Source organism: Melopsittacus undulatus, chromosome 10 (genome assembly GCF_012275295.1).
Source record: "Melopsittacus undulatus isolate bMelUnd1 chromosome 10, bMelUnd1.mat.Z, whole genome shotgun sequence".
Taxonomy (NCBI): domain Eukaryota; kingdom Metazoa; phylum Chordata; class Aves; order Psittaciformes; family Psittaculidae; genus Melopsittacus; species Melopsittacus undulatus.
Genome location: NC_047536.1, coordinates 16,080,695 through 16,213,813, shown reverse-complemented (window position 1 = coordinate 16,213,813; position 133,119 = coordinate 16,080,695). Strand labels below are relative to the sequence as shown.

Sequence of the window (133,119 nt, the reverse complement as noted above, 5' to 3'; positions counted from 1 at the left end):
GACCATTTACACTATCTCCTTATCAATGTACCTGGCCTGGCCTGGAGAGATTGGATGGTGTCTGGATACAAGAGGTACAATTTAGTGCTTCCAACTGCTTGAAAGGGATGGGGCAGTGATTTGTGACCTCTCTGGTGATCAGTGAGATAAAGCTCTGCAGTGGTGATGTCTTCAGCCCTGCCACTGATGCTGCTCAGAGCTAGCCCAGGCTCCCCAAGCACACCTTGGAGCTGCATGGAGGTTGTGACTTGATCACTCCCAAATCCTGGAATGTCTCAAATCCAGATTCAAGTCTTGCAGCCTGCAGTAATTGGGGGAAGGAGGGAAAATGAATTTGCTGCTGTCAAAAGCATATGGATGTTTCATGGGGAATTCAAGTAGCAGTAAAACAGATGCTGAGACTGGTATCTGAGATGATGGCAGCACGCAGTGGGAAAGGCCATGGCACAAGAAAGAACCAGGAGAATAAAGCAGTCCAAACTGGCAGCTACAGCTGTGTTTGCCCAGGGATAACTCTTATTAACTTCAATACATCAAAGCACAAATGAGGCTGGTTTATTCCTGGACCCCGATTGGCTTGAGCAAAGCCATCCTGAGTCTCTTCCCAGCGCTCCCTTCCAGGATGTGCTGCTGGTACTGCTGCTCCCTTGCCAGCAGAGATGTTCCCTGGAGCCATGATTGCAGCCTGCCCTGTACCAGAATTACCTGCTCTCAAGCACCTGCAGTGCTGCTGCGGTGCTGGGATGCTCAGCACCTCGGGAGGGGTTCAGGGCTCGGTTAATGTCTTTATTTCCCTGCTTATTGCCTTCAAAATCCAGTCAGTGATAGGGAGGAGGTGCCTGCTCCCTGTCATAGGTGATGGCAGTGAAGCAGAAGTCCTGCCTGGTAGGAGTGGGAATGGGGAGCTGGGTCAGAGTGGGTTTAGCTTCCTGGCACTGGGTAAAAGGGAGAGAAACAGGAATTCTTGTGTTTAAAGCTGCCAGCTGTAGTCTTGATGGGTTATCCCCTGGCAGTGTCAGGCCAGGAGCCATGGTCTTGTGAGATAGAAAAGTCTGGAATTGGGAAGAAACACGGGAACCATGTGTCGCCTTTGCCTGTGTCCAATTGAACTTGTTCTGAATCCACACTGAGAGTCCTACTTCCCAGGCCATTTCAGCCCTCATCCCAGCAGACCTGAGCCCTGCAGCCAGGCTGTGTGGTGGGATGTGCAGTGCAGCCCCACAAACAGCTCACAACCAGCACACTCAGTCCACGCATGGCCCGAGTTTGAGCCCAAGAGATGAGGCTTGCACCTCTCCCCACTGTTTTACAGTCATCCCACTGACCCCATCATTATCATCTTTTATGGCATCCTGTGAGCTATTGAAAGCGTCAGAGGAGGAAATGAAGGGCCGTATACTGTCCAGGCTCTGTGGTGCTATGTCCCCTGAAGAGCTATTCTCTCCTGGCCATGCCCATAAGTGCCTTGGATTAACGTTGTGCGGGATGCTGAAGGAAGAATAGAGAGACAAAGAGAAGGAAAGTTAAATACTGCTCAAGGTCTCCCTATTGCCCATCGCATCCTTCTCCTTGTAAACCTCCACCCTGCCTTTCTACAACCCATTTAGACTCACTCTCTTTCATTTTCTGGCCCTGTACCACATGATTGCTACTCTTCTCTGCATCCTAACTGCATTTGGTGAATGTTTCCCATCTGTGGTCATCAATCTCTGCTCCTTACCACCGACTCCCTCTCATTTCCTTCAGGGATGAGTCTGGGCCCAAGACCTGATTCAGGCTTTAACCAGGGGCTTTTCTACACTCCAGAAACATCTGGACAGGATTCCCTATAGCTGGGAGTGCTCTCGTGGTGTTGTTCCAGCAGTCACCTCTGTGCCGAAGTAACGGTTTAGTTAAGGAACATATCATCTTCCTTGTGTTCCTTGTGTGTTTGGAGGAAGGGGGAGTAGGGATGGGAGAGGACAAGAGGAGGAAGGAATTAATTTGGGAAGTACATTGCGAGTTACGTTGATCTGATTTTCTCTGGTCCATCAATCTGGTGGTGTATTGCTCATCTCCATGGGGCTTGTCTGAAAAGGGAGGATTTAATGCACTGTAGGCCAGGGCAGTGATGTGTAAAAGTGGGGGGGGGAGCATGGAAGGTATCCTAGGAGAGAGCAGGGAACCAGAAAAAGAAGTGGGGGAGCTTCTGAATGCCCCCACAGAGGTTTAAATCTGCCATACATTGCCCATTACCCCCCAGCCACCCATGGGGTATCTTTGGAGGGGAGCAACCTTTCTTATCGTGGAATGCTTTGGGTTGAAGGGACCTTAAAGCTCATCCAGCTCCAACCCCTGCCACAGGCAGGGACACCTTCCACTGGAGCAGCTGCTCCAAGCCCCTGTGTCCTACCTGGCCTTGAGCACTGCCAGGGATGGAGCAGCCACAGCTTCTCTGGGCACCCTGTGCCTCAGCACCCTCACAGGGAAGCATTATTCTCTGATATTTAATATTTTTAGTGAAACTTTTCCCTGCTCCCCACATTTCCCATGCACCCTCACACGTGGCTGCACCAGAAGTAAGGACCTGTGGATGGGCAATGCGTTGGCTCCCTGTACACCTCTTTCTCCTTGGAGTAAGCCATGGATAAGACACTTTCCCAGTAGAGCTGTGCTTGTGGATCGGGGTTAGAAGCACTGTGTGAATTCCTACGGCTTATGCATATTCAGTGTTCCGTGGTGGGTATGGACGTGTCCTGTCCAGCCAGGGGGAGCAGATGCAGCACATCCCCATAGACAGTTATTGTAGGTGTTCTCCCCGGCTGAGTGATGTTTGGGAATCGCCTGGAACTCTCTTTCTCAGGTGTTGCAAAGAGGATTTGGTTTGTAAATAGCATTAATTGCCTTGACTTCATTAAGAGGGAGCTGAAAAGGTGTTCACAAGTTTCTGTTGTTCAGTGCTGGCCTTGAGCCACCCAGGAGCTCCATAGGGGGAAGGTGGCAAAGCTACTGTGGAAGTCCCTTGGCTCTCTAGGGAAGGGGAAAGGAATTAGGCACCAATTCAGCCAAAGCCTTGGGGATAACTTGTGTCTTCTGCAGGAGGGGTTTAACCTGACCCACCCCACAGTTCGATCCCATGGGATTCACAATGTCCCCAAGGATGCAGCTGTGAAGGTCTGAGCTTTGGAGGGTTGTTTTGTCCCTTTGCTCCTCTCAAGGCAGGGGTAAAGGGGAGCTCCTGTTTGCACAGTGCCTGTAGGAGCTTTGGCAACAGGCTGGTGGGGTTTAGGGTCTATCTTTAAGCACATCACTTAAACAGTGTTTAGGATTTAAGGTTTCAAAGTCACTGCCTGGTCACAGAAACGTTTCCTATAAACCCCAGCAAACCAGAAACACCAATTCCCACCTGTTCCTGGAAATCCCCATCAATAAATCCCACACGGATGTTTTCCCATCCTCCTCTATGGCACTGGCACTAGCAGGGGCTAAGCAGGGGCTGATTAAAGCCCTTTAACTTTGTCATGCTAAGGGTCGGTTTCGCAAGTGGAAAAGGACCTGTGAGTTGTTTTTTAAGGCTTTAGGGAATTGCTGGCACTCACTGGTTTCACTGCACCAGATGCAGCGTGACCGGGAATCTACGCTGCATATGAAAAGGTCACTTACCCCGTTCAAGAGAGGAGATGCTAACACTTGTCAGCTTGAGTGATGGAGACTCTGCATTGAGAGCCATAATATTCATGTCAGAGAATTGCCAAGCCCATGCGGAAGTGTTGAAGATGGATGGCCCTGGGATGTACTCCTGACACTTTAATATGGGGGGAGGATACAGCACGAGCATCTCCTGCAGGATTATCATCCATGAAAGGGCACTCACCAGACAAGGAGTTAACTGCTGGGGTGAAGGAGGGCTGGTGGTGGGGTGCAGCAGGGTGGGAGGGAGAGGGGCTCAGCCAAAACCCAGCCATCCCCAAACTGCTTTGCAGAACCTGCCCTGTGTGAGCTAAATCAACCCTGTTCTCAGCTGCTGATGGTGACCCTGCAGTGATGTGACCTGAGAGGGGAGCGGGGCTGGGGCAGGTATTGCTCACTGTGGCACCCAGCCTCCAGCACAGACATCCCTCTCCCCTGGGAGAGGATGGTGTGAATTCTCCATTGGAGCCACCTTGGCACTCTGTTTTAGGAGAAGGGCTCCAGCATGGATCCATCCCTGACATCCTCATCCCATACCAGTGCACTGTGGGTCTGCACTGCTGAGGCACAGACTGAGGCCAGCACCAGCCCAGCTTCCAAGGACCCACAATCCATCCCTATCAGCAGCATGGGACACAGCTGAACCTGTCCTCATGCAGCGATGAACCTCATCCTCCATGCAGCGATGGAGGTGCCCTTGGTCAACACCATGTGTGGACTCACACCATGTTCCTGCCTGATGGGAAATTAGGCTGTGTGGGCATTCCCATCTATGGGGCAGAAGGAACAAGAAGGGAAGCTGGTGGCTATTGCTCCTGGTGAGGGTGCTGGGATGGTGCCTGACCATGGCAGAGCCAAGAGGCACCAGGTGAAGTGGTAACAGTGACGATCCTGGGTTAGATGGGAAGCACTGGGAAAGCTTCTTGGGCTATTACCATGGTACAAATATCCCGGCACTGATTTTCTGAAGCCCTATTAGCTGAGCATGGATGCCTGACATAAACCTGCCCCAGTCTGTGGCAATGCTCTAGCTGGATGATGCTATTTCTTCATTCACAACGTTTCCCTTTCTCATTCAAAATGCAATATAAATCAATCCTTTCCCACAATAAAGCATAAATATGCTATATAATCTATATAATCTGTTTTATATATTATATATTATGTATAATATATAATGTGAAAATGCTGCTGGAACAGTGATTTCAGACCAGTTCAACTGCTGTTCTGCAGGTTTCTTATCACACAGGTTACTCTGGCCATGGCAATAGCTCTGCCCCCAAACAGCAGCTCTGCAAAGCCTGTTCTGGCATGAAGGTGCTGCTCCAGGACTGTCCAAGAAGCTCCATGGGTGCCCTTTCTGGGTGCCTGGTGGGGTGTCCCTGCTCCAGGGCATCCCCAGTGCCCCTTCTGTTGCCCCAGTGCTGTGAACAGCCTCCATCCCCGAAGGAAGAACAGGAGCTGAGAGCTCTTTGGGGGTGGGCAGCAGGATTTTGGGTTGGATTCATACAACATTTGGCTCAGATTTTGACTATTTCATTGTAATTAGGGTCAGGCTCCTCCTCGAGGCTTTCTGGGGCCAATCCGTCCCTTCCTCCAAGTGAGCTACAGGTGGCTGGGATCAGTGGCCCAAAGTGGAGTTGACTTTGGGTAATCAGGAGTGAATATGTTCAGGTTTGAAGACTTCATCAGTCCCTGCAGCTGCTCCTTGGCTGTGGTTAGAGGATGGGCCTTTATAAGCCAGCAGGTGAGAGGGTTTTGCTCTGTTATGTGTGAGGGTGTTTAGTTTGACCAGTGCTCTACAGGAGTTTGCTGCCCAGGTAACATCCCTGCTGAAAGGAGGAGATCAGCCTGATGGAGTGTCCTGCATCAGCCTTGGCTTCATCACCCTGGGCAAGTGGCATCTCTGTGTGTGTTATTACAAGCACTGGGTAGCAGCGGGCAGGGCTGCTCCTGACAGTGCTGTGATGGATTAAGACGATCCCAAATCTCTATTGTTTTGTAGTGAGTGTAGTGAGAATTGATGACTGTTGTATCCAAGCAACAAGGGGGGGATGAGAGAGCTTCAGCTTCTCCAGGACTGTGATATCTCTGGCAAGGTGCAGCTCTAAGCCATTGAGTTGTTCTTTTGTATTTGTTCAGACTTGGTATTATCTCTGTGTGCTGTATAAAGGGAACAGAGATCTGTATCATGGGATGGTACATCATTTTCTCTTGAGTTTGCTTCCATTTGCATTTGGTCTCTGGTTTTTGCATAAGATGCGCTCATTGCCTTAGTCTGGGGGCCAGAAATGTAAATGGATTTAAGAAAGCAATTAGAAGGAAGAACAGCTCATATCCAACATTTAAATCAATTCAGTGGGGATAAGTGCTGACTCGGCAAGCCCCTGGCTGCAGGTCGGTGGGAATGGGAGGGTTCAGTGGGAGAAGGATTCATTCCAGATGTGGTATCTGCGGCTCTGTTCCCTGGGATGGAGCCTGTGTGAGACAGAGCTGGTTTGATGCTATGGTGCAAACCTGTCCCTTCTTGTGCTCTGTGGCAGTGTTACTTTAGAAGGATGCTGCAGAGAGTGGTGGGAGATGACACACAGCATGTTCTGAGCATCCCTGCTCATGGGAACCCTCATCTCCCGGGATTTACCCTTGCAGCTCTGTCAACCCTGCTGCTGGTGTGCAGCAAGATGGGGTTTGTGTGTTTGGGAGCTATCCTGGTAAAACAACCTCTGAATGCAGCAGCTGCCCCGTGCTCTGTGTACCCTCATTCTGTGGCTCTAGGGGACTTCCAGGCACGGTGCTGGTGCTGCTGAGAACCGAATGGGGCAGCAGCACCATGGGCAGCCACAGCAGGCACTGCAAAAGTGGAGCCTGGTTTAGTTCCGTGCAGACAAACCAGCCAGGGCACCGGATGCAGGGAAGGGATTCTGGTTTTATCAGTTCCAGTTCAGCCTGAATTTTGATGGGTTGCAAACGCGGCAACACTGCAAACACCTTGGGTTTTCTGCTTGGAACATTTGTTATTTAAACTTCATTAACAGCTGTTGATAGGCAGCAGGAAAACCCCTCCAGTGGGATGGCCATGGGTGCAGCTCTTCCAGCTTTAATGGAACCACTCTTTGCAGAAGTAAATGCATGGAAGTCAGTTTGTGCTTGGCAGCTTGTGTGTTTGACACCTTGAGCTTCCTGCTGTGACTCCAATGCTGTCAAGGCTGTGTTTACACTAGGAGCCATAGAGATACCTGGATAAAACAGCATCAAAGTATTTGTAGTGGGGGCACAACAGAATGGCAAAGCTGCGGTGAGGTTTCTCACTTGTGTCTTCTCCTCCTCCCCTGGCTGGACAGCAAACCCTGCAGAACATCCTTTGCCCCTGCATTGTGGCTGCAGGTGATGCAGCAGCTCTAGGGCAGTGCTGTGATTCCCAGGCGCAATCCATGCTTGATGGACAGCCCTGGGGAGACCTAGAGAGGAGCAGGACCCGTTCGGGACGGCAGCAGCCAGTCTGTGCCCTGCCCTCCCGGCACCCCGAGCAGCAGGGACCCTGCAGGCACATTCACAGCTGTCCCCGAGCTCTCTCCCCTGCCCCAGTTCAAAGGCTCCTCTCGTGCCTCCGAGGATTCAGCCCTGAGTGCCGATGGTTTCCACATCAAAGCTGGGCATTGTCTGGGGGATGTCAGGCCCAGGCAAATTAAGGAGGAATTGGGAGCTTCCAAGCGGGATGGAGCCGGGCAGTGCTTGTTGGATGTGCGGGTGACAGCTGTTAAAGCAAACCCTCCGGGGGCTGGAGCCAACGTTTATCGAGGTCTAAGAGATCAATCCCGGTGGCTTTTGGGTTAATGATGAGAAATCTTGGAAGTGCGGGGTTTTATACAGAAAGGGACAATTTGGCACCTAAATTCATACTCTCAGGAAGCCAGAAAGGAAAAAGACAGTCCTTTCCATTGTGATGTTTATTGCAGAAACCTAACTCTTGAGGGATACCTTCAAAATACATAGAGAAAAGGGATTGTGCTAAGCAATAACACAACTTATTAACAACAACATCGGGCATGAAGAATTCTGAATTCTTACAGTTAAAACCAAACCCAAACCAACAGTATAGGAATTACAAACTGCTCAATTTCATCCAGTACAAACACATGAAGCTACTGTCTGTTGAGGCAGGGTTCTGGTACCCAAATAACAAAACATAAGAGGGGAAGGAATCTGTAAACATTGACTGTCAACTTAGCAAAGCCCTCCACAGGCTGCAGTCACCTCCTCACATCAGAAAGTGCATGAGTTTCCCGCTAGGAATGCTGCTGAGCAGCCACTGTGCATCAAGGGCTGGGGTATAATAACAGCTGTGGTACCCACTTCTGGCCACAGCTGGAGCCCCACCACTGGCCATGGTGGAACCACTGTCAGTGGCACAAAGGGTTGATCCTATCTAAAAAGTGAACTCTTCCCTCTGTCCAATACACTGATAAAGTGACTCCCAACAAGAAAGAAGTACTATTAGTAAACATTTACTACTAGTAAACACTGAAGACCCACCATGGAAGCAAGGAGGACTGTGGTCCCTCAGCGCCCGCGCTTTGTGCTTCCTAATCTCACAGCATCCCTCCTCAGCAGGTCCCTCTGGACCCTGGGGATGCTCCCTCCCACCCCAGCTCCACCAGTGGCTGCCAAGCATGGGGACACCATCGTGTCCTCCTTAGGCCCCACATCTAACCCTTTATCTCTTATGACCCTTGTTCCTCTGCTTGACATGGTTGGGTGCAGCGGTGTCGCGCCGGGTGCAGAAGTGCTTGGCCACCAGCTGCCGGCACTGCTCGCACCGTACCGTGCAGCACCAGTGGAACTTGCAGTTGCAACTGGCCACCACCTCGGTCCTCCTCTCCTCGACCCTCAGACCGCACTCAGTGCACAGCCGCCGGCAGCTCTTCCTCTCCCATTGCGAGAGGTTCTTGCCCGTCTGCAGGCACTCGCGGCCCTCGGTGCCGTGGTGGCCCAGGCTGGCGTTCCTGGTGCAGTAGTCGGGAGAGTCCTCCAGGAAGACCAGCTCCGTGGCATGGACGTGGTGGAAGGTCTCTGCCGTGGCCCCGCGGCTGTCGGCGCTGTTGCCGGCTCTCATCCGCCTCTTGTCCATCTCCAGCTTGTGGGCTTGGTCGTATTTTATCTTCAGGTAGTTCCCAATCTCACGGAACTCGGCAAGCTGGAGCCAGCAGGTCTGGATGCTGCAGCTCCCGGACACGCCGTGGCACTTGCAGGTTCGCCTCATCGTGGCTTTCACGGCCTTAATGGAAAAGGTGGAGGAGTTACAGGCAGCAGAGCATCATTGTTTCAATCCTGAAATCACAGCACTTCTAATTGAGATGGCAACAAGACAAAAGTGGCTTGTGCTCAGCATCACTTCAGGTCCTTCCAAGACGTGAGCTGATGCTCCTGGAAAACATCTGTCCCTCTTCACTGATGTAAAGGACAGAGGTAAACGGGCACAAACCTTTGTCTCCAGCCCTTGCAGGAGCTGTTTCTCCTGGCCAAGCAAGAAGCCAGGTCATGCCCTTCTCACGCCGCTCACCTCGCTCATTGCAGCATCAGCCCTTACAGCAGTTTCATTCAAAACGTGTGAAACTGCTTTGGAATAATCATACCCAAGCTCTCTGCATCTCCTCCAGGCCAAGCACTTCACAGATATTATCTACCTATCTCTCTCTGGTATTTATAAGGTCCCAATCGCTGGTATCTAGGTGAGATTAAGCCTCGACACACCCTATCCGATAGGTATGTTAAGTGTTGCCGTCCTTGTTTTTACAGACAAGGAGGTTTGGCAAGATGCTGAGAGCCTGGCCCAGGGTGTGGGGGTGAATCTGGCAGTGAGCAGGGCCAGCTCCCACCCGGCTTTCCCGACCAAACAGCTTGGAAATGCATATTGCAAGTGGGTGAGGTGGTTCTTGCTTTGTTTTACAGACCAGACAAGTACAAACCCCATGTGCTTCTGAAGAAGTGCTGTGTGCTGGTAGTTAACTGCATTACACAAAGCTGCAGCAGCTGGAAGTGGGGACAACTCTTGATGCAGTTCCTTAATTCAGGTTTAGGGTCAGATTCTGGCTGTGGTTTTCAATCCATTAAATGCTACAGGGCCTAAATTGTCACAGAGGGCTGCAGACAGGGACCTGAACAGCCACAGAGTTTCAGGTTTTTTTTCAATACAGACATGGAATAATGTATGTATTAGTATTTAATAGTATTCCATAATGTATGTATTAGTATTTACTAGTATTCCATAATGTCTATATTAGTATTACAATCCATTTGACTTACAAGCCTCCCGACTTCATTGTTGTGCAGGTTAATCAGCGCCCGGGTATCGTGTCCTGTTTCCAGAGCATCCACAAAGAGCTTGGAAATCCTCTCCCCAAACTCCACGTTGTCGCTGCATCCTCCCCAGACCCAGCCTCGGCCACCTGCAAGACAGAGGCACACTGAGCACAGAACCATCCGACCGGGCCCAATCCTGCCCTGGTATCCAGATGGAGAGGAGGTGTCAGCCCATCCTCAGGCCGCAGCTCACCGACGCGTCCGTTCCTGGAGTCATCACAGCCGCAGCTCTCAAAGTCCCCCATGCTGCAGTTCCTGGTGAGGGTGTACATGACACCAGCCGAGCTGATGGCGTGCACAAAGGATGTTTCCCTGGTAGCTGAAGGAGAGAGGAACAAAAAGCTGTCCCATGCACACATAGAGATATTGGTCCCGGTCTATTGGGGATGAGGATCTGTGCTGCAGAGGTGCAGGAAGGAAAATACCCACAGGTTTGTGCAAAACGTAATGAATGTGCTACAGAAATTGAATACTTGTGGAGTCTTCAGGCTTCAGCATCGAGGGTTGCAGTAATCTGGCACAGTATCATGCAGGTGTCCATGCATGGGATGGAGGAGGACCCTAAGGCAATGCACCAGCCCCTCTCTGGCCAAGGTCAGTTATCACTCCCTTCCCTCACTCAGTTCTCCTCTATCCTTTCCTGCTCAGAGGGAGCACATCTGTGCTTTGATCTTGCCTGCTGGGGAAAATCATCCCTGATCTTGTTTCACCGGGTCGTTGAACCTGTGCTAACCGCCGTCTGCACCCACACATCTAATCCAACTAGCTTCTCTTTTGGCTTTTCTAAGGCATTTAGAGATGCTGCTTTGGGGGAAAAAAAAGAGATTTCTGCTGGTTGAAGTAGAAAGCATTGAGATATATCCACGAGTTTCTTATGAAGACAGTTTAGCAGTGCATGCCCTGGTTTCTCTCCTGGGCTTTTCCCCATTGCAAGCTCAGGTGCCTCTAGCATTGCACTCCTGGGATGCCATGCACTGAGTGGCAGGAGCAAGCCCATGGAGCAGCACTGCAGGGAGGACTAAGCTCTAACCCAGCATTGACAGTGATCCAAAGAGAGCCTGGGAGTCATAGAAAATGTTAGCACTACTTGTTATACCCATTAATAGAGACAGAGGGAAAACCACCACCACACTTGGGACACCAAAGCCCTTCTCCATCAGTTTAACTGGCAGCACCCGCTCCCTCCAGAGCACATCCCAGCCTGTCCCCAAGGGCATCCCAGGATGCAGGTGAAGGTGCACTCACCACTGCGGAGCCGGTTGTGTGTGGAGAGCTGCAGGGCGCTCTCGGGGCAGTTCCAGCGCTCCCATCCGAACTGGAACTTGCACTCCTCCATCCCGCTGTGCGCGCCGGCTGCCACACTGCTGGAGTAGGTCAGGTAAGCCTGGCATGGGAGACGGCGGGGTTAGAATCCACCACACGTTACCATCCTCATCAGTGATAACAAACACAAACGGGTTGTGGTCCTTTCCCTCATCCTCGGCAGGACCTGGAGCTGAGACTCTCTGGGAGTTCCGGCTCCTTGGAAAAGCACCATTTCCCATTTGCAAACCAGAATCACTGTACTTTAAATCCCTGTCAGTCCATGTGTTCATTACCTTAGGTCCTGTCATCAGAAAGTTATTCACAGACCTGAAAGAGAAGAGAAGAAATGAATCACTGCGCTTGCCACAGCCAGAAGAGCATCCCTAAAAAAACACCCTTTGCACTGAACTGGACCCTACCATGCTGCTGTGTGGAGAATGGCACCGAAGAGCCCTGCGATGGAGAGGATGAGGAAGGTGCTTCTCTTCATGGCTGTCACAAGGAGAAGGTTGGATCCCTTGTTCTGGTCCGTAGCTCTCTGCACCACAGGTCCCGAATGAGCAGGGCCGCCTCCCTCTGCTCCTTCCCAAGGTGAGCTTCGGGGTGGAGGGAAGCTGCAGGAGCCACCAACCCTGATATTTATAAGGTGAAGTTGTGAATAGTCAAAACCCCCCATTCATTTGCTACCCAATGACTTAATGTGGTAAAAAAGCTCCCTCTCCAATGGGTGACAAGGAACCGCCTAAGGTTGCACTTCAAAAGGCAGCACAGTGGCCCTGGGAGCGGGATGGTCTGAAGCAGAGCAAACTTCCCTAACAATGGGACACTTTTAACTCTCTTTCCCCATCACCAGCCACCCCTTTCTGCTGGCCCCGAGTCTGCTCCCCTTCTTTTCATCCCCGGCTTGCCAGGCAAGGCTCATCCCTGTCCCTCCGAAATAACAAGCTGATGCATTTCTATAGTGCCCAAGAATTCCCCAAGGAGCTTTAACAACCCTTCTGTAAAGAGCTATAGGGAATAGACCTCCCAGGTCTTCTTGATGGGAAGAGATGCATTTAACGGCGGGGCTTTCCCCCCCCCCCTCCACCCTTCTCGCCTCTTTATGATGAAAGTTGCTGCATTTCCATCCTGATAACAGCATGCAGGGCTCGGGAGTGTTTGGGAATCTCTCATTTTCAGCTTGGGAATGCTGTGTGAATCATTTATGTGGTTTGCTCCATGCTCCAACACTGTAATTAGGGAAGCAGTTTTCTGGGGTTAGCAATTTCCCTACGGTGGAGGCTGCGCGCTAGCTCCCCAGGCAGAAGTGCTGCCCGCATCCCTGAGCAGGGCCAGGGGCCTCCATCACTGCTGAGCCATCAGGAAAGGAAAATCCTTATCGAAGGAAACGCCAAAAAGCCTCTTAGTTGTTACAGCCAATGTCATTGAGGGCTGTGAGGAGCGGGAGTGCAGAGATGGTGCTCATGGAAACTGCTCGTGTGTTATCCTGTGGACGAATGGTCCCTCCTGCCTGCTGGGTGCTATCCCAAAGCAGTGCCATGCTGCTCTGCCAAGCACTGCCCTATGGCACACAGCATCTGCTGATGCTGGCTCCATGGTAGGGCAAAGGTGCTGCCCTCCTCTTCCTCTCAGCTCCCCATTTGGAGCCCTGGGACACCCATCTCCTGGTGATAAATCACTGCTGCTGCAATCCTGAAGGGGCTGCAGATGGGAGGCTGAAGGGAATGGGACCGCACCATGAGCAAAAGGGGGCACATGGGGATAAACCCCTTCTTTGCACTTGGGTGGGCAGCCAGCAGCACTATGGGCAGGCTGGAGGCTGCACCTTAAACACCTTTGTGAAGTACTTGCCATGAAATTAGCAGGAGCATTGCAAAGCCAGCACCTGCCCTGGGGTTTTAACATCCCAGCACTGGATGTCTATGGGCTCAGGTTCCAGCCTGGAATAGCTGTCACTGCCCAGGAGCTCCTTGCCATTCCTGCCTGCAGGAAGCACATGGACTCTCCCTGTCCTGTATCCCTGGGAGGGGAACCCTCTCCCTCCAGACACAGCAAAGGGAAACCTGGAGTCAGTTGTGCAAAGCCACAAACTGTTTGCAGCCGGGGGATTGAAATTGCAGGTTGGTTGGAAGCAAGGATGCAAAATACCTTCCAAGTGAGCACAAAGCCAGCACGGCAAAACCCCTGTGAGTCAGCATTTTAATCATTACCATCCCCAGCAGATCCTGCTTGTTAGAGCTGTCAAAGGGCAATTACTGGGAATAAAGTGTTTCCCATGTATCAGTGAAGTTCACTGATTAAAGCACATGCAGAGGGTTTGGAAACCTTCCTATAGGCACGCAGGTCATTTTGGGGTTTGTGTCTGGCCCTCCCTGAGGGCATATTGATGTTCAGGGGCTATTTCTTGTCTCCAGGAGCTTGTGCAGCTGAAACCCATTGGTGTGCCTGCTCTGTCAGTTCACACATGATATCCCTATCACACACCAGGGGAATAACAGCGATTCCAGGCATGAAGCTCTGCTGGGAACAGTGGCTGCAGCTGGCAGCATCACACAGCTCTTTGCTGGGCGGTTAAAAATGCCCTTTCCAATTAAAGTCATGGGGATCTTAAAAGTCACTCCTAACATTGTCACTTAGGCTGGCTGGCTGCAAACAGAGCAGTATGCTGGGAATGCAACGATCCCGGTCCTTTCGCTGCTGGACATTCCCACCTTAGGCAAAAGCAGACTTTGGTGCTGCTGTGTTAATGTGTTTTGCTCTTACAGAGTGCCACATGCAATGTCTGTGCAGTCAAAGAGGTTAAATAGAGCTGTGGCTGCAGTTGGGTAAACTGAGGCTCGGGGATGGGTGGTCTCAGGGTAAATCAGTGGTGGAGCTGGGCTGGGGGGAGCTGTTTGGAAGCTGATTTCAGTGCTTTGTTCTGACCATCACTGTGTGTGATGTGACCATCACATGGGAAGCTTGGCTGGGCTCTGAACTGCTGCAGGATGGGGATTCCCCCATTTCCCATAAGCAAAGCCCATGGGCCCTGCCTGGGTTGCCTGAGCCACAGGTCCCACTGTAAAATGATGCTGAAGGGGTTTTGATTGGGTTTTCCCAACACCTAGAAACTGTCTTTTGCTTTGGTTTTGGATCTGGGGGGGGAGGATATCTAAAAGGGAAATTCTGTTGAATTGCCCTGGTTATGCAGAAAATGAAGTGTCAGTTGTTCTGGGCAGCCTCGGACCTCAAAGCGACCATAAGTCATTTAGTGTGATGGCACCACAGGGTAGGCTGTATGGAAAGGGGTGTCCTGAATGTCAGCTGGAGCTCCTTGGCTTTACAGCTAAAACACTGATGCTTCATTTCTCGTTTTCTTGCACGTGACCAAACAGCCTGTGCTTTCCACAGGACAATCAACATCTTAAGGATTTACTTTATGCCCCAAGCCAAGAGATAACCATGGTATAAACAGCCCCAAGCACCCACAAACCCCCCTTCCCATCAGAATATGGGTGTTAAGGGAAGGCAGACATGAGATAAATCAGTTTATAAATGCCCCAAGCTCTGCTAGGTGGCGGGTCCTGCAGGGATGGACTCTTGGCTTGTCCATGGCTGCAGACAACAGGAAGATAAAGCACAGCCCACTTGTTAAATAGCCCTCTGCAGGTGACACATTCAGAGCCCCAGCGTCAAATCCTGCTCCGTTACAATAAAACCCACCTGGGTCATTAGAAACCACCTCCTGATGGTGAGGTGGAGGAGGTTTTATGGTGTTCTCCCACCATGGGAAGCCCCCCCGGGAATGATGCTGTGTCCTTGAGTTGTGCACAGCAGCTGCAAAGGGGATGTGATCCTTTCCTTCAGAGTACTCCATCAGAGAGAGCTGCAGCCATGGGGCAATCCTGCTGCACGCTCAGCTCCACGCAGGGATTGCTTTGGGGTTATTTCAGTATTCCCAACTTCCCTGTATTGAGGAAAATGTGTCCCCATTGCTCTGCCTAATGCAGAGTCCCTTGTGGGCTGCTGCAGTGGGAGCAAACCCCAGCAGGATCTGATCCCTGGATCCACAGTAGGAGTTTTGCCTGTATAATGAGTGTGTTTTAATTAATTAATGGTAATTGAGGATGGAGGTGAGACCGAATTCAGGTTTTATGCCACACCTACCCCACGGGCTTAGTTCAATTCATTCCTATTTTGGCACAGAGAAGAGGTCCAGTGTTCACTGACAGCAAGGTTAAAGCATCCAACAGGGCCAGCCTAGGTTCCTTGTGATGGAGTTATCCTGAGGAGTTGCTATCTCCTGTCTCCCCACAACATTTTGTCCCCCCTCCCCTGTACCAATGCAACCAGTTTTACTGTCTTACTGTGTCTGCTTCCCCATACAGCCCCATGTGCAGAGTGATGGGGTGGGCAGTGAACTTCATCAGAGAGGCCAAGAGCAAGCAAGTCCAAGGTAAGAGGCTCTGTTACAGAAGGAAACACATCTGGAACAGGACAGAGAACCATCAGGATGCTCGAAGCCAGGAGCAGAGAGTCCAGTTTGCACAGTTTGGGTTTTACATCCTTTGGTTTCAGGAAGCAAAAACTCAGGGTGTGGAAGCAAATTTTGCCAGCCCCATGCACAGGAGCTGTTCCTGGCACCAGGAATGCAGCTGAGCATCTGTTTCACTTGCAAGCAGATAAAGGGCATTGCTTTTCCTCTGGTTTTGCATTGTGTGTTTTAAAGCTGTGGTTTTCCACTATCTTCTCACTTCAGTGACTTTCCCATTCCCCTCCTAAGCCTCTGTCTCCCATCCTCACCTCTTCCCAGACTCCCAGAAGCAGCTCCCTTGCTCTCCCAGCATGGGGCAATGAGCAGAGGAGCCTGCAGAGTTAAATGCTCTGGCACATCCCTCTGCAGAGGTACAGCCAACAGCATCCCTCTGTGCTGCAGAGCAAGGTCACATCTCCCACCCCAAGCTCTCCCAGCCCTTTCCCTGGAGCAAAGCTTTTCCTTGCTGAGCTCTTATCCCTGAACCAGGGCTCTTGGTCCACCCTGACTGATGGCTTCCTAAATCCCGTGGGCTGTTCCATGCCTCTGTTTCCACAAATGATGCAAAGCTCTCGGACAAAGGCATGCCTGGACTTGGTCCTGCTGCATCCGGAACCACCCTGGGAAGCAGGACAGAGTAAATGACCTGAGTTTAGATCAACCTTCAGTGCTTCTGAAGAGGACTCAACTGCCCGGTCAGCCCCCAGAAGGCATGACCTGCTCAGCATCGCCTCACCCAAGCTGTGTCCTTCAAAGCCTACAGGGCTGTTGACACAACAGCGCTATCAAGCAGGGACAAGTGTTTGGGTTTTCTCCCTTTCTCTAAAGGAAGTGTCATGCAAAACGGTGTTAGTGCAGCAGATAGGTTACTGCCTGGGCATCTGCATGGGGGAGCAGATCTCTCTCCTGGCGATGTGGCACCTCAGCAGGTAAAAGCCTGCGCAGGAAGAGATGGGGCACTTGATAGAGGGGAGAATTATCACCTCCTTAATCATTCCCCTCCAAATTCAAGCTGAATTAACTGATTGCAGCCTGGCCCATGTGGTGCTCCCCAGCCTTTCTCAGCATGGTTCCTTGTGTTATCCTTTTGTGGCTGTGGCTCTGTCTCCCCTCCTGTCCCCATCCCCTCTGTGCCACAGGGAACAGATGAAGCCCAAAGATCCTGATTTCTGAGCTGGAGGATGTGTGTGTTGGTGCTGGCTGTGTCTGGCACAACGAGTGTGGGAGGATTTGAGACTTGCAGTGATTTGAGATAGGGATATTTTCTTTATAGCTCATCTTTATCTCTTTGGAGCAAGGCAATTCCTCTGGAGGATCCTGTGCTGAAGAGGAACTTTAAAAGCCCTTTGAGTCTTGCTAGGAAAAGCAAAGTGGAATGAATTTTTCCCAGTGGCACCCTTTGAAAACAGATTTCTTTGCTCTTTAAATGGTGCACCCGAAAACCAGAACCGCGGTGGTTTTGGAGGGAGCTTTGCCCAGCCCCATTGAGGATGAAAGCTCCCAGTACATTTTGCATCTGTTACTGGGAGAAGGAAATGGAGCACAACTCCCAGTGCTGGGATCAAGCACAGCGGTGCAGCACTGTGTCTGGTGGGGATGCCCGGGATGATGTCCTGATGTCCCAGGGCAGTGTCCCCTGCAGGCTGGTGACAAGGCTCCCCCCTGTGGGATGTGCCTGCACCACACACCCAGCCCAGCCCATCCAGCACCCACCCGTGTCCATGTCCGTGTCCAGCAGCAGGCTGGGACATGTGTGGCTCGGGTGGCCAGTAGGGATGTATGGATGGGACAAGCTTGAGTACCTCCAGCAGGAGCAGGGATTAAGCCACCCGGCGATCCTGCCTGCCAGTGATGTTTCAATGCTTGTTGCCCATCCCATCGCATCCCTGGGTTTTCAGGTGGTACTGAGGAAAAGCAATGCCTGTATTGTGGCTCTGTGGTTCACCTGGCCATGCTCAGAACAACGAGGAGCTGTGTTACAGCAAAGTGTTCCTTCAGACAGGAAAACCTGTATGCATGTAACTGTTGGGAAATAATGGAGATGGTGTGAACAGGACGAAGGCTGCCCTGGTGTCTCTTGTGCATGAAGGAGGTTGGTACCTCTTCCTCCTGACTCTCATGTGGTGAAACCAAAGTGCAATAAGATGATGAGGCTTGCTTGAGGGGAGAGCCCTGGAGCACAGGTTTCCTAAATCCTGCCTGGTTCGGCTCCCTGGCATCCCCCCTCACTTAAATCCCCCCTTGGCACAATTCATATACATTAACCACAGGGCAAGCTGGATGCTGCTGGTCCTGAACACTGGCTGGAGGCACCCAGTGCCTGTAGGGAATCCCAGCCCCGCTCCCATCGGTGTTTTGGTTCCTCCTTGGCTTATGCAGGGGTCAGTAGTGCCCCAGGGGGTAACCTTAAGGTCCAATGGATTGCCTTTCCAAGGGATCCAAAGCAGAATCCCTCCGCAGGGCCGCTGTGCACCCTGATGCAGAGACCAAGGTCACCCAGGGGTGCTGGTGGTTGGCACATGTACTTCAGTGTCACAGAGAGACCTTTGGCCATGGCTCTGGGGTTATGTTTTTCAGCCCATTCCAAGGAATGAGTGTGATTTTAGACGAAGCTCTTTTATTTCCACCTTGGCCATGCATCACTGAATGCTTCAGACAGAAAGCTTATGAAAGCAGCTAAGGTAAAGCTTTATTGTCCTTTGTACAGCCAGGAAAGAAATGAAGATGCAGCCAGCACCATTGAGGTAGGTCTTGCTTGAAATGGGCTTCCATTATCTCTTGTCAACAGGGAGGCAGATTCCTGCAGTTGATATGGACACGCCAGTGTCCTGACACTTCCAATTCCCTGGTATTCCTGAAACACATCAAGAGGGAAGTAAAACTAAATTGGAGCCCTGGCCATGCACATTGTGCTTGGGATGTTAAAGAAGCCTGGTAATAAAATGGAGCCAGAGGTAGGTTAAAGCAGAGATGTGGTGGTTTCAGGTGTGTTACAGGAGATGATGCCGGTGTGGACCCAAGCAAGGTGTTACCAGGTGAGGTCCATGCTGGAGGGGGTGTGAAGCATTGCCATAGGCTTGGGTTACCCAGCTCCCACTGAAACAGGAGCCTGGGCAGGACAGAAATCGAGTCATGGGGAGTAACAGGGAGGCTGGAGCTATTCTAAAGCCATTATGGAGCTATTACAGCACTGTCAGCTCTTGCTGTTCCTGCTCCATGGAGGGAAGGGTCCCAAGGGTGATGCTGCTACCCCAGGGCAGCATCTGCTGCCTCCATCCCCTGCCCTTGTGCTCAGCTCCACAGGGTCTGCCTTCAGCCAAAGCATCACACAGCTGATTTCTTCATTGCTAAATGAATGCTACAGGATCCAAACGTGTTTCTTTAACCCCATGAGGTGGTGACCAGGTGCTGGTAGGGATGGGGGAACCAGCTGTAGTCAGGCGTGACCTGGGGTAGCTTCCATGATGAGACAGAAAAGAAACCCCCAGTTCTCCTCTCTGAGGAGGAGAATGATTTCCAGCCCCTCAGGAAAACAAAGCAGACCAAGAGGTATGATCTTCCCCACACAAGATGCTGTTTGAAAACACCCACTCAGAGTCACACGTCAGTGTTTTTCCTCCCTGCTTGTTGCAACATTGCCAAAAAATCGATACTGAATTTGACTCTAAATTCATGAAACCAGCCTAAAATTCCTCAGATTGTTGGTTTATTCTGAAAAATCCCAGTCTTTTAATTCAGTGCCTGTTGTTGGAGCCCTGTAAGGCCCTGTTTCCATGTGTGTCTGACCACAGAAGATAGAAACTCCCTTTTGCTCCCTCATCAACCTCTTGTTTCTCTGATTTCCCCATCAGTCAAATGAATTCTGGAGCCAGGCCTTGAAGCTATTGGGAGATTCACAGCCGATAGCAGGAGTTGTCAAGAGTTGTTGTCAGCACAGTGTGTGAGATACGTGTGAGCCATCCCCAGCAACTGCTCCTTTCCAAGCCAGCCCCTCTGACAAGGCAGAAAGCACATGGAGCCTTTCCCAGCACAGATTCCTGCTGCAGAAGATGGAAGTGGAGCTTACCCTGCTCTCAGTGGGTTTGAGCTGTGGGAGCACCCACACACACGCACACTCCGGATCCTACACACCCTGGCTCAGCTCCATCCATCCCCATGCTGTGTTTCATGCTCAAGGCTCAGCAGGTTTTGGTCCTGGGACACATCAGGGTGTCCCGGATCCGGTTGGGATGGCTGGAGTTCACCGAGTACTCATGGACCCACAGGGTGGTCCTTGTTCCCCTCATTTCTTTGCCCATTCTCCTCGCAGAAAAGGTCTGTGCTTTGTCAGGAGCACCACTGACAGTGAGCGACCACAGAGGTGATTGTCTTAACTGGCAAACTGAAGTCTTCATCTTCATGGAATGGGTTGGGTTGGGTTGGAAGGGACCTTAAAACTCATCCAGCTCCAACCCCTGCCACGGGCAGGGACCCCTTCCACTGGAGCAGCTTGCTCCAGGCCCTTGTGTCCAACCTGGCCTTGAGCACTGCCAGGGATGGGGCAGCCACAGCTTCTCTGGGCCAGTGCCTCAGCACCCTCCCAGGAAAGAGCTTCTTTGTAACATCTGATCTAAATCTCCCCTCTGTCAGTTTAAAGCTGATGGATTGTCCTCATCACTGCAGAGCAGGACCTAAAGATTTGCTGTGAGATGCCTCAGCAGCCACAGGGACAATGACCCAAACAGAAGACAGCACCCAAATGTACTTGGGAAGCAACCTCACAGATGGTTGGGGCTCAGTGTGTGGTATCTGATCTGGGGCTGGCAGGATCTCCAGGGCTCCAAGGCACACAAATATGTGCCCTCTTCTCAGGAGATCTAGGTCCAGGGTTTCACTGTTATCCAATGCCTGCCTAATGGGATTTATTAAATCAACCAGCTCCTGTGTAACAATGACAGGAATGTGGATTTCCTCTGCTCACTGAGACAGTGCAGAGCAATTAGAGGTGACTCACATGGCAGGTGGACTCAGCCATCATCTCAAGAGGGCTGGCCCTGCCCCTGGGATGCAGGGGTAAGGTTGGCTTCATGGTGGTGCCAAGGAAGCAGGTGTTTATCAGCATGTAACACTTTGCTGTAACTGGAGAAGCACAGAAGGTTCTTCATTTAGAGGGGTTGCAAGGTGATGTCTCCTTATGTGAAGGACCCAAATAGCAAAGGGCTGTTGCTAATTGGTAAAAGTATTTAAGCTTCCCACCAGCAGCAGGTTGAGCTTCCTGCTGAAGCTGTCTGCAGTTCGGCTGCTCCCAGCATGGTGAATGGGAAGGGGTCACAGCTCCTGGAGAGTGGGGTTATTGGAGAGCCTCAGCACTGGAGTGAAGGTCAGGAGCAGGTTAACACCAGAACGTGGTCCCTACGTGTGGATAAGGGGTTTGGTTTGTAGCTCCCTGAATGGTGGGAACAAACCTTTCCTCCGTACAATGACTGGAATGATGAAAATTCACTGCCTCAGCCTTAAACATGAGCAGTTTCCTGGTCTGTGTCCCCAGCCTGCCCCGCAGATAAGGGCTGCACTGCTCTTTGGTTAAGATAACAGGGAGACAGGCCTGTCCCTGCTCTTGGCAGATCTTAATCTCATGCTCCTGTTCCTGGGCTGAAGTGGTTTCACAGAGCAGCAGAGGGGGATGCTTCTCAAATCAGGGTATTGTAACTGCTTGTCCTTAAGCCTCTCTTAACCTGTTAAAGGTGAAAGAAAGCCCCCAGATCCTGCCCTAAAGTTGAGTTCCACCTGCGGCAGGAGGGTGAGAGGTGGGAAGATGTGGCCTTTATCCTGGTGGAGTTTTTCCTGGTGTGTGGCTGCTGTGTTCTCTGCTGAGCCCTACAGCTTCTGCAGGCAGATCCAGGGGTGGGGAACCTGGCTGGAGTCTCATCTACATCACCTTCCCAATGGGGTGAGACATGAATACAAGCATTGGAACTATGGATTTATGTGTCAGGCTTTAAATGCAAACACCTAAATCAGGAGGAGTTTTCATGGGGGCAGAATGAGTGGTACCAGAAGCAGCCCCGAGCCAAGTGCTTGGATAAATCTGGTATTTCCAGAGCTGTTGGCAGTGCTCTGATCTCCTGTATCACCCCTTATAGCCACACTGCTAATCTTTTGTATCTGTGCAAACACGAGAGGACCATCTCTGTTGCTTCCTTGCTCTGGCTACACCTCCCTTCCCTTCTATCCACGAAGTGCAGGCTTGAGGATGCAGCCCGGACCTTGAATCTCTGCGAGAACCTGGGAGCACAGACACTGGTCACTGGTTCAGTCCTGCCAAAGAGGGGTTTAGTGTTTTACAGTGCTTTGTGCTGAGCGAGTTGGCAGGTGCCTGAGCTGGCAGAGAAGGAGGGAGCTCGTGGTGTGGAACAAAGCTCTGTCTCCTGGCAAAACCAAGGAGGGAGTCTGGTCTGCAGGCTTGGGTACCCGCTGAGCGCGATATGGTGCTTGAAAATCACCCTGTGGCACAGCAGTGAGTAATTTGGATGGATGGTGTTACCTGCATGGGTTTCCAGCCGCTGGTGTTGCTCCAAGTGCTATCTCTGAACTCCTTCTCCATGAATGAGCCATCATCAAGGCAGATATTTAAACAATGTCAAAGCCTCTTTGACCCATAAGGATGAGGAGAGGCTGTGAGTCATAAAGAAAATAGCACTGTGTTTCTTGTTGCTCACATCATTCACCTTCTACATAAAAATGAGTATTAATAAACGCAGCAGACCCTAAAAATACCCCAACCTTTAGAATCGGGCACCAAGGGGAGTGAGGTCCTCAAAGGAGAATATGCAGAAAGCCTTGGTCAGAAAGCAGCAGCCCCATTGAAGTGATGAGTGGTGATCGAGGCACCAGTCTTTTTGCTGCTTTGCATTCCCCTGCTATTAACAAAGCCCTAACTCCAGTCCCTAGTCCTGTGTGCTCTGCGTTCCCTGTGGTCTCTTGGCCACCTCTGTTTGCTTTCTGTTGGCACCAGAAGTCACCCATTCTGTGGCTCCGCTGCCATTGTTCAATTGCAGTTGCGACTCTTCACGTTATATATCAAGTGTCAAACCACCCTGAAGTAAACAAGACCTTTCTAAAGATCACCATGACCATTTCTGTTTTCTGAAGGCTGGTTTCTGCTTTGCTTCATGCAGGTATAAACCCAGAGGAACCCTGTGGAAGTGCACAGAATCATCCCTGTTTCACAGCACAAGTAGTGGCACACTGATGCTGCGGGGACAGCAGTTCACCTTCCCAGGGTAAGCACTTGCTTTTCTAACATGACTGCAAATTAATTCCAGACATAAAGTGATATCCTGTAACTGACAGTCCCCTGAGCTGGTACCAGGGTCTGGCTTGGCCCATAGTGAGGATGCAGTGAGGTGGGGATGTTATTGCACCACCAGCAATGGAGGTTTAGGGCACTCCTGCTTCCTTTGAAGGTGTGTGTCCTATGCCCCTGTACTGCTGAAGGTCTCCTTCTCATCCCAGAAATCAGTGCAGTGATAACTTTTCTTTCCTTCTCCTACCTTCCTGCATTGCTTGATATTAGATAGGCCAAAGGCTACATGTGCTGCATTTGTCCCAGAGTTGCCTGGATCTTGACAGAGAGAAAAGATGTTGTGGAGAGGGTGCTGCAGCCCTGCTCCCATTTGGGATGTTAATTTGAGCATTTCCTCAGCCCAACCATCAATTTTCCATGGAATTTATAAGCAGATTCTTGTTTCTGAGACCTCTAACCTGCTGCCGGATAGGACTGAAGCAGGCCAGCAACTTCCCATCGTATTCATACCTGCTGCCAGGCTGGGTTGACCTGGATGTGCTCTTTAGATGCTGTGGCAGTGCAAAGAGAGCAAGAAGGATGCTAGTAGGAGTTGCAGTGTAAACCCTATTTTACAAGGCTCAAAGACAGCTCAAGATCAGAAGAAACCTGTTTATTGTGAGGCTTACGACAACAATTTTTATGCAAATTGTACTTTTTTTGGCAAGTGATGGGGTTGATACTTGGGATTACAGTTTTAAGAGTACCAATACACAGCCTCTTGTTGAACAAACACAAACCAAACTTATTCCCCGGGGAACATTAAATGAGCAAATGTTTGCTAAAATAAATGGGCAACAAACCCATTTTGGGGGGTGGGAGGGACAAAACAAACAACCCAACCTCGAAGCCAAAACCCCACTGAAGAAGCAGCAGTCACATATTCAGCCTTACACTCAGGCTGTACTTTCACTTTGCTTTTCCTGTTCGATAGCTGCCAGAAAAACAGAGGAAACAAAACCATCATTCAATAAACATTGTAATGATTCTGTAGGATACACATTTCTATGGTAATTTTTAAAGCCAGGGAAGGGTAAATTCCCACTTGCTCTCTTTGGCCACCCTGGAAATGCCAACTCATTCCCATGTAGTTCATGATGTGCAAACCTCATCTTGTATTTACAGCTTGAGCATTGGTAGGGACAATAAACCAGGAAAAAGCAGGTATCTTATGTTGAGGGATGGTGTGTCTCCATGGCTATCAATATTAACACATCCTAAGTGGTTAGTGATAGTGCTATGAAAGAAACTGCTCACAAAGTCTGGTCCAAATGGAGTGAAATGGCATGTTGAATGGGAATTACAACCATCATCTGGCTGCGTGGGCATGGTACATGTATGGGTGATGATCCTGCATGAGGAAAGCTTCCTTCTTAAGGAAGATTGCCTGGTAAGTGAGGATGATGATGGGTTTCTCTTGCAGCCTGACTCCCAGAGAAGGTGCCTGGGTCATTCATGGCCAGGGCTGACAGCAGGTACCAGTGGAGGGCAGCAACTCATCTGCCTGATAACATCAAATCCAGAGCCCAGGCACCTTTGGGGATGCTGCCAGGGATGCAGAAGGGTTCCCCTGTGCGTTTATGCCTCCAAAGAGGCTGGTAACATGGTAATTGCAAAGAGTTTGATCCTGTTACATGCAAGTAGCAGAAAAACTGGTCTTGCTTTTAGCAGAAACAACAGCAATCCCATCAGAAAGGCTTTTTCAGGCAAAATACACCATTGGTTACAACTACTTGTATCCTTGGCAGCCCAACACAGAGTACAAGTCCTAGTATTATCCCCAGTTAAAGTCAGGGATGAGTTTGAGCCTGTAATCCTGTGATTAGTATTCATTTTGCATATGAACTGCATTACAGATTGTGTCCTTGCCACTCGTAGCTCAAAGAGCCTCGTAAGCACTTACTTTCTTTAGTGGGCAGTGGATTTTTCTCTCTGGTTTCTGTCTTCTTCAGCTTGGTCTTGTCAAATGTCTCAATTTCTGCAAAATCTGGTTTGTCGGACATGATGGGTGCTGACAAAGAAAGGAAAAGCACACCCAGGGCTTCATTAACCACTGCTGCGCTTTCAGCCATCTGCAAAGCATTTGCTGCTCAGAAGCAAGACTATGAGAACACCATCAAAATGCTTATTCAAATAACCCCCCCCAAATCTACCACCTCAGTCTGGGACCTCTCCCTGAGGCTTGGCTCGTACAGAGTTAAAGAGGAAAGGCATAAATAGGATTTTTATTCACATTTCTCAGCTGCAATTTCTAAGAAAATTCGTATTTTACACATGGAAACAAGCATATCTCAGTAAAGACAAGACAATGCATTAACTGCCAATAACCCCCGGTGCCTCCTGACGTAAACCTCTATTTTAAGCAATGCTGCTAACCAGAAAGTCTACAATAAACCTCAAACCCAATCTGAACAAAGAGCTTCAATTCTGATTTGGTTTTAGTTCACAGGATTTGTCTTTACTCCAAGCACCCTGTTCTGTGTGCATACATACCCTGTATCTGGATGAGCTGCTGTGGACACTTGTGCTTAACAATAGAGGACCGGTTCACCCAGCCCTTTGTTTGCTCTCGCACTCAATATCCCAGTTGCAGGCTCAATGGGTTTGATTATGCTCTATTAGAAGAGAAATCCACAAAGCACAATGGCATTCAGCACTTCACCTGTCAAAACTTCCCTAATGCAATCCTTGGTTTTAACAGAAATTCAAGTTAAAATCCAGCCTGGCCATTATTCCCCTTATTTCCATGGAGTTCCCCATCAAGGCGAGGTTCGGCCAGGAGATGGCTGATCTAATTGTATTTTTAGCTTCCTGAAGACAATCAGATTTCATCGCTATCTGCACTGAGACAACAGAAATAAATATTCACAGGGAAATCAAAGCAATTACAAGCTACCAAACCCACATGGCATTACCGTCTGCTGCTCTCTCCTCAGCTGCTTGGTGGCCGTCTGAGGCAGTGTGAGTTGAAAAAGGTCAGGGTAATCCCTCCTCTCCTCTCCTTTCCTTTCCTCTCCTCCCCCCCGCCTGAGCCCATTGCTATTAATATTGATTAGTTTAGTGCCGGGATTGCTCAGCGTTCAGGGAAAGGACGGATTGCTGCTGCTGGAAGTGCACGAGGGAGGGAAATGGGAAAACTCATGTGGAAAAGTGCCAAAGTACAGCTTGGTTTTTCTTTTTGCTTTTCTCCTCATTTACCAAGATGTTCATATTGAATTTTCCCTTCCTACTCTTCTTTTACAGTGCTGAGGTTTGGAGTTAAAGGGTGGTTTGAGATCATTTAAGGGCTGCTGCTTCGGGATTAGTTTGTAGGGAGATTCTGGGTGCATTCAGCATCGTATCTGGGGACCATCCCCAACCTGCTTGCTCCCTGTTCTGCACCCATAGCAGTGGCATTGACCACACTGGAATTGCTTGTAGGAACACCTTCAGTTGCAGCAAAGGGAGAATGCACTGTGGTGCCATATGGTGTAACCCACATAAACCTTTAAAATGGCTATCAGCCCTTGTCTGTATTTGCAAGGCACATTTTATATTAGATGTACAAATAGCCACCTCCTAGAGCTGCTGCTGTCGAGGGCTGAGAACATCCCTGTGACCCTGACATGGCTCCAGCTATGCAGCACAAAACTTGGGGAATCATTTTTGGGGTTTGGAAGGGCCTCCCTAGATGCCAGCATGGGTTTTCCCTTGTGTTACTTTAGATGTCTCCATCTGAATTACTTGCCTAGACCCTAATCAATAGGGAGGCAACTAACTTAGGATGAAGTTTAATTGTGCCCTACGAGTATTCAGGTTTTTCTACTGACTATAGAGGCAGCCTGGACAATGAGCTCGAGGAGACAGAGATGTCTCATGGCTGACTGAGAGCACCAGAAAGTTGCTGTGGATCTTTCTGTTGGCATAATATGCTTAGGTGGAGTGGCTTTGAGACTGATTTGTGTGTGTGGAGAAAATGATTTTAATGTGCTTAAACATGGTTTTAAGGACCTCTTCTTCCAGTGTTTACATTAAAAAGATAAACAGGTTTGTGGTTGGATTGAATGATCTTAGAAGTCCCCTTAAAAGGCCTCTTAAAAGTGTACTGGCTTTAAGCTGAAAGAGGGGAGATTTAGGTTAGACACCAGGAAGAAGCTCTTCCCTGTGAGGCTGGCACAGGTTGCTACGGAGCTCAGCCCCTCTGCAGAGCTGGCTGTGCTGCTTCTGGACCTAAGATCGTCCTGGCAGCAATGTACTTACATTTTGGTTAGCCTAAAAGCTCCGGTGACTTGTGCAGGCTGGCTCTGCACCTCTGCACTTGCACTGACTGTCCACACCAAATCAATGTGTGAGTACCAGTCATACTCAGGGTCAGGACTCTGTTCCTTTCCTTTCATCCCATTAGTCCAACCAATTGCCAAAAATAGAAAGCTGTGTTCTTGACCAAAATGCCCTGGGAATAAGCAGGAAGGCAGCCACTGGGTGAATATTCCGTGTAAGCCATGGCTGAGATTTGGCACTGAACAGTCTTAGTGTCTGTTTAAAAAGAGAGCATTACACTTTTCTTGTTAGGGTAGACACCAGATTTAGGAGATCAGAAAAGACTATAAAACATAATCTGAGTGATTCATGAATTCAGGCAGTTCATGAGCTTCAGATTTCTAAACATTTGTCCATTTTTACAAGGAACAGTTAGAATTCTTATTACGAAGAGATTACAAGGGCAAAACCTCTTAAACTTTTAGACTGGCACAAATTCTTTTAGATGTAGAAATGAAGTGTTCAGGACAGCAAAGCAGAATAAACTCAGTTCTGGCTTTCTGTGGACCGTCACAGGCTGGGCCCCTCACATCCACAGCAGAGCTCAGGCTTTTCTAAACACACAAAGAGACCGGGTGGCCACACTTGTTTTTCCACCACCACCATTTTAACTGCATGATTTATGAGCAGACCTAGTATTAAAAACAGTTTGAGATCTATTGTTTGGGGTTTTAGGCTGCAGATGAGCAGGTTTTTAGTTGATATTAGGTTGGGTTTCTCAGGAAGGTGCAACAGTGTTAGTCCATGTGACATAATGATGAGAAATTACACATTCCCTTCCTCAGTGGAAATTAGTAGATACTCATCTCCATAACAAACATCTTGACCGTTGCATAAAGTCCTTGTCAAGTTTCTGTAGCTTTCAAGTTCAGTACTGTGGTCAAACACAGCTCCTGCTGGGTTCAAACCTCATGTTTATGTACTCCGTGCTGGACAGACAGCCTTATGTGGTTTTCATAAGGAAAGTTTGTAGTTTGGCCTGAGGGCATTTTGTACTGCATTGAGGCTGGTCACAGAAGCAAAGATGGGTAGATAAGATTTTACTCAGCTGCCTTTTACTTTCAGTGTGGAATGAAATAGTCTTGCTATATGAGCAGCAGAGCAGTTATTTGGAAGGTTTTTAATGGCAGGATTTCAGGATCTCCACCTTCGGTAAGGGGAACATGGCATTTACCTGGCCTTAAAACAACTGTGGTAGCAACAAACCTCAGCAATGAACCTTACAGATCCCATATGCATAATGCATGTAAAGCCATATTGGTGTGGCTGTGTCTGCAAATCTGCCTCTGATACAACAGCAATTGCATTTCATTTCAGTTTGCTGCCAAAGGATGGAGAGCTGAGTCAAACCTTCCAGGACTGGCACCTCTGATTCCAGTGAGTCACCTGCCACCGACAGCATTAAACGTGCCTGGCAGCACAAGCCACTGAGTGTCTGTCAGACACCCACAGAGAAACAAGGGAAAACAAATATTTGCTACCAGGACGCAGTAATAGGTGAGAGGAAATGTTTAAAAGCAGCTCAAGTGCAAAGGAACATTCAGAGGAGAGTCTCAAGAGTGTGGCTGGGAGGTCTGGAGCCTGCTGCCACTTGGCTTTGCCACTTGGCTTTTTCCCTTGGCTGCTGTCACTTGGAAACAGGGAGTCCAGCCTGCATGGGGCTAGGGCTGCAGGGACCTATGTAAGAGGGCTATGGCCATTCAATGGGGTGGGAGGATGCTGTGCTCATGAAAATGCCAAGTTTCATGGAGATTAGGTGGGCAACTGCAAGAAGAAGAGGATTCTTTCTCTATGGTGCACCAGTGGGAATCAGATCACATCTCTGTGGAGGTAAGGAGGGACAAAGCACCCTACCGTGAGCAGCCAGTTCGAGGAACAGACGCTCGAGCAGATCAGTGTCTGTAGCTGAGCCAATAAGCTGACACAACTGATTTTATAATCACATTAGTGCTGTCTCGAAATACCACACCCACTCCAATATAACAGTTATTTCATTTTCAAAACCTTGTGGTATTTTGGGGGCTAAAGGTAGGAGATTAACTTTTCAAGGTCAAAGGCTGGGCTAGAATCTACAAGCACCCTCATTCCTTCAGGTTCCTATGAGCACTGTGCACCTTCCAGAAAGGTAGCAGGGTTGCATGTGTTTTAAACTATCCTTAGGTTTCCCGTCCTTAGGGGAGCAGGAGGAAAAAAAAAGACTACAGCTTCACTGAAAGGGTTTTCTTAGCTCTCTTTGTGCCTTTTGTTCCATCTTGCTGCCAAAAAAAATATCCATGTTTGGGAACAGAGACAGGTTCCCAGGCTAAGAGACAATGAATCCTGGGGGTGTAAGGAAGGAATGATCTCTCTTTGGCAGAGTGTCTGCTGTAATGCTGTGCTGCTGCTGGGTAAATGCTCGACTCTTGTCTTCTACTGTATGTTTCATCATGAACTAAGGTGCTTCATTTTCCTTATTGAGACTGTTGAACCTTAAGGGTAGGTGCATACAAAGGATGAGGGCAGAGGATGGTTGTAGATAGTCCTTCTGCTTGGGTTATTTTTTCCAACCCCATGTTTTCAAATAGCTCTGGAGTTTTGACAGTCTCTACTAGGAGTCCCCTTGCAGCAAAGAGCAGAAAGAGAAAACATAAGCTAGTGGGAGTGGAAATTTCCTCTCCCCCTCTTTTTTGGTCTTATAAAACTCAGTGTGGGGGTGAATTTTTACAAATTTAGAGCAGATGGAGATTATTGCAGCAGAACTTTCTTGAGAGCTGACCCAAAGTGTGTCTTCAGCAGAAAGTACTTGGCTTCAGCCTGGCCTTTTCTAGCAAAACGTGGTGATCCATGTGTGCATTATTAAAGGGAAAAAAAATGAATACAAAATGTACATGCACATGCTTCTCTTCCAAAGACAGGGTGGGGAAAGAAGCATGTGATATGTTAGTCACATTAGTTACTATGCTATGGAGCACATGACAGTTTGTGATGAATACGGTCTAGAAATGCTAGTTCAGCATGAATTCCAGTTTTTACTAACAGTCTTTTTTGTCTCTGTCCCTGGACAGAAGCCTCTCTTGCAAACAGCAGCTCTTAGGGAAAGTGTAAGACGGAGAAGTCTTGGGTGAGCGTGGGGAGTGTGCTCAACCATGGTTCTCAGTGCAGCTGCTCTGCTAAAGAATCCACTGTTGCATTTCTCACTCCTTTTCCTTTAAACAAGAGGAAAATCACAATTCCTTATGAAGATTAAATTATGGCACCCAGTGTGCAACAAATGGATAAACAACCTAATCCAAGATAAAATAATACAGTCCAGAGATCTACTAACTTTATATTAACTTCAGATTATCATTTTGTCTGGGGGAAAAAGACAGTGGGTCTGATTACACGCCACATTTTGCTGGGGTAGATATGGAGGACATGGTATCCTCAGCCTCTGGGCTATGGGACTGTGGATGTACTTTTGGTGGGTGCCTACCAAGCACTTCTCTTTTACTGCCAAATCATTCCAGTTTCAGCACCCTGGCACCTCCTGGCAGCTTAAGTAAGTTTTGTCTTTTGGCAAAAAGAAGATAAACCCTGAAGTTTTTCAGCTGCTTCAGGAAAGAGGGCTGCTGAAGCAGAGGAACAAGATTAAGCAGACGAGTGTCTTTTCTAGCTGATCTCTGTGAGCGATTTCCAGAATCAAAACCTGTATTTCTACTTGAAGGGATTCATACTTTATCTGTTCCCAAAATCATTTTCCAATTTTATAATCTTAAAATGCAGAGGTGTTACATACTGTGTACAATGTCAACAATTATGTAAGGAAGGGGTAATCAGTAAAGTTCCACATCTGTTACCTTCTGCCTGTTCAAATGAAAGCTGCCAAGTATGCTATGTTAAACACTGGTTTTCTTCTCTAAAATGTAAAAAGAAACCACGCACACACACAAAAAAAACAAAACAAAACAGGAAAGATGAGATTATTTTCCTCTCAGGGCATCCAAAGTGAACAGTTACAACCTGACCAAACTAGAATGTTTTCAGTGAGTACTTTTACAGCTTTTTCCTTACAAATGTATATAATGTGCAGAAATGGGTTGCAGTCTTATTAAGGTTATGTCTTCATAGGAGAGTTAACTTGAGCTCAATACACTCAAACTGACTCCTCTAGAGTCAGTATACTCTGCGTGTGAGTGACCACACCATGAAATAACATGGGAGCAGCAGAGAGTGATTGTGTTGGCAACAGACAAATTGTACTAACTTGAACTCGAGCTTTCCCTAGCTAAGGTTAAAGCACTACAGCAGCTTAAGATCCTTGTGAGTGCAAGGAAAGGGAATTCAGAAGGGAGGGGGATATTCAGGTTTATTTCAAGTTAACTTTTAAGCAGAGATTAGCTTTAGGGCATGAGTTCACATCCACAGCCCAAACTGGTGAATGCAGAGCAAAGCAAAGAGGAAGTAAAAACCGAAAGTGTGCCATGTTGTCATTTTTGCCTGTCTGATGCATACATTGAATGATTTTTCCCTTTGGATGAATACTAGCTTGCATAAAATTCAAATAACTCAGCTGTCTACAGATGGGGGGAGGGAGTGTGGGAAGAGGAACAGAAGGAAGGAAATGGAACTGAGAAGATTGAATTAACCTTTCAATGTCTTGAATTTCAAGAAGGGAAGAATTATCTGCTCTTAAGTCTGTAAGCATGCCATTAAAATGTGAACAAGCCTTAAAAGCCACATTTGCCCCATGTTCCTAGATCTCTAGTTTAAAGGCCTTACAGAACAAAGGTTCAGATACAGGAGGCAGGAAAAAAAAATCTTATCCTTTGAACATCTATTTTAATCACAGAACTCTGGTAGAAAAATGAGTAAAAATGTCTGACATTTACACGGAAGATGTGCCTTTGATATTGAATTCAGTTTCAAAACATCCTTATCTATGTGTCTAGTAATGGCAGACAGTCTTCAAGAAGGTGAATGGTTTTCTCTGTGCTGGTTTCTGTTTCCATGAAATGGATTCTTTCAGGTATCTGCTCGAGCATTTGTTAATGCAGGGCAAAGCTTTAGAAAGGACTGATTCTGAAGTGCTCTGCTGGACTCTGAGTCAGAAGAATTAAATACCTGCTGATTCAGAAGCCTCCATGAAGAGTTATGGATGTCCAACGTGGCCTTGTGCTGGGCATCCTGAAATCAACTATTTGTTCAAAAACTTTATAATTCTGGAAAAGACTCAGTCTGGGGGCACATCCCTGTTTCTGGATGAAATATGCAGGAAGAAAAGCATTTTACAAAGCAACTAGCTGGAAATTGTTACTGTTTGTTAGTTATTTGGTATTGAAAGGACTTACGTTTGTCAATACTTTTGCAAGGTATCAGTAGGATCCATTTAAGACACAAATTGAGCACTTCCAAGTCCAGGATAGTATATCAAATAATTTGCTTGTAAATGAAAAAATAAACCAAAAGTAAATACTTTGCTGACATAGGGATAATCTTCCCATGAAATAAAAGCTGCTGCCATACAATATACAGGTATTACAGCAGACAGTGTCGTGCTTTGATTTCCATTTCCTTCTAATAAGACAATGACCCAGCATGAAGGCAAATAATTGCATGGCAGGATACCAGCTTTCAAAGGATCAGGAGGCATTGCAAAATTGATTCAAATTCTGGAGTATTCTAGCTTAGTTTCTACTAAGCCTGGTACAACAGTGAGCACAGCTGGGATACAGATATTTTACTTTCATTGGCTTCATTTTCTGATGAGGGCTGTTACTGGAATTAGACTTAAGTGGAGATGCAAGTGTTCAGAGAATATTCTAGGGTTGTACTAAGTCAGTACTCATATTGGGGATCCATGATGGAAATATGGCTTCAGTTCTGCAACACATACTGGTAATCATCACTTGTGGTCCCTGAAAACAAGGGATTTTTTTTAGTAGTAATCATCTCAGATCTACCAAGTTACTTTGTAGAATCTCTGTAAAACTGAGCAACTTGGCTGGACTTGTAAGATTATGCACTCAGCTATACAAATGGCTCGTCCTTCATGGTGTGGCTCTGGATATGGATGTACTGATGAGACAGGGATGCCATGGCACTCTGGCTCCTTGGTCCTAGGAGCCAGGGGCATCCGCCAAGCTCCTGGAGCTGTGCAGCAGCTGGGGAATGGTTCCCTCTACTTGTGAGCAGCCTCACACTGGGGCCTTGTCACTGTGCAGGGCAGTGCATTGTCATATGTCCTGACATGTGGGTGACAGTCCTATGTCATGTGGTGGGACTACAGCCATACACTGAATGTACTGGGGATGCTCTGCATGTGTCTGTGTGTTCAGAGGGGGAAGTGAGCCTGTGTGAGCTCCACGCTGTCTTGTCTAGCCTGCTGAAACTGGGTTGGGTGTCTGCTTGCGTGTCATGTAAGCAGGAAGGTACAAAATGCTACCATAAAATTTGGCCTGTGCCCTGATAAACACAAGGGGACAGATGCCACATCACTCCATTGTAATTTTAAGCAGTGATCTGAGAGGCAGACACCTTTGATCAGCTGTATTTTGGGGGTATAACCACACAGCCACTCATTGTTACCTCCCTTCTCTCTATATTTGCTGTCTTAGAAAAGGTGTCTAAGCATCAGGACTCCCAGGCTCTCCTCAACCTTTCAGAAACAGGCAGTGAGAACACAAAGTGAGCACAAAAGACTAAAATGGCAGCTTGGGACTGCATATGTCTGCCCCCTGCAAGGAACATTGGAAGCATTTGAAAGGGAGGTAGGGTAAGCTGGCACGAAATGGGGCATTCGGAGCCAGTTCAGAGGAGGGAAGACGCTGCCTTGGACTCCAAACCAGTGAGCAGGTGCTGTGCAGTGCCTGCCTACCTGCCTGCCTCTGCTGTCTGTCTCCTCGCGCTGCATGTGTTTTGTATGTCAGGTTTCTTGCCGTTTTAGTCCTGTCAACTGGCCAACCTATCTGCTGAAGAGCCAGCTGGAGTCCATGCTCTCCTGTGTTTCATCAGCAGAATTGCCAGCTTGTTCTGATTCAGTACCTTTACTGTTGTTGATAAGGCTAAACGAATCAGAAAGAACACAGCTATGGGTTCAAAATATAAATTCGGAAACCTCAGCCTGACACGAGGAAATGTCATTAGCTGTTCAAGTGGAGAAATGCAGACTGGCTGCAGGTACAGACCTCCCCTCTGAGCTCTGCATCCCCTGACCTTACCCATTTTATTATCTTTATACAGCACCTTCTAATGATATCACATCTTCTAATAGGGAAACAGGTTTAGATCGGATTAAAACCTAATCTACTGCAGGATTGTGATTCTTCCTTCTTTGGATACTAAACGTAAAACCTCTTAATGAGTGTTGTTAAGTATGTCTAGATACATTTTAGAATCCATGTTGGAAAACCTGAAGCAAACCCCTCGCAGCTATTGGCAGTACTTTAGTTTCCATTAATCCCATCCTACGCCTTATCAGTTTTTTTTTTCCTGTCACATATTGTCAGTTTTTCATGGGGGGGGGGGGGGGGGGGGTAAGCTTTTCCTGCGAGGATTTTTTAGGAACTAAAACCCGAATTCCCTTAAATGCTTTATTAAACCCACCTGCTATGGCTGCTGGCACCGCATGAGAGAGCAAGCTGTTGTAGTTACAACACGGCATGTGGGAACCACAGACTGCGAGGCACGGCTTTTAACACTTCTACTGCAAGCTCGCATCTCCTCACTAACTTACACTGACTTAGTTTAAGGGTGCTAAATTGTGTATTTTGAGATGCATTAGCTCTTTGTCAAAGGGCACTTCATTACTTCTGGTGTGCTTACACATTGGAAATGTTTGTGAGCCATCACTTTTGAAGCTTTGATTCGGGAAATACTTAAATACGATTGCAAGAAATGGAGAATCGCAGAACCAGTTGGGTTGGAAAAGATTTTTAAGATTATTAAATCCAACTGCTCCCCAGCATTGCCAAGGCCACCACTGCCCCTTGTCTCTAAGGGCCTTGTCTATGTGGCTTTAAACACTTCCAGGGATGGTGATGCCACATCCCTGTGCAGCCTGTTCCAATGCCTGACTGCTACTCAGTGAAGAAATTGTTCCTAATAAAAACCTTAGATTGGCTATAAGGAAGAAGATCTTTACTGTAAGGCTGGTGAGGCACTGGAACAGGTTACCCAAAGAGTGGCAAATGCTCTGTCCGTGGCATTGTTCAAAGCCAGGCTGGACAGCCTTGGCTGACATGGTTTAGTGCGAGGCATCCCTGCCCATGCAGGAGGGTTGGAACTGGATGATCTTATGGTCCTTTCCAACCCCAGACATTCTGTGATTCTAAGTCGTGGTGCCACCAACTGCAGTCACTCTCTGGACACCTCACAGCCCGCGGCAGCTGAGTCATTGTTAAGGTTGATGAACGACAGAAAAACGCCAATCCCCGGGGTGCGGTTCCCGGCTGTCGTGTGACAGTGCCTGAGGCGCCGGGCAGCTCGCGGCCATAACGGACAGCAGCCATCCCGCTCGGGGACGTTGGTTCCCCCTTGTTGAGGCTCCATTCCCGCCCGGGACCCCGCCGACGGCCTGAGGCGGACCCATTGCTACCGGTAGTACCCAGGTCCCCTCAGCTCCCCTCAGCGAGGCCCCGCCCCTCCTCTCGACACGTGACCCTGAGGGGAGGGGGAAGGGAAGAGGAGCGGGGAAAGGGGGGCCGCGCGCGCGCTGCACCTGTCAGTCAGCGCGTCACTTCCGCCCGTTGCCGCCGCTACCGTTGAGGGACCCCCCCGCTCGCGGTAGGAGCGAACGAGCGGCTGAGGGGGGCAGTGCACGGCGGCCCGGGGCGAGGGCACGGGGGCGGCGTGGCGAGGCCTTGCGACGGGAGAGCGGAGCGGAGAGGAGCGGAGAGGCCCGCGCCGGCCCCCGGGCTAGGAAGAGGCGGAGGAACCTGCTGCTTGGTGTGCTGAGGACGGCGGGGAGGGCGAGTCACCCGGCAACGGTGAGGGGCCGCGGGGCGCATGCGCAGCGCTGTGCGGGCCGGGGGTTCTGGTGGTCATGGTGGTGGTAGTGGTAGTGGTGGTAGTGGGTGGGGGTGTCCGCCCTTCAGGCTCGGGGGAGGGGGGGCCCAGGCCGGGTCTCCGGTTCGGAGGTGGTTGAGGGGTAGGGACAGTGTGGCGTCAGGCTTCAGGAACCTTCTGGCACCGGGACGGGAGCGGGAGCTTCCTCGTGTGGGCAGCGGCGGGCGCGCCCGCGCAGGGCTACGCGGTGCAGAAGTTGCTAGAGCCTCTCGGAGGGAGCTGTCAAGCGGTTGCACTTGTGTGGCTGGGGCCTCGGGGGCAGCCCTGGCAGCCTGCGGGGTTTTCTTGGCTCTTCCAGCAGAGTTGTCTGCTGAGCCTGTTCCCTCCTCCCACGGTGGATCAGCTCTGTTCCCCCCTGCGATGGGGCTTGGCGCGCTGACAGCGTTAGCCTGGTAGCTCCCTGCCAGCAAAGTTGTTCTCAAGAAGTTAAAGAAGCGTAGTCACTAAATCTTGTGTGAATAAGAAGGCAACGCTAGCACGGAGAACACTAGGTTACGGGCACGGCACTCCATCCTGTGACTGTATCTTCTGAGGAATCTGTCAGTGTGGCTGCTTCCATTGTTCTTGGAAGCTCCTTAGGGGTTTAAACGTTTGAGTGTAAATGCTTCTTGCTACCAAAGAGTTGCTTCAGTATGAGATGTTCCAGTGTTAGGGTACTTCTTCCAAGTTTGAAAAAAGCACCCAACCACAAAATAACTGCAATTGAACACTGCAACTTGAACTTTCAATACTTCATTCTTACCCTGGAGTTCCGGGGTCCGGCAGCACTTACAAATTTGAACAGGGGAGGGGAAAAAGGTAACGAATGAAGAAAATGAATAGTACCAAATCATTCTTGCCTGCTCAAGAAAAACAAAACAATATATAAAATGCGACACAGTTGTTTATTTTTTTGTCAGGCACGTATTCCCAAGTGTTCCCAGGGATGGAATAGTTAGTCTGATTTTGGAATAATTTGTTGAACTGGATTAGCATTTAGGGTTGAAGTTTTTCTGTTTTATGTTCAGTTTAATGTGTCAACATAAAAAAGATAAAAAAATACTTTGTGGGCCTCTATTAGAGAAATTCACTGTCTTAGTCTGTTTGTTTCCCTTCTCTTTTCTTTTTACTGCTTATTACCAGTAAATTGCTTTATATGTTCTTTGCTGCATAGCTTTGAAGGTATTTACAGTATTTTGTTACCTGCATTGTCTGTGTTTTGCATGTTGTCTAGCACCATAGGAATCCTTTGCTTGTCTTGACAATGTTACAACAAGGAATCAAATATCCCGATGTTCTGAAAGTATCAAACTGGAAATTCACAGTATTATTTTAGAAAAAACCAGTCGAGTGTTTCATGGTTACATTTAAAGATGTTGACCAGGAGAAGCTCCTGATCATTTCTAATGCTTGCAGATTCTGACATGGACAATGTCTCAGAACATCTGAGCTTAGGAAATGACAGTTTGTATCTGCTGAGTCAGTTTGGGCTCTCGCTGTATGCACTGTAACATTGGAGGACCTTCTAATAGCTCATAAAAAGTCTTAATTTAACATTTATGGCTCATAACAGACCTGTGCAAGCAGTGAATTTCTCTTTCTCATGTATATAACACCATGTTTGCAAAAGCAGGTGAGGCTGAAGAAATATTCCATGCATTTGGAACAGACAGTAACTGTCATGAAAGCCCCGACCTTCTGTGTGTGAAGGCTTTTTGTGGTGCTTTTCCCCTTTTCAAATACTCAACCTTTTGATCTCTGCTGAAATTTATAGCTCAGCAGTGATGCCCTATTCTAGGACTCATTAGAAAGTGAATAAAATCTGCCAAGCCTCTTATAGTTTCGATTTTTATTATTCCTCTTTGGTTCTTGTTTTGGTTTCCCCTCCCCAACCCTGCCCTAAGAAGCTGTAGTTGTAAGGAAGAGGAACTGCTATCAGTAGAAGAATGCCTTCAAGTTGTCCTTAAATCCTGTGCATAACACCAGGTTACGTTTTGCTGCCATGTTAGCACACAAAACAAAAGTCTAGCAGCCATTAGGATGAGAGTGAATCGACTTCTTGCAGGGCAAGGCAGTATTTGCATCTGTGAGGGTGGAAGATGGTAAACCATTTTAACTTCTTTTTTCCCCCCTTGTATTGCAAGTCCAGTTCTATATTTATTAATCATTTGAAATGTGGAAACTGTTACTTAAGAGCTAAAAAAAAATAGCACTTTATCCGGGACATTTGAGGAGGAGATATAGAATTGAAGGAGTATTTAATCTTCTGTGAAGGGCCATTGAAGAGGGAGATTTGTTACATGTCATGCAGTTTTTAAAGTAATGAATGTATCAGTTATTCATCAGAGAAGCTGTATGTCTTGTGTCAAAATTGTTTCCAGGCAGAGAATCCAGGAATTCTGCATTGTTCCCTGAAAAGTCAGTGAAACTGGGCAAGTCATTTTGAGTCTCTTGCTGACCATTACCTTCTTCAAATTCTAAATTTTACCTGCAAAGACTTTGGGAATGGTGACCTGTCTGAAGGCTTTAGCAAATTCAGATTTGGCTTTATAGTTTTGTACTGGCCTCGTAGCCAACTGCTGGGATTTGTGGGTGTTCGGTCAGTTCAGATGAATTCTATGTATTCTTACAGCCTAAAAGAGAATCTGTTTGTTCCTGCATCTGTTTTTTTTTGTAAAGCTGTGGGTTTTTTTAAGTCTTAAACCCCGTATTTTAGGTGATGATAGTGCTGAAAGCCTGTTTTGCTTGGAACATATGGGTGGAGTCATTCAGTGCAAGACATGGGCATTATTTTGCACCTGGATCTAGGACCATATTCTGATTATAGTGAAATTAATAGTTCTGATAGTAACAAATAAGGCTGCTCTTGAGGTGTCTCACTTGTGAATGTGTAAAATTTTATACTGTACATTTGTCTTAGAAAAAAGGAAACTTGAGCTTAAAATAAAGATACTGCATTATATTAATGTTCACACAGCTTGTAACAAAGACTGTGCCTGCAGAGGCTTTTTGGTATTGAGGGTTTTATTTTCCTTGCTATCTGGAGCTTTGTAAGGACGTTAGGGTGGGGCAGCTGCTCGGCCAGAACAGAGGATCTGGTGGGAGCCCTGAATGGATTGTCCAGGTTCCAGTCTCCCTACCTGCTCTCTTCATATGTCTCTTCTGTTTAGTGTGTTCCCTGCAGTGTGTTTGGGATTAAAATTTGTGCTCAGCTGTGTAGGATAATAATACTTGGACAAAATTGAAAAGATGAAAGCTGAAATCTGATGAATGCCGTTCTTTCTTCCTTTATTTGCTGCCTGTTTTTTTAAGCATGTAAAGGGTTTGGTTTTTTTTCCCCCCTTTTTGCCGAACTTCACATTTAATTAAATCTTTTGTTGTCACTCTTTTATTGTCATCGGGTTACTTAATTTTTAGGCTGCAATGTCATTTCTAACCTTGTGATTCTGGTGGTATTTTCAGAATCGGTCATGACCAAGTTGTGACAAGAATGGATTGTAGAGGAGACCTCATTAGCAGTCCCCTCTCTTCTGCCCCCTTTCCCCCTTTCTTTTCTCTCCCCCTTTTCCCTTACAATTCAAAGAGTCATTGAACTCTTCATTAAGATGTCTTACTCCTTCAGTGGGGATGCTAACAGTGTCCTTTATTTTGGTGGCACGTGGTCATCGTTATGATAGAGGCAGTGTTTCCATAGTGAATTGGCCATTCTGTAAGGTGTTGAGTTCCAATGTGAATTTTTGCTTACCTGCTCAGCAGGGAGAGAAACAGGCTGATGATAAATGTATGTAATAGGATAACTTACGTATAATAAATTAAATACATAATCTATTTATAGTTTGCTTTTTTTGGTGTCTCTGTGGTAGCTTGACTTCTGTTCCAAAGTCTGGCTTTAACAGCAGTGACAATTGTTAAGCTGCTTTGGATTTATAATGTGAACCTCTCAAGCTGCATAGTTTTACTGATAATTTCTTCCTGTCTGTTACCTCAGTGTACTTTTATAACGCTATTGCACTTAAGTTATTATCTGATGTAGTGGCAATTATACATTTGTGGCTGGTGAAGTACAGCTTTACTTTGGGGGGAGGCAAGTAGCATGAATATAATTAGCTGTTACACAAGATACAAAAGCCTTTTTATTTATTAACTACTGTTGTTAAGAATGTGACGGGATCTGTGTGAGCAGGAAGTTTCTTTATAATTCTGCACATGTGCATTGGCAGCAGCAGCTGAGAGCAAATCTGGCAGTGTTCAGTGGTGGGTGTGAAGCAGTGAGCAAACATCGACTTCTTTCTGGTATTGCTGATGGTTTTATTGAATTCCTCCTGCTACAGTGTAGTTATAGAAGGATTCCGAGTTGCTGTAATGCTGTTTAAAAGCCTTTGGAGTTCATCTAGTAAGTGAATATAAAATACTATTTTTGCATATCAAACCACTTGAAAATCAGCTCACATTTTGGTGATCTCTCAGCTTGCTCTTAAAATGTAAAATCGTTTTGGAATGTTGCTTAAATCAGTCACTGTGTTTAAGGGTTTACTAATGCAATTGCAATGCAGCTGCTAGAGTGCTTAATTTGGTGCTTAAAACTTGAACCTTTGTAGGTTTCGGTTTTTTTTTTTCATCCTTATTTTGCATTTCATCTAACCAAAGCCTGCCCACTTTCCTGCCTCTCGTGAAGATCTGTATTGGATGATGGGCTTTTTCACAGAAAGTCTAATCGGGTGCTGGCAGCTGAAATTGTAGACTAAACTTAAATGAGTGGGAAACAAATCCTAATCAATACTGTTGTCTCTTGGCTTGTAAGTTTTAAAAATAAAATCCCACATTTCCTCAATTTCAGGAATATCTTTTTTCAGAGGAGCTTTCGTGAGTTGTTTTGTTGCTTTCTTCCGTGGTAAGGACATCAAGGCTTATTTTGAATTGGTCTAATTTGTAAATTAAGTAGCTTGCTACTGCATTTCCACGAAGCAAAAATTACATTCTACTAAATCTGCTGTTGTATTTTTGTTTTGTGCTTTTATTTGCTTGATCCCTTTAACCAGTATTTTGAGTGTTTTCTGAGTGCTAGTGGCAGATGATGGAGAATTTCAGCTAATTGAGGTCCTGTGTGTGTGTGTGTGTGTGAGAGAGAGAGCACACGTGAAGGCAGGTACATGCAAGTACCGAGTTTATTAAATAGCTGGTGTTCCTGCTTCTGCTGACTCCTGTGTTTGTGTGCAAAACTGCCACAAGCTTGTTGGCTTTTGATTCCTGTTTAAGCAGAAAGCAGATGTGTCAGTGAAGAGTTAATAACCATGTTAAGAAACTAAGGGAGCAGGGAAGTTGAACATGCTTGAAAATACATTTATTCTGACATGGTTTCCTTCAACACTGCGAGTTAAACTCTGTAGTTACACTTATTTTAAAACATTCTGCTTTCATGGGAATGAGGAATAAATTCTTAAGAAGTCCAGCTTATGAAATTTGAAATAACAGCTGAGCCCAATTGTCTAATTTGCCAATCCAGACTTTTGACACCAAAATGTCGCCCAATAGCTGATTTCCCTTACAGTCAGAGCAAATCTTGCTTTAAGAATCTATTTCAAGCTAATCTTCTGGTTTTAAAACGTCTATCCTTAAACAGTTTTTGTTTTGACTACTCATTTTAATGAGTACTTAAATGTTGCTTTAAAATTGATGATGCTTTTTACATGAAGGATATTCTGTGTGTATATTTAAGCCCTTGCCCAGCTCTGTATGTTTTCAGCTATTCTCTTGAGACAAATAGTATTTGTCCTTTTGTGTGTCCTGGGTTTGTGGTAGTGCTCTGTTTGTTTCCTAAAAGCTTGGGATAGGAGTTTTTAAGGGCTTTTAACTTTTATTTTCTCTTTTCCTCCAAGCTGTCTCTTGCCCCAACTTGCCACCTTTTCAATTTTGAGTGGATTAATCCAAATGAGCAAAATACTCTTATTTTTATTTATTAGTCAAATAAAAGCTGAAGATCAGATGAGTGAAAGCTCCTTTTATCTTGCTAAAACTCAAGAGCAAAGAGCAGACTGCTGGCTGCCATTTTTTAAAGCCATAAACTGTGTGTAGCAGTTGCCAAGTGAGGCTGTATGTTCTACAGGGAGCTGGTACACCAGTGTCCCCGGCAAACCCTATGGCTCAGGCTTAGGCCTGACAGCAGGATCCGGGTGATATCCCTACATGAGGAAAGTTTCTGTGACTCCGAGTTGGAATCTGTGTCATAAGTTTAGGACATCAGTTTGAAATTCTTAGGATCTGTTATAACTTTGAACATTTCAAACTTAGCTGAAAACAAAATTCTTTATTTGGATTTAAAAGTATGTTTACTATATGAATCCAGAGGGATATCATGGATTTTTGCTAGTTATAAGAAAGTCATGTAAGTAACATAATAGATGATTTTATTTATCAAATATAGAGTAAAAAAATAAAAACTTGGAGGCACCTTTTTTTTTTTTTTTTTGAGGAATGTATTTGTAACTAAACCTCCTTACCTGCAGAAACGAGCCTCCTTGGAGTAGAGGATGTGTCTGGGTTCTGTTTGGAGCCAGTGTGAGGGCATGTGGGTGGGTGACAGGATGCAGCACTGAAAAAGCCAGTCTCAAATTGAGGTGTGTTTCCTGAGAAGTAGGGGCAAGCGATTGCCCTTTAGCACTTTTATTCCTATCTCAAAATCTTACTTAGTTTTTACTTTTCATGTTTAAAAAAAAATTACTGTCTCCTAATCTCACAAAAATAATACATTAAAAATAGAGCAGAATGGCAGGCATTGTTAGGTTTGGTTTTGGCTTCACAGGTGATACGAATTTCTTGCTAGATAAAACAAGCAAATAAAAGAATTGCTTAAATAGTTGAGACTTGTGGCAGAAATTCTACAGGCAGATGAATGTTCTCATTCCTATGGCATGGTTTCTGTTTGTAGCCTTTTTTTATCTTATTTTTACTCCTTGTTTTTTCATTCCTTTGCTTTAAGGGAGGGTGGTGGAGCCCTGAGGACTTCAATTTAAAAAGACACCCATATATTTGTAATTTAGCCAGTAATGTAAAAGCTAAGCTAATTTTAAGTCTAAACTTTCATATGTATTCCTCAGATACTAGCAGTTAGCTTTGTATTCTGTGTTTTCTTTAGTGGCATTTCATATGTGGGTGTGAATACTTCTTTGGTTGCCAAGATAAGTGAATGCTATTATGATGGCGAAATGAGACTTGTGGTGCTGTTTTCCCAGCAGGCTCTTGCCTGGTACTTGCCTTATTAACAACAGCTACATCAAAGAAACAACAACAAAAAGCCCCCAAACAAAACAGCAAAACCTCCAAAACCCCTTTTTTAATAAGGGATAAGAGCACTGAAATAGATGGAATGAAACTCAATGTTTTACCCTCATTTAAGGTTCTTGGGGGTGTTGCATAGGACATAGTATGGTGGGTTTTTTTCAGCCTCTTTCAAAGATGGTCCCAATAAGGTGTATTTCTAGTTTTCTGTAGTTACATTTTGTGGAACATCAGTGTAGCTTAGGCAGTCTTTGTAAGTGTTTGTAGTAACAAGGGGGGAGATAGATGAGACAGGTGCAACCAGACTATTTCTACTAAAGCACAAGCTGGTGTGTTGTTTTAATTACTGTGGTTCCCTTGATAGGACTTGTGCCTCCCAATTTCACAGCCTACATGACTCACATGTTCAAAAGGGTCAGGATAAAAGGGGCAAAACTGCAGGTAGTTGAATGGATCACTTCCTGTTTTCTGAAATGTTTGATCATGGCAAAAAAAATCCAAACAAACCCAAAAATGAATCCCTCCCCAGACTCTTGCTTAGGATTTGTAAAAGACTCTAGAAGTAATACTGAAGGTTAGATATCTTGTCGTAGTTTTCATATGTTGTCTGCATTAAACTGGTGTACATCTTGAGTCAAGGGAGACCAAGTGGAAAAGCTGTTGAACAATATAGGAAGAGAAGATATAATATATAATTTCTGAGCCTTTCCTTCAGTGATAGGTGATAACATATGAATGATGATAACCCCTATAAAACTATGTTTAAAGTATGATCATGGGTTGTAAATCCGGTTTGGCTGTAGCAAGGAGACAATCAGGCTGCTTTGACTTCATTGTTACATTGCCAAGTTAGTGAAAAAAAGACAACAGAAAGACTTCTATTTTACTGTCTCTTGAATGAGGTTGATATTCAGGTAGCCTGTTTATCTGCAGCGCCTGGTGAAAATGGCAATGCTTTAATGTCAGCTAACTAAGCACAAAGTTGTGTTTGTTAAGGAAGCTGGACCACAAGATTGTTCATTTGGTGCTGAATTATAAAGAAGTGGTTGCTTCTAATTTGCTTTTTATTGGGTGATGATTGTTTTGATGTTTATTTGAAGGTTGGTTGGTTGGTTTGAGCAAGGCAGCCTGAAGCATTGTGGCAGATCCATCAAAGGGTTTTTTTTCCCAGCTGCCATTAACCCCACTAACATGAGCCTGTCTGATTCCTTGTGGATACGTGGTTGACTTTGGTAGAACTTCAGAAAATAAACTGCGTGCATCTTCAGATTTTAAAGTTGCATGATATGTTGGGATTGTTTGAAATCTACAAGAGACAGAGAGAGATGACAAAGAACAGGAGACAGTATTGGTTGGCATTGCTTACATCATTAGGCAAAGATTTAAACACTTTTAAGCTTGAGATATTTTTTTCCTCTAGGCCTCAATGCAAGAAAATTGTGAGGAGGTCGAAGCAGTATTGTATAGAGCTTATGGCTGGCTCAGTTTTAATGCATGGGTGCAGTGTGGGGAGGATTTGGAGCAGGAAAACATCGTTTTTTTCAGACTACTGGAAGGGCTCTGGATTCCTGGTCTCCCAGGCTAGTGAATGGACTGGCATTTTGGTACTGAAATGAGAAGTGGGTGTTAGGACTTTGAAAGTGAAGATGAAGTTGATTTTTTTTTTTCTGATGTGGAATAGAAACAAGAGCCAATGTGATGGAACAAAGAGAGGGAAGGTACTTTAATCATATCTGTCAGCTGAATTCTCATCTTGATCTCAAATTATGAAATGGAAGGTTTTAAAGCCAGGGAAAGCTTTTTTTTTATTGTGTAGCTTTGGTGGTATGTGGTGTGTGTTGTGTTTGTGTGTGTACATGTATGTCTCAGGCTAGTTTTGCCCAGTTACCGTTGCTTGAGTTTAATTAGAACAGGTAATAGGTGAGATTAAGGAGTTGAGATGACCCTTTGACTGTACCTGGCCATTAAATGAACTCCACTGTGTCATGAAGCTGCAATTTAAATGTTCAGTACAACACAAGACCAAAAGGCAATTACTGTGGTTCGTAGCTACTTTGAGAGCTGAGAATGTGAAAAATGTGCAGATAGTTGGGATTCTAAAAAGTGACAAAAATGTGTCTGGCTCAAGGGAACCTAATTTGGGGGAAGTTGTTTCCTGTATTCAGATCTCATGATATGGGTTTCGATATTGGGCTTTGAACTGGAAATTAAGACACATAATCGACTTCCTAGATCTGTACCACTGAAAACTATTTGACTCTCTATGCTCCTTAGTTAGGACTTTGGTTTTGGGCGTGCTATTTAAAGATGGGGTGTTAAGCCAGAGATCCTTCTAAAAACTTTATAGCCACAAAATGTTTTAGTATGGCAGGTACTATGAAACACTTCCGTCCAACCTACTATATCCTTTGTGGTTCTTTAGAAAAAGAATGAGTCTGAAAATCATTTCATAATTGCTAAGCCTTAGCTGTCCCATGCTTTTGCTTTACATTTGGTTAACTCCTAAGTGAAGAAAGGGATTTGCTTTTTTGTATGATGTCTTTATACTTTCAGAACAAGAAACGGATGATTTAACAAGGAGAATTCCTCAAATGTGATGTTTAGACTTGTGACTGAGTTTAAAACTGCTGAAAACTTTATGATCTGATAATGTTTTCCTTATTTTCAGATTAACTGCTGAAGTACTGATCGAGTTCTGCTATTCTTCAATGAGGAACTATAGGCTGATCTTTTGCCATAATCTTAAACAACCATAAATGACAAAAGAATGCTTGGTCAGTGAGGGCAGCTGGCGCAGAAAACGTTTTTCAAACTCGGCTGTTTAAGTACTCTGAGGTGGGTTGCTTCAACTGCTTTACTCAAGCTATTAAAAAAGAAAAGGAAGTGTGGATTTCAGTGTGAAAATTCTGTTAGAATTTATCAAACCATTAGTAATCAGAGGATTAAGTTTGATTGCGGTGCTTTGTCTGGCGGTCTGTACTTCATGGTCTGTGTGCCATCCTCTGTGAAAATGACTGCTTGCATTTAAGCAAGTATGTTTTCTTTTTTGAGTATTTATTTTGAAAAGACAGGTTTTTCTCTGCTAAAGGAAGTATTTTGGTTCTGACGGGTTAACAGTTTAACTGAAACACACTGTCTTTAGTAATACCTCTGTTATCTACTTAGATCCTTTATCAAGCAAAGACTTGCAAATAAAGCTGGAGCTTCTGCATGGTGGGAAGAATGGTGTCACTGAGCATCTAGAAACTAGTTTTGGAGGTTAATGTTTATTAAATGTTTAATTTGATGCAGCTGTTAAAAGCTCTATTGTACAGACCAGAAAATGCTGAACATATTAGAAGTTGATTGCAGTGGAGTTGCGTACCACAAAATACTTTATCATTTCATGTAACTGAAGCCTGTGGGTTTGGTATGATCCACTAGTTTAATTTCCTCTTGATAGGTTTTTGTGTTGGGTTTCCAAGGCCTGACCGATAAATACCGTCAGGAAACATACAGAAGAATCTCTCTTCTGAAGCACCTTAGGACTTAAGCAACAGTGTTGTAACTGGAATTTTCTGTGTTTTCTTTGCTGCTATATATGTTCTTCTCAGTCCTCTATTGAGAATTGGTCATGACATCTATCTTGGTTATAGTTGTTTCTCTAGTTAGCTGTACTTGGAGTCATTATAGAACCTGTCATTAAATCAGACAACAGACTGAAAGAGACCAAAGAGTATTTGCATTAGGTGATTAAACCAGCGTGCACTGAAGTATGATTTTTGGTTTTAATTCCTCTTACTTGACAGAAAAGACAGCTTTGATTTTTGGCTGCAAAAAGATATGAGGAAGAGCTCCTCCCCTTCCTTGAGTAACTGCAACTCTGTTCTTGCTAACAAAATATTTGGAATTCCACTTGATGAGCTGCAGCAAGAAGGGCAACCAGACAATGAGGTTCCATTCATAGTCCGCCATGTGGTGGACTATATTGAGGAACATGGTATGTATTATCTTGCTGTACTTGAATGTGTTGAACTGTTATTCTTACAGAATAAATTATGGGGTTTGTAAGCTGTATTTTTTTGAAGAGTACTTTTTCTAAAGTTACTTATATTTAATTGGATGTGATTTAGTTGGAATTTTTTTTTTGGTGATACACACTTTCTTTAGTCCTTCTGTTGCATTTGATTATCACTTTTTTCTAACTGAGACTAATGCAGTCAGCTTATCAGGATAGTTCATAGGAAATGGCATGGTTTAGGCACTGTAGCACTCAGCTTACTGTACTGTTAGCTGGGCATAAGAATGTATTTGCTGGGAAAAGGACTGCTGAAGTCTTGCAAAACTGTTGTCCAGGAAGTGTTTCAGTCAGTGTATGAATTGTCCATATCTGGTTATCAATATTTTCTGCAATATTTGTCCATACTAGATCTAAAAGTTTATTTCTGCAATTTCTTTCTAACTCAGGGGGTCTGGAACAAGAAGGACTTTTTCAAGTCAATGGGAATGCCGAGACAGTGGAGTGGCTTCGGCAACGATATGATAATGGAGAAGATGTGGACCTGGTTAAAGAAGCAGATGTACCCTCAGCTATCAGCCTTCTTAGGTTTTTTCTTCAAGAACTTCCAGAGCCAGTCATCCCTGGCAGTTTGCACATACATTTAATGCAGCTTTCTCAAGGTAATAATTATTTTTGCTTCAATGTTTGTATTATTTTAAGAGTAAAAAACAGTATTAAATGGAGATTTGTAGTGGCACTGGGGTGTCTTTGGTGCTCTGTGTGATCATGTGTGTATCAGGAGGCATTTAAATAACCTTTTCTTAGCACATACCTCAAATAAATAGGTCTTTTTAGGAAACTCAGGCTGCATTCAAAGGCACAGTTTATCTATCATAGAGGAAAACAGTGAAGCTGCCACATATCATGCTGATTGATTTGGAGTGCTCCACGTTCTTGTGCATGAATACTGGGGCACTAGTCAAAGCTACTGGAATCAAAGCTGTGTGACATCTACTGATGCTTCAAAGTACTAGGAATGCATTTGTCTGATTTTCTCTATTTCCTCTTAATTTCTCTTACTCTACCTATGCTTTCCTAGCAGTTAAACCTTTTGTATACTAGAGATCTCAAGCCCTAAGCTCATGTTGTATTTGCTGTCCCACTGTGGGTTTTTTCCAGTTTAAAACTCATTTGTAGGAGGAACCCCTCCCCTGTCACCAGCACGTTGTTGTTGCTAAATATGTTTTTTCATATCCTGCAAAAGCTTGTCCTTTCACATTGATACCCATATGCTGGCACAGTATTTTCCTTACCAGTTCCCAACTTGTCTGTCTGTATCCAGTCTCCTGAGTCTTTTGGCCTCTGCTGTGTTGAGTGGTGTTGGAGTTGATTCATAACTTGACTAGTAAAAAGGCTTGTCTTGCAGCACTACATTAGTAATGTCCTCAAAGGGTACATTCCTGTTGGAGCTCTGCACCCTGTGACATAACTGATGGGTTTGCTGATTGTCACTCTGCAGGAGTGTTGCTCATTTTCCAATGTCAGTTCATACTTTGCTTCAAGTGCTGGGCTTGTTCTGCTTTGGAAGTTGCATGTTTTGGTTGTTGAGTTTATTCCTTGTAAGAACTTCGTAGCGTTTATGATTGTCTGGTTTGTTCAGAGCAGGAATTGGTTTGTGTAATGAGTGAGTATAGCATGGGTTTTGTACACTGTTACTCTGTATTTACCGACTGCTAAACTGGAGGGTCATCTTCAGAGTGTGAAGCTGCTTCATTTTCCTCCTTTGGTAGCCCCCATATCCCGAAATGATGGATGTGGGGTGGTTATGTGAATAGCTGGTGAGCAGAGGCTGAACACTGATGTGTGAGGCACTAAGTAGTCTTGTGCTAGAAACAATTTTTGGAAGCTCTTGATCAGAGAAATTTGTTAAGGCTGAAGTTCTGATGGTTTGTCCTGTGCAGTAATGAGAAACTGAAGTGGATGGGGAATCTCATTAGTGATATGTCTGCTTTTTGGGTTGTGTTTCTGATGTCATGGTTCCTTGGCCCTCAGCAGCTAGTAAGCCTGAAAAAGATAAGTGACAGAAGGATAGTTAAGGCAGTAATGCAGAATGATGCTGGTTGCTCAGCTAATACTGCTATGCACCTTGATTTGCAATATCGTGACTGGAAATGGGATTGAGGTGGACTTCCTTGGTGTGACAGTGTAATTCCCGTCTATGACTTGTAAAATACAGTGTGAAAATTGGTTTTTTTTCCATTTTTGAATAGATGACTATGTAAAAAATAGATTTTTTTTTTACATGGGGGTTGTTTTGGGAGAAGTTTTTCTTCAGCATGTAAATCCCATTTAGTTGCTTTCTGTCAAATATGCAAAAAAGCTTCTCTTTAACTTGCAGTTTTTCTTTACTGTCTTTCTTTAAAGTTTAGATCTTTCTAAAATCACTTTATTTTGAAGTTCTCTACACCATGGAAATCAGAACACATGAACCTTTAAATGCTGTTTCCTGATACTAAAATTAGAGTTTCAGTTTCCTCTACTCAGGTTTTGGCTTTTTCACTGTCTGATAGACATAGCTCAGTTTCCAAGAAGAAGTATTTTTCTGTGCCTGGTTACTTGTATTCAGATACTGTAGGTGTTCCCTGTGTCTAGGTGAATGAAGTCCTGCATGTTACTGTTTGGTATTACTGTACATGTACAAAAGGGAATTTGCTACTTGGAGTTGATATTAAGGATTCAGCAACTGCTTATCATCTTCAAACGTCTTCTTTCCTTCCTGACTGATCTAAGAAGAGTTTTCAAATCCTGAGAAAGGATGAGGGGTCTGTTAGTATCAAGTTTTCTCCCATTTTGGCTGTGCCATTTCCTTTATATGGAATTTCTCTGTTAGGTACAAACAATTGTAAACTCTTTGAACCTTGCTACTTGTAGGGCTTATAATGTAACAGATGAGACTGATAAGGAGATAGTTTCCTGAAGAATATAGTTAAATGTGGGGTGAGAATGAGGAAGTATTATGGTGAGCCTTTTTCAGGTCTGAAAAGGGATCAACAAGCTTCAAGCTAAGTACATGTTAGATGATTGCACTGAGATTGCCTGTATTTATCAGTTAAGTGTTGTAAAAGAAAGTAGAGTGCTGAGAATGGGATGCTTATAGAGGAAGAAGTGGCAAAGGAGCTTGTCTGAAACAGGGAGAATTTAGGTTTTAAGCTAGTTTGTCTCTGGAGCTGTTGCTGTCTCTAGAGGTCTCCTGAAAAGCAACTGTTGTGCAACAGTGGTAAAATAAAAGGATATGGAGGAGCTGGCCTATGTAATCAGCATTAACTGGGGAGCACATGCTAAACTGAACTTGCAGAGGAGAATATGGTGGAAGTCATTGGTTTAGGTTATCAATTTGTTTCACAGAAGAAATTAAACTTACAGTTTATCATTAGGGAAAGTAATCTGATGGTTCTGTGCTATGGAAACAAGACTGGGAAGAGTTTGGGATTTTTGTGATGTACCCCTATCTCTTCACTACCCATCCAGACCTCTGACATCGCTGAAGAAGAGTGACAGAACAGGAAAGGAGTTCTCAGCCTCTGTTGAAGAGATCAGAGAGTAAGGGACTAACCCAGAGACTGAAATGAAAGGATGAGATGCAGGGACAGATAGGTTGTTATGAAGTACCACCACTGTAAATACCCTTCAGATATGTGGGTTGGGTTGGTGTTTGTTTGCCTGGTTACTTGTTTGTTGAGTTTTGTGAGTTTGGTTTTTTCCTTTTTCCATGGAGAAATTTAGTAATGCAATCTCAGACCAAACCAACACAAGTCAAATGCTGCCAGTTTAGGCTATATTCTATCCCAGTCATTTGTACTTCAGAAGCAAGTAGTTATTGTCAGAGTCATAAAGTCAATCGGTATTAAATGTGAAAAAGCAGATATTTATTTCTGTGATTAAAATACTTTTATTACATTTTCCAGATTATAATAATGAAGATGAATTTGGAAGAAAGTTGAGGTTCCTCTTGCAGCAGCTTCCACCTGTTAATTACAGTTTGTTAAAGTTTCTGTGTAAATTTTTAGCTAATGTAGCATCTCATCATGAAGAAATCTGGTCAGCGAGTTCGTTAGCTGCAGTCTTTGGCCCGGATGTTTTTCAGTAAGTTGATTTTTAAAGTTTTTAAAGTTGTGTTTTAAAGTTTAAAGTGGTGTTTCTGTGTGAGGTTGACAGAGTACATCTGTAGTGTGAACTCATTTGTAGTCCATGAATAACAGTAGCAAGTACACAAGGTGAAGTTCCCAGGGAAGTTAGGGCTGCCCCATCCCTGGCAGCATTCACAGCCAGGTTGGACAGGGTTTGGAGCAACCTGCTCTAGTGAAAAGTGACCCTGCCTGTGGCAGGGGGTAGGAACTGGGTGAGCTTTAAGATCCTTCCAACCCAAACCAGTTTATGTTTCTATGAATATGTTTTGGGCAGCATCTTTCTTTCTGTTCCCCCCACTCCTTCACCCCAGTTTTGCCTTACAGTTTTTGCTCAGATGTAAGCAGCTTGTCTATGAGTTGTGGCATTAGAAACCAGTGATGTGGTTGTTGCATTACTGTAATAATACTGAGGTTCACATTTTTTAGAGAGAGCCTCTAAGATTACTATTTGTAGTGAGAAAGGTCTTCTGGTACAAATGTATCCTGGGAATTCCCCTCTACAGAAAAATACTTACAGTTTAAATATTCCTTATGAAAAGTTAATTGACAGAATTGTACTTTGTCACTTTTAAATGTAAGCTAGTATAAAGCTCTGTAATGCACTGATGTGAAGGCCCACTGAAAGTTCTCTTGTGTTCTGTGACTGGATTAGGGATAATGGTGTGAAGTGCAGCCTTTAGTCATAGAAATCAGTCACAGGAGTCTTTAGGGAAACAGTTGAATTCATATCTCTAAATTAACCAGTGTTGAAATCTTCAGCATTTACACAGATGTGGAGGATCTGAAAGAACAAGAGCTGGTGAGCAGAATAATGGCGGGGCTGCTGGAGAACTACTATGAATTCTTTGAAAATGAAGAGGAAGATTTTTCATCCACCAATGATTTAAGCTCCATAACTGAGCAGGTAAGAATATTTTAAATGGCAAGATGTTATCACTTCAGTATCTGTTGTACACATTTATGATTAGGAAAGATAGGTTGAATCATAACCTTTCTGTTTCTTGCAAACTGATAATATGTGACATTTCTGTATGAGTTTACCAAACATAGGCATGCTTGTGGAATTGTATAGCTGTGCTCTGGAGAAACATACACTGGCACTGAACCAACAGTGATATCCTACCCAACACAAATATGCTACATAAATAGTACAGCTTTTGAGTTACCTTTTTAGAACTGAAGAACTGTGTTTCAGGTGAATGCAGAGCCATGCTATTGTCCGTCTTGGTCAATAATACATCCAGGTGTGTCTCAGAGGAACATGCAGGGTCTCGCGCTCCACTTGATGATATTATCAGTGGTGTTTCCCAATGCCAGAACTTCTTGAATGGTGTTTTTGATTCTAAGACTTCAAAACAAATTCTTGATATTAATGGGGAAGAGTGTTGAAATTGGAGAAAAGAAGTTGAGTAGAACAGAAATCTTCTGGGTCCCAGTATTCAGCTGCCAGGCTTGTCAGAATCACCTCTCCATGTGATTGGTGGTATCCAGTGTCACTCTTCTGCCTTTCCTCACAACAAATTTAACTCTGTGCAGTAAAATACCATGTCATGCTGGGATATATGTAAATATCTATATAAATACAGAGATGGAGAGATGTTAAGGGAAATGGAGATGTAGTATTCTTATGTTTGCAGATGTTTTAAATTCTAGCAAGTCATGGTGTATAAGTGATAATGATGGAAGAAACACTTTTGTATTATCAAAGCCAGGTTCGTGGATTTATTAACAAAATCCTGGCTCAAACCCTTCCTTGGAAATACAGAAAGCTATAAACTACGAATTTTCTCATATTCAGTTGGCTTAAGAAGTGATATATTTTCTTTGAGGAGGAAAAAGGGGTAAGTAACAGCAGTTGCTAAGGAAGGTAATGAGAAACACTGAGGTTTTTAAAGCCTCACTGTGCCATGAACCCCTCCTCTAGCAAGACAGGTAAGGCAAGTCCTGGGGCAGCTGATTGCTTCCTCCTGACTGCAGGAGACACCTTTCTCACCCACTGGGCAGCTCTGCTGAGCGTGGGCAGCATGTTCTGGATTGAGCAGCTTCTGCTCTGCTTGCTCCTATAGCAAAGTGCTGCAGCTTTGCAGTGTTTGCTGTCTGCAGCTCTTTGCAGGAACGTGTCTAGCACTGAGAACTGATCCAGCCCTGCTGTGAGCAGGAAGCTGTTGAATAAAGCTGGGCTGTATCTTCTACAGCCAGGTTGAGGGCTGTCACCTGAGGCTGGCATGACTGCTCTTTAAAGGATAGTCTACTCTCATGCTTTGAAGTTACTGACTTGTCTGTGGGTTAGCAAAAGGGTTTCCCAACCATAGCAGCCTCTTTGGTGTGTGGTTTTGGCTTTGTTTTTTTTCCGAGTGGGTGTCATTTTAATTCCGTGCTGTCTCCACCAGATGTCAACAGTGCACTGCTGCTGGGTCCTGCTCCCTCCAGACCAGTGTGTGGGGTGCAGCAAGGCCCTGTCCCCACTGAGTGCAGCCCCACTGTGTGCGGCTGGGCTTGCCTGTGGTCACTGCCACATCCTCTTGCAATTACAGGGGAAAGTCAGGGATAAGTGTGTTTCTTGACCTGAATGTATTTCCATGTAACATATTACACCCCTTTGAAAAATAAACAGCTCCTCTCTGCCTTCTGTGTAAAGTTTCAGTTTTTCTTAATTCAGTGGGTTTCTTTTATACTCATGCAGAATGTGATATAAAGCATATATTCTTGAGGCTGCTGCTGCTTTAATGTTTGGGTTTGCAAGTTTGGGAGATCAGTAATTAATTACAGGGGCTTTTCAATCAAACAGAGTAACTTTGTGTTTACCTTTCTATGGTCTTAACATAGTTGCTTTGTAAAAAGGGAAGGTGCTGTATTGAGGTGTCAGTGGCTATATTGTTTTACTTTTAAAGTGCCTTTATCTCACTGCTTCAGTAAACACATCTGTGTTTGGAAATGAGGAAACAAAAATAGATGAGGATTTGGGGAAGCTTCTCAATACTCTTACATTTGCCTTCAGAAATATTCATTTGATACCTTAAAGTTTGGATTCTTAGACTTATATATTGCTTTCCAGAAAGCATTTGAAAATGCTTTTCATGTAGGATTAAGGCTTCCTATGGAATAGAGGAGAATTGACTGTCTCTGTTTCATATATAAAGGAAGAAAGGCTCTGTGCCTCATGACTTCAGCATGGCTGGGATATTTTTGTCTTGACTCTGCTTGTGTTCATTTACTGCATTAGAGGTGCTTCTCTTTAGCTTTTGTCCAGTGTTTCAAAAGAGTTCTGTAGCTTTTTAGTGATGTGGAATATACGGTTTAACATGAAAGCAAGTCCAGTGTGTCTGCCTCTTTCTAAAACAGAAAAATGTTCACCTCTTACATGTACATTGTGTTTAGACCTCTCATGCTCTTTTAATTCCTTGGACCTCTTTAAAGAACTTTTCCAACCAGTAACTGTGATTAAATCCTTTTTAGATCAATGATCTCTTGGAAGAGGAGGAAGATGTAAAGCTTGAGCAGTCTGAAGAACTTCCAGAAGATGGCACAGAGAAACCTGTTGAAAGGCCGGCTGTAGTGCATCTAGATATGACAGGGAGTCTCTCAGATTCCAGGAGTGTTACAGCATCAACAAGGTAACCTGTTCCTGCTTTAGAGTTTGGGTTTAGAGTCTAAAATATCCTCTCTTCTATCTGAGAGAAGCTGTCAGGCTTTTGAGTAGTGTGTCTACAAGCTGAAGCTTTATAAGTAGGTGCAGTTATTGTAGTAAAATACAGAAATAAGTAGTACAATACAAAAATAACTGTTCCCAAATTCAGCAGAGGAATGCCTGTAGAACACAGAGGGGATTAACAATGTGATTTATGCAGAGAAAGGGGAAAAGGGCATATTGTAGTGAAACTGAAAGCTGTATTTGGACAATGAATTTTATAGGAGAAATATAAAAAGAATGTGAATGGTTTTAGATGTAGACCCATTTGGAACAGTCTTTCCACCATTCCTTTTCAGTGGGAAGTCCTGGGGCTATTTCTTGTCATGTGCTGGTCAGCAGAGGTGTCCTTGTGCAACCCTTCTTATTGTCTAAACCTGTGAGAATTTGTTTATCCAGATGTCTATTATGCCCAGTTTGGTTGGGTGTTAAATGGGGAAAGTACTTTTTGATTTCACTAGCATACAGGGGAATATATTGCATTCAGCAATTGTAATGAAGAGTCTATAGATGTGATTACTTCCTGAAAACATGCTAGACAGAGAAAACACTGGGGATGATGAGAGAACTGCATATAACCAAAAGGAGAGTGGGAGAGCAAGTGGGGTAATGTTGACCACTAATGATTTTTAGGTTGGTATTTAGAGGTTCTAGAAAGGCCTTTGGTAGGAGCAATGTGGAGAAAATCTTGAGCACGTTAGAGATGGTGTTTGTAAGGTTATATATGGGACTTTACAGAATAGGTTGTTGAATTGAGGGTCCAGAAAGTCACTTTAATATGAGCTGAAATGAAGACTCTGGGTTCCCTGTTTTGTGACAGTTGACTTGTTCATGGACTTGTAAAACATCTCGAGATCGATCTTCAGCTAATTTAAACTCTGCTAACTAAATTTATCTCGGAGGCTGATGTTTGTTATATCAGTATAGGAGTGACATAACTGACACCTATGCACCGGTTGAGGTTTAATTTGTTAACGGCCTTCTAGAAAAGGTTATTAGAAAAATACACAGAAAGCCAAGGTCTCATGTTGTCCAAACGGGTATCACAGCTGCAGAAGCTGGAGGGCCAGATTCTGTAGAGAGATCTGTTCAGATAGTCTCTGCTGGGTTGGAGGTGGGAGGAGGTTTAGGAGCTGCAAAGTGGGATAGAACATTGGAGTGGGAGTCAGCTTTTAATTAAGACCAGTCTTCATATAGGAGATGCATATACTTAAAACTGTGCTTCCTTCTGAGAGCTTATTTGTGTGCATTTGTAATACACAGGTGTATATTGTACTTGCTTGAAGAAAGCAAGGTTTTATTTTGAAGTCTGCTTTACTTGTTCTTAGAGCTTGCATTTTACAGAGAGTGAATTTTACCTTTTCTCCTTTGCAGCATGTGTTTTCTATGGGTACTGCATGTAAGAACTTGTGGGGAGGGATGAGGAAGAATCTATATTAAAAGCGTGACTGAAAGCAGAAGAGATGCAAGGAATATCACAAATAAGGTTCTGCCTAAGACTCAGTAGTCTCAAGAATGTGCATATTGGGTTCTGTTGAGGTGCTCGGCTGCACACTTCTTCTGCTTCATTGCAGGAACTTGTAAAATAGAAAATAATGAAAAACATTTTTGTTCTGTAATTGAAATTCTATTTTAATAATTATCCTTGTCAGTAATGCAGGTGTTTAATCTTGGTTTGAGTTAAATGGAAAACAAGTTGCTGTAATTGGAATTTCTACCATTACAGTTGTAAAGCAGTTTAGCTGTTTGCAGGTATTCACAGGTATTTAGTTGCCTGTGGAATGTAGAAGCACAGCAATAGTGACAATCGCAACATGTTTGAGAGTTTAATTTTGATAGCCTGAAGAGAAAAACATCTTTCCTCAATGTTTTGGGTTAATTAAACATTAATAGACTTTAATTATGGTTGGCGTTTTCCATAATTTTTGTGGGGAAGGATAACAAGGAATCCTGCAGAAGAAGAGTTGTGACTGTAAAATCAGAACAACTGCAGGAAGCATGAAACGAGAAAATACAGAGTGAGACAGTGTGCTTTATTAAACCTTTAACCACCATAAATGTGTTTCCAAACTTAAAGGCTTGCATAATATGTATTTAATGGCCTTTCTTTGTTTTATTTTATACAAAATGTAAGAAAAAAAGCAAATGTTGACGCAGCTTTATGGGGCTGTTTGTCTTGACATATAGGGCCTGCAGCAGCTTATAAAGGAAGAAGGAAGAGGAGCAGATCTCAAACATGATTCATGTAGTTTCTTAGCCTGTAGTTTTGTGACTTCTTTGCTCCTGTCACATCTGGGGGATGGACTATCTGTATATTTTAGTCTCTTTGTGGAGAGAAGGAAAAGAGTACTGAGGTTGCATGTTCTGCATGTTAAAGATTGGTTTTCTTGATCCGTACAGTGTGGTATAGACCTTCCTTCTAGTTATTTAGACTATAACTTCCTTATAACTTTACTCACTAGCTTTTTTCTTGTGTTGCTTGTTCTTGCTGAAGCACCTGACCTTCACGCACTGCCTGGTGTTAATTTGAGTTTGAGAGAAACCGGGTGCGAATGTGGGGAGTCACTAATACAGTTTGATTTAGAGACTGCTTGAAAGAGGTATTTAAAATAAACCTGTTGAGTGCTCTCTCAGCCCATTACCCCAGAGGGGAGTGTTTGGGAGTTGACATTGTGCATGTAAAGGAAACACTGTATTCTGTTCTCCGAAGCCTTTTCCCTAGGCTCTCCTGGTTGTTCTGTCCTGACTTTGGGAGGGAGTAATCTCTGACTCAGCACTGCAGCTGACTGTCAAGACGGGCTCTTGAAATAATCACTTTAGAATCCTTCCCTATGATTATTCCAAATATTTAATCACTGCACTTTGCCAAACAGCATTTGCTTTACTCTTTGCAGTTCATCTTAAATATTGCCAGCCAGGAGCCTGAAGGAAATACTCTTGAGACATTCTTTGGGCATTTCAAAATGATAATGTGTAAAAATATGAGATATGACAAGTTGCAAGTTCTGTAAACAAGTTGACCTGTATTAAATGCAATTATAAGAGTCACATCCTTGCTGCTTGTGTGATACTTGTTAATGCTTTTTATTTCGCTTTAGATCAGTGAGAGAGAGACATTAACAATAAACAGCAACAAAGCGAGACAAAATGCATCTATAGTAAAGCTGACCAAACGTTACAACTGCCTGAATGGCTAGAAAATAGGTTATTGTTTTCATCTAATGATCTCTTTACTGTCCCAATACTCATCCCTACCTAGATAATCTGTCAACAGCATGTTGGGGAAGCTTTTAAGTGTTGATTGGGCAGCTTATTGTCAGGAGTGACCTCATGTTGCAGTCTATTTCTAGTTAGACTGCAGGGTTTAGTGCAGCACTCCAGAAGTGGTGCCTGACAAGCAGCTATTGAAGCCGGGTGAGCAGCATGCACAGCCAGCAGCCGGCACCACGCTTTGCTGCTTTCCAAATGAAGCAGTTTTACATGAAGTGCTCGTTTGGGATAGCAAAAATCATCAGAATGGCCTGTAAAGTTCTGCTTCACAGGTAAATAAAGGGAAACGTTGCTTTGATTGCAAGTAAGACTTTTTTTAACTTGAAAATTACGTGAGTTTAAATGCGTTTTGGAGGTAGCATGAAATGAAATAGTCACAGCTGGTATTTTTAATGAGAAATAACAAACTGTGAATTACTAAGAAAAAGTTTGAACTGGTTTCTCTCTGGTTAATGTATTTTTCTATCTCAGGTGTGTTTTCACCGGAACTTTCTATGGATAGGGAGACAGTGCAAGAGGGCTTCTCAGGACTGGGTTAGCATTATGAAACCAAGCTGTTTACCTTTGTGTGTCTTGCTGTGTCATGCTGCGTGTAGTGGCTCTGTGTAGCAGTATAATTTACAGCTTTTATAAAGTATTCTTGAGCTGTAGTAGCACAGTGGGGAAGTTGGGTTGTATTTTCACTTAAGAGCCATTGACACATTTCTTTCAAAAAGCACTTAATTGCTGAAGGGCTGAGTTGAAGATATCCTGTATGTACTAAGAGGATTGTAAAGGCTTTGCAATACTGCTGATTTATGCAGATCTTCTGCTGAGTACCTCTAATGTATCTAAAGGTGTTTAATGGGAGCACTGGGGGAATGATCCTGTGCTGGGGGCTGAAGGTTACACAGTAAGATGGAAAATTGTGTTGTGAACCATGTCTGAAATCTCTGTGGTTCTTTGGAGAGGAGCTTGATTCTCCCCGTTCTTGACACAGTTCCTCATTGTCTGAAGTGGCAGAATAAAAGGATTCCAGATCATCAGTTTCCTATAAATAGTGTTTGTACTTGTGCCCTTGACTGAATTACTTCTATTGCTCTCTTTTACAACTGGAGTGCAGTGTTCTGTGCTATGATTGCCTTCTACACCCCCCCCCCTTGTCCTAGGAGTAACTGTGTGTTAATAGCAAGTTGATTCCAGTGTATACGATTGTGTATTAGTACTTTTAGAATGTGAGCATACCTTTTATAATGTAGAACTTCCTGAAAACACTGAGATAGGGGCTGTGGTTTGAAATCTGTTTTATTCACTGATATTTTTTGCTCATGTTCCGCTCTTCTCTTGTTCGTGAAGCTGAACTTGCTCACAGCTTCATGTCTTCATTTTTGTGATTTCAAGAGTGGTCAAATCAGAATGTGTTTATCAGAGATGATTCCAGTTCCTGCTACTACCAGCAGTAAGGCTGTGCTGAACTTCTGTGCACAGAAATACCAATGAAATGTAGATATATTAAGTTGTAATTCTTTTCTTGCTATTCCTTAGTTTGAAAGGAAACAACCAAAGTGCCATTGTGTTCACTCTCAGATGTTTGATCCAGCAGCTTTGAAATCAGTGGCTGCAAGATCTGCCTTCTGTATCAGGTGTTTTAATTTTGCAAAGCTATGCAGCACTTTCAGGTTTGAAATGGTAGTTTAGAGCTGCCTGTTCTGTCAGAGTGTTTGGATCTGGATCTGCTTTGGTTTTCCACCAAGGCAAACACACCCATCAAAATGAGCTTGATTCAAATTCAGGTTTCCGTTAAGAAAAGCTTGTATGGACACCTGCTTGTGCAGTTGTTCCATGGTGGGGTTTGCATTCTGTGCTGTGTTGTGTCCCAGGACAAGTTATCTAAGACAAAAGAACATCACTATTTTTAAAGAAATGCTTTAACCACTTTCCTGTCAGCAAGTGTTTCAATGGAAATGCTTTATTGTTTGTGTTTGCTCTGCTGAGAGGAAGAGAAAACCAGTCTGCTTGAGGTGGTGTACTTATCTTACCTCTCTGGTGGTAGAACTACTATTAAACTTGATGAAGTCTGACCAAGATACTCCTTGCTGCATTAAAACTATTCTTGGGTAAGGAGGGAGACCATCTCTGTGGTTTAGTGCAAGGCAGGCTGGGATCAGAGTATCTGGCAGAGGCAGAGTACCTATTAAGCTCCAGTGCAGTGGGAAGCAACTTTGTATTCAGAGTTTACTTTATGCATTCATGGAAATAAGATTCAAAACCAACTGTGGGTGCTAGCAGTGTTGTTGCATGGTAACTGGAGGGCTAAAATGTTGAGCTTCAGCTTTTTGAACTTAGTTATATGTAATAGGAAGCAAAAGCTTTCCTCCCTACCTGCCAGTTGAAATGAAGTTAGTATTTCTTTTGTTCTGAATGGCATATGTAAGTTGCACTTCACAGCTGCTCACAGTAAGGTTTTCTTTATTTTGTTTTTAGCATATTTATCATCACTTTGTCTAAAAGTTAAGTATTTTGTTTATAATTAGAGAATTCTGATCATATTGATTTAAGACTGTAGAGGGACCACATACCCATGAGTTAACCTGTGTTAGTTACACTGATCACCACCACCCCCAGGAGTTTGATAGGCTAGGCTGAAGTGGCTTTCCAGATGTTCTCCAAACAGCTGTCTCCTGCCTTACAGCCTCTGGAAGGTACTTGAAATGCTGTAGCTGTCCTTGGAGAGCGCTGCACATCTGTTGAATGGTGCAGAACAAAATGGGGCAACAGTCTGACAGGCAGGGAAGCAGCTCTTACAGATTGCAACTGTGGAAGAAAGCAGAGTGATGTGGAATGTGCTTTAGGCAGCAAGGTTAAAATCTGCATTCTTAAGCAAGGTGTCAGGAAATCTTTGGAGACTAAGTGATTAGTATTTCCCATGGGAAAGACTACTTCTGAGAGCTTGTAGCTTCATAATGTACTGAGAGAGACAAATCTGCTTTGCTGCTCCTGCAACTTTCTGTCTTATGATGGCATTCTTTAAGATTCCTTCATCTAAACAGTAAAAGGAGTGCAAATCAGTGTTTTGTTTACGTATTTATTTTGTTAGCTGCATTACATGCAGGCTTTAAAGATTTAAGTTGTGTCCTGTTGACTTCAAGACTTTTATTTAGTGTGATAAGTTTTTGCATTGCATTAACTTCCTTTTCTTTGTTGCAGTGCTCACATCTCTCCCATAAGTATCTTGCCAGCCTCTGCAGAGTAAGTACAATGAAAATATGAAATGTTTGAGTTGTGCTGTTACTGGAATGTGCATAGAAGATATGTCTGCTTTCAAGAGAAGGAAACGCAGTAGGTTTGGTTACAGTTATGAACGAACATATTCTAGCATGAAGTATTTCACTTACGGCATTTAACACTAATGCAGTAAAAATGTCTGTTGTTGTTGACTGCAGAAGGGTGAGAGCACAGTGTGGTAGAATCTAGATTCTAAACCACTTTGGTTTTATGCTTTGATACATCATAGATTGACTTTTAAAGATCTGATGGCATTCACATTGTATTTTAGTATTACTTCTAGCTATTAATATTGAGTACAGTTCAGTGGAAATTGTGTGTAGTAATGTTGAGGGGAAAATAAGTGCACAATTCCAGAGCTAAAAATGGGATAAAATTGTTTAAGACTCTTACAGGAGGATTTTTGATGGGCCTAATTGTGTATTTTGAATGATCTGGCTAAGAAACACTTAACAGTCTGCTGCTTTTAAACAGTGCAGTACTTTTCTTGATGTATCTTTGGGTCTGTCCTGTGTGCTTCATCAGGTACTTGCTCATTGTGTCTGCTGTTTGTGGCTCTTGCCTTTTAAGATTACAGCCCTGTTCAGGAGGGCTTGCAGGCAGCTGTGCTGAAGTGGTACCTGCACCAGGGTTCACTCTGACCTCTTACAGACACAGGATTTTACTGGCATGTTAATGTATTAGGCTTTAAGAAAACTTTGTTGTTAAAAAATACAAGTAACTGGAATGTGTTAATTGCTCTTAAATAGATTTCATAATACTTTATGTAAATCCTATGAAATAAAAGGTGCAGTAATTTCTACTGCCGTTCTGGAAAAGTGAGTCTCTTCTTGCCTTGAAGTACTTGTCATCAAAGATTCCTCTTGTGTATAAAGTTTATCTCCGCCTTTCTGCGTATTGATCAATACGAAAGGAGAGTTCTTAATATGAACTATGTCTTTTTTTCTTGTAGCATTTTAGAGAGAACAATCAGAGCAGCTGTGGAACAGCACCTTTTCGACCTGCAGAGCAGCTTAGATAATGATCTTAAACACATACAGCAACACAGACTGGGCTGTAACAATGAAGCAAACAATCCCAGCGGGGATGAGGAAGGATCTAACAACCAGTAAGATTTTGCTGTATCTTAGCAGATTCTATAGGATTGTATATCTTAACTCTTCCGAAACAAACCACCTCAACCCAAAGAAGAAGTTATGACTTTTGCTGTTCAACAGTTTTGTTATGAATCAGTTTATCTCTGCATCTTTAACCAAATCAACTTCTGTGAGTTGTCAGTAACCAACAGCCCTTGCAGCTAATACTTTGAATTGACCTTGTAGCTAAAAATGTAGTCGACTGTAACTGCTTCAGTGCTGAATTCTATGTAAGTACTTAAATTGACTCAAGTGCTTTCATTCTTACATTACTGCTGTTACTTATGACATAATTTACTACATGAAAGCTCTTGTACATGCTGTTTCAGTTTCTTTACCCTGTCTTTCCACATCAGCGTAGCTATTTTACTGCTCTGGCTGCAGTGTCAGTGAAATAGCTAAAAATGGATAGAATGAGCACTGTAGCTCTGTTTGCAGTGTGTTTCAGCTTCATTTGATCAGCTTTTCTTTCTATTGTAAATCTTGCTGTGTTACCAGTGTAGTGATTGCCATGGCAGCACTGAGAAGCTGGTACATTTTGGTGCTTTATTAAAAATAGTAATGATTCATATCCCAACTCCAAAAATGTGTACTTAAGTAGGACTTCAGTACCTAAATTCCTTGGTTTAGAGCCTGAAACACGTGAAGTATTTGGAGACTCAAGTGCTGTTTTCTAAATTGCTCAATCTTCATTAGTTTTAGAAGTCTCATCTGTGACAAAAGGTCACACTAAAGGTAGCAGCTGATCTTAAAGGTAATAATCATTGCTGGTACCAATAAATTAAAACTGAGTTTTAGTGTTAGAGATTTAATGTCTGTGAAGTAATCTATACGTAAGTGGTTACTTGCCCAAAAGCCCTGTTCTAGCTGAGTTCCTTCAGTTACAGCGTGAGTGCTTTAAAGGCTGGCTGACTTCATAGCAGTGGAGGCTAAAAGTGTCATCACTGCTGGTTGAAACCAATATACTCTTCTGGCACAGCAACTATTTCACATGCTCATCATCATTCCACTGTGGATTAACTGTAAAAGAGGATCCATGATAGTGTTCTTGAAAGAGGTCGTCTGGGTCCTCTCAAGCAGTGCTGCCAGTGGACTGTGTACACGTCAAATACGCAGTTAAATGGAGAAAAATGTTGTGATCCACTGCAAATTTCTTAGAACTAACTTTAAATAATTGCTGAAATTAAGAAAAAGGACTTCAAGTCAGAACTGTTTGATGAGGAGAAGGAAGTTAAAGGCTTGTGATGAATTAGAGAATTGTTTGATGACGGGGATGGTGGCATGTGTAGAATATACGGACACAAATACGATATAAGTTAGTTTTAATCTGGATTTACTGTTACAAGCCTTAAGTTGAACTCTAGGAAGATTAAATGTTAGAAATAATGGGATTTCTCACTAGAGGGCTATACACTGACTGGCTTCAATACTGGGAGGAGCATAGGCACAGCAACTGCATGGAGTTGTGATAGTTTCAAGGTTACTGCTTCTGGCTGTCGGTGCCTTTATTCCTTAGGTCAGCATAGTAAGTGGGGGATGTATGCCTGGTCCTTGGTACAAGAATCAAATAAATACATTTTAATATGTCTTATTACATGCTGTTGGAGAAAATCTCAGAAATACACGTAAACTACATAAATAATCAGATTTGCCTGCAGGTGATAGAGACTGTAGATATTACCAGTCAGAGTAATTTTGATGAGGGGGAAAAACAAACCAACAACCCTGAAGTTTGTTACTCTTTAAGGAAAAATCCCAAACCCTCCAGTGTTTGTTTTGTTTAATTTCAAAGGTGGAACAGCAGATTGATAAAGTCTTTCTGTTCTTGTCTTTAGGAATGATGTTATTGAAGATAATGACACTGGTAGCAGTGAGAACACAGGAGACTGCTCTGAAGTACTGGTTTGCACTGATTTAGACAGTGAAGCTATGAAACATGATACTGTGACTGAGGGAGAAGAAAGCGTTCAGGTGAGAGGAAGAGCCTCCTGTATATGAAAATCATAAAGTGCTGTGGCTTTAGCAAAGTGCTTTGGAGATCCAGGTTTTCCTGGTAGCTCTGACGTAGCCTTAGTTGGTGCTGTTGCTCTGTGCCGTTGTCTTCTGTTCTGTGTTTCATGGACGTGCACAGAGAATTTCTGTGTACTTTGGGGCAGGTTGTGGGACTCCGACTAATATTGTTTCTATTGGTCTCCCACAGGTACCAGCCCTTCCTTCTGCTCAGGTAAGTCAGTGTATTGGCACTACATCATATCACTACTACTACTACTGGCGTAACACCAGATAGAATAACATCTTGTGTTAGGAAAGGCTTCCTGAGGAGCAGAAGATGTAGAGCTGTGTCTGTAGCATAGCCCACGCACAGTTAGTCACTCCTTTTACTGTATTGAGAAAGGATAGAAGTAGCAGTTGCCATGAGACTGCAGCCTTTTGGCTATCTTTGTGCTAGGAAGGTGTGGGTTTGTACTTAGCTAATCACAGCCCTTTCTCACTGTTTCCACTTTCTTCTGTGGGTGGGCATCAATGTCCTGTTCTTTCCAACCACATATCCTTTCTAGTTGAAAGAGGTTCTGTTACTTCTCCTTGGACCTCTTTGTTTAGATATTTGACTTCTGTTGTGCTTGTGTACCTCCATGCTGATGTGTACTCTTCCAATTCTTACACTTGAGGTGTTTAGCAAAAAGAATGAAAGGAAGTTGGCCTTGCGGCCTTTGAGTAGGTTCAACACTTAGCAGTCATCTTGAAAAGTATCAGGGTTGACAATTTGTATTCCAAAGCAGAAGAGTCTGTCTAGATTTGACACATATTAGGATGTGATGCTGACATGCTTGTAAATATAAATGCTTAGCTGTATTCCTTAGGAACTATTTGACTTGGAAAATACAGTGTTCATGATACTTGAAGTTGCTGTTGAACTTCAAAAATCAACTGAAAAATGTAAACAACAGACCACAGGATAATCAGGTGTCATAGATTCAATTTTGCCTTTGCTTTTCTATATTATGCTTGAATCGAGCAGCTTCATATCACTGAAAGAAACAAGTATTGAATATGGCTTGAATGGAAACCCAGTATTGTAGCAGCTGGAAATGCTGAAATAACTGTTTTCCCTGTATAACAGACATTCCTCAGCGTTGCTTTGAGCTGCAGATTATTAGATACTCACATGCAATCCAGAGTGAAGGTTTGTAGTACATGTGGCCTGAATTTGTAATGACAGCCTGAACTGTAGCCGCATTTGTTACTAGTGAGCATCAGTCTGACATTCAGGGTATCCTTATGCGATCCAGCAATGTTATCAGGTAATTGGTGACCAAAATGAACTAACATCAATATGCACAAGAATATGATTGCTGCTGTGTGAATAGCACATCCACAGCTGTCAAATAAACACTTAAATGAAAAATTCAAGTCTATGCTTTCTAATTTATTTGGTAAAACTTTTGTTGTCATAAATCTAATGATGAATCCTGTGGGAGATTTGGTGTCCATGTGTAGAGAGAACTTTCTGCAATGATTTTTAGCTTCTTGCCTGTGAGACCATAACTCTTTCTGAGGGTTTCCTGAAAGATAACCAGATAAGCAAACCTATTGTTAGGAGCCTTCAGTTAACTAGAAGAATTTAATGGGTCTGTGAACTTCAGAAGCTAGAAATCAACGCCTTAGCATGGTGAAAGTGTGAGACTTGTCGGGAATCTAGTTTTTATTACAACAAAATGTTGCTGTAGCCCTTTTTGCTATTGTGATGTATACTTCTCCCAGCCTTCTGTTTGCTTTCATGGATCCCAAATGACTCTAGAACCACCTTACAAGCCAAATCTGTCAGTTGTTCCTACTAAACTAACATATTGGTTTAGAATCCCATTCTACAAATTAGAATTTCACAGGACATATCAATCGTCTGGGCTCTTTCCTGATACATTAGAGCCAAACCTTGTTATAAAAACTACTGTAGTATTGTCCTAGAGCACAAAATGTGCAAAACACGGTGTTGCAATTGGATGATGGTTTATCCAGCTCAGGTGAATACTGTGTTTGCAAGAACTCTGCTGTCAGTACAGGGTAGAATTCCATATTTCTGTCATAGGTCTTGGTCTGGCTGTTTTAAGTCTTATGCTTATAGTAGGTTTTCAGTCTGTTGCTAGTGGAAGCCTTCAAAAGCAATAGAGAGCGAGTTCCTTGTGTTAACTCCTAAGGCTTTGCTTCTTCCAGTTAAAATGTATGTTGATCTTTAGGGATCAAAACTCAGAAAATACAAACGTAGGTGGAGGAACAAAAATTGATGCAAATCAGTAGTTTTTCGGTGCATTTTATGTGGTTTCAAAGAACAGCTGAGAAAAGTGAATTATACTTCTTAGGAAGTATGTGCACTTCAGAGTTCCACGTACATTGCCATGCTTAAGAATATAAGGGGAACATGATATCTGGGGCCACATGGTTACGTATAGATGCACTCCTGTTGTACTTGATTCAATTTTGAGTGTTTTAATGTTAGTTTTTACACTCTTGATATGGAATTTCAAATACAATGAGAGCTGGATCTTTCAGGGAGATCTTAAAGGGAAATACACAGATTCTTTTGTATGAAAGGAGAGAGGAACATGTAGGGTTGTAGGAAAGAAAGGAGCACGTGAGCCCTCCTTTGAGTCTGAAATAGAAACAGAAGCAGTTGTTCCCACAACTACAATAAGTGTGACTATGCAAAACGTGCAGAGCTCATCTCCAGGGTGCACATTACCTGCTGGAGTATGATAAATGCTCTGTGATTAGAAATTGGAATTTGACTTGAAGACTGAAACAGTGTAAACAGAATAATGGAGCTTTGTCTGATAAGGGTGGATGTTAGATGTCAGCAGTGTAGAACTGGCAGCTATTTGGACTCTAGGTGATTTTATGTTTAGGGACTGTAGTGATAGGACAAGGGGTAATGGGTTCAAACTTAAACAGGGGAAGTTTAGATTGGATATAAGGAAGAAATTCTTTACTGTTAGGGTGGTGAGGCACTGGAATGGGTTGCCCAAGGAAGTTGTGAATGCCCCATCCCTGGCAGTGGTCAAGGCCAGGTTGGACAGAACCTTGGGTGCCATGGTTTAGTGTGAGGTGTCCCTGCCCATGGCAGGGGGGTTGGAACTTGACCATCTTAAGGTCCTTTCCAGCTCTAACTATTCTATGATTCTATGTTTAGACATTTTGAAGATCATTTGTGAGAACTTTATTAAAGTCCAAAACCAAATGTAATGTTACTTTAAAATCTCATATTAAAAATGGCATATAAGATACTGAAGCAATCTAGTACAGGGCTTTGATATAAATAAGTAGTCAGTCTTCCTGTGCCAACTTTACCGAACAAAATGGTGACATGTATTCATCTGAGCTTGTTTTGTGAGATGGTGTCAGAAATGTCAGTGTTTCTTCATCCCCTTCCAGTCTGTTGCTGCTTTATTTAGTAACAGGGATTAGTAGCTCCTTTCTGACAGACAGAAAGTCTGTCAGACTTGTTTCATTTCATATGTACTGAGCACAAGTCTACATTCAACTGTTATTTTTGAGACTAGGATATACTTACTGCCATGGTTTCAGTCACTGCAAGCTTCGTGCTGTGATTGACAATTTGCAGTAGAGTTGTTTGTATTAATATTTTAAAGAAATGGTAAAAACTGCTTTGTCTGGAGGCAGGAAGTCATTGTCTGTCTTCTAGTGACTAAAACACCTGGCTACTGACCTTGATTATATATATATGTATATATAAAACCAGTATTGCTTGGTTAAACAGTATGATTTCCACCACCACACAAGAAGCCATGCTTTTAGTTTCTGAGGGTTTTTTTTTGTGGTCAGAGATGATTACAGATATGTTTTTAGCTGAGAATGCCGTTCCCAAATCTTTCTAAACATACCTTTTGCCAACAGGCTGCAGATGTATTATTGGAAACATGTGATGAAGATGCAGATGTTGATGGAGAAAATAATAGTGAAGGGTATGTATGTTTCTTTAGTCACTGACATGGCAGAATGTGTAACATCAGTTTTGGAACCTAAGTGTACCAAGCTATGATTTGTGACAACACAGTGTAAGATGGGGGAGTTGAAACAAAACCCACAACTTTTCATGTGTGAAAACAGAGGAGATAAGATGAAGTTACCTTTTTATGGTGATGATATAAAAGGCATGTAACTTTATGCGCTTAAAAGAGATAATAAATACAAGCCTATATGATACGTATCATGGCTTTTTTGAGGACAAGCCTATGTTCTGGGCAAGAGAAACAAAAGAACAAGTTATTTTGTCACATTTTATTGCTCTTAATGAGAAAAAAATTCATGCTGCTAATAGTGATTAGCCAGAAAGCTTTAAATTCACTTGCAGTTGGAGTTCAGCACTGATTGAAATCTCAGGATGAGTTGAATTGAGTTTGAAAATATTTCCTCCCAGTTTGAGAATAAAGGTCTAAGCTGGTTTTATTTTATTGACTGGTCTTGGGTATGTAAGAATAAAATGTAAGGGGAGTGTATATTATTTACTGTCCATTAAGAATTTGTATTTAGAATTATAACTAGATCTGTTTCTTCTCTTTAGGCAAAATACTATATTGCTTGGTGGCAATGATAGAATATCTTCAGAGATGGTTCTGGTAAGATTATGATTTCATTTATATCCAGGTACACAGTATCTTATAAAGTTACATGAAATACAGTTATGAAGAAAACCAATAAATTCAGCTTTTAACATCTTATGTTTGTTGGGCTCCTGCAAGCTTTGCAAAACCTCTGTTAGAGATCTCAACATTTTGCATCACAGGATGTTTTAGCAGCAGAGCAAGCTTATTCTTATGCATCTTGTGAGGAATGTTCTGTAATGCAAACAGTTGGCTGCTGTTAGGGGTGGGAAGGTTGTTTATAATTCCTTGAGTCAGGGAAGAAGAAATCTTTCTCCAGTCAATTCCCAGCAATGCTGGATCTGGCACTGTTTGGGTACCTCATTTCCAGTTGCTAAATAATAACAACAACGTTCTTCTGTTGTTTCAACACAGGATTCAAGTAACAAAACTTGTGATCTTAACGCAAATACTGATTCAGAGATGTTGGGGGACGGCAACATTAATGTTTCTGAGGAAGCTCTGAGTGTCCAAGTACCACGTCTAGATCTGAAGAATGTGTCTGATGGTGACAAATGGGAAGGTAATTCTCACCCTTTAGTTCACAACATAATTAGTAATGATAAATAGAATGTTTTATGGAGTAGAAAACAGCAGACAACACTTGTTTCCTTCGGTTCAATCTGAACAATATGTTCTGTACACATGGTAAGATGATCCAAGCCATGGCATAGATCCCATCTTGTTTCAGAATTATCTGCAACTTAATTAAGAACCTTAAAAAACGTGTAAAGAAAAAATAGTCAAAGGAGCAAATAAGCAAAACAGCCCGAGTTTCATAGCAGAGGTTTTGTTGTGTCTGTTCTTTTTTTCTTTCTTACTCATTTTTATGTTTTTAAGGTGACTTGTGGTCCCCAGAACCCTGAGTCTGTCATCCCAGTGCTTCAAAATGCCTCTAGTTACACCACACAGTTCATATTCACACTGGGTTGTCTGGTTTTCTGGGTTTTATAAATGTTAGCTATTGAAGCTCTAATACAAGCTGAATTTGACTTAAAATCACTAAACTGCTAAACGCAGCAATTCAGGTTTCCATTTATTCTACAAGATCTGTTGGTTGATTTGTTTTAAACATAGGAATGCCAGATGTTGGTTTCCATGTCTTTGGACAACTTGAAACAGTTTTAATTGTTCTAATGCTGTAAACTAATTTTTGTAAAGCTATGAAGCTAAAGCTGCAGATGGATATTATTCCTGTGCCCCTTCTCCCTCCATTGTTGGGCTTTTAGGAGAGCAAAATGTTTGGAACACAGTTTTCTCTCAGGCAGGATTCCTTCTGTTTGTTGCCTTGTTCTTCATGGCCATCCAGGTTTAACAAGCCCTGAAGCTTGTGACTTTACAGAACTTTGTTACTCAAATGTCTGTTGTTTTACTTGTATAAAAACATAACCCTTTCCTAACCAGAGCAAAACACTCTTGTCAGTATCTTCTTTTTAAGGTACTCATCTTTTTATGTGTTCCTTATATCCTGTTTCCTCTGCCTGGTGTGGATATTCTGAATCATCACACCTTAAAAAAAGCAAGTGATAAGAGTTTGCTGAAATACTGTGAACTGTCACTGATCAATGGCCACAGTCCACTTGTTTCTAGTCTTAAAAACTTGGAAATGCCATTTGGCAGCTACAGTACAGATATACTATGCAGGGATGAGGTTTTTACTTCCAGTAGGCTGTTCCAGTGGCAGCGCTTCCTCAGGATGCCTGTAAATGTCATGGTCAAACATTAGTAAAACACTAGTAACAAAAGAATGGCTGCACTTGACTTCTGGTTGCTCTGTTATGAATATTAAAATCAGTGAGGTGCACCTGAAATGAGTGCAGTTTAACAGTGCAGCATACAATTGTAGCATGTCAGCACATAAAGCTTTGTCCTGAAGCTCAGATGGCGATAACTCGCTGTTCATTTGTCACCAGTGTTGACTGTTTTCCAAATGTGTTGCCTCCTTGAGTCCATATTTCCCTTTTACAAACGACGCAGCTTGCAAATTGTGACTGGTTTACTTGCTGGTTGGCCTTGAGCCCTAGCAAGCTGTACATTGTATGTCTTGTCACATAGAAACTCATTTGCAGGCATCTGGAGACACTGAGTCCAGGTTTTTATTCTCATTGCCCGAGTTAATAACTTTGTCTAAAGTCTAAAAGCAAAAAAATAACCCTGCTTATGTTCTCAGTGTTTTATTTACATGAATTGCTTACTTGCACATCACATTCTGTTGCACCCTCTGTTTGTGTTAATCTGATGTAATAGTTATTCTCAGAAGGTTTGCAGCTTACATTTCCATTATTCCCTTAAATCTGCTTATAAAAGTTGCTTTGGTTTTACTTACCTAAATAGCTTCATGAGTCTTACTTTGAAAAGAAAGTACTATATCTGTATACAAGCTTATAAGCTTCTTGGTAGTAAAATTATGATATCTTGCAAGAGGTGTTATTTCATTGCGAAGTATTTTAAATTTGGCTGTTGTTCAGTCCTGTTTTAGATGGTTATCAGGATCTCAGCCTTCCAAGGCACTGCAAGTCCTTGTGGCATTGCATTGAAGTAAAGAAATTTATGCTAGTCCAAATCTTGTTTGGGTTATAAAAAGCCTATATAATGTAAAACCAGCAGAGTTCTTGCAAATGGTTATCAAAAGCTTGCTGGCTTAATGCAGAAATGCAGATCAATTAATCTATATTTTGAGTGTTTTCTCTGCATTTGTTCTGCCTTTTGGAAATGACCATCTCTATTAAGAGCCATGAGCAAAAGCACATTGAGAACTTGTCATCTGTTAATGTGAGGATGCGTGAGCTTCTTAATAAATGACAATAAATCTTTACTATTCCTGTGTCAGTACTCTGTAAACCTTTTCATTAAGAAGTTCAGATTCAGGACTGAGCATCCTCACCTGCCATAGAAAGTGCTTGGAAGCTGAGAGTGCTCAGGGCCTGGCTCAGAGGATGGGATGGTTTTCCCTGGTACTGTATCTTCCTGCTTTACATGTGATGTATAGTTTGTTCTGACTGTGCTGTGTGTTCACTTTAGTATTTTTTGCCATTCTTTTTCATTTTATTAGCGCCATGCCCTATCACTTTCCCCCTCATTGATTTCAAAACAATGCATCTGCAGAGAGAAGGGGAGGGTAAGTATGGTTCGCCATACGTTCAGTTATCTGCCTTTTGATAGTTTATGGTTTGCTTTCTAGCTAACCCTTCACCTGCTGTCCCATATATCTTGGGAATATTCTGATCTGCAGTTGTTTTGCCTCTAAACAGTCCCCTTCTTCTATCTTGTTCTGTGTAAACAGGCAAGATCAGAGCTTCGAAACAAAACAAACCCCAATCGTACTTAGTGAACATACAGTGGAAAGCAGGTACAAGGGTTATCTCTTCTTAAAGGTTACTTTGTGGGTTTTACTGTTGTTCTGCACACTTTGAACCCAGTTTTCAAATTTCAGATTTGAACTGGGAAATACAGGCAACTCTTTGAAAGGAAAAGGGGGGTGGGGATTGTGAATTCAAGTGCTTGGAAGGCCACATCAGCTTCTTGTTAGACAGCAAGAAAACCATAACTAAGAATTGGAAGGGGTGCTAGCAGCTTTATATAGGAATTTAAAAGATCTGATTGTTTTGGAATCCCCTGCCTAAAAGAAATCACCTTCCACAAATTAATAAATCTCTTTTTCTCAGTGGTGTCAAGATTAAACTTAAAAACCCACCAACACTCTTTTCAGACCACTTAAGCAAATGGGTATTGTACCTTAAGAGCTGTTGTCAGGCTTAACTTCTCCAAAACCGAGAAGACACTCTTTCAAAGTACATGTGTCAGGTATAATTAATTTCCACAGCAAAATATCACAATGGACAATAAAATGCATCCTTCTAACTTTGGATTTCTGATACGTAAATAAGGCTCTCACACTGTTGGCACTGTTCAGAAATGCATACTCCCAAGATACACTTGGAAAAAGGGATCCTAGTGTGCATACTCCATTCTGGTACCTTTTTCTTTCGGTTGCTACATGACAGAATTTGTAGCTTTCTGATGTATTTCAGTGTTTATACCCGCTTTGTGTATGACACCACATCCTTTATAGCATACAACACTAAGCAGTGGGTACACAATTTTGTTTCCTTTTGACTCTTGTTTGTAATTCTGTTAACAGCAAAGTACCATTTTGTGTCCCTTTTTTATCTTCTAGATCCTTTTCCTGCTTTCAAGTCTTGGCAGGAGGACAGTGAATCTGGAGAAGCTCAGCTTTCCCCACAGGCTGGAAGGATGACTAATCATCCCTTGGAAGAGGACTGTCATCCGATACTATCACATCGGAGCCTGGATTTTGGGCAAAGCCAGCGCTTCTTACATGATCCAGAAACCTTAGATTCATCATCCAAAGCACTTTCTTTTGTTAGGTTTGTATTTTAATGCCATTTGGTGGGTGTTGGGGCAGGAGGTGTTACTACAAGCATGAAAATACAGCTGGTTAAGATTATCGTGGGTTTTCATGATACGAGTTAATTGCAGACGGAGGACAAATGCAGCATCATATGGCCTTTTGGCTGTTCTGCCTGCCCAGGAACTGCCACAGTGAGTCAGACCAGAGGTTCATCTGGGATGGTATCGTGTCTCTCAAAGTAGCCCCTGGCAGATGCTGAGGGAAAGACTATAAAAATAGGCTGAGCTTGCAAAGATTTCCCTGGCATTGGGTCTGGGCTGTGATGTTACTTCCTGCACTGAAAATAGTATTTATATCCTTTGTTTACCAGTCTTTACTGGACTGCTGGCCTATGGTTTTATGTAAGTTTTGGTGCTTTTTTTCCCCCAGTAGCATGAATAGCTATTTTCATGTTGCATCATTTTGGATTTGTTTTGCCTAGCATGTTGTCCACTCCCAGTAAAGACACAAACCCCTGCAACTGAAGTGTGCAGTAATGGTCAGTGCAGAGGCAGGGTTCTTAGTGCAGGTCCTCTCCTGCAGATTTAGAGGATCAAGCCTGTTCTATCCAGTGTGTTAGAGTTATAACTAAACAAGCTGCAAGTTATTTGTGTGACCCTGTTGGGAGTGTGACCCTCCACAACTGTATGTAACTTGTGACCTGTACTGTGTACTGCTGTTGCTGTGAAAGGGAATTCAAGAGGTGTTTTTGTGCTTGTTAGGGAAGAAATAATCTCATAAAAATGAGAAAATTTGGAAAAGGAAAGACCAAGTTTTCAGTTTCCAATTCTGTTTGACATAAATTTATTGATGCGGAAAGGTACTTACCCAGGTTTTCTCCAGTTGGCTGCAGAAGATAGTTGAGTGCTGTTAAAACGGTGCACAAGACTGACCTGCAGAAATGTGCTGATTGTATTCCTCGTTCTGAAACTAATCAGGATCTACACTAGTAGATGATTAGATTAGTATTTCTAATATCTTGAACTGCATAGATCTGACTAGGTGGGCTGAGGGATCTTTCAGACCCCTTGCGTAATAAGTGCATCAGAAAGTTTGCATGGTCAGTGTTGAAATAAAAAGACTTTTCACAGCAGCATCAAGGAGATGAACAAGTGCAAAAGATGATTTAAAACCAGAATCACATTACTCTAGAAATACGTTAGTAAAGCCAACAAATGATGTAGATGTGTTTTAGATTAATACCTAATTACATGCCTGAGACAGTTAGCAAAGCTGTCAAATTACTAAGGACTGTGCTTTTAGCCTCTGCTTTAACTGTGCCCAATACTTCAAGAAGGTATCCAGTAACTTAGATAAGTATCCTAGCCACCAGAAGGATCTGAACTGGTTTAATGACAGTGTAATTAGTGGTACATTAAAAATGCTGGTTTTCTGTTAGGGGTATTACAGAAATTAGAGAGGAAAACAATAACACATCACACTTTGAAGGCAGCAGATCAAAGCATTTTGATTCAGTAGGTAAACAGCTCTTATTAAAAATGTGCCAAGAATGAATTATGATCTGGAGGAAAAAAAATGAAATTAGTCCTCTCTTACTAAAATACCTGAGTCATTTGCACTTGTTTAATTATTTAAATGACGTTTAAAAACTGGTTTTAATGCAGAACACGAAGAGCATCCTTTAGCTCAAAAGATGACAAAAGGGAAGACAAGACACCTTATCAGCTTGTCAAGAAATTGCAGAAAAAAATAAAGCAATTTGAGGAACAATTTGAAAAAGAGAAAAACAGTAAGGTAAGTTACTTCTGCCTTTACTCAGGATAGAGTGTTGCATGGTGGAGCCACATTATTTCTTGTGGTTCATCACTGTGTAACTGTGGGCTCACAAACGAGAACGTTTCTGTTACTTCTTGCTGTCTGTGAAAGTGAACTGAGCAACAGCAATACTCGAAAATGTGCCATAATGCCTGAGCCCAGAGAAGTGCAGACAGTGCCATTCTGCAGTGAGACTGAGGAGATATCAAATAAGTGGAGAGACAGAAGCATTTTACCACTCTCAGCTTCTGCTCTGTTGTCTCAAGTTTATTTTCACAGGCGTTGGCTGTTGTGTTGGCACTGAGATCTGACCTGATGCTAAGAGTCACATAACCCTGTTTGTAGTCCCATTCCCTGTCGTAAATATTACCAAATCTTGAAAGAAGTATTTGTAAGCAAGACTTAACGTGTTTGTTTTAATAAAATGTTGCTTGTTTGTGTTACTTTTCAGCCCTCCTATAGTGATATTGCAGCCAACCCAAAAGTTTTAAAGTGGATGACTGAACTTACCAAATTGAGAAAGCAAATAAAAGGTAAGAGATGCTACAGCTTCTGGTTTTCTACAAACACAAGTTATCTACGTGACTAAAATAGCAAAGTCACTCAGTAAAATTCCACAGGCAGTAAAAATACTTCATTTCTGTGTTCTGAAATACTCAAAACTCATATTGTTCCTTTGGCTTCTAATTTTGTTGGTTTTAGTTTATTAGAAATTTTGCCTATGCAAACTGTTATATTCCTTTATTTGCAGTTAAACTGAGAGTTACTTCTTTTAAACCTTTGGATTGAGCAATCATTCTCGTTTCAGATGCAAAGCAGAGGAGCTCAGATGGAGAATTCATACCTCAAACACGTCCACGAAGTAACACTCTTCCAAAAAGCTTTGGTTCTTCTCTTGACCAAGAGGATGAAGGAAATGGAGATGAGATGCAGGTTGTGCAGAAAGAGAAGAAGCCCACCAAGGAAGCCACACTTGAACTCATTTTGAAAAGGTTAAAGGAAAAACGAGTTGAGAGATGTTTGCCAGAAGATATAAAAGTAAGCATGAAGCTACGGATAGGCTGTTTGTAAGAGAACAGAGGGAAACAGAGCACTGTCAGGAGCTTCAGGTTATCACTTTATCAACAAAATGATGCCCGTGTCTAGCAGCCCTTTACAAGGCCCTTGTATTTCAGACTCTGGGGGGGAAATAATGATGAACCACATTTTCCTTCCTTACTTGTTATTAAAATATTCCTAAGTATGTGCTGACAATATTGAACACCTTTAAATAGATGAAGGTGGGATGAATGGTATTGACTAAGTGAAGTGTGTCTAAGGCATCCGTATAGCCAATAAGGTAGAAAAACTGTTAAAGTGACTTGAGTTGGATTAAATGTGAATTATTCTTCTGACAGAAAATGACAAAGGACCATTTGGTAGAAGAGAAAACATCTCTCCAGAAGAGCCTCCTGTATTACGAAAGTCAGCATGGGCGGCCGGTAATTCTTGGTTTACTTCATCAAGCTCTATTAATAGAGCAGTAACTCTTGTGCAGTAGTAGTATCAGAAGCTAGTGTGGGTGGTTTTGGGGTTTTTTAATTCTTCAGAACAGAGCTATCTGTTGGTTTCCATATTGCTGTCAGGGGAATTCATTGTGTTGACTTCAGACCAAAAAGAAGTATGTTTTAATAGGCCCTTTGTCCACAGATCAGGAGGTTCTTGGAGTTTGACAAGTGACTGCTGTCGTTCGGTGCCTTGTGTGTCTGAGACAAAGAGAAATTGTACAAATAAATGGCTTTATTGAATTTCCTGGGAAAAGGCTTGAAATGTTATTCTGGATTTCACAAAGCCAGAAATTAAATGACACTTCCCTTCCTCCCAAGTCTGTGGCATGTATTCTCTATAATTGGAGGTGGGGAGGTTGGAGTGACTAGCAATTAGTGCCTGAAGTTCAGGGGTTTTGTTTTGGACAGTGTTCAGTATTACTAGTCCAATCACAAGATCTTTCCAGTTTCTATTCCATCAGCCTTCTGGGCTTGGCACACTAAGCTTATGATTATATCAGCATTGCTGTATAAATGTGACCAAGCCTTTCAGTCTTAAAACCAAGGAAGAATAATGGTCCTAGGGATATTGGCACTGTTTCTACAGTCCCTTTAGAGAGAAAATGTCAATAACTGTTGAGGATAGCCTTTAAGATTTGTTATGTTAGAGTACACAGTGGCCAAGTATTGAGAGTAAAGCAGATATCAGAGGAAATCTCTCTATGGTTTCATCTCTTTCTTTTCCGCCCCCTCTCATTCCTCTAGAGTCATCATCATTGCTAGGCACACAGCCTTCCCCCCAGTTCTTGGTCCCTTTTTTGCCTCTTTGCCAAACATCTTTAAAGATAGTTTGCTTCTACTGAAGCCCCTCTTAACTTTTAGGAAGTCTTTAAAACTGCTTCCTGAAAAATACAGGGAGTTAGAGGAGGAGGAAACACCAACTTCTTCCCCTTTATCTGCACAAGCCCCATTTCATACACACAGTTTAAACTAGTTTCATGTTCCTAATTGGCAGGTCTGTGGCCTGGCATGAGAAGCAAGACCGCTTTGTGTTTGCTTGTATATTATTGAGTGACTGGTGTAATTAATTCTGTGGTTTCTCTGCCTTTAGGTTACTAGAGAAGAAAGACATATTGTGAAGCCACTTTATGACAGATACAGACTTGTAAAACAAATGTTAACTAGAGCAAGCATTACTCCTATTCTTGTGAGTAAAACAAATGCTATTTCTACTTTTTTCCACTTCTTGAACTGCTAGGCTGCCTTTAGAAGAGCTAGTAACACTGTTCCAGAGATACATCTTTCTTATGGAAGATGTAAGATCATGATGTCATTGTACTTGAGGCATTTGATTTGCTGCTGAGAGCAGAACAGTTCAAAGCTGTCTGTGACCTTGATGGCTCTTAGGAAGTACATGGTTCTTGGTGGAAGTAAATGAGCTGTTCTGACTTGTGTGGCTGAGATGCTCCCAAGTACCCTGTGCTGGGTATGGAACCATGGTACATACTGTACTTTCAGTCCTCCCAAGAATAGTAACAACAGTTGCAGTGAAGCTTGCCTGTACTGCAGGGTACTGTCACCAGAGGCATGAGTAATAGGATGACCCTAACAACCATTCCATTCATTCCTGCTTCCTCAGTGTGAGACATGTTATCACACCTGCAGCATCTGTACAACATCTGTGCTTTTTCACTGTGTTTGCACTTCATTTCCTTCTAGCTTGCTTTCCGTTCTTTTCTTTCCTCTCTCTGTGCTCTTTTAAGAGATGAGGAAGAAAACTTTTTATACTGTGCAAGGAGATTGATGTAATCTTGTTTATAGTACCTGTAAAACAGTTGGGGAATGACAACCAGCTGGCTGGCTTTGCTCTTCATGATTTGTAATCCGAATCTTGCATGCTGACCCAGACTTGCAACAGAACAGATTTGATATTAGCTGTTTGACCCTTTTAGAAGGAGTGGACTGCATAGGAAGGGAAGTGAGATAATCTCTTTACATACAGACAGCTCTCAACCAGATTTATGTAGCTGGGCAGTGACTTACTCAGCAGGAACTTAAGCAGCTGTTTATGTGGACTCTGACTGTTCTCAACTATCCTTTTTAAGCCCAAGTACATTGAGATGAAGAGACCAATTCAAGATCATTCCTTTCCTGTAGTGGCTTTTACAGAAAAATGTTGTGTACACTGTAGTCATAATTCAGTTTAAAGGTGTCATGGTTTGAGCATGTTTTGAGGGTGTTTTTGTTCAAGGTTTTTTCCAGCCAGGGGGAGTCTGGGAGGAAGGAGAGACAGGACACCTGACCCAGGCTAGCCAAAGAGGTATTCCATACCATAGCACGTGATGCCCAGGATGCATACTGGGAAAGAGAAAGCGGGAGGGGGGAGCTGTGGAGGAAAATGGAGGAAGGAGCACATGGTGCTCGGCCGGGCAGGGTGGAGTGAGTTATGGGTCGGTGGCTGGTGGGGTGTTGTATTCTTTTCACTTGCTGTTTGCTGTATCATTATTATTTGTAGTAGTGAATGGCAGTAGGGGGTTTGTGTTATGCCTTAGCAATTAAACCGTTCTTATCTCAATCCGTGGGGGCTACATTCTTTGGATTCTCCTTCCTAACTCTCCGGGAGTTGGGGGACTTGGTTTAAACCGCGACATTTTTGGCGCCCAACGTGGGGCACGAGGGTTTGAGATAAGAACAGATCTGAGCGGATTTATGGTCTCTTGTCACAATGCTGATTTATTGGCTCTTAGAGGTTTTTCTCTGGATCTCGCTGTTTCGGGATTTTGCCGGGTACTTTGTATATGGATTGGATGTGTTTGTGTTTGTGTCGGAGGCTTGTAATACGGTGGGGCTCTGGCAGCAGGGGGGGATGGACGTGGCCGTGGACTTGGACTTGTACCAGGCCGTCCCGCTGCTCTTCGCTGTCCTTGTCCGTATCCTCGTCGTCGTCTGTGTGGAGCTGCGTGAAGCCAGGAAGGAGCGGCCCCGGGAGCTGCCGGCAGCTGAGGCTGCCAGGGAGAGCAGCACGGGGAGCCAAACGGCTGTGGCAGAGCAGCGGGAGCAGGCGGGGGAGGAGCGGAGCAGGGCGGTAGCTGAGCAGGGGGATCACGCAGCGGGGAAGGTGAGTCCCGCGGCCGTTCCCGACTCTCCGACGGCCGAGAGTGTCCCCCGGAAGTCGCCCGCCGACCCCCAGCAGGATGCAGGAGACTACACAGCACTTCCCAGCAAGGCAGAGGAGGAGGATCTGGACTCGGGAGAAGAGAAGCTGGTGGTGGGAGAGCTGGCAAGCAGGGCAGCTACATCAGCCCCAGTGACAAGTGCAGCAGCATCATCTGAGAGTTCTGATGGTTTTGAATGGCTTTTGGGTGCCCTTGGGACCTGCCTGCTGATTGTAATGGTGATCGGCATGTTGGCACACACACAGAGTGTGTTCTACCCACGGCCATTTTGTCTGATCCCAAAAGTTAAGCAGAGTCAGGTTTGGGTCTTGTCTAGGGTTAGACAAGGATATAGGAGCACCAGGAGACTGTCCCCAAGTCTGGACAGCCATGAGTGGCAGGGCATGTGGGACAGTATAGCCGGGTATCTGATCCACTGGGCCCCTCCAGTGCTTTGGAAGCATTGGAGGTGGAAGGCAGCTGTATGGAGTCCCCAGCAGCAAGCTGTAGAACTGCTGAAGGGGACGGTGAATGATTTTGGTGGGCCCAGATACTTCAGGCTATCAGTCCAGAGATGCAACTTAGAGATGTCTCATGATCGAGGGGTGGACTTAAGAGTGATGGTGTATTGAAAATGTGGGATCTGGGCATGACGTGAATGGTATGGAATAAGGGGTGGATAATGTCATGGTTTGAGCATGTTTTGAGGGTGTTTTTGTTCAAGGTTTTTTCCAGCCAGGGGGAGTCTGGGAGGAAGGAGAGACAGGACACCTGACCCAGGCTAGCCAAAGAGGTATTCCATACCATAGCACGTGATGCCCAGGATGCATACTGGGAAAGAGAAAGCGGGAGGGGGGAGCTGTGGAGGAAAATGGAGGAAGGAGCACATGGTGCTCGGCCGGGCAGGGTGGAGTGAGTTATGGGTCGGTGGCTGGTGGGGTGTTGTATTCTTTTCACTTGCTGTTTGCTGTATCATTATTATTTGTAGTAGTGAATGGCAGTAGGGGGTTTGTGTTATGCCTTAGCAATTAAACCGTTCTTATCTCAATCCGTGGGGGCTACATTCTTTGGATTCTCCTTCCTAACTCTCCGGGAGTTGGGGGACTTGGTTTAAACCGCGACAAAAGGGTTTTATGTCAGAATCCCTTCTGGAACATTGACACAGGTTGCTTTTAACCTAAGCATTTCTTCATGATGAGTCACAAGGTATTGGTGGTGTACTTGACCAGTTGAGTTTTATCCCATTTCTCACCAAGTCTGACTCTTCAGCTGAGACGTATTTTGTATTATCAGTAGTCTTATGACTATACTGTAGTCATTCCTTTTTGTTGTTGTTTGTCTGTGAGATAAAGGCATGGCTGATAGGCAACCAATAGGATTTCAAATTCAGGAAAGATGTTGGTAACATGTTGCCTGCAGCACAGATTAGGAATTACCTGTAAAGTGTTTTTTGCAGGCCTCTGCTTTTGAAACCTGTAAGAGATGCTGAGCTCTCTAGTTACCAAGGATAGTTCAAAGGCGGCTTCTGTATAGATTATATTCAGTGCCAGGTATTTCAAGAATTGGTTTTTGATTTACATGATGCTTGCTCCCATGAGATCTCTTCTGGTATCACAATATGTTAATCATGTATGCTGAAGCCTGCATGCAAATGTCTAAAGAAGCAAGAAGGTATTTACCTTCCACAAACTAAAGTGTTTTGTCAGGTCACTGTCTCTGTGGCTTTCATGTTCCATTGTCCTCCTGTTCAAAGAGTTCATCTGTTGGAATTGCTGTTTGGGGATACTGGAAGAGCAGGGCATAATGTGTGTGTGTGCTACAGACAGCTAATGGCAGTCCATGTGCAGCACAGTGGCACCTGATTTAGGCTGAAATTCAGAGGGTTTTGCCTGGAAGGTGGCAATAGGTAACTCTTACACAGCACTTCCAATTGTTGGGGCTTCAGAGAGGTCTAGGAAAAGAAACTGGCAGTCTTATTCCCAACATATGCCTGGCAGAAGATAAAAGCTGGCTCTGGCTTTGTGTAACTTTATAGTCTCCCTTTGGTTTGGTTTGGAAGGACAAGAGGAAATATGAAATTCAGAGATATCATTGCACTTTATGAATTGTCTACAAAACATGGAGTGATTTTTTTATTCAAAGAGTATTATGTAGTTTATAAACCACCGTGTTTGATTCTATGTCAAGGATACTTTGGGCATCTGAGCTTTTAGGGTTATAGGTTATTTTGTTTGTACTCTGTAAGTTTGTTTGCAGTCTTGTATTCTTCTGAAAGAAGAAATACTCTTGGGTATTAGATGGCTTGACCAGAATTCTGACCCACACAGCATTTAATGTCTAATTACACATAATGGAACCAGCTTCAATTTTTGCAGGGCTCACCATCAACCAAGAGGCGGGGGCAGATGTTACAGCCCATTATTGAAGGTGAAACTGCCCATTTTTTTGAAGAAATTAAGGTAAGTACAGTGCCCATTGTAAAAATACTTCCCAGCACCTTACTAAGGAGCTGAAATATTTCATACTGGGTTTGAATTTCTGCTTTGGCTTTCAGGAAGAAGAAGAGGAAAGTGATGGTTTGTCTGCAGACCTGACAGATATCCTGAAAACTGCTGTCCAGACGCAGGCTGTTTTAAGCCCAGTTGAAAACTCTGAGTCTGATGTTGAAGATGGTCAAGAGAAACTGACCCGGGACCTTCGGCTGTCAAGCACCCGTGCTGCTTCCATGTATGTGGAAACAACAAGTTCCTGATTCTAGTATAGAAGTTGCACTTAGAGTCACGATACCGAGTATATGATGTTGGGTAGAAGCAAGTGACATGTTCAGGGCTTGTCAGGAAGTGTTTAGCTGGAATGAGTGTTCACACAGGTCTGACTAAGATCTTTTTGTACTCAGTGTATTGTTTATTATCTTCTAAACCTTCCTCAGCTGTGTAGATGGCAGAAAACTTACACCCTTTCATTAACTACTAGTTTGTTCTCGGTATTTCACCATCAGACAGGTAGCATATTCCTCATGGGGAAGGCAAGTTCATTACTAACACAGCTAGCTCGGTTGTTTTAGAGCATGCTTTGAAGAATTTGAATCTTATCCTGTGGCCAACAGTATTTTTCCTTTCACTTGGAATTTTCAGGCCTGAATTGTTGGAGCAGCTGTGGAAAGCCCGAGCTGAGAAAAAGAAGCTACGCAAGACACTACGAGAATTTGAAGAGGAGTTTTATCAGCAGAATGGAAGGTGTGTTGGGCACAAAAGTGTTTGTTTAGCACAGAAGCAGACGTTGGGCAGCAGCCTCATTTCGTAGCCAAATATATTTCAGAATCTTCTATGTGAATGTTGCCAGTGGAATCTGATCTGGTTTAATCTCTGCTATGAATAAACTGAACGAGATGACATTGGTGTGCATTTTTAATAGCGGAGGAAGCTTGTTCCTGAGTTTAGTTTCCTCTGTTACAGTTTGTAAAGCACAAGAACAAAAACAAAGATGTGAGGGTTTTCCATTTAAAAAAACAACATTTAAAAATATTTATAAAAAAAGTATTTTTTCATATAACCCCCCCAGATTATCCTTCTATTCCTAACCCAAGGCAGGGCATTTTGCCTGGTTGTCCTTTATTCTAGTAGGATATTTGCTTTACCAGTAAAGGGGTGTATAATTTTTATCCTTAACTAGCAGACATTCTCACTTAACTGCACTTTCTACTGTATTTCTCCATAACTAAACTCCTGAACCACTGGTCACACAAATTCCACTGGAGTGGCTTCATCATGCACTTAATGCATTTGGAACATAACTCCATTTGACTTTAATGGCAAATAATGAGGTTAATAAGGAAGGGTTGGTTTAAAGTAAGTCAGATTAATATGTTTTATAATTCAGTGTTAAACAAGAATAATCCTCTGCTGTCGATTTGTGAGTCAGTCTCCATACAGTGAAAATGTAGATCAGTTGAAATTTACCTCTATTTTCCTGCAGTGTATACACAGGATCTGGAATGAAAGTGTTCATATCCTGTTAATCAAATCTCAAGAAGAACTTTAAAGAACGATTCCTAAACAGTGCTGAATAAGTGCTACTGGGTTTTGTAGTCAGTTCCGTAGGTGACGGCAAGTTTAACTAAAATGCATTGTGTCTATTACTGGTGAACAAGCTGTCAAAAATGTCTTTATCTTCCCCAAGATAACTGCATGTAACTGCTGTTGTGTTTGCTTGCTGCAGTGTGGAGGGTTTTCTTGCCACTCAAGCCTGCTTCTTTTTGCAGGAACGTACAGAAAGAAGATCGGGTCCCAATGCTGGATGAGTACAGGGAGTACAAGAAACTCAAAGCCAAACTTAGGCTGTTAGAAGTCCTTATCAGCAAACAAGATTCTTCAAAATCAATTTAACTTATATTCCTCCAACCCATTGAATAACATGATGTTTCCATATACTACCACTGTACTTATTGGGTGCTTGTGTTCATTTGTCATGCACTGTTGAAAGAATCCAGTTTGTGCACTTTATTGTGGTGCCACTCTAAGGTGTTTGAAGGGTAAGTCCTGTCTAGAGAGCAAGTAAGGTTTCTAAGTCTGAGACTGCTCTATCCAACTTTAGCAAACACAGTTTCCAGCAGAATTTTGTCTAACAGATGCATCCATCTTATTCCAAAACCACCATAGCTTTGGGTTTTTTTAGCATTCAAGAACTGTGAGACTTTTGTTATTACCAACTTTTTGCATTCTTGAAGAAATTCTTAATACCATAATGCTACACTGAACTATTTTTTATTTGGGGGTGGGGGGGGAAGGGGAAACGTCAGCAAATTAAACATACTGCTCTTTTTCCTTGGAACTTTAAAAAAACAGACTGAAATTCCATTTCCAAAGGACTGCTGTGGAACAACTTTAAGCTTTGGTTTTCTAAATTGCACCCATAACACAGTAATAATTAACATCTAATGGATTTTGCTCAGTAGTGGTCACGTTTCCTCCTTGATAAAGATGACAGTGGACAAACCAGAAAGTGACCTTCTTTAGTGTCTTTTAAAACTTGGAAAACTGTCAAGTTATATCACACGCTGCCTACAGGACTTACATTGCTGTTGTTCATGTTCTCATTTTATGGGTTATTGTTTCTCAACTAGTGGTGACATAGTGTTTTGTCTGAATTGGATACTGCATCTCCACTTTGAGAAGATATGAGGAGCATAAGGAACATTGCAGTGCATGGGAAATCTGATGGCACTCCAGCAGGAAAGAGCTGCCTTAGGACAGTTAAAATTCCACTGTACCTGAACTAAGTTGTGGTATCAAGGGCTAAAATCAGTGTAGTGAATGTGCACCACAGGGTGAACTGTTGGGTTTGAGTGAAAAAGTGGCTGCTGTTTCTCACAGGTTTGTTTTACAGTTGGAGAATAAAACTAAGTTACCTAACCCTTACGATGTAAGCAAAACAGTTTATGGGCCTTGCATGATTTAGCTTCAGAGTTGAAACTAAATGTTTTTAAGTATCACATCTGCTGTGCTGAATGATGATTTAGCTACTAGCTTTATGCTCCGCAACAGCCATCAGCAGCTGGTTTTGGATCTGGCAAAAAAAAAACCCTAAATGCTGATTTTTTTAACTGGTGCTTTTCTCAGTTCATTTTCTTTTTCCTTCAGTGTATGGGTTTGATTGTGGCCACGTTTTGCATGCACCTGCTCTCACTGCATGTTTTTAGGACTGGCTAATGTCAATGTAGCTATTATTCACACTGCTTTCTGAAAGACCAAAAATGAACTTCCTCACCCCAGAGAAGAAATGGCTAGCATGTAACCTCATAGACTTGCTGTTCTGTCGTGAACCATATGAAATAGGTTGGAAGTAGGAATTTTAGTGCTCAGATTTCATCTGTGTACTGTAGAATACTTCTTGTTTTCTTTTCCTCTGCTTGTAGGCATGGAATTTTGGAATTCAGCAAAAAAAAAAGCACTAAAACTATTGAGCACTGATGATATGCCTTTGGTTTGTGTATTTTTTAACTGCAAAATGATCTGGGACCTTAGAGAGTGATGAGGTTAAACTAGTCTTGAGACCATTTCTCAATTTCATTCAGTTCCATTGTGCAATGTACACTTCAGTTACTTTTCTATCAGTCTGCAGACACGGGTGTATCCAAACATTGAAACTAATGTGTACTGTATAGTGTTGTACATGAATGTTTGTGTTTTATATACCACATGCAAAATGTCAATATGCACTATTTAAATGTTTTAAATAATATATTCCTCCTTTATAATGCTTAAATCTATATGATTCCAATATTTTTATAAGTGAGTGAGTGATCAGACTGGTTCCAATTCAGAATTAACAGCTGCTTTGTGTTTGTTATGCAGTGTTTGGCTGTTTATTCAGTATAGTAGATAAGCATGGCAACAGTTATGCTGAGTGTGTTTTGTGCCATCCTTGTTGAGCAATAAATAAATGGTAGAACTAGGCATTTTGTGATATAACAGGTTTAATTTGGTAAAAACAAAATGCTATATATCTATATGGATATATAGGTATGGAATATATATAACTAAACCAGATATAATTGCATTGCTATGTCTGGTACTCATTGTATAGACTTTTATAATAAAAGTACCTTAACCTTTATTGTCATATATCTTTGTTTCTTATCATGCTTTCTCCTCCACTGCCTGTCTTCAGAACGAGTGTGAGTCCTTCACCTTTCCTGTACCTGTTTGTAGTTTCAGGGTGCTGCTGAGGCAGGTCCTGCCAGCCGAGCCACGCATGCTGGTGGGGGCTCAGTGCTGAGACATCTCTTGGTGAAGCTACAGCAGTTTAAGCCTTACTTTACCTGTTCAGAGGTGCCTCTCAGCAGAGACAGCAGGGAAGTGACCAGATGAGCTCCCAAACTGACACCGTGGCTCGTGGTGCATGTGGGCTTCAGTTCCTGCTAAATGCCAGCCTGCTGTGTGGTGATGTGGCAGCAAACTGTGAGTCTTTCTCATTCCTGCTCCAACAGTAGCAATATGGAAGAAGATGGGGCATAGAGCCAGTTCAGCCATTACTGGGCTAATGAATTCACTGCCAATGAGCACACGTCTACTGCTGAGCAGTATTTGGTTGTGTCTCTGAATCCAGAACAATCCCTTTGCCCTAAAATCAGCATTGCAGCAGTTGTGTTTGTGGCCAGGAAGCCCTGTTACTGCACACACTGCTGTAAACACAAGAAGATGCTTTTCCTCTGGACCAAATAGGTGTTTATTTTCATGGTTTGTTGATGTCAGTTCATATGAAAAACAATTCGGGGCTTTTGAACTGACTCATCTGTTGTATTTTGTGGGAATCCACCTTTCTTCAGCCTAAGGCCTGGCAGAAGCAGGAGAACTGAAGGTGAAGACTCTGGTTGTGTGGCAGTGCAAGTAAATGGGAACAAGAAAAACAACTAGGAGACGGAGGGAGCAAATGAGGGAGAGGAGACAGAAGGCAGCTACAGTATGTTCTTCAGGGCATCAATGGCTTTCCTCCAGAGATGGGTGGAAAGAAAGCACAAATGCTTTGCACACTGGCTTAAATGTGTTTTCCAATCCGTTTTCCCTATTTCCTCCTATTTTTTCCTTATTTATTCAACAAAACTTGCTCTGATCAGGGTGCTAATGAGAAGACAAAAATCCTTCAAGTAATGGTTTAGTGGGAACTGCTTCAAATCCCAAGTGCAAGGAACTAAGAATATTCTCATGAAGAAGAATAACCCTGTGTTGAACACTATTAGAGGAGAAATGGCTATTTTTGACGGTGCAAAAAGCTCAGTGATACTGGGACAGATCTTTTGTGCTGAAGAGCCAGTTCTGAGACAACACAAATCAATAGTATTTCAAGCTTTACCTCTTTTAACAAGTTTGCTTAAGCCATTATGTTACTGCAAGGCAAGGAGCTTGCTGGGAAAAGTAAGGCTTTCCTATGCCTCAGAGGAATAGAGCAAAGCTGATGAGTGCTGGAAAGCTTCTCTAGGAAGCTCTGCGTAAGTAACTGTGTTTAAAGGGCTTGAGACTTCTCTGTACAAGGGGTTGCCAAGTGGAGGAAAGGTTGGAGCTATCAAAGGTGCAATGTGTCTGCTTTCCTGCCCATCAGACTATTGAGTGACCAAGTAACACAGGTCATGATCTGTTTTCCTGGGACAAGTGTCCTGGGATACTGCATGGCAACAAGAACCTTTGGGCAGTGAAGGGAAAGGGGTGTTTTACTTCTAAAGAGAGAGGATGGCTTGGCTTTGCCAGGAGAGTAAAATGCAAAATCAGTGAACCCTGAGGGGCAAACCCAGTGCATGACTATGCTGTGCCACTGGGCTGGAGTGATCTCTGGGTGCCTCAAGCACCCATCTGCTCCCTTCAGGACAGAGCTCCTCCATGCTGTGGTTGGGTACAGAGAGACCTGAGATCATGTAGTACCCCAATAGTGCTCTGCAGGACATAAAGCTTTACAGTACTATAAATCCATGTAGAATGGATGATTCAGGATACTTTGGAGGCTGGAGGTTGCACATTGGGACATACAGCAGCAGAAGGTCCCAGGGCAGGGACTGTGTGGTGCAGGTGGGATGTTGCAGCCTGGTTTTCTCATGGCGCATTCAGGTGGCTTTTGTAAATGTGCTATATTTCCTCCTGTGGCAGAGTCCCAGCAATGAACAAGTATTAGTGATTACATAGGAGTAGAGAGCTTCTGGCCACAACATAAAACCTTGTCTCTAAGGCAACGAGTATATATGGATTTGGGAATAAAGAGGATGTTTGGAACATTGAGGCTGGTGCAAGGGTGAAGCAAAGGGCCCTCTAGTGGTTCACAATATAAGATTTGTTACCTGAAAGAAGAATTTTGTTTCCTCTGAAGGCATCAGAAACCTGTTCTGGAAGCCTGCAACAAGGATTGCTGGGAAACAAGTGTTAACCTTGGCAGCAGATGCACTGTGTGGTGGACTGTGCTTGGTGACTGAGGATTGCACTGCATTACATAGGGCCAGAGAGTGAGAGGAGGCTGTGGAGTATACCCAGTATGTCACCATGGCTGGTGATCTGCCCTTCTGGTTACACATCTGTGTCTCACAGCAGCCCCCAGACAAGGCATAGGAATCAGTGCTGTATGGGTACCCATAGAGATGCCCACCAGAACTCCAGCAAGGCTGCTCAGTTCTCAGGAAGCAGCACCTGAAGCTCTCAGAGAAGAGACCCAGAAGTAATAATGGTTATTTTTTAATAATACCTTTAATAACATTCCTGCTTCTTTTAGCCAGAAATAGAACACAATAAAGAGGGTGGGACCTTTGGATGTATTCAAACTGGGATGAGTTGGGGCCATCTCTGTCACCAGCTGAGCAACCAAGTGTTTCAGTGTGTTGGCTTGCCTGCAGCATCCTGATGTTGCATGTTTCTTATGATCCTCCTGAGTCTTGCATTGGTGGTGTTGAGTTCCTTCCCCAGTTCAGCTGTGTAATTCACGAGCCTAGAACACACAAACACAGCCACATACCCTTGAGATTATGCTACTCTTCAGCTTGCAGTTGCAGCCTTTTTGCTCACTTGGGTCAGCTGCCAAGGATCTAAGTCCTGAAATGTCATTTCACAAACACAGGGTCTCTGTCCCTCTCCCTGGGCAGCCATAAGGAGATGTTCTAGAAGAGTGTTCTTGTTCCACCTCATTCTTGACTAATGTCTTTACAAGCTGCTCTGCTAAATCCTTTTGTTTCCTTTTTCCCTCCCTGAGGGCAGCTGTTATCAACCAGTATAAAAGGACTTAAAATAGCTTAAAAATCACTGACTTTATGTTGGTCTTCTGTCTCTCAGGTTGTCACCCAGTGAGGGTTTCAGCTAAGGCTGCAACTGCTGGGGGATGGCAATAAGAGTGCAAGAAGATATCACACATACTTACTGCTGAAAATCTGCAATGGTGACATAGCCCTGAGCTGGGCCCGAGGCCATGTTCTGAGCAGACAGATAAATCATCTGATGCCTTTCTGTCTTTGCCTGTAGCTCTGATACCTTCCAAGGGCTCTGTTCAACAGCAGAAGGATTAAAAGGAAATAACAATCATAGCCAAAGCCAGCATGGCTCACTGGGACACCTGTAACACACTCACTTGTGCAAGGAAAAGATCTGTCCAGCTTTGTACTCTATCTGAAAGTAGATTTTCCTCCTGGCCCTCCCAAAAAGACAGGCTATAGGAATGCACATTTCTTTTTGGAGTGCAGAGAGATGGCAAGTGTGTGCAGTAGTGTTCACACTGAGCCAAGGGGGTTCCCCTTCTCTTGTGCAAGTGACTGCTTATAAAGTGTTTTAGAAGTACTTGCACAGGCTCACCCCAGATATGGAACTACCAAAGACTATTAGAAGCCCTTTCATAAAACAAAAGGAAGCTCCAGTGACCTTTCTTCTTACTGTAGACGCAGCCTATGACCCACCAACTGATGTGAAACTTGTTTTCCATACATCTGTTTCTGTTTAACTTTTGGGCAAATGCCCAGCTCACAACTTTATACTGTTGCTAAGTCACACTGATCCCACCCTATGGCCAGCTCTGCTGTTGCAGTGTATGACCTTGCCTGAACAGGCTCCCATTTGAAGTGTTGCACATTATTAGGGGTTTTTCTTTATTTATAGGTCTAGCTTTTCCCATTCCTATGTTGTTAAAAATAGCATCCTGTGGAGAAATAGCTTTTGTAAGTGACAGTGGGGACAACTGTGACTCCTTTTGTATTATTCAACCTCTGAAATACAATCAGTTTCTAAGAAGACAGGAAAGAATAAAACCTACCTTTTCTCTCTTAGAAACATGCTTCTTTCTAGTGGATGGTAATTCCTTGCTTGTCATTCAAACAAATGAGAAGAGACAGAAGTGCTGTGAGAACAGGTCCATGCTCGGTGCAGGGGGTAAGAGCCAATGCTGAGGTCCTCCTACCTTTCCAACTTCTCTGCTTCTGGTTGTGTGTCTTCCTCAGGTTTCTTCAGCTTGAGCTTGATAAGGGCATTATCACAACACTGGACATTGACAAGGAGAGTTAAATGTTAAATGGCTTGTGTTTAATCAGAGACATTTTGCACAAGGAGCAAACACTCAGCACGCTCGCTGCCTTGGCAGTTCAACAGAAACCTCACCAGTCTATTGCTTTCTTTGTTTCCTTAGCCCAACTCAGAGAACTTACCCTGCCATAGCTCAAATTGGTCATGAAAGCCCTGAAGGCAATAGCTAACCAAACCCAGTAAAAGCTTCTGTTTTCAGGCATATTCAGTTTAATCTTACTGTTGTCCTGGTAAGTAGGAGAATGAGCTTGGGTGGGAGAATCTGAACTGGGCTGTTGATGTTGTTGGACTGAGGTCATGATTTCAAGTTGCATTGAAAAGATTTGCTCCCATTTTATACTCATTTCTGGCACAGAAAAACGGTCTGAACTTTGTGGAATTTTAAAGGTCCATATTTCTACATGTCTTGTTTTCCCCTGCACAGAAGATCTTTAGTTTCTCCATTTAGGAAAGCAACAGTAAGCTCTGAAGAATATGATGGGACATATCACAAACCAGACTGCTCTTAAATATTGCTTTTAAAAAAGTGAAGTAAAGGTAGGCTCCTTGCACCCTAACTCATACACTGCTCTTACCATTAGGAGCTCCTTGGGATTTAATACAAGGATGCCTCTGCATCTGTCAAACATTTACTTAAAGTGGAAAATCAGTACTTGAGTGTTCGTACATGGTTATGGCCTAGCTGTTTCAGGCTCTTTGCTAGTGATGTAGCTTAGAATTCCCCCTTCTGTTTGGAATTAAATGAGGTAGTTACACAAGTGTTTACTTACATGTCTAAAGAGGTCTCTGATTGGGAGTTTGTGACTGGGCATCACATCATAGTCTGCTTTGACTTCTGAATAGGTGTTATTTATAATGGCCAAAAACATGTTCTGCACAGGAAGAATGCAGTTAGACATTTGTTTCTGGAAGCTGCATCTGTATTATGCTGGGGCTGTTGTTTGGGGGCCGCTCCATGCTAGGGCACAAATGGACTTAAGCTTTTCTGAGTGCAGATACACCCAATGCAGATACATTACCTGCTAACATTATTCTCGTTATTCAATGTGCTCGTTTTGTGGTGCAAAAGCCCCCTTTTGTGGCAGTTTGGAGGAAGGGAGAGCTGGAAAACATCAAGGACTGCTGTCTCTGCCCAGATGTACTGAGGGGCAGCCAGGACAAGCCTGGGGTCATCTTGGGTTGAAAAACCACTGTCTCAGAGCACTACGTGATAGTTCTCTACTGCTAATGCAAAAGGATAAGCATTTTTAAGCTCATACTTACCAGCAATATGAAGAACACAAAGAATACGAATGAGATGAAGTAAATGGGTCCAAGGATTCTGTTTACTGCTTCTGTGTTTTCATACTCAAAATCTCCCAGCACAATACGGAACTGTGTGAAGCTGGGAGTAAAAAGTACCAGAGTGAGGCTGACTGGCTTCTAAAGAGGAGCACTGTAAGCATCACAAGCAAACAAACAAGCCCAAAGCAATAGATACAACTGAGACTGATTTACCATTACCTTCATCACTGAAATCAAAAGGTGAGCCAGGATAGTACAGCAGTGATAAACTGGGCATTTAACATATACTTGGGAATTTGAAAGTACAAAGGAATTTGTCCTGGTGTGCTTGTGTGAGGAAATTCCTTCATTTTGGATAAGTCATGTGGCTTATTTTAATGATTTCCCTTCTGTTCTGGCTTCATGATTCGTCACCTTCTCTTAGCACAGAAGGTGTAAGTCCCTATGCTCCCTATAGGGGATTTTATTCCTAGTGAGGACAAATACTTATTTCTCTGTATTGCAGCATCTTAAAACCATCTCACACCCACATAGGTCTAAAATAAGCTGGTTTTCTGGTTTAGAAGTGCCTTAATTTTACATGAAAAGCTACTTTCAAACAATCTGCTACACTAAAGATCTCTGAATTGTGAGAAACGTAGCCATGGGCTAAAACTCAAGGCTTGCTGAGAGTGTCAGGTTAGAGACCCTACGAAGTGTGAGGACCATCAAAGCCAGCTCCATCTGGTACCTGGAATTGATCTGATGATGATGCTATTGTGAGTAGCAGAGCCAATAGATGGGATTCAGGGCTCTTGGCCATGCAAGCTGGATGTGTTCAGCTTGTGCTCTGAGCATGTCTGCTGGGTGGCTTTATGCCCTTACTTCTGAAAGGGGTGAAAGAGGCAGCCTGCTGCCAGGCTTGCCCCATCACCCAGGGGCTGGTTACATGTGGCAAAGTCGAGAGCTGGGGGGATTAATGGCTCCATTGGGTGACCTACTCCTGAGCTTCCCTTTCTGTGGCTCTCCCCTGCATTGTTTAATGCACATATGACCTTTTCTGAGCATGGGAAGGCTTTGGGAATCAAAAAGGGGTTTACTCTGTGAGATAAGCTAAAGTGCTGGAGCCCTGTACTCTTAAGTTCTGCTTAGCAGAAAGTGGTTTGTACCTGCACCAGTTTGTATCCCAAAGTTTACAAAGTACATACATGCATTTCTGGAATGTGGAAAACTCTTCAATGTGTGACCCAAAGACCAGATAGCCAAACTGGGCATAGGCACAGAAGACGATGAAGAATATGATGGCAAAACCAATGATGTCTTTGGCACAGCGAGATAAAGTGGAGGACAGCTGCTCCATTGTTTTGTTAAACCTTATATATTTAAGTACCTGCAAGAGAACAGAACATATTGTTATTGGGGGATCAAAATGCGTTGCAATTTCTCAACAGGATTTCTGGAATGTTATCCATAATCATCCTTTACAGGTTAAGTTGTACCAAGAAATGGGATGTATCTAGAAACACATTAGGATTGGGTGTGTGAATATTCTGCAGAGCAAACACGTGTCTATACTAAAGCTAACAGCATGTTAGGTCTTTGCTGAGTACTGATATGTGTGATCAGTTCTAGCACTTATGGACCCCTGGTCAAGGAGACCACAAGCCATTCCACCCTCCTGTGTCTGCAGAATTGGTAAGGAGCTCTCTTACTTTGGGTCTGAAACAAGTCCTGAACAAGCCTTGCTCAATGACAGTCAATGATAGACACAGCTGTGCTACTGACTGAACAGTCTGAAGGGAGGGTGATGCAGGGGCTGGGGTACAGAAGGGATGTAGTGAGGAAGGCTGTGCACAGAACTGGTTAACAGCCAGTGCTCCCAAACAGCTTCTGTGTGGGCTGGGATTTGGAGGAAGGCCAAAAGCCTGTTGATTTTAAAAGGATGTGACCTTTCACAATGGCCTGTGTTAGGTACCTGGGACATGACTGTAAAGTGTGATCTCCTGTACCAGATGTGAGCACATCCCCTGCCTGTTTCATAACTGCTTTGTGCTGGATGTTCTATAAATGCATTGGGGCAGAGAGGGCCTTGGGAAGCTTCATCCAGCCACTGGAAACACTGAGGCCTCCCAAACTCAAGTCACTGCTGTTTGTTAGGTAAAGAGGAAGGGGAGCAGAGCCCAGTCAGAGCCAGCAAGGTTTAGCAGATATGGGGCAGTGGCAAGCAAACAGACAGGTCTGGTTTAGGCCCAGAGCATCTGGTTAGGAGCAAAAGTAGCTCCTAATCCTGGATCACTTTGCTACTCTGTCCAGAGATCAGCAAATCTATTTGTAAGAATGAAATGAAAGGTGGGCACAAAGTCACTTCTGAATCAAGTTCAGACACATTTTGCCTTCCTTTTGGCTACAAAAGCTATGAATAGCTTCACCTATTACAACCATGCCATCTGTATAGGTCAGGCTGTGACCTGGATCATATTTGGTCTAGGAAAATACTGAGTTTGAGGAGGCTGTTTGGCCATGGTCATTTCCAGCTGCTCCAATGGAGACAGCTGCCCATGTGCAAAATTCCTTTCTAGATGGGCTTGGAATCTGTGTGACCATATTTATGAGAAGGAGGTAATTTTAAACTCTTCTGGAATCTCATAAACAAAATTCTCCCTTTTAGCCCCACCTTTGCAATTCACCCATGAAAAGGTACAAGTGAACACTTAGGCTATGCTTAGAAATGCTGATTCTTATGTACAAAAAAGGGAATAAGAGCCAATACCTTCATCCAGGCAAATAAAATGTTGACAGCAATCATATTGTTGTAAAGGACTTGCCAGAATGTAAGGAAATAGAAGTCTGGATATACATTGGCATCAGACAGCAGCTCGTCCATTAGCAGGAACACTTTTACGGTGCTGTAAATATTGAAGATGATGGCAAGGCTGGATACCTGAAGGAAAGCAGAAGCCAGTGAAACTCAAGTCCAGTTACATGCCTTCTCCTTCACACTATCATTTTGCATAGGAAAAGCTTTGATTTCAACATGCCCTTGGGTAGATTTGGAAGACCTGAGATTTTTTGGTCGTAATCCATACATACAAGACTTTATTGCCCAAACCAATTGTAATGGTATTGTGATAATTCTGGCCTTGTGGTATTTAATATGCTGCATACGTTCTAATTTACTGTGTTAGCTCTGTTACATGCTACTGCTTCCCTGTTCTGCAAAGATTAGGGCTCAAAAACCAAGGTGGATAGCAAGTATGAAGGATGTGGAGCCGCAGCAAGCTACCAGCAAAGCTAGAAGAGTTCAATGTGTTGAACCATGGTGGGCCATGTGGCCTCTTCAGTGCAGAACAGTGGGTGACTGACTCAAACCCGACACAGATTTGGGGTATTTGGCTCGTTGGCTGTCTATGCAGTGAAAGCCTACACTGGCAAGCATGGAGGTGAAAGTCAAGGGGTAGCTCACCATCAGCAGCATCAAATCCAGCCAGCTCCAACCACTTCTGAAATATTCCCTTTTCAGTTTCACTATTTTTATAGCTTCCTGGATTATAAATGTAATGATGAAGAGGCAAAAGATGATTTCACAAGAAGCCACAAAGTAATCATAACGTGTGATGTATCTGAGGAGCTTCACAGAGTAGATATGTATAGAGGTGAAAGCACCACCGGTGGCAGGGAACTCTACCACCAACCTGAAAAAAAATATTGGGGACTGGTGTTAGTTACCATCCCTTTACATCATCTCAGCCCTTTATTTTCTAGTACTAATCATTACTATATTCATAATACCTTGCTGGAACTCCTACATCTCTACGGTGTTCTTGTAAGACACTGTTTCGCAGCAGAGCAAATGTTCTCTGTATCCCAAGTCTTTTCCCTCCCCTTAGCTGACAACAGGACTACTAATCCAGTCTCTGACCTTTCAAAAGGCTATGAAATCCCTTCCAACTGACAGCAGCAACCAGCTGTATGGACCAGATACCCTCTACTACAAAAAAACATGGAAAGGAAGGATCTGAGTCTGCTCCCTCCACTTCTGCATTCTTAATGGATTACTGTCTTGCCAGCTACTACCTGAGGAACGTGGCTGCATATGCCTGAGGTGACTAGCCTTCTCTTGTGTCCTTATGAAAGCACCATTTCTCAGTAAACTGGACTTCACGTGTAGTAAAGGTAAGAACTCACCTCACTATACAGAAGAGGTTTAGGTTAGCATTGTATGTTGAGAAGTCGATAAATACAACTCTGGTTCCTCTAGTGAGCCAGTTATTCTGCTTCAGAGATGCCAACTTCTCTATGCTCTCCTGCTTCAATTTAGGTAAGGTGAACAAATACCCTCCACCACTGTACAAGCCCATACTTCCAAAGTACCATGGGGTAAACGAATCAGCTGGGGTGTATTTCCATCTGGTCAGAAATGGGAAAACAAAGCACTTATGGAACCCAGACTGAAGTAAGCTTCACCTTTTATTTTATACAATGCTTGCTAGTTCTTGTGTTCTGCATCCATGACTGACCAGTTAAGCCAGACCTTTAAATAATGCATTTCTTTACATAAAGAGTATGGCCTTAAGATACATTATATTTAGCTGCTCAGTGCATTCACAAAACAGCAATTGGTTATGAATCTGGATTTTGCCCAATGTGGGCCAGACAGTTCATTACCTTAAAACCTTTATAGGCAAATGGAGTATCCCTGGTTTCCATAATTCTTTGTTCCTGTGGCATATTCACAGGTTCTTTCATTGTGTTAAATTCATGCTAAAGGAAGTGTGTGAAGTAGGCCTTTTGGCTCTGTTTTCAGAGCATTTTAGCATGATTCCAATTTATAAACATGGGATTTAAATTCAAGCCTCATATAATTGAGCATTTCTCCAGAGATGTTAATGGAGATAGACCCACTAGCATGTGCTTCTGCTGAACTGGGTTTGCTGTTTCCAGTTCTTCCTGTCTATCCGCTCTAGATTTCCCATGCTAAATTCCCATCCATAATGTTGGCACAAAAGCAAATCCATGATTTATCACAATGTAACCATGAGGAAAAACTCAGTTAACTGCATGCACAGTTGTGACTGAGTGAACAGTAGTGGCATTAAGGCTTTGGTTAGGTTTCCAAAAGCATTTCTGTGCTGGAGCAGGATGACTTACTCAGATTCATTCCTTAGAGCATCGTCAGACCTGTCTTCAGCTTGACGGCTGTACTCACTATAACAGTCATCTAAAAAGCTATGGAAATAGGGGTAGATGAAGCATGTGTTGTTGTGCACTTTCAGCTGGCGAACCTGGACTGCTCCTAACAGTAAGTTCTCATAGTAAATATGGCTGTAGTTCTGGAAGGGTAACGTTTTGTTGTTGTACCATTTGTCCCAGTAGAGTCCATCCAACAGTGGTCCCTGTGCAAACTGCACATACAAGTGAGGTTAAGGTTTCAGAAGAAGATGTAAATACCACTATTGCCCCTCTCTTTAGCATACAAATCTCTGATATCTCTGATATTATTTCTAATAATCACAAATACAGGGTTCCCAGGTTACTTTATAGCTAGAGTCTAAGCTAGATACAAACAACTCCCACCGATGTACTGTCTTACACATACGATATATTTACATCTTTTTGCTATGAGTCAATTCTGTTCCCTATGCAATTCTATCAGGGATGTGCAATGGGATTATTCAGGGTAAGACTGTAACATCTCTTCAGAATTCTCCTGAATTCTAAACAAGTATGTTTAAACACAAACACTGTATGTTGTTTTAACAAAATCTATCGGTTATCTTAATCTCTGACAGATCTGGTTTGGGGTACATTTCTGATTAGGGTTTTCATCATCTGAATGTATTTATTTGTGAAGGTGGGGAAGAAAACAATCCCTCTTTTTCTGGGTGTTTCTTAGATGCCGATAAAGAGCATTCAGTTTGGGGGGAGTATTATTCTGAGTGCAAAACAACATGCCCTCATGGTTTGGGACCATCTGAACACGCATTTACAACCATGCCTAGTACATCAGCCCATGCACTGTAATAGCAAAGTCTCCCTATTTGATGGACTGGCAATTACAGACACCATGCTAAGATAGGGAGTGCAATCTTCCCAGCAAATTGTTTTAGCCAGGCTTTTCCATTTGTAAGAGTAGGATGAGAAACTTTGCCTCCTGCTGGTAGCTGGGCAATGCTGCTCATTTTCGGAGGTCCTCCACCTAGCAGTGAAAACAGAGACAAATGTCTGGCAACTGTCACTGAAATACAGGGTAATGTAAACAGCAAACCAGGCGAGCCGAGGTGGTCTTGGATTGGTTTTAACAGCTGGGAGCTGTAAACCCCAAATCTGGTTTTCCTGAAGCTCTTTTCAAGCTTCATTGAGAACATAACGCAGCAATTAACTGGGCTATTGTTTTCCTCAACTGATTGATCAGAAGTATCAGTATTCGTGTGTGTTTGTACCCCATCCAAATGCATTTTAATGAGTTATTTGCCTTTCTTGTGCTGAAAGCACAACATCTAGCACACACCCTTTAGGAGAAGCACAGAACACTTAGGGTTGGAAAGGACCTTAAGTTCATTGAGTTCCGTGAGCCTTGTATTGCTCCGAATTCACACTAGGAGATTCCTCACTTGTCTATAACAAAAGCCTTACCTTCCAGAAGTCAGCTTTGCTCCGAATGGTCCCAAAACCATCCTGGCCCCCAGCGGGCTCCATGAAGAGATGGGACATGACTGTGTTCAGGTGGTACATGTCTATGCTCACCATGCCAACGGCCACTGGGAAGAAGGGGCAAAGAGAGGATGCTCACAGGCTAAAATCAGAGCATGACAACAGCTTCTAACCTCGCTTTGCTTGTCCCTAGGTCAACCTGATAGAGAAAGGTAACCAGCTTGAAGCGATGCTTTGGGGTGGATAAAGGGGATACGGGAAGAGGCAGCGCTCACCCGGCAGGGACTTGTCAGCAGGGCTCAAGCCGTTTGATGACTTACGTATACAGAGGTCTGTAAGGAATATGCCGTAGATGACCAGCTCCTGCAGCATGGCCTTCAGCTCCTGCTCGCTGGTGCCGCTCTCCCGGCCCTTTGGGGCGCCTGCTTGGGGAAAGGGCAGAGCCCGGTCAGGGTACGGGGCCCTCAGGCCGCGGCCCAGCCCTGAGGGGAAGGGAGCGGGGCCGGGCCTGGGGGCAGCGGGGCCGGGCCTGGGGGCAGCGGGGCCGGGGCTGGGGGCAGCGGGACCGGGCCTGGGGGCAGTGGAGCCGGGGCTGGGGGCAGCGGGGCCGGGGCTGGGGGCAGCGGGGCCGGGGCTGGGGGCAGCGGGGCCGGGGCTGGGGCAGCGGGGCCGGGGCTGGGGGCAGCGGGGCCGGGGCTGGGGGCAGCGGGGCCGGGGCTGGGGCAGCGGGGCCGCCTGACGCACCGTGGCCGGTCAGCCTGTGGCCCACCGCTGGCAGCTGCGCCGCTGCTGTGGGCTCCATGGCGGCCGGGCCGGGCTGGGCCGGCTCCCGGAGCTCCCCGGGGTGAACCCCAACGTGCGGCAGGGAGAGCATTCCCCGGCCCTGCCGCCCTTCGGGGGCCACTGTCGGCGTTGCCGTGGTTGGGTTCGGGGCCGTCCTGCAGACAGCGGTGTCAGGGAGAGCCCGCGCCCGGCGGGCCGCAGTAACCGGTGGGTTGAGGGGGCTGTGTCCGGTTAAACGGCGCCGAGCGCAGGGAGCACGGGAGATCTGCGTTTACATGTCTGGCAATGCAGCGCCGAGGTGCAGGTCCCAGCCAGGAGCCCGGGGATGCTGCTGGTGCTCAGCACTGATGCCGTGCTCTGGTCCAAGCAATGCAGCATCTTTGTGTTCACAAGAAGCATACGGGTAATGGGGTATCAATCTGTTTGAGCAGCTCAGACCCACCAGAGGACTTACTTCAGTGCGTTTCATTGCTCAGGCAGCCCAGAGGGGAAGGATGAGGATAGAGCTGCTGGGTTCTGTTAGGGGTTTAATAGCCAGCGTTGTACTGTTCAGAGCTGGGGGTTTATTTAATGGCACCACAGTGTTGGGGGAAAGCTGAGGCTTGACTTTTTCCAAGCGGGAAGATGCTGCGGTGTTTGCTGACAAGCAGCAGCGTTGCTGTGCAACCCCCAGAGCTCGTTCCACCCTCGTACGTTTCCTTTTAGGAAGTACAACGGAAAAATCTTCAGAGATCAGGTTTGTTGGACTGTGCAAAATCCCATTTCAGGGCATTTATTGTTATTATTCCGAGCAAGGTGGCTGTGAACAGCACCACACAAACCCTTTGCATGATTCAGAGCAATAGCTTGTTGAGAGTCAGCAGTCAGGTAAGTCACAGCCTTGATTAAATGGGCGAGGAGGGAAAACGTAGCTTTAAAGCTTCAAATGATGCAGGGCAGCTTTTGGGTCAAGTGTGCAAGGAGAAAGAGGATTAATGCTGCCTCATTGACATGACTTAGTGTTAATGGAGTGCCAGCATCTGGGTTGTAGATACTAGAAGAGAAACAATGAGGGGGGAGCAGTAGCAGACTTTAGAGGGTAAGAATTTACCTTTGCCAGGCTGCAGCTGATGCCAGACCCATGCAAGCTGGTTTTAACAGATCAAGGAAGACTCACAGCTGATGTTGGCTACTCAAAGGTTTATTTGCCTCCAATTTATTCTCATAAAAACACTCTATTTGATTTTAGTATTCAGACAGCACAGACTTCTGATACCATCAAGAGTGATATTAGAGCAGCAGCACAAACCAACCTACTTCAGCATGTAACCAAGTACAGGTAGAACTAAACCCACCCACGCTCATACAAACTAGTTAGCCTGCTTTCTTAGGCTTTATAGTTCAAATGAAATACACAGTAAATGGTTACAGTCACCAAACCATATAAATAAAATCTAACATGGTAAAATGGGAAGAGCTGAATGTGCGAGAAATTGAACATCTGCAGATAGGTATTTTGCTATTTAGGGCAATCACCAGTTAACGGCATCTATGTTGTAATTGTCTCTTACAGGTGTGAGATCTCCTCTTCCAGTTAAAGTTCATCACTTTCATACAGTCCAGACTGCTCAGCCAACCTCTGAAACTCTCCTTCTGGTGAGAAAGCTTGTTTCACATCCAGTCCTCTTCCATTAAGTGCCAAATACTTGCTAAAAGTTGGTCGGACCCGTAACTGCTTTGGGGCTGGAACTGGCTTGTTTGTATGTGCTGCAAGAGAGAGAAAGAAGCCTCTTTCAGTGCCGGTGGAAAGACTCATGGCAGAGCAACCCAGTTCCTTTTATCTGCAGCATAAACCAGCAAACCCTTAAGAAGAATTTACCAGACCAAGCCCATATCTCAGACACCAGAGATTTATATTCACCCTTCTTCTTTGTACCAAACTGTAGTCTTTAAACAGTGCAGATAACAGATGGTGTTCAAAGGACACATCACAGTGTCCTGACACTCAACAAAAGAGTTTTTCCTGAGATGGTTATGGTTTTGTCTGGGTCACTATCTTTGGAAAGCAATCCTCCCAGCACTCTGAGCTTCATTAGGTTCACCTCAAGGGTCTGCTCTGAATGCCAGTGGCAGTTTCAGTTGCAGTTGTGGCACTGTGATGTGGTACTTACTTGCAACCTCTAGCCTGGCATGGCATGTGGCCACTCCTGCACCATTGACAGCAGACACAGTGTACCAGCCAGCATCTTTCTTGTTTGCATTATGAATCAGGAGGCAAATCCTTCCAGTGTTGTCATGTAACAAGCTGAAAAATGAAGGTGTTTGTGTAAGTGCCACATAAGGAGAGAAGACATTGAAATCAAGAGAGACAGTTTACATGCTGAGGAGCTGAGCAAGTCCTAGAACAATTCTTGCAGGGCTATTTAGACATAAACAGTGCATTTGTATTATAAGCCACTAGTGAGGCCAGGCCAGGTTGGACAGGTCTTGGAACAACCTGGTCTAATGGAAGGTGTCCCTGCCCGTGCAGCGGTTGGAACTGGATGAGCTTTAAGGTCCCTTCCAACCCAAACCAATCTGTGACTGACATCATGTGAACCATATCATCACATCATTCATGTGGCATCAAGGCCCTTCTGTAGCCCCATTGCATCAGCACATGATGGATGCATTGCATGTTTCAATCCTAAGGCCAGGCTTCTCTGCGGGCCTTGTAACTGCTGCTAGAACTCAGTGTGGCATCTGGTCACAGTTTTCTCTCTGTGCCCTCAAAACTAAGACTTATGGTCCTGTTCACCCTGTGTCATAAACAAGGGGCAGATCTGGCTTTCCAGCTTGCTACTTTTAAAACCAACCAATTTTGGCTTAACAAATACTGGTTATTGTTTTCTAACACAGCAACTCATTAGTAGGATACCTTATTCGGTCTGTATTATATTGTACCATTTCGTTGTTTCTTTTCCAGTAAATCCTGGGTGTTGGGATAGCAGAGATCTGGCATTCGAGTCTGGCAGTATCTCCTTCAAAAACCTTTTTGCTTTGTGGCTTGAAGATGAAAGTTGGTGGCGTGTGATGTTCTTTGGCTAAATTAAAGAAGATAAAGAGGAGTTACTGTAGGTATTGAATGCTAATATCAGGCTTGGTTTTTGAGGTTTCAGAATGTTAATTCAGTGGGGCATATGTTCCTTACTTCATCTCCTTAGCATACAGGCAATTCCCATGAGCATAAGGGTGTAGTAGACACAATCCAGTGTAGGAGGAGAGTCAGTCAACACAGGTTATTCATTTTGGGAGATTAACAGCTCCCAGATTCTGGACATCCCACTCCATCTAAATGTCCCACCAAAAGTGATTTGAAGAAACATGGCATCCCGGATGTATGTTTTAAAACAGTCTTGGAAAAGGTGAGGGGCTTGTTATCATCTGAGTCTGAATGTATAGAGATCTAGCTCTGCTTCTTAATTGGTTTATGTTCCAAACACATGGAGGAAAGCATTAGATTACTGAGATTTTCCATGTGTGGTCAGGTAGTGCTCTCAGTCTTACCAATGACTTCCACTTTTACTGCGAAAGATGCTTCTCCTGCACGGTTGACAGCCACACATTCGTATGTCCCTGCATCAGCTGATTTGACTGCCTCAAAAATGAATGAGTGGAATCCCTTTTCTGACACTATCATTTTATGGAACTGATCTTGATGAACCATCCTTCCATTCTGATACCACATCACATCTGGAGTTGGCAGCCCGCTAACCTGTGAAGGAGAGAAAAGCAGTGAAGAGTTAAAACAGGTTTTGGATTATAAAAGCTCTTCAGTGCTATGGGGATTTTAATGCCCATAAATGATCAAATCACGATCCTACAACAAAATTTTACAGTCTTGCCTACTTTTGAATATTAGTGTGGAGCTGCACAGAGAGGAAGGCTTCTGAAGTGCTATGGAAAGATGAGCTTCAGCTACAAGATGATAGAGGCTGTTCCTACAACTCCCTGACCCATCTTGTAAGGTAGCTTTGATTAGCCAGATACTCATTGTGGGTTCACAGAAGGGGAAGCTCTCCCTTTTCATCCCACAGCTCTGTCAGCAGTGCAGATATCACACTCTTTTGATAAGGTATGTAAATAAGCTGTCCTGCAGACATACTCCAGGTTGTCCACAACATTTAGAAGTTAAGCAATGTGCAGCAAAATGCCAAGTCTGGCAAGAGTTTACTTAAGAGATTGGAAGTGATTAAGGGAAACCAAGCCAAACCACAATCAGCAAACAGCCTTTGCAGTGAAGTTGCATGTGCAGATCTAGGTTCTTTCTTACCCTAGGATTGGGACAATGGCCATGCAGTTTCAGGCCATTTTGTCTGTTTGTAATTAGGGCATTTTCTTGCCAGATCATCTGCTCCAGCAAGGGCACAGTTACCTCAGGGAAGGTGGTGGTCCATATTTACCACTATTAACTTGAACCATATTCTTATGCAGCTCATTCCATTTACATCTTCCAAGGGGAAAGCATTTCGCCATCTCCTGTTTCTAGGTTTACACTGCCTGGAAAGACCTTGTGCCATTTGCCATTAGTGCTCTGGCTTGCAAATGCGCAAAGGCACTGCCATGCAGAGACCCTTCCATGCCACACACCCCACAGAGCTAACGGAACTGCAAGGGAAAGGCTGGCATTACTTTGAAGTCGAGCCTGCAGAATCGCCCCTCCTCAATAATTACATCTTCAGGCACTTGTGTAAAACGTGGCTGGAAAAACTTCTCCTGGATTGAGTCGTGTCCACGTTCATCTCCTCTTGAGGATGGTCTGCTCCTGAAAAGTGGGTAGGAAAAGTTGGTTGTGTAGAAGTTACCACAGCACAAATGACATAAAGCACTGGTTGCTGCTCAAGTCCCTGAACACGTTCAGGAGTCCAACACTGCTGTTCTGGTTTGGTTTTCAGCTGGAAGTCATGGGCTTTGATCAACCACTTATCTTCCTCAGGTTGTTCAGCACAGAAACACAATCTATGAAGCCTTCATCTTTGGCCTAATATCCAAAAGAACTTATAAGGCTGTATTTCAGCATTTACATTGTCAGACCTTGCTGTGACTAGAGAGCAATCTTCCAGAATATGAAGCATATTTGCCCTAGGTACACTGAGCCTTTAAACCTCCAGTGTTATGCTTAAAATTGACTGGATTAAGATCAAAGGAATCATAAATGATAGAGTTTTAGTTCAAAAGAAGAAATGGACTTGGTAATTACTACTTTTAAAAAGGTGATAAGTAGTGAAATAAAGCCAACATTGAAATAAAGCCAACAGCAACTCTTATGTAGTTTATGCATTACCTTACGTGTGTTGTAGGAACCTGCAGCCTGATGTTTTCTGCATTCTGGCGTTTGGAAAGAGGAGAGGAAGAGGTGAGTTAACACAAAGTTTTATCTATAAACTGAACAAGAAGCCATTTTAATTTCATGTACTGATTGCTGTTTAAAAGCAAACTGAATACCTCGGGAGTCACTGGGATAAGAGGTAGAGAACTTGCATCAGGAGCTAATACACTGCTTTCACCCTAAGCTTTGCCATGACAGTAACAAGTACTATTAATAGGATGGCACAACTCCTCATCACTCTGCACAGGTGATAGGTGCGGTAGCTTTTGTTTGGCTGGCCAAAGGCCTTGTGTGCCAATAACCTTTGTTAGAGGGGAATAGCACTACCAGCAGTATCTAAAACGAGAGCAAAGTACAGAGTGTCCTTCCCTATAGCAGGAATAGAAGTGGAATCGCTGGCAAGAGCTCTGTATTGTGCCCACTTAAATATGGTACCAAGAGCAATGGACACATGCTGAGCTGGAAAATTTTTCTCTTTCTAGATCACAGCACCAAGTAAGCTCACTGACAACTCCACCATCACATGAGTGAATCTGCTCCATACCCAGGATTGATCTCTGCTAGCAACTTATATGTCTGGAAAATGCAGGTTATTACCAGTGAGCCCTTTTAACAATGGAGTCAGACAGAGGAGACACTGCATGGAAGTTTCTGGTGTGTTCCTGTTGAACATTTAAGCCGGGGTTTAAGCTTCAAACACAGAAGCAGCCTGAAGTTCAGGGGAAGCATTATGTGAATGAAGGTTTTGCTGGACTGAACTCAATGCTGAGGCCAAAGGCAATTGCTTGTATCTGCTCATTTGCACAAGTTCTATACAATTAGTACTTGTCTTATGAAATGATGCTGTAGTGATGGAGCTGCTGATAATTCTAATGCTCTATTATATGGACTGCCTGTGTAGTTAAGTTCCTGAGGAATCAGGAAGCTGAGTGATGCATCAGTGACTACAGTATTTAAAAATAAGACTGAACAATGGGAATAAGGTCTCCCCATCTCTCCTCCCAGTGCTCCTTTTTATGCAGCATCTCACACATTCTAAAAGCTGTCAGTTACTCTCTTTTGACTGACTGTTTCCTTGTTTTCTGCAAAAGACAGGGCTTCCCTTGCTCTGACATCTGCAATGTTCCCTTCTTGCCTGCTCTTGTCAGGTGATTATTGGGGATAAATAGCTCAAATGGCATATTCCTCACTTGCTGTGATCTTAAGCATTTCTTCTATGGAAGAGTTTTGGTAACTGCACTTTGGAAGGTGCGTGCCAGCCTGCTGGCTCTGTGGGCACGCAGCAGGAAGGATGTTTTCTTTGGATGTGCAGGTACGGGGTGCCACATCACAGACATTTCCACTAACTTTGATCACAGGAGTGCCAATGAGAGCTGTTAACTGGCCTGAATAACCAACGAGTGATGCAAGTCTCCAACTAAGATGCTTTTGAAGATGCCAGGAGTGATAGATTCTCTTCTGTCAGCGTGTGGGCTGCTAAAATAACTGCTCTGCTTCCTCTTAATGAATGCAAGACCCTGGAGGAGCTAAAACTCAACTAATCCCACCCCAAGGCCCTGACCTCTTGTAGTGAATGTCACTTGCTCAAAGCAGTGACAGGTGTAACTCTTGCTGCCCTGGCTCTGTCTGAACTCAGGCTGTTAGTCGGTACCTGTATTGCTCACTGTGCTGCTCCCTGCCTGTCACCCAACAGGGCTGTGCAGCAGCTGTTGTAATTCTTCCTTGGTGAGGTTATTCCTACAGATCAGGCCCAGCAAGGGGATGGTGTTTAAATTCCCTCCTCCTGCCACCACCACCCAAAAGCCCCCTTAAAGTGAGAGCAGTCCCCTTCCATCCCCTGCACTGTTACCAGATAAACCCCATCTCTCCGCCCTGTTCAGGTCCAAGCAAGTCACATCACAACCACCAGGAAATCATTGTTCTAGAGACAGGTCCCCTTTTACCTGTGCATTCTGCATGCTGTCTTCACTTTGTGTTTCCAACACGGATGCAGCATTTACTGGTCCGAGCAGCCTGCGAGCCATTCTTTCTTCATAAGTTAATCGCTTAAAGCAGAGTGGAGAGGAATTCTAGTCAGAAGTCCATTCAGTACTTCAGGTCAGCTTGCAAGAACATATTAATATGCCACAAATTCAGGGTGTTGTCAATGGGAGCAGTGGCTGAATAGAAAGCCCACGTCTGTTCCAGAGGGTTTGCAGTCTGTGATGCCTACTGGAGTCAGCTTCAATATATACAGTGCTGAAATGCATCAAAGATTAAACTGCCTGTTCATCAAAGCCTCTCTAATGCCATCTGTGGCCTTCCACCCCTCCTCTTTCTCCACTGGGATTATTTATGGGTAACTGATGGCATTATCTCAGAAACCAGAGTAAGTCCCAGGGTACCTTTCTGTTAGAGCTGGGAAAACTTCCCAAGTCATTCAGCTGTGGATTTACTTCAGCAGCTAGAGCCATGATGGATGCTACCTCACATACCCCCAATAAAGCAAGAGCCACACTAGCAGCAGACACAGCCAGAGAGGAGCACCACTACCCCTGAGAGCACAAGGGAAGCTTATGCCAGTGCAACAGCCCCTGATGGAATGCTGAGAGAAGGCAAGAACATGTTTCAGTAGGAACAATAAGTTCCTCTAATACAGATGCAGCACATAGGGATAAATATGAGAGGAGTTAAATTCAAGTTCTGTCATCTGGGTTACTTTAGAAGAGCACATCAGAAGGGCACCGGAGCACCTGATTCTTCACTTCCCACAAGGTTTACCTTGGGTTTGATTTTGTGATGCGAGGACAAGCATCTGCTCTGTCTATGGGATGTGTGTGTAGCTACTACTGGGTAGGTAAAGGTTTAAGGAGGCTTCTGGGACTTTTCTTTAGAAGAGAATGAGAGAGCTCTTGGAAAACCTATGAGAGCTTCATATCCCCGAGGTCATTGTGGCTGTATCAAGTGTGGCTGAGATTGGCCAGTTGGTTCAGGCGTTGTTGGAGGACAAGGGGAGGAGGACACAGCACAGCGATTGCATAAGCCTTATTTTTAGCCTGGCTTCCTATGGGAAGAAAAGCTGGCTTGCAATGGCAAGCTTTCTTACAGCAGATAGGACATTCCTGGTAGGGACACAATAAATCAGATTTGACCTCATCTATTTTTTTTCCTTCGATGTTGAAAGTAATATATGTGACCCAAACCTGTTCCTGCTGATGGTAATAGAAAATCTTTTTTCTACTCCAGGGAAAAGAAGATGGAAACTATTAAACACTGGGCTTTTACCTGTCTGCCTCTAGCCAGCAAGAAGGTTCCCACATTAGAGACCTGCTCACTTTAGCTTCCTGTTATGGGCTTCCCTACTGGTAAGCAGTTTTTTCTCCTAGACTTGGATTTCTTGGTAAAGGGGATTGCATTTTGCCCCTTTGCAGAATAAATAAGGAGGTAGTGAGACTAAGAGTCCTTCTCATAGGAGACAAGATTTAATAATGAAAACTCATGTAATTTCTTTGATTTTCTGTTCATATAAAAAGCAAGCAAAGAGGTTTACTGTATGTGGTGATGGTCTCTAGAATGAGCTTTCAAACACTGGTACTTCTCTAAGTGTCTAATGGTTTGGGGTGGTTTATTAACTCCAGCATAGAAAGCCAGGGTGAAATAGTGTCTGGAGAACTGAGGGATTCTCCTTGGGTTTCTAGTCTGTAGATTCTGTTCAGCAGAATCCCCAGCAGAGTTCAGGTTCATACCATGGTTCTAAACAGGTACCTTTCTCCCAGTCCTGGCCTTATTGATTTGATTGCACAAATTCAAAGACAGCTTGAATGGTGCGTGCTAGCCAAGAAGGTAGGATAAGAGGAAGGGAAGTAGCAGATTAAACCCATCTTGCTGCATCATATGGCTTTCAGAAGTTAACATGTCCCTTTCTGACCTCATGGCAGATGCAGACATTCAGTTGCCACAGTACATGCTTATGGACAGATTTACAGCAACCATCTCTTGCCACATATTCAGTGTTTGGGCAGTGTTGCTCCAGCATTTCCTTCTGTTTTTTGCTTAGTTTGGAGTGCCTCTGGGCACTAGAACTATTCTCCTCATCCCTGCTTGCACTACCGAGAGTCAGAGCAAACTGGTTCTTCCCTCAACAGGTTTCCCTTACCTGGTTGCCATTCTGGAGAAGGTTGTCTTTGCATCGGAGTTTCTTTTCCAAGTCCTGAATGAGGGCCTCTTTTGTTCCTCGAATTTCATAGTCTGATGTCTTCTGCGTAGAGCTGATGCTAGCTTGTTTGTTATACATTGCTTGTGAGTAGCTGCTCATGCAGGAAGGGAAAACAAAGTTATTCCTGTAGGCCTGCTTGACTGCTGCTTCATAGAACGCACACAAGATGAACCTGCTACCTAGAAACCGTGGTTCAGATGAACACGTAAAGCATTTGGGAGATAGGTAGGCTGGGTGGCATAACTGGGTGGCAAAAAGGGAAGCATCACGGTCTAACCAAGTCATTGAGTTCCTCCCACAACACTCGCAGCAGTTCAGCATCCCTACACCCTGCAGTGGCCCCTGCCAGGACTTAGATGTGCACTAAATGTGGCCCATCTTGGAGTAAGCTCTTCCTCAGAAACCACATTCCTTTGCAATTACAATTGTCAGTAAAGCCCTGCACTGCAAATCCTCAACAAGGTCACAAACTACTTTACTGGGTATGAGCAGATAGCTTATTAAATAGTCCTCTTCCTCTTGGCCCCAGAAAGCTACTTCCCATAGCATTTCTGTCCAGATGGTCAATAGCTGAGCTTACTCTAAACCAGGCTGGGTCTTTAGGACCCCCTCACATAGCCTGGTCCTGTAATCCATAGTCAAGAGACATGGTCAAGTTTTGGAGTTAGATAATAGAATCGATTCTGAAAGGTGCTAGGAAAGGAGGAACATCCTTCAAAACACATCTGCTTGAGGTCAAACCACTCTGTGCTGACAGGATCCAACCTGGTTTATTACACACAGCATGGCCCTGATGTTGCAGTTGTGTTCAGCAATTATTTATATTCAATTATCATTGAAATATGATACCATCATCATTCTATCCAAGTTATCATTCTGGTGTGTGTTCCCAGCCCTGCTTGGACTTAAGAACTTGCCCAAGTTATAACTTAAAAATGTTCATAATTTGCCCAACAGATTAATATGTCTCCTGTCCCCATTCCTGTCCCTGTTCCTGATTAGGAAAAGAATTCCTCAGCTCACAGGATGTTACATTGAAGAACAGCTGATATGAAAAGCACAAGGAGGCACTAAAGCTCTTTGCTGTGAAAACAGCCCCACACTACACACAGAACCCAGCAGTTACTCTGGGTGCATAACTAACCCCACACTCCTGCAGTACTATTAAGCAACAGCACACTCAGTCTTACCTTTCCACTGCCCGCAGTGCTGTGATTCAAAGAAATCCCACAAACATTCAGATTCCCTGACTACAAACTGGCACTTAAACGTGGATTTATACCCAAGCCAGCAGGACCCCAGCCCCTATCACCTTTCTGACATCCTCAGTTGAGTGTGGTGTGTTCCACACTGACTTTCTACAGGACTTCCAGCTAATACTGGCAGGAATACAAGTTGGTGACAAGGCAAGACCCAGCTCCCTCTGACATCTCATTGACCTTGGAAGATATTTGGGTTGCAGCCCAAAGGCAAAATGATATAATACATATTCAGGAAAGAATTTAGGCTTTGGTCTGAAGGGGTGAAGTTTTCACGTGGCTGCCTTCCTGTTATGATTAATGAAAACTGTATTGTAAGGGAGTGTAGAGTCCCATCATGATGTGGAACATGAAAGGGCTGCTGAGACTTACTAGGACCCTTGGTTAGATATGGGATTACTACCGTCTTCCACCCTCCCTCCCTATTCATGAGCCATGTTTGCTGAGAGAAACCTATTTCAGATGGGTGTCCATCCTCTTGTGAATACCCTTAAATAAGAGATTTTCATCAAATCAAACTGAACTGTTCAAACTGACTCCAGAAAAGCTGCCCAGCAGCCCCGACATCACTGCTGTGCAGTTTAATTCCTGGTCAGATACCCATCTGTCCCACAGACACCAAGGGCAAGCACTCAGCCTCCTAACCCGAATCATGCAGAGTCCTGCCTCAAACATCAGAAGTCAATGGGGGTTGTACCACTGACTTCGGCCAAGCTGGCGCTCCACCAGATGGTTGGATTTGGGATGGTCAGTGCATGGGAGAGGCCAGGCCAGAGGAAAGCAAGGGGAGGTTAGAAGCCTGTGTATACTTACTGAGGTTCCATAGGAGGAGTTTGGCTGTTATAGTCGGGCTGCGAGGGTAGCACTGAGCACAGGAATGCTGCGGGGGGTTGGTTAGGCATGGATATAAGCCGATGCTCGGATGAGGAGCTAGCAGGAGACTGCGCAGATGCAGGAGTGACGGGATATGTGGATTCCTTAGGGGCACTACAGGAAGGCGAGGAGAGCGTGATTGAAGAGCTCAGCGATGACGAGGAGGAGAATTTCTGCCCGCTGGGGTTACGAGGCTGTATTAGGATGGAGGATTGTTTGAGTTGTCTGCTTGACTCTGTAGAGGCTGCGGGTCCCGGGGGCTGCTCTTGCCCTTGGCACACATTCTTAGACTGGATAAAGTGTTTTGGACGCTCGTAGTTAAACATGGTTGGTTGACACATAGAAGAAACGGTTGGGAAATTAGGGACACTCATAGGAGAGGTTTCGCGGCTGTCTTGGGTTTTTGTTGGTGATAACTGGCTTTGGATGGGTGCCTGGTAAAAGCTAGGTGGTAGGCCACGAAAGCTGTCTTGGCTGGGCTCCTGGATAGAATGGAACCCTTGCCTTGCAGAATAGAGGCTTTCTTGGTGTGGATTTTCCCTTAAGGAAGACAACACAGATAAAATAAATTGCACATCACCATTTGAACAAAAATACTGTGTTGTGAGCAGTCATGAGCAATCCAAAGTGTAGGAAGTTCAGGGCAACTGACAAAGCTTGAGCTTAAAATGGAGAGATTTAAGACTGATGAGAACTGTTCCAGAACTGTATGGACAATTTGGATTCCAGTACCAGGTCATGAACTCTGACTTGGGTACAGGGCTCTTATCTGCAAAAGCCCAGTAAAGGAAACAGCAATGGGTTTATTGAGATGACCCACACCTTCATAACACTATAGATGACTGTAGGTATTACTGCTAAGCAGGGTAATTTGCCATGTACCATCTTAATTAAAGATCTCTGGCTCATGCAGTTTCGTGCCCTGTCAAAATACTACATGTACTTAGACAATTGACCATTCGTGCTGAGAAACTCCTTATTCCATAGGGAAGCAGAAAACCGGTTCCACTTTTAAGCCTAAAGCTTTGAAACTAAGTATTCTGATTTCTTTTCGAATGGGTTTTGAATTCACAGCTTTTTATACCCAATTCATATTTGGCATTGGAATGCCAAGGATTCTGCTTGTCCAGATTTGCTGTTAGGGCTAATAATTGGCAGCATGACATAGTTGCAGGATAAAGCAGGGCAAGCCAAGCTGCTTGGAGCTCCTGCAGTTATTTTACATGTCCTTAATATCTAACCCCAGGTTTTCCATCAACTCAAAACCCAGAAAAGCTTCACTAGAGAGAACTGAACAAGTCTGATCAGAACTGACAACTTGAGCTCCAGGAGAACTGAATAACCCCCAGAATAAACGTAAAGCTGCTAATAAAAAGGGAGAATATAAATCCACACAGTTACATGTGCTGGAAAAAATGGTAATCTTGCCCCAGTGAGCTCAGCTGTTTCACTGCTATATATACCCTGTATACTGTATCCCTATCCTTGCCGAGCCCAGGAAGGGCTCCGTGGGGTCATAAAATCCCGTGGGGGGGGGGGGGGGGGGGGGGAGAGATGACTGAAGACATCAATCTCCTTTTAAAGCTTCAGAGCTTTCACTTCCTAAAGGTAATTGTGAATATACGGCGTGAATTGACTGTACAGAAATAGAGGTTTTCTGCTAAAAATTCCCTGACTTTCCCCTTGGTTTGCTCTTGGAATCGGAAGCTGGCTTAAAGTTTAGGAGCATAGCCACAGCATGCTCTTGTTTGCCGGTGCAAAAAACTTGTTGGATCTTGGTTTGATCCCATTTTACATCATTAACTGTGCACAGAGCCATTCCTTTAACCTCCGGGCTGTGCACAGAAACCAACGCTTACTTTGTTCTCTAGAATCACTTTGTTTTCTTGAGTGCTGCACTCAGATGAGTGCACAGCTTCACTTGTCACAGCAAGGGGGAAGTTCCTCAGATCATTCCACCTCGATTTGGGGTGGAAAAAACGCCATAAATCCAAGGAGACTTTTGCCCTCGCAACTCGAAACCCACCGGTAATAACAGCAAACTGCTTTTTTTCCCATGGTTGCCTCCCGTGTGCCCTTTGCCACCGCCGCCCCGACGGGGCCCCCCGCTCATCACTCAGGCTCCGGAGCGCAAAGTGACGCTGAGCCCCCTCCCCAGCCGCAGCCCCGTACCTACCGCCTGGGCGCTGTCACCGGGCTGCTACCGGAGGGAGGGTCGGGATGGGTCGGGATGGATCGGGACGGGTCTCACCCGCGCACCGCGGCTTTAATGCGCTGCCCGCGGGTGGCACCACGCTGCCCGTCACCGCTGTCAGAATAAGAGTCTCCCGGCCCCGAGGGGAACGGGAGCAGCCGAGAGCTATAGGACGGAGAAGTCCCGGCTGCCCCGAGCAGCCGCGGGGGAGCGGCGAGGACGCATCCCTAAATCCCGCTTCCTTATCTCACTGGAATTCTTGGTTTAATCCATTTGCTCATAGCTGCCTCTGCAGTGGCACTGCTCTGCTGCTGCTTGTAGGGCTGCGTGGTTAAAGGCAAAACTTGAAAGGCAGAGGTAAATCTCTCAATAGCCACCCAGCAGCAGAGCCGGCCAAGCCTGGCGCTGCCCACATCTCTGCTTCATCAGAGCAGCGGCAATGCTGATGGATCTGTCTGAAGGGTAATGCAAACAAGATACATTTGCTGGTAAATGTTATGTGATTATGTTGCTGTTTGTGTGTATTATTGCAGATATTTACTTGGATTACTCAAACCTGTTGGAGTGAGTGCAGGGGAGGCCATGAGGATGCTCAGAGAGCATCTCTGCTCTGGAGAAAGGCTGAGACATCTGAGCTTGTTCAGCCTGAAAAAGGCTCCGGAGAGACTTTATAATGGTCTTTTGTTACCTAAAGGGACTACAAGAAATCTAGAAAGGGGCTTTTTACAAGGGCAGGTAGGGACAGAACAAGGGGAATGGCTTTAACCTGACAGAGGGGAGGTTGTGAGGGTGCTGAGACGCTGGCACAGGGTGCCCAGAGTGCTCAAGGCCAGGCTGGACACAGGGGCTTGGAGCAAGCTGCTCCTGTGGCAGGGGGATGGAAGTGGATGAGCTTTAAGGTCCCTTCCAACACGAACCATTCTAGGATTAAAAGACACAACTGTGGTATTTTCACCTGAACAACAACAGATCCTGCTGGCTGGCAACTTAGGTGATTTATATCCCTTTAAGCAAGGGCCTCAATGCTTAATTGCATCATACTTAAAAGACTATAATGTTAATTTACCTTAATTATACTTTACCAACTCTTGCCTTACATACACACTATTATTTAAGCCCCCCATCCCACACCTGGGCTGCATTGGGTCCCTCAGTTACCTCCCTTTGCTGCACTCGTGGGTCTTAAAGCAGTGCTGATCTTCAGGACTTAATCCACACTTCGTGTTTGTATTCAAACATCAGCTCCTCCTTTGTGAACTAAATCTACATGGCAGGTGTTAATTGAGTGCTAATTTACTTGCATTCCTCCGGGTGAAAGTGATTAAGGGAGGAAGTGAGGCCCTGGCTGCTGGGGAGGTAATTTGCTTTTTAAGTAATAACGATTAAAAACCCCTGTAGTTTGCACAGAATATTAAAAGAAGGTGACCGTAGGGAGCTGAGAGCATGTTGAAGGTCAGGCTCTGTGCTCACACAGACTCCCTGCATCTCATCCTCTTCAATGAGAGTGCAGTCTGCTTGTTTCAGAGCTAAAGCTTGCTGCAAGGCATCACTTTATGCACCTAAAGACTGGACACGACCAGTATGGCTTGTGTGGAAGAGAAGGAACAGGAAAATATGAGATCCAGGAGGCAGGAATAGCACTGAAAGAACTAGAAGCTGGACTGATAGAGGCAGAGGAATAAACCTCCCAGCCTATGCTAAGGTAACGTAATAGCACTGCCCAGCACTGTGAGGTGTTAGAAACAGCTTTTCTGCACTGCTTCCGTTTACTTTCTATGAACAGTGTTGGGTCTGATTGGGTTCTCCTGCTTGAGTCATACAGCAAAAAGCTGCCCTATTTATTAGGGCCTCTTAAAAGCTACCTGGGGGTATACTCAGTGCCCAAAGCCTCTTCTTTTGCTTGGATTAAGTTAAGCAGTATAGATTAATTCAGGATAATATAATTATTATATATACATATAAATATAATATATAATATTTATAAATATATAATTGAAAATCAATACTAATCAGTATAGATTTTGTTCTTCCTCTTTAAGGCTATTGAGAAAGCCACTGTAAGCTGCAGATCCAAAGGGCTCAGAAAGGAGTCGCTGGTAGTGACAAGTCTCATAGAGCTGCACTTTGTAGCTCTTGTGGAGTGGCTGTTGCTAAGCCATGATTTGTAGACTAAGTACGAGGCCTTCATTCACTTCATAGTTATTATCAGTGGTAGCTTTGTTCTGTCATACACTGTTGGTATTGCTTCTTGTCTCTGGTAATACAGTTACAACCACGTACGCTACATGGGAGCTGTACAGCTAAATCTGGCTAACAAGACAGTTATTGTATAGCTTATCATTAAAGATGATTGCTTAGTTTGAGGTAACAGCAACATTTACAATGTTGAGTCCTATTCAGAATGATGTTTCAAAGCACATGACAATGAGATTGTGGGCTTTAGAGACATTTAAATCCTCATAGATGGGTATATCTAGAAACTGTAATAGTTTTCTTGTTGTATCTTGTAAAAGACATGTAAATGCCTTTCAGAATGCGGTTCAGTATTGCTGTCAATAAAAAGCACTCTGCGATTCTAGACTAGCTAATGTTTTAGATAACCCCAAATTTTAAGAGCTATTACATAGCTGATTTTGGTGGTGTTTTCTATCCCTTCATGCAGGGTATCAGGTGCTGCAGCTCCCTGCTGCTGCTGCGAGTGATAAACTTTACAAGCAGGCATCCTGAGCAGCAAGTATCATCTAAACGAGCTTCCCCACAGCTTGCTTGTTATAAATGCCAAAACACAGGCTTCTTGCTGCCTTGAAGAGAGGCTGGAAAACTGCTCCTGTTCTAAAAGGACAGGCAGCAAATATCTCCTACTGCCCCATCCCTTCCAAGAGGTAATTACACTAATGATTATTTTATAAAGGCTTTAATTTTGCTCTGCAGACAATTAGCAGTGTGCTCATGTTTCAAACAGTCATCATGTAATGATTCCAAGTGATGCCGTGTTGCTCTGCATTAGATACTCCCAAGCAAACAGCCTTATCTTGAGGTGTTCGGACCTGGGGTAGTTGAGGGTGAGTTGACTTGAACAGGCCACTGCCTTCACATGCTCTGCTTGTGATGCTTGAAGGTGACAACAGCACACGCAGGCTGCCTGTAGTGAGTTTGGAGAGGGGTGGTTCAGAACTGTTAAATAACTGAGTTTAATTAAAGTGGCTGAGTACATCCCAAAGTAATCTGTACTGCAGAACACTTTCTGTCCCACACAGCCATTTACACACAGTGTAACAGGATCGCTGCAGTGCAGCGCTGGCATTCAGCTGGGAGGAGGCACATGTCTGCTCATAGCTCTTCCTTCACAAAGACAACTGAGGACACTCCTCTGCAGGGCTTGGACCTCTTAACTGTCACCATTTGAGGTCTCTGTTCTGCCTATAAACACCTGAGAAACGCTACAGAAATCTGGGATGGAATTGCTAAGAAACGTGTGCATTCTGACTTGCTTCTGTGGAGCAATGAAACAGGATAACTAACAATGCAGTCAGTGCATTAGCTACTTGAGAGCTGCATTGGGGACAGAAATTGGATCGAGTCTTGTGAGATAGAACACTTTGTCCCTGGGGAAAGCCTCCATCTCCTGAGTAGGGAGTGTCCCTGCTGTGGCACGGGACAGTTTTCATTCTATCCAGTGGGTCACCGGTTCAGTACTTTTCCTCCATAAAGTGCTTTGCAGGTATCATCTGCACCACACTTCCAGGATCTCAAGTTTTATTGCTCTCATTCAGAATGGGAAATGGAAACATGAGGTGATGCCATTTGGCTGAGGCTACAGAACTGTACTTTGACATTTCCCAGGTACTGTCACCTCTGCCTCATACTCTGCTATGGAGCCAAAAGTCTTCTAGAGACAGATTATTTGGGGTGATGCTTTAAGGTTACTTACAGGTAGGCACTGGTGCAAATGCCATTTACTGCATCTGCCTATTTCCCTGTTCAGGTATGGGGTGTCAGGATCTTTATGGTTGAATTGTGGGGTCACCAGTCAGTCCATCCTCTAAGGACTCTATAAAGCTAACCCAGGATGTGATGCTGTCTTACCGCAGAGGTGAAGCCTGAGGTGAATCCTCATAAGCTCCATGAAAATCATCAGCTTCACTCTTGGAATTCATCTGCCTGAAGTTTGTGGCTTCTCCTCGACTGCCCATGCCCAGGGGCTCTGTGCTGTAGGACAGCCCAGCCGGGTCTCGCTCCTTGGCTCCTGCCTGGCTGTTCCTAGGGAAGGTGGATTTCTTCATGGTGACTTGCACAGCAGGCCTGTGGGCAGCACCCGCAAAGCTTTCCAGCTCTTTTGCTCCTGGAAGAAGAGTTGTCCACAAGTGAGTGCTGGTTCACCAGTGCAGCAGGATGAGGTAACAGGGGAAGGGAAACTGCTCTGTGTAGGTGGATAGGAGTTCAGCCTGCCTGTGCTCTGCATAGACTGAAACCTCCACAGCTGCATCAGCCAAACCTGGCTTCTCAGCGGGTGGGTTTTAGTTTCTGTGTGAGGTGCTGCTCTGTTTGGAGATGCTTTCAGCACAAGCCAGACCAGTCATGTATTGTGATAAACAAGGTTGGATACAGACAATATATTGGGCTAAGCTGGAATCCCTGAAGGGATGAAGCTCGGGGATGAGACATCATTTGCACCTTGTCATCCTTGACTTAAGAAGAAGAGAGGCTAAAAGCAGAGACACAGAACAAATTGCATCCAGTTTTGACAGGTACCCAAGCAGTCTGCATTTTTGGGACGTTTCTCTTGAGCCTACAAAAGTGTTTGGGTCTGGCTTCTGCTTGGCAAATATCTGTGATTCTGCTTAATGTTGAGCAGCAGCAAATTCTCTTGTGCTTAGTTGCTTAGCTAAGAAACCCACGTGCTTACCTGGGGACACAGAGAGATGCGCACTGGATGCTGCAGATCCAAATTCATTTTCAGCCACACATTTAAATATCCCAGAGTCTTCTGGAAAAGCTTCTGTAATAACCAGGGTGCAGACTTCCTCTGGAATAACAAATTGAGACATGCTGTTGTACCATCAAAGCCAAGTGTTAATTTGTGGGAATTGGTTCTTGCAGAAGGGCTGTTACTTAGTGATGGGTGTTGGCAGCAATAAAGTGCAAAAAAAAGGGATACGGAGCACATAGGAAGTCAAGGGATCCAGAAGGAACAAAGTTGAGGGAAGAATCTTTCTTCCTGTGACTTTAGTGGAACAAAGTGTGTTTTCTTTTGCTCAATTTTGTATTCTCTTGCTCCAGTTTAAACCTCAGAGAGGATTACAGGTCAGAATGGGTGATATGTTTGCCTTTAACATACAGGGTACTCTGTTGAGAAAAGCATCAGGGTCTTTCAGATGCTTGTGTCAAAACTAAGCACTCGAGAGCTCTAAATCTGACACTGGATGTTATCTCTGGCTACCCTCTGAGCATTACTGTTTTATCTTGGATATGGTGACAAGAACTAAATGTGGGTAAGTAACCGATGAGATATCTGACAAAAAACACACTGTACTTACCAGGAAGTGCTGATGAACAAGCCTCTGCTCAAAATAAGAAAGAAATCCAATGGTTATAATGCCAGAATAAAGACTTGCAGCCCTTGCTTGCTTTCCCATCCCAGCTCCCACTCCTTTGTGTCCATCAAGAGAAATACCACTCAGATAGGGGAAACTCAGGTGTGGATGGGGAACCTGATGGTACAAACACCTCTCCACTGAGATGATATAGAAAGAGCTCTGCTGACTCTGGAGTTAGTTACTGTGAATTTGCTTCACTGGAGTTATGAGCTCATGCTTGGGAGTATCATAAATGGTTTAAAATGTACTTCTATTTCCTAAGTTCATCAGTAGTTACAATGCCTGCATGGCTCAGTAGTGCTTCCATTAATAACTAACAGCATGGCAGTCTCCTCCCATCATGCCTGATCTGGTCACACATTGCCAGGGGAAGCTCTAGCACCCCAGTCTGTGATTTCAGCTCATCTGATACTTGTAAACTGAGCTCTGCCTCTATGGACATCTACAATCTCCTAACTTTTACAGCAGTTCTTGTTCCTGCCCTATCACTGCCCCAGTGAAATGACATCAGACAGGCACAGGAATACCTACTTTTCCTCAGGATTCGGAAATCAGCAGAGTCTATGATCTGGTCATATTCTCTGTACCAGTGAACCTGTAAGGTGGGTGTAGCACGAATGCGACATTCGAACACCACTAACTGACCCTTCGTAGCTCTTATGTTTTGTAGACCCTGGAGGAGGAAAAATGGTGTTAAATGGCTGATAGAATTATTTCCCCATTGAAGGAATGATTGTGGGATGATGCACCCTTCAATGAAGATGATCAACTCACACCCATATTTCTATTTTACTTAGAATAGTTGATATGATTCTAAATGCATTTGCAGTGGCTTGTGAGTGGAGGGTTTTCTCACCTGTAGACGTGTGCTCATTAAAAGGCTTTAGCTTACTTATGCATTTAAATAATGATACAAAAGCAGGAAAAAGACATGTATTCCAGTGGATACAGCATGGTCAGGGAGGTTACTATGAGGGGTTCCCGCTCCATGTAAGTGGTTCTGTTCATCTGGATCATTTTACTAATTAAGATGTTAGTTTGATAGCATTGCTAAAGAAGCATCCTGGCTCTTTTGAACTGTAAATGAACCAATGTTCCAACCTCAAAATACCTTTGGATGGAGCAAACTCAAAGTCTAATGCTAGTAGTTGCAGAACAAGCTATGTTTGTGCTCTTTACCTTTGTGAACACAGGAGTGCTTCCGTAGGCAGACCCGGTCAGGCTTGCTGAGGGACTCTGCATCTATATAGCAAAGAAAAGTGGTTTCTGTAGCTTGAATTTCTCCTATGTCCAAACCCAGCTGTGTTGCTGGCACTTTACTTTGAAACAGAAGAAGAGGTCAGTGTGTTTTATCTATTGTTCATGTGCCAGCCTAATAAATACCATGTGGAGAGGCTCCATTCAAGTGCTCCAAGAGGAAATGCCTCTCTGGATGGTGAACACCAAGTTAGCGGAAAGAAGAGCTGATAACCAGTAAATGCTGCTGATCTTGGTGCTATAAGCCAGTTAGTGCGTCATATCTTGTAGTCTCTATTTAAAAAGCAGTGCTGCTTGCCAGTAGTTGTCCTGTTGTACCAACAGCCCTAAATGGTTTAGCTCATCCTAGCGACCTGACTACAGTGAGGCTGAATGTAGAGAAATGAGCAGAAACTGTGGTTCTCTGCCTGCCGTCCTTTAAAGCTCAGCTAGCATACAGGTTACAATAAGGTCTCTATTAGAGCAAGAAAGGCAGTTTTAAGATGATCAAATACTTGCAGTCCAAGATATGTGCTTGTTCCATGGTGGAGCATTGATGTGCACTCATGTAAGGGCAGGATGGAGACAGACACTTTAGCAGGCTGATTATACTTGACCCAGCAATGCTTGTACTTACTGTGGCATTCCTCCGGTCCTGCCAGGATGCTGGGACTTGCAAGGAGGCTCAGTCTTTGGATTTGCGCTATGAACCTGGAGAGGCAAACTTAAATCAGTGTGTGTTTAGAGCTGCCTCCTTCCCTTTACAATGCACTGATGGCTCTGTTTGTGAACTGAAAATGGGAGCATCCTTGATATTTGAAAGTAGGCTCAGGTCACTTCCAGAGGATGGAGGCATTTAATCAAGGTTGTTGATACGGATCCAAGTCACCTGTAAAACCTGGCTGCATGGTGGAGTTAGGGTTTTCTGCATTTAGGTGGAAGAGTCTAAAGAAAACCCTCGTTACTCCAGCTGAAGTGAAAACAAACCACCTACCAGATCCTTTCTATAGGGACTGTAGCATACTGGATCAACACAAAAAGAAGTGGTTACTGGTAGCTTGTTAGCTCAGAGTGGCAATAACAGCTTTACAGATTTCATCTTTGGTTCCTTTTTACTATAACAAAAGAGGCTTTTCCTGATGGATACTGCTGGCTCTTGCTTCTCCTGGGCTCAGCTGCATCAGTAAAGCTGCCTGCCTTGATGAATAGCTTGGAGCAGAGCAGCAGTGCTGTTGTCATATGCTCTGCTTAGGGAGTGAACATTAAAAAGGTGGCTCTCAGCTGAGAGACAGCAGCATGTGTGAGGCATGGGAATGGTGCTTCTGTGTCTGCCTTGTGCTATAGCTGCAGGGAAGGAGTTGAGTGCTGTTTGTCAGCAAGGAGAAGGCATAGAAGCCACTGAATTGACTTAGTGCTCCCTGTAGGAGCAATATATGATGTCCCCTGGTGATCTGTTTGGTGTGATGCAATACTCCTGACTTGCTGACTTGCTAAAGGGGGCCCTGGGATATGCATTCCCCATCCGTTAATCCAGCCTTTCACCATCTTAGCACCTGCAGTGTCAGATTCGGAGCCTTATTCTATGTTGACTGGTAGCTGATGCTGTCATGTTACTACCAAGTCCTCTGTTTGTGTCTGTGGTCATGCAAACAGTACCTTAAGGTATTGACAGATGCTTGCAAAGCTGTTGTTTGTTTAGGGATCAGTTGCTAAGGCCACTGTAACTGTCCCCTTGTGAGCTCCTGCCTGTTCAACCAGGGTGGCAGCTTTGCTTTGTGCTTGCAGCCTGCTAAGTATTAGATGTGACTGGTGATGTCTTGGCAGGTCAGAAGTCTCTCCTTAAGGCTGCAGTTGTTTCTCTGCTCTAGGTCAGTCCAACCTGTGTCTGAATCTTACACTTGATGCTCCCAGTTCGGTATGGCATTGTTTGGTACATATATTTGTAACACAATAGGTAGAGTAACTGCAAATTTGGGGTCATCCAGCTGACTGCCACCCTGTCCTGGAGTCCTTTTTATAGCTATACAGGTAGGTGCTTGGTGTAGAGATAGGGAGGCACATCAACAGACTAGGATTTAGTTACCTCAGAGAGGTCCGTAGGCCACAAAACCACCCATCTCATCAGATAACATCAGTGCCTACATCCGAACCCTTCAGGGGCTTTGCATAGCTGTTTGGTCCAAATGATGTATTTGAGATCTGCTCTTTCCCACTCTCTGTCACTCTCACTGGTTGGATTTGCCTGCTGTAGCCACATGACAACTGCAGGCAGGCACGTGAGACAATCACTGCTGTAAGGCAGTCAGACATTCCTGATGAGAGCACTGGGTGGCTCATCCTGACCTGCAGCAAGTTCCCCTGTTACACACGGACCTGCACCACCAGTGGCTTTTATATCCCTGTCTGTTGCTCTTGAGTTATGAGTGTCTCTCAAGCTGTAGAAGGATGGCTCCTGGCCAGGGTTATGTCATGGAGCCATCAACAGGGCTGTGCCGTGATGCAAGGACAGCTTGGATGTGGGAGGAGGGCCTGGGAAGCCAATGTTATTGAGTTGCCCTGGCCTCCCGCCGCAAACCAATCCTGGCTATAGGCCACCACAGATCCCTGTGGCACTGATTCCATTGCCTCCTTGCAGTCATCAGGTAGTGCTGAGCACAGTCAGTTTCCAGGACCTGTAAAATTGCTTGATTTCTGGCTTTTTCCCCAAAGAAATAGGGCTGTGAAAAAGCAGATTGTAGAAGGAGTTCCTGGGCTGACATACCTGCTTTAAAGAGCCTTCCACACATGGAGCAGCATTAGCAAAACTGCATTGGAGGATCTATGGCCCCAGTTTCTCTGTACTACAGAAGACTTCATTCTCCTATAGACATGACCTCACTCTTGGCTGTTCCACTCTGTTTCCAAGTCCATGATTGGTCAGGAATCAGGCAAAGCACTCAGGGACAGAAGGCACAGGCTTAGCAAGAGGGAGTGGGGTGGTCAGAGTGGACAGGCTGTGGGTTAAGATCAAAGCACAGTGAGGTGCTCCAGGAAGCTTGCTCAGAAAGGCTGGACACGCTTTACCTGGACTGAGAAGAGCGAACCTGGAGAGAGCTTGCTCCAGTGAACTGGATAAGAACAGCCTCTGACAAGTTTCCAGCCACAATAAAGCAAGAAATGAATTATGCACTAAGCAGGCATAGGATTAGGGTATGAACTTGTGCTCAATACAGTTATTCAGTTGTGGGGCATTAGTTCCCCACTGCAATGGTGATTGTAAAGACCTGACATGGCAGAGTACACGGCCAAAGATGACGGCTGTCCAAGTTGCATGGGAAACTGGACTGATGCCATGTAGCATGCCAAGCAGTTGGTGTTCATGCAGTAAATACAGGCAGTTATATAGGTGATGCTGCAACTGTCAGTGCTAGAGGAAAGCTTGGCTGATCTCTTGCCAGTGCAGCTCCTACAAATTCAGCTGAGAGAAGACCCCATCGTTGGGAAGTCTGTGTTTGGCTGCTGAAGCCATCCTTGAAACCCACATTGCTTGCAGCACCCTGGAGTGTAGACAAACTCATCCTTCACATGCATGGTTTATGTTTGATGCTCTGTTCTCATCTGGTCCTTCCACTTCATAGTTTGCTTCCTGTGAATGTGTTGGATACTTTCACTTGTGATATTGGATTTGGGTAAAGGAGAGTACATGGGAACAGATAAAAGGGTTATAAGCTTTGTCATCTGAACAGTCACTGGTTTAGTCTGAATTTTCTGGTTTTGATTGAGACTTAACAACATTGGAGCTGAGGAAATGTAATAAGGCAGAAGGCTTTCATGTGTGCTGAACGTGGTGGCTGGTGCTGCTTTAAAAGGCAGAGTGAATGCACTGAGGGGGTTTGGACATGGGCTGCAATGCAGACCAGCCCTGCTACTACTGACTGGTTCCATGGGATTGATGTCGTGGGCTTCTGTGCCAGTGCAAAGCTGCCTCGTGTGTGAGACTGTGTCTGTGGCTGTCCAACTGAGCTGTACAAACAAGAGAAGGTCATTCAGGTTCCAGGCAGGCTCCGAAGGTTGCTCTCAGGTAGCTGGTTTCTCTCGGACACCTCTCCTTTTCTTTAGTGATGAGTGATGCTCCAGGCTTCTTTAACCATCTGGTTTCAGCCTCCTGAGTCCTGCCGAGCTCCACACGACGTGTCCCTCTCTCTGGGTTTGCCTTGCTAAGCACAGAGCTTTCTACTGCAGGTCAGCAGATCCTCTTCATATGAGAGTAGTGACTCACTCCAGCAGCGTGCCCAGAGAAGCTGTGGCTGCCCCATCCCTGGCAGTGCTCAAGGCCAGGTTGGACACAGGGGCTTGGAGCAACCTGCTCCAGTGGAAGGGGTCCCTGCCCGTGGCAGGGGTTGGAGCTGGAGGAGCTTTAAGGTCCCTTCAACCCAGATCAGTCTGGGGTTCTATGAAATGTCGACACTACACAGCTTATGCCCTTGAAAGAACATATAGCCAAGGTTTTACCTTGGTGAGTCATTTTAGCAGTCCTAGTGTCTCATGTAAATGTCAACCTTTACTTAGTGTAACTCTAGATCTTTGTGAAGGGGACAGAATTAGACTCAGCCAAATGAAGAGCCCAAGGACCTTTGCAACCCAACACCAGAATGATTACAAGGTACATACAGATCACACTGTTGACACAGACCATAATGATGACATTCTAGCATTACCTGAATAGTTGACATGGCTGCAGAATTATGCTATAGGCAACACTAGGCCAAATTTAACACAGGGTTAGGAAAGTATTAAAGCTGCGTGGAGCCCCTTTGCCAGGTGTTTAGGTCATGGAAAAGCCATTAAATCTGTTTTTAGGAACTAAATGAGCATCTGCTGGATCTGAAATACACTGCATTGTAAAGAGTTTGCTTAGGGTGGAGAAGAGCATGCTAAAATTTACACTTGGAAGTGGGGCAGACTGCATCATCATGTTAATGTACCAGCATTAGAAAAGAGACTCAAATAGATGTATGAACATAACTTTCAGTCAATTGGAAAGCAATGCATTTTGCAAGCCATCTGCATGTACCTGATGGTGTTACTCATTTTCATAGGGGTGTTCAAGCTTTGGGAGTGGATGCTAGACACTTGCATATCTTGTGGCACTACCCTGTACAGCTTAACAGTGATCTGAACATGAGACTGCAACGAGTGAGGCTCTCCCAAAGGCAGTGGGCTGGAGAAAGCTCTGTCTTGAGCTGTATTTCTTCTGTGCCATATGGCTAAATGGGGAAATTATCACCACTTCAGCAGCAAGCTTTCTAGTTGTGACTTACTTGGTGATGTGAACATGTAAAGTGGCTTCTCTTTGCTCCTGGGGTGTGAATAACAGGGTTTCTGTAGGAAGTGAGAAGAGTGTGATTTCATTTCTCTTCCCACACACCAAGGGTCCTGAGGTGACCGCTTGGATTGCAGGGAAATGTGTGATGCTTTCCAAACGTGCCATGATTTCCTCAAATGAGTGTTTGTTGAGAGGGGAAAAGGGCAGGTTTGCAGCAGCTGAGCTATCATAAAATACAGAAAATAAGCAAATAGCTGGAAGAGATTATTGTAGCCATTGGTAAGGCATTAATGGAAGTGCAGAATCCGGATTGGATTTGAGGCTTGCCGAGAGTCTTTTGTATTTTCAGAACACATAGCACTGAAATAAACTATTTCAAAGGCTCCTTTTCTATGGATTAGGTTTTTAATGTCTCCCATTGAGCAGGAAGGGTATTGGATTTGCATCTCAAGTATTGTGTATGGAGCGCTTGGGGGTGTTTCCATACATACTGTTCAGGAAGACCAGAAAGGAGCACCGGCTTTCCAAGGACAGGCTCCCTCTGGGATTAACAAAGGCTCTGAAGCATGGAGAACAGCATGCTGCTGGAATGTGCATCCAATGCTTCATGCTTGAAAGTCTTAGTAAGCTTAAGATGAGTTCATGCATTGTACAGAGCAGAATGTGGCAAGGAAAAGAGCATCAGTGATCAGAGTGCTTGGAGCAGCTCTGCTCTGGAGCCAGGCTGAGAGAGCTGGGCTGGTTCAGCCTGGAGAAGAGAAGGCTCCTGAAGGGGAGACCTGAGAGCAGCTCCAGTGCCTAAAGGGGCTGCAGGAAACCTGGAGAGGGGCTTGGGACAAGGGCCTGTAGGGACAGGCCAAGGGGAATGGCTTGAACCTGCCAGAAGGGAGACTGAGATGAGCTCTTGGGCACAAGCTCTTCCCTGTGAGGGTGCTGAGGCGCTGGCACAGGGTGCCCAGAGAAGCTGTGGCTGCCCCATCCCTGGCAGTGCTCAAGGCCAGGTTGGACACAGGGGCTTGGAACTGGATGGGCTTTAAGGTCCCTTCCAACCCAAACCAGGCTGGGATTCTATGATGTGAATATGATGGCATTTGGGCAACAGTAGCTTTCATGTAGGAAAAAGCACAATAGAAGCTTAATCTTGGAACTCTTTAAGGCACGTCCTGATGAGATGGTGAGCATCCACAAAAACAACCTGTGTGTGCCTTGCATGGCCATAAGGTCTGTGGGATGCTGGTGTCCATGGGCAGCATGCAGGGGTGCAGGTACCCAGGGTAGTTTTGGTCATGGTACGCGTCCCTCTCCAGGTGCAGTGTGAGCAGATGGGGCTGCAGAGTCTCTCCCTTCCAATCAGCTTTTGATTGCCTTGAAGGTCCCAGATCCAGCCCAGAGTCCCTCCTGGTGTGGCTCTGGGGCCGCCTAGTGGGGTACTCTCCATGTGGGAGAGCCGGGCTGTCCGTCCAATGGCTGGGAATGGCTCACAAGCAAGGGCTGAGAGGGAATTAATTTTATCTCTCCTCTTACATGCCTCTTTGGAGCACAGCTGTTTCTCAGGGCTGGAAAATCCTGGCTTTCCCTCCCCTTATTTGGATAACAGCTGAACCGCCGGCTGATACTTGAGTCAAACTGGAGTTCCTAGAACCAAGTGACCTAAATCCCTTTTTAAGCACCGACACTGAAAGATGCCTAGAGCTTATTTTAAGAGATGCTAAGCTTCCACTTGCAACCATGAGGCTCCATACTTGTTAAAGTGAGTAGATTCATGTCAAACAGGGATCCTGCTCATTTGCTTCCTTCCCTGTAAAAAAACCCCAACCCTACCCCACTCTTTGCATGCCAGAGCATTACAGGAACGTGGAAGGATTTTGAGCCCAGACTGCCTGATATGTGAAGACTGCAGGGAGTGCAGTGTGTGATGGCTCTGGTGCCATGGATGTCGAGTATGTGCAGATGTGAGTAATGGCAGTAGTATATGTGGGCATCCTAAGGCATCTGCCTGCTCTCTGCTGCTCGTGCTCTGTGTGCTTTCGGTGTTCCCATTGCACATCCCAGGGACTGCGTTTGGTGGAGGTTGAGTGTCCTTTAGGTGGACCCTGAGGACAAGTGCTCAGTGCTGTGGGAAGAACCTGGGGATGCCTATTTCTGCACTTATGATGCTGTGTAATGTCAAAGCTAGACAAAGTTATCTCCTGTAAGCGCTGGGGAAACAGCCACAGGCTTTTAGTGGCTCTGGATTACTACTCCTTAAGGACTCTGTGTTGTCAGTGCTTGCATGGAGAGCTGGTGCACTGGGGCAGTGTGGAGTTGCTCTGGTTTGGTACAAAGCTATTATGAGCCATGTGCCTGATCAGTTCCTCTCCTGTCTGCATGAGCTCAGCTGAGGATGAGGAGGAGAGGAATCAAGTTCCTGCTCTCCCTTTCACTGCAGACTGCTGGAGAATGCTCTCCCCATTCCTCCATAGATACCTGCACTGAATGATGAAACAGCATCATCCTTAATACATAAATACACCCCATGTTTTTCCCTTTAAAGTAGAAAGTATCCCAGCTCTACAGCCAGCAGGTATGTTAATCTCTCCACCCTCAAACACAAGGATAACTCTCTGGTGAGTCATAAAGAGGATTAGGTTAATGGAGCCAGTCTAGCCAGCTCCATCCTTCATGTTGGCACACCTTCCCGGGAGGTGGATATGTCATTCCCCCTTGGGAGAAAGCTGGAATTGTGTGATCAGTGTGTAACTGTGTGTGACTCATGGCTTTGCTATCCATGCTCCAGTGATGACTTGCTGCTTCTGCATCCCGTGGCTGTACTCTTACATTGGTGCTTCCTGCAGAACACAGCGTGTTCTGAGTTCTGCTGTGCCCAGACCAGACCTGTCACTCGCATCCCCCCTTCTTTGGGAAGTGTAGCACGGGATATCTTTACTATACCAGTTGTCACCAAAATGGACAAAGAGCCTTTTGTGTCTCAGAGCCTCCTGCTTTGGCTTAGTTGATTTAAATTGTTTTGAATAGGGCTAAGGTATATCCTCAGGTGGGAGCACGTTCCAATGGGATGTCTGCAGGCTGATAGAAGTACAAAGGAATCTGCACAGTATTTTTCTCTGAAGTGCTACACAAACCAGCACGTGCTATAACTTCTGTCATCTCCTGTCTCACAGGTGTCTTTTGGGTGGTTATCCCACAGCATGTCCTGACTGGTGGTCTGGTGCTTCTGCTGTATAAACCCATTGCCACCAAAGCTGGTGGATCCAGAGATGAATCAAAGCTCCTGAGCCTGCTTATCCTCTCTTCCCAGTGCTCCTGAGGCTGCTGTGCTGCCCATGCTCTTGTGCAATGAGAGGGCTGCAGTGACAATGGAGGTGAGTGACCAAGGCTCATGCACTGTGTCTGATTAATAGTGCCATAGGTGCTGCTTCCAGCCTGTGCCCCAGGCAGGGAGCCTGTGCACAGAACAGCAGCACTCAATCCTCCAGGCTACCCACAGCTGCACTTCATCACCTCACATCTGTGCCCACAGTGATTCTGCCCTAAAAACCTTCTCTGTGTTCAGCTCCACCAGCACTGCTCACACTGAGCACACGTTTATAGGGAATCAGAGCTGGGTTCAGCTCCACCAGCACTGCTCACGCTGAGCACACGTTTATAGGGAATCACAGCTGGGGGCTCTGCCCCTGCTTCAGCATGCCAGGCCACCAGCAAAGGCAATGCCAGGGCTTCCAGAGTGGGGCAGAGTCAGGGGGTGAGATCTGAATTCAATGGCACATGAACCCCAGGATCCCCCTGGAGACTTTTGCCTGAGGGGGCTGTTGTTTAAAGCTCTCTGATCTCCGGTTCCCCTGCCATGCCAGGGGTTGCTTTTAGCTCACCCCTGCTGACAGAGGAGCATCTGAGCCCCTGGGGAGAGCCATCCCCTTGTCCCCATGGCAGTGGTGTGACAGAGGCACCTTCCTGGAGGTGTCACAGCAGCACTAAGGGGTTTGTGGTGGGCACATGAACCATAGGGGCAGCCGCTGCTCACCATTTGCACCACTGCCTGCAGTGCTGTGGGGTGGGCAAGCCTGGGGGTCATCCCATTGCATGTACTGCAGTATCCTCAAGGAGCCCAAAACAGGGAGCTACCTGTTGCACTGTAAAGCATGGTATAGAAACTATTCCATCCTCAGAGCTTTTACACAGAGCATAAATCTTGCATAAAAAGTGCAAATAACCAGAATATCACTGAGCACTGTAGTTTAGAGACATGTTTGTAGAACTAAGGTGTGGGTTATGAAGCAGTTAAAAGTGCCAGTTCCCAAACCCATCATTATTCAAATTGCCTGAATTAAGTTATTGCTATCCAGTCAAAAGAAGCTTTTTCCAAGGAAACAATTTTCTAACCCCCAAGCTATTTCATAGAAACCTGAGCTGGCACAAAGTGTTGCATACTGTTAATTTACTTGCATGGATGTTTCTTGAATGAAACATGGAAGTGCACCTGGTCTAATGGTTATCTTCTGTCTGTAGGAAGCATCAACACTGGAGTATTTAAGCTCTCACAAGCACCTCATATGACAGCAGATGTGCCATACCCCATGCCCAAGGAGGACAAAAGGTGAGTTTCAATGAATGGCCGTGGCATTTGGGTTACACAAGGCTCCATGTGCCTGGGTTGTGCCAAACAGTGAACTCCTCATCCCTGGGGAGCCCACACAGGAGGATGGGGCTGCACAGCCAGACCCCCCACCCCCACCCAGGAGATGAGACCAGGCTAATTTTAACTACATGGGCAGCATTTGATACGGAAGCAGCTGGTGTCATACAAATCCACAGGCCTGTTAGGCAGCACAGTGCATTGCTGAAGCAAGGATGTTCATTTCCACCCAAAAGTAACATAGCCTTCATTTAGTTTGTACCTGGCCCAATATTGATCAGAGCTGTAGCTCTGTAACCATAGATGTGCAGTACCCAAACTCGTAGATTGTCATGCCATTTCATTAGAAAAGTGAGGCAGGACTCATTTTTCTCGCCCCATGTTGCATTTCATGCTAGTACATACCTGCTCCTGTGTCCAGCTGGTGGAGAGGTTTTCTGGTCATACTCTTTGTTCCCCTCTTGTGACAAGGTTTTCTATGGTTGAAAGTTTAGCTGATGAGAGCCAGCACCATACCCTCCACTCTACACAGTTTCCAGTGCTATGGAAAGACTCTCACTGAGAAGATGCATTATATTCTCTGGCTCTGTAGCATCTCTATCGTATCTCTTTTGTTTTTAACCTGCCTGTGAGCCCTGTTTAGGAGATGGCTGTGGAGCCCAGCTGATGGACACCTGAGCCCACATTCCACTGAGTGTCTTGTGGAGCACTTGCCTCTTCTCTCGGCCCAAAGTACTCAATGAAGTATTGGTGGATTGGCTGCTTGCAAAGTGCCTTGTTAATAAAGCTGGATGTTGAAGGGGAAAAAGCTCATGGCTTCACCCCATGTACACGTGCTGTAGAGCCGGATACACTCTGGTTGGCAGTGGAGTCCTCTTGCTTTGGAAACCACAGGTTTCCTTGGTGTGAGGGCAGGAGATGCTCACATAGGCAGGAGGACTGAGCCAAGCTTGCTTTGGGGTAAGAGCTCCTGGTTTGCCGGGATGCTCAACCAACCACCCTTGTGAGCCCACAGGTAAGAGCAGGGCTCAGTGTACCAGAAAGGGAAATGCTGCTCTCTGAGATCAGAAATCACATCCCTGCCTCTCCTCCCACCCCTGAGAAGCCCTCAAGTAACAGGAGAACACGGTAATTGTGCTAGAAATTAAAGTGTTACTCACCTCTCTAAGCCATCAGTTTGGGTTTGGGGCTCTTGCTGCCAGCGCTGAGTCCTGAAGTGGGAAGTCTCCTCTGCACCAACTCCCCTCTGAGGACTGAGGCTGTCTGGGGTGGTGGGTTACACGTCTAATGTTCACATCCCTGCTTGTGAGTGATGGCATGGCGGGAATGTCAGCTGGATGGGAATAAACTGCAGCAATTTATTCTCCCCAGCCTGTTTGGAAGTCAGCAGAGTGGCACCACGAGCTGGAACAAACCAGCTCTACTGTGCTGAGATGCACCAGAGGCCAGATCCGGACTTACTCATAATTTACCAGTCCTGAGTGATGGAAAGATGCCACCTCAGGTTGATTGTGATTCTCTACTTTGAAAGAGAAGAGTAGGGAAACTTCATTAGAAGCAGGACTCTCATAGAGATCTGGAATGTAAAGAATTTCCTATTCACTTGGAACATAAAGAAAACCTGAGCCTCTCCCCTCTCCCCAGATGCTGAGGAATGCAGGGGGATAGCTTTGGTTTGGTGTAGCCAGTTCAGGTCTTAATGACCTGAACAGTTTCACATTAGCATCCTCTAGGCTTGGCAGAAGAGCTGGGTCAAGCTGATGGGAGCTGAAATAATGTCCTGATGATGCCAGAAGCACAGTGCCATTGTGTGCTGAGGTTTCAAGCAAGGTGCCCATATAGGAGAAGGAGCTGAGGGCATTGCTGAAGGGCAGGTTGTGTCTGTGCCCAGTGCCAGTGCAGTGTGCTGCCCTGGGAATTCCAGTGCTCCAAATCACAGTGAACAACTCAC

The 133,119-nt window shown here is 44.5% G+C and overlaps 5 protein-coding genes across 9 annotated transcripts; 1 reads left to right on the top strand and 4 right to left on the bottom strand.

Annotated features, from left to right (window-relative positions):
- Positions 1-7,601: 7,601 nt before the first annotated feature.
- On the bottom strand, positions 7,602-12,327 carry WNT8A (Wnt family member 8A). The gene is made up of 6 exons (XM_005147235.3): positions 11,754-12,327; positions 11,628-11,661; positions 11,275-11,413; positions 10,223-10,348; positions 9,973-10,115; positions 7,602-8,944 (listed from the first exon to the last, which is right to left on the bottom strand). Exons 1-6 carry the CDS (start codon positions 12,008-12,010, stop codon positions 8,384-8,386), a joined length of 1,260 nt encoding a protein of 419 aa, XP_005147292.3. The 5' UTR covers positions 12,011-12,327; the 3' UTR covers positions 7,602-8,383.
- An 11,442-nt stretch (positions 12,328-23,769) lies between these two features.
- Positions 23,770-26,131, bottom strand: LOC101871679 (thymosin beta-12-like). 2 transcript variants are annotated; one of them, XM_031047418.2, is made up of 3 exons: positions 26,087-26,131; positions 25,075-25,182; positions 23,770-24,105 (listed from the first exon to the last, which is right to left on the bottom strand). In XM_031047418.2, the coding sequence occupies exons 2-3, from the start codon at positions 25,172-25,174 to the stop codon at positions 24,068-24,070; spliced, it is 138 nt and encodes a 45-aa protein (XP_030903278.1). In that variant the 5' UTR covers positions 25,175-25,182; positions 26,087-26,131; the 3' UTR covers positions 23,770-24,067. The 2 variants fall into 2 exon arrangements, with proteins under 2 accessions (XP_030903278.1, XP_012984064.1); XM_013128610.3 differs by lacking the exon at positions 26,087-26,131 and adding an exon at positions 25,665-25,712.
- Positions 26,132-36,175: 10,044 nt separating this feature from the next.
- FAM13B (family with sequence similarity 13 member B) lies at positions 36,176-87,419 on the top strand. 4 transcript variants are annotated; one of them, XM_031047357.2, is made up of 25 exons: positions 36,176-36,415; positions 46,417-46,583; positions 47,537-47,727; positions 48,195-48,407; positions 51,693-51,870; positions 52,674-52,818; positions 55,371-55,528; positions 62,059-62,100; positions 63,089-63,244; positions 65,108-65,243; positions 65,473-65,496; positions 69,183-69,250; positions 69,850-69,904; positions 70,304-70,451; positions 72,981-73,046; positions 74,106-74,316; positions 75,965-76,094; positions 76,567-76,648; positions 76,924-77,153; positions 77,513-77,596; positions 78,753-78,848; positions 83,172-83,255; positions 83,351-83,523; positions 83,931-84,032; positions 85,058-87,419. In XM_031047357.2, the coding sequence occupies exons 3-25, from the start codon at positions 47,571-47,573 to the stop codon at positions 85,179-85,181; spliced, it is 2,862 nt and encodes a 953-aa protein (XP_030903217.2). In that variant the 5' UTR covers positions 36,176-36,415; positions 46,417-46,583; positions 47,537-47,570; the 3' UTR covers positions 85,182-87,419. The 4 variants fall into 4 exon arrangements, with proteins under 4 accessions (XP_030903217.2, XP_005147294.2, XP_030903220.2 ...); XM_031047358.2 differs by lacking the exon at positions 36,176-36,415 and adding an exon at positions 40,759-40,866; XM_005147237.4 differs by lacking the exon at positions 72,981-73,046.
- A 2,724-nt stretch (positions 87,420-90,143) lies between these two features.
- On the bottom strand, positions 90,144-100,620 carry PKD2L2 (polycystin 2 like 2, transient receptor potential cation channel). The gene is made up of 14 exons (XM_031047444.2): positions 100,491-100,620; positions 100,067-100,168; positions 99,729-99,853; positions 98,244-98,497; positions 97,281-97,502; positions 96,559-96,787; positions 95,866-96,036; positions 94,304-94,485; positions 93,096-93,216; positions 92,603-92,704; positions 91,711-91,790; positions 91,567-91,615; positions 90,685-90,806; positions 90,144-90,258 (listed from the first exon to the last, which is right to left on the bottom strand). The coding sequence occupies exons 1-14, from the start codon at positions 100,618-100,620 to the stop codon at positions 90,144-90,146; spliced, it is 2,004 nt and encodes a 667-aa protein (XP_030903304.2).
- A 1,083-nt stretch (positions 100,621-101,703) lies between these two features.
- On the bottom strand, positions 101,704-121,236 carry MYOT (myotilin). The gene is made up of 14 exons (XM_005147239.3): positions 121,174-121,236; positions 120,526-120,667; positions 119,935-119,958; positions 119,304-119,423; positions 118,484-118,739; positions 112,144-112,743; positions 110,012-110,162; positions 107,820-107,921; positions 105,832-105,875; positions 105,180-105,312; positions 104,055-104,262; positions 103,426-103,591; positions 102,680-102,813; positions 101,704-102,275 (listed from the first exon to the last, which is right to left on the bottom strand). The coding sequence occupies exons 1-14, from the start codon at positions 121,234-121,236 to the stop codon at positions 102,103-102,105; spliced, it is 2,316 nt and encodes a 771-aa protein (XP_005147296.3). The 3' UTR covers positions 101,704-102,102.
- Between the last annotated feature and the right edge of the window lie 11,883 nt (positions 121,237-133,119).

Excerpts from the sequence above, each read along its gene's own strand:
- WNT8A (XM_005147235.3), bottom strand. The coding sequence starts at position 12,010 with ATGGGGGGTTTTGACTATTCACAACTTCACCTTATAAATATCAGGGTT. Across the intron at positions 10,349-11,274 it reads ACACAACCGGCTCCGCAGTG|CTACCAGGGAAACATCCTTT; the intron begins GTGAGTGCACCT and ends TCTCTCCTTCAG. Across the intron at positions 10,116-10,222 it reads CTCCAGGAACGGACGCGTCG|GTGGCCGAGGCTGGGTCTGG; the intron begins GTGAGCTGCGGC and ends TCTGTCTTGCAG.
- LOC101871679 (XM_031047418.2), bottom strand. The coding sequence starts at position 25,174 with ATGTCCGACAAACCAGATTTTGCAGAAATTGAGACATTTGACAAGACC. Across the intron at positions 24,106-25,074 it reads TCCACTGCCCACTAAAGAAA|CTATCGAACAGGAAAAGCAA; the intron begins GTAAGTGCTTAC and ends TTTTTCTGGCAG.
- FAM13B (XM_031047357.2), top strand. The coding sequence starts at position 47,571 with ATGAGGAAGAGCTCCTCCCCTTCCTTGAGTAACTGCAACTCTGTTCTT. Across the intron at positions 78,849-83,171 it reads CAAGCATTACTCCTATTCTT|GGCTCACCATCAACCAAGAG; the intron begins GTGAGTAAAACA and ends CAATTTTTGCAG. Across the intron at positions 83,524-83,930 it reads AGCACCCGTGCTGCTTCCAT|GCCTGAATTGTTGGAGCAGC; the intron begins GTATGTGGAAAC and ends TGGAATTTTCAG.
- PKD2L2 (XM_031047444.2), bottom strand. The coding sequence starts at position 100,620 with ATGCTCTCCCTGCCGCACGTTGGGGTTCACCCCGGGGAGCTCCGGGAG. Across the intron at positions 94,486-95,865 it reads TTTTATTTGCCTGGATGAAG|GTACTTAAATATATAAGGTT; the intron begins GTATTGGCTCTT and ends GTTCTCTTGCAG. Across the intron at positions 92,705-93,095 it reads TTGTGTTCTTCATATTGCTG|AACATGTTTTTGGCCATTAT; the intron begins GTAAGTATGAGC and ends CTTCCTGTGCAG.
- MYOT (XM_005147239.3), bottom strand. The coding sequence starts at position 121,236 with ATGCAGAGTCCCTCAGCAAGCCTGACCGGGTCTGCCTACGGAAGCACT. Across the intron at positions 112,744-118,483 it reads CCTCAGGCTTCACCTCTGCG|GGAAAATCCACACCAAGAAA; the intron begins GTAAGACAGCAT and ends GTCTTCCTTAAG. Across the intron at positions 103,592-104,054 it reads AGTAAAAGTGGAAGTCATTG|CCAAAGAACATCACACGCCA; the intron begins GTAAGACTGAGA and ends TCTTTAATTTAG.